At 41.0% G+C, this 101,629-nt stretch overlaps 1 protein-coding gene across 3 annotated transcripts; it reads right to left on the bottom strand.

Annotated features, from left to right (window-relative positions):
- Nucleotides 1-5,013: 5,013 nt before the first annotated feature.
- uraha (urate (5-hydroxyiso-) hydrolase a) lies at nt 5,014-73,542 on the bottom strand. 3 transcript variants are annotated; one of them, XM_048197172.1, is made up of 3 exons: nt 73,265-73,542; nt 6,441-6,583; nt 5,014-6,285 (listed from the first exon to the last, which is right to left on the bottom strand). In XM_048197172.1, exons 1-3 carry the CDS (start codon nt 73,310-73,312, stop codon nt 6,144-6,146), a joined length of 333 nt encoding a protein of 110 aa, XP_048053129.1. In that variant the 5' UTR covers nt 73,313-73,542; the 3' UTR covers nt 5,014-6,143. The 3 variants fall into 3 exon arrangements, with proteins under 3 accessions (XP_048053129.1, XP_048053128.1, XP_048053127.1); XM_048197171.1 differs by lacking the exon at nt 73,265-73,542 and adding an exon at nt 28,917-30,179; XM_048197170.1 differs by lacking the exons at nt 5,014-6,285; nt 73,265-73,542 and adding an exon at nt 28,917-34,479 and having other exon boundaries at nt 6,456-6,583.
- Between the last annotated feature and the right edge of the window lie 28,087 nt (nt 73,543-101,629).

The raw sequence follows: 101,629 nt of genomic DNA on the forward strand, positions 1-101,629 counted from the left end.
CTATCTATCTATCCTCATAAACTCACCTATCTATCTATCTATCTATCTATCTATCTATCTATCTATCAAACTAAATCTATCTATCTATCTATCAGTCAAACTAAATCAATCAATCAATCAATCTATCAATCTATCTATCTATCTATCTATCTATCCTCATAAACTCACCTATCTATCTATCTATCTATCTATCTATCTATCTATCTATCTATCTATCAAACTAAATCTATTTCTCTATCTATCTATCTATCTATCTATCTATCTATCTATCTATCTATCTATCTATCTATCTATCTATCTATCTATCTATCTATCTATCTATCTATCTATCTATCTATCTATCTGTCAAACTAAATCTATTTCTCTATCTATCAATCAATCTGTCTATCTATCTATCTATCTATCTATCTATCTATCTATCTGTCTGTCTATCTATCTAACTAAATCTATTTCTCTAACTATCTATCTATCTATCTATCTATCTATCTATCACTGGTAGCTGCCAAGTCACTCCCTAGCAACCAAATAGAGTACCCTAGCAACCATTTTGGAAAATCTATATCTCTGCATCAGAACATCGTACAGACATGGGGGTTGGTTTGTATTGTCAAGTAGCCTTTGGAGTATCATCATTGGTTGCTGCCAAACCACTCCCTAGCAACAAACAGAGTACCCTAGCAACCATTTTGGAAAATCTATATCTCTGCATCAGAACATCGTACAGACATGGGGGTTGGTTTGTATTGTCAAGCAGCCTTCGGAGTATCATCATTGGTAGCTGCCAAGCCACTCCCTAGCAACCAAACAGAGTACCCTAGCAACCGTATTGCAAAATCTATATCTCTGCATCAGAACATTGTACAGACATGGGGTTCGTTTGTATTGTCAAGCAGCCTTTGGAGTATCATCATTGGTAGCTGCCAAGCCACTCCCTAGCAACCAAACAGAGTACCCTAGCAACCGTATTGCAAAATCTATATCTCTGCATCAGAACATTGTACAGACATGGGGGTTCGTTTGTATTGTCAAGCAGCCTTTGGAGTATCATCATTGGTAGCTGCAAAGCCACTCCCTAGCAACCAAACAGAGTACCCTAGCAACCGTTTTGCAAAATCTATATCTCTGCATCAGAACATCGTACAGACATGGGGGTTGGTTTATATTGTCAAGCAGCCTTTGGAGTATCATCATTGGTAGCTGCAAAGCCACTCCCTAGCAACCAAATAGAGTACCCTAGCAACCGTTTTGCAAAATCTATATCTCTGCATCAGAACATCGTACAGACATGGGGGTTGGTTTATATTGTCAAGCAGCCTTTGGAGTATCATCATTGGTAGCTGCAAAGCCACTCCCTAGCAACCAAACAGAGTACCCTAGCAACCGTTTTGCAAAATCTATTTCTCTGCATAAGAAAATCGTAGCGACATGGGGGTTGGTTTATATTGTCAAGCAGCCTTTGGAGTATCATCACTGGTAGCTGCCAAGCCACTCCCTAGCAACCAAACAGAGTACCCTAGCAACCGTTTTGCAAGATCTATATCTTTGCATAAGAACATCGTAGAGACATGGCAGTTGGCTCTTTTGACTCATGCTAGCAATCTGGACTTCCAACATGCTACACATGCTAGCAATGAATAGCTACATGCTAATAGTGATTAGCCTAATGTTAAATCTAACTACTAAACTAAAACTTAAACTTTTAAACTGAAAACTCTCAAACTTCACACTTTTAAAACTACTTCAAACTTTCTGGACCGGCTTTTTCAAGCCAACTTAAAGTTTGTCCTCAAACTTTTTTATCTAGTTATTATTCTTCTTCTGAGACTAAAATTTCTAACACTAACTCGTCCTAGAGCTTTAAAGCTAGAACTAGTAAATTCGGCTCAAACCTTAAGACTGTTCTGACTTAGTGTGCTATATCTTTTCTAAGTGATCCGACTTACGGTTTTCCTAAAAATGACTGTTAAAGCTCGGAAAAATCCCATTGACTTTCATTGCGGAATGTTCAAATGAGCCAAGACTTTCAAATTCCAACTGTCAAAATTCAAATTTAAACTACGGAAGCCCATTAGACTCAAACTCAATTAGACTCAGGAGCCATTCTATGTACTATTTCTAATCCATTCAAACTCATCTATCTATCTATCTATCTATCTATCTATCTATCTATCTATCTATCTATCTATCTATCTATCTATCTATCTATCTATCTATCTATCTATCTAAACTCATTCAAACTCATCTATCTATCTATCTATCTATCTATCTATCTAAACTCATTCAAACTAATCTATCTATCTATCTATCTATTTATCAAACTAAATCTATCTATCTATCTATCTATCTATCTATCTATCTATCTATCTATCAAACTAAATCTATCTATCTATCTATCTATCTATCTATCAAACTAAATCTATCTATCTATCTATCTATCTATCTATCTATCAAACTAAATCTATCTATCTATCTATCTATCTATCTATCTATCTATCTATCTATCTATCTATCTATCTATCTATCTATCTATCTATCTATCTATCTATCTAAACTCATTCAAACTCATCTATCTATCTATCTAGCTTGCAAAATCTATATCTCTGCATCAGAACATCGTAAAGACATGGGGGATGGTTTATATTGTCAAGCAGCCTTTCAAGTATCATCATTGGTAGCTGCTGACCCCCTCCCTAGCAACAAAACAGAGTACCCTAGCAACCGTTTTGCTAGACCTATATCTCTGCATCAGAACATCATAGAGACATGGGGGTTGGGTTATATTGTCAAGCAGACTTTGGAATATCATCATTGGTAGCTGCCAAGCCACTCCCTAGCAACCAAACAGAGTACCCTAGCAACCGTTTTGCAAAATCTATATCTCTGCCTCAGAACATCGTAGAGACATGGGGGTTGGTTTATATTGTCAAGCAGACTTTGGAGTATCATCACTGGTAGCTGCTAAGCCACTCCCTAGCAACCAAACAGAGTACCCTAGCAACCGTCTTGCAAAATCTATATCTCTGCATCAGAACATAGTAGACACATGGGGGTTGGTTTATATTGTCAAGCAGCCTTTGGAGTATCATCACTGGTAGCTGCTAAGCCACTCCCTAGCAACCAAATAGAGTACCCTAGCAACTGTCTTGCAAAATCTATATCTCTGCATCAGAACATCGTAGAGACATGGGGGTTGGTTTATATTGTCAAGCAGCCTTTGGAGTATCATCATTGGTAGCTGCTAAGCCACTCCCTAGCAACCAAAAAGAGTACACTAGCAACCGTTTTGCAAGATCTATATCTCTGCATAAGAACATCGTAGAGACATGGCGGTTGGCTCTTTTGACTCATGCTAGCAATCTGGACTTCCAACATGCTACAAATGCTAGCAGTGAATAGTTACATGCTAATAGTGATTAGCTAAGTGCTAAAGTGGGCTAAGAACATGCTAATAACTCTATAAAAACTCCATAGTAACCATCTGTGACAACTACCAACCACCTAGCAACATCATAGCAACCACCCAGGTTATCATAGCAATCGCCTAGCAACCACCAAGGTTACCATAGCAACTTCCTAGCAACCACCCCAAGTACCCTGACTCTATCTATCTATCTATCAAAACTACTATACTAAAACTTAAACTTTCAAACTGAAAACTTTTAAAACTACTTCAAACTTTTAAAACTACTTCAAACTTTCAAACTTTCTGGACCGGCTTTTTCAAGCCAACTTAAAGTTTGTCTCAACGAACTTTTTAATCTAGTTCTTTATAATTTTTCATAGTTAATTGATAGTTATTAATGAGGCTAATCTCATTCAGCAATTATTGATTACTTAAGGAACTATCTCAGTCTTAAATGTGATATTTGTCACAATTATGTTCTGTTTAGTTGTTTCTGTCATGTCTGTATGAGCTCCTGTTTAGTTCCCTCATTTACCATGTGTATTTATACTCCCTTTTCTGTTCAGTACTTTGTCGGTTATTGTTTGTGTTAATAGAGTTGTATTCTTCTGTTGGATTAAACAAAGACTGTGTGTTTCAAACTATAATCTTCGTTGTGCGCTTTCTACAGCCGCTTATGTGTGACAATATTACTGATTAGTTAAGCTTTTTTTCCATATTGGGTAATAGTAGTAGCTGAAGTGTTAATGTATACATATAGGACTACTCATTTGTCCTGCATTACTTCCTGCATAGTTACTTATTAATAACGGACCATTATTCTAAAGCAGTGGTGTCCAAACTCGGTCCTGGAGGTCTGCTGTCCTGCAGAGTTTAGCTCCAACCAGCTCCAAAACACCTTTCTGGAAGTTTCTATATGCCTAGTTAGATCTTGATTAGCTGGTTCAGGTGTGTTTAATTGGGGTTGGAGCTAAACTCTGCAGGACAGCAGCCCTCCAGGACTGAGTTTGGACACCCCTGTTCTAAAGTGTTAGCCAACTGTTGACTGGAACAATTATATTTTATGGATACTTTAGGAAAGAGAATCGTAAGACCACAATAATGTTTTTTAAAGGAAGACATTTGATAGAAATGATAAAAATGAAATGAAGTTTGATCAAAGAAATGCAGGATCAAACATTGTGAAGAAATGTTTTAATAAACAATGGACAACAAAATAAAAGACCCTAGCCTTATGATTAGCTCTTTATGGGAAGAATTATGAAATCACAGCTCAAAAAAAAAAAAAAAGACAATATATTTTAAATACATTTAAGACTAAAATCATTTTCAAGAATTATTTTTCAAAATCTGACCTTTTTTTAGGGTTTCGTCAAATTATAACTGACTTTGTCCTATTAGGCTAAATTATTTTTGCCAAATTGTCTGAAACTTCACACACTCAAATGCATTTTCACTATTTGAAAAGTAGTAAAAATGTCTTAGTGTTTCAAAAAACCAAAAAAAAAACATTAAAAACACCTTTTGTAATTCTATATTTCAACTGGAACTCGCATATGAAAATATCAAAAAATTGTCACAATTCAGATGCATTTTCAACGCCTGAAAAGTAGTGAAACCATGATTTTTTAATAAAAAAAATCTTTCACATTGTATCTTTCTTGGAATTCTAAAACAATTATTGTAGCAGAAGTGAAAATCAAGTGTAGCCAACACTTTCCAGACGGAACTCGATTTTGACCTGTTTAATCATCATTTTTGGAGCATTTGCTTGTTATTGTAGTGAGGGCAATAGGCAGTGAAATATTTCCTGACCTCTGGTTGAAGTATGGATTACATCTTCCAAACTGGCATAGAAATGTAGCTAAAATACCTGACTTCCACAAAAATCTAAGACATATATTCTTCATCTCTGCCAGCACCATCACTGTTTCCAGGGCCATCCCAAGCAAGGGGCAGCAAGGGGCAGCAAGGGGCCCAAAAACGTGAATGCAGGCAGTTTGCAGTACAAGACAACTGCATAGATGCTTAGAGAATGTGAGTAACTATCAGTTATAATTTTGGAACATTTAGAGAGTCTCTTCTAAAAAAAAAAAAAAAAATCACATGGCATGGTCTAAAAAATTCTATCCTCAGATTTGAAACATAACATGGTCAGAACAACATTAAGCTATGCATATGCTCATGAATATTCTTGCTGGAACCCAAAACACAACAAAGTGTGAAAATAGAACTCCAGAGTAGAATAGAGTAGAATCCAGGCTGCCAAGTTTTATCTGCTTGAGCAGGAGGTTGTTTCCTGGTTTGCAGTATATGTGGATTCATGGATGATAAACCGCAGACATAGTTGTATGGCTCTGTGGTATATTGTTCACATAGTGTGCACATAGATGCTGCATAGTGTGACATTCTCCGCATCTGCTTGCTTCCTTCATTAGAAATCTGAGTAAGATGGCATTAGCATGTCCTTTTGAGGCATATGTGACATATGTGCAAGCGCCATCAGTCAATAAACTGGCATGATTCTATATGGGCTTCAGACAATCATCATACCTGGGGGTGTTCCCATGGCGTCAGATACTGACGCAGCGTCTCGTTCCCTACTCAAGGTTACACAGTTAACAGAGACCAGGATTGAAAACCACCAATGTAAAGTGTATGAACATTATCCAAAAATACAGCTAAAATTATAACAAAACATTACCCCAGGTAATTGTTTGAAATAGTACATTTAATTTTTTCATACCTCTACATATGGATAGAAGCACGTCTCCCCCAAGGCATCCCAATACTTTCCAGTCTCAAAACGCATTTTATACACACCAGCAATGAAGCTTTCTTTTGAAATTAACCCAGGACACCTTCCATCGTCATTAGTTATCCTATAATTAAAACATTATTCATTTTCATGACCTTAAGAAAATAATGAAATTTTTGGTTAGCCAAATATAAATCTGCATGATATCAGTTTGGTTGATAAAAAACTAAAGAGATAACAGTCACTTGAATAATTTGACACTACAATTTATGTATTTACCCTGTTGTGAGTAAGTTCCACACCGATGAGATGGGGTCTAGGCGATAGAGGATAATGGTCATGTTGGCTCCAGGAACTCCTTGGGCTGTATTCAGCACATGAATTGTGAGGGGGCTTGGCAGGGTAGCGGCCATGTTCATAGACTGTGAAAGAATGAATGCACTGTAAACCAACTGCTGTCAAATTATAAAACATTTTTGAAAATGATGTATGATCTGCAGCTTAAAGTCACCATGAAATCAAAATTGTCAATCCTTATTTTTTTATGGAATATTGTAGTATTAATTATAATTTATCTGTGCACTTCATTATTTTTTTAAATTTCATGTGCTCTCCTAATTTTTAATCAAAAACATTAACCTCCCGTCCCCCTAAAAACGACTCATCGTCTCTTCCTGTCTCATGCTATGGCTCAAGGGCGGAGCTATCTGGAACTGCTAGCAGATCCAGTGACATAAGGGATAAATGCTGTAACCGAGGGAAATGCTTACGCCTTGTTTAAGCTGGATTTATACTTTCGCCTGGCTCCGCACCGCGAGCCTCTGCTGACTGCGCGCGCATCTCCCCAAATGGACAAGATGTTTATACTAGACGCGCTCGCCGTTAGGGCTGGACGATTATGGCCTAAAATCAAAACCTCGATTAATTTAACATTTTACCTCGATTACGATTAATGAATGATAATTTTGTTTCTGTTTTTTTTTTCTTTTTATTTTTTTGCCCTCATAGTTCACTGACAAGGTTTGTACTGTAAATATGCTTGACTATTAAAGGTGGGATATTTTTTCCTATTGAAAGAGTGATCTGACATAACAGCTCACTTTCAGCAGTTATTTTATCTATGGTTTGTAACATTTCTTACAGATTTCTGCTCGTTGTAAATCAGATAAAGATAAATTAGCACAGTATCAGTACGAGTGATTACGTGTGTGAATTAGTCATACCGTCTCTCTATTAATTGTGAAGCTGTGGGTTGTATAGTTCCTTCAAAATTAGAAAAATATATGCTATAATAGGTTTTGAGTTTCTAAGCTACTTTAGTGATAAATCACAGGACAGCGCTGACAACTAGTTTCCGCGTTCCTCTCTGTGAGCGCGATCTTCACGTTTTGCGCAGCTACTGTTTGTATGCGTGTTTGTGCCACAACCCAGCCAACACAGCATGGTGGGGCCCAGATGGGTGTCATGTGGGCTGCCTAACTGGGGCCCAGACATTTTTGTCCATGGTTTCCATGGAGGCCCCACATGGGTTAGTCCAGATGAAATGAACACTGCTCAGTGTGCACACTACAGGCTGTTAAATGTAACACAGAAACATGCTGGAGATAATGTGATAATGAGCAGAATCACCGAAGGACAGAGAAACAACAAGAACTACAACTTCAACCACAGCCTTCGATGAAATCAACTGAAGATAAAAGACATTAAATCTCTCAAGATCTGATTAAAGATCTCTACAAACAGCATTACCAGCTTCACTTATTACTAACCAGATTGACTTTATTTCTGATATACATCTACAAAAGTTGTTATTGAGAATCACCAGAGGTTTAGATGTTGATGATTTGTTGAAAATAAGTTTGGTTTGATGTCACCGTGATCGAGGGCAGCGCGTACTTCAGTTATGCAGTTTGACTCTTGCCTGTTTTAGTGTTTCTCTTGCTGCTCGTTATGGCAAGAAAGGCAAGAGCTAATGTGTGTAGCTGCTGTCAGTTGATTGATGATAAGATTGATTGATGTCATCATGTTGTGGCTTTGTTCACTTATCTAATGACTGAGCTTTATATGAAGAAAAAATGTTATTAATTTTGTGCTGGATCTTTTCCAGAATAACCAATTTTTTTTTTTTTACAAAAATCAGATCAAAATAATAAATCTGAAAAATACAATGTACATTAAATGCTTTAAAACACCTTCAAGATTTATTCACACACAGACATCAAGAATCAGCGTATGAATCTCAACAATGGTGACATGCTTCGTGCCGCAATGCATTCTGGGTGCCTCATACAAAACTCATCCATGGCTCCCAGAATGCATTGCAGCATGAAGCATGTCACCATTGTTGAGATTCATATGCTGATTCTTGATGTCTGTGTGTAAGTAAATCTTGCAGGAGGTTTGAAGTGTTTAGTGAACATGTATTTTTCAAATTTTCTGATTAAAACATTTTTATTGTTGTAATTCTAGAAGAGATCCAATGCAAAGTTAAACACATTTTGCTCATAAAAAGCTCAGACATTAGATCAGTGAATTAAGCCACTAAATAATGATTATATTTTTATTATCATTTAGTGGTTTATAACAGCTGACCACATTGTCTCTTGCCTTTCTTGCCATAGCAAATAGCAAGAGCAGTCAGAGAAACATTTACACTATCAAGAGTCAAACTGCCTAACTGAAGTAAGCGCTGCCCTCGATCACGGTGACATCAAACCAAACTTATTTTTAACAAATCATCAACATCTAAACCTCTGGTGATTCTCAATAACAAATTTTGTAGATGTATGTCAGAAATAAAGTCAGTCTGATTAGTAATAAGCGAAGCTGGTAATGCTGTTTGTGGAGATGTTTAATCAGATCTTGAGAGATTTAATGTATTTTATCTTCAGTTGATTTCATCGAAGGCTGTGGTTGAAGTTGTAGTTCTTGTTGTTTCTCTGTCCTTCGGTGATTCTGCTCATTATCACATTATCTCCAGCATGTTTCTGTGTTACATTTAACAGCCTGTAGTGTGCACACTGAGCAGTGTTCATTTCATCTGGGCTAACCCATGTGGGGCCTCCATGGAAACCGTGGACAAACATTTCTGGGCCCCAGTTAGGCAGCCCAGGTGACACCCATCTGGGCCCCACCATGCTGTGTTGGCTGGGAATGCAGCTGCGCGAGCACGGTAGCTCGAAATAACATACATCCAATCGTCTAAAATCACTTGAATGTCCAAACTGACAAACCTTAAAACAAATACAACCGACAAAGTTTATTGAAGATGCAAGGCTCACCGCTCACGGGCCATTACTATGTGTTGAACCAGCATTCACCTCTGTGTTGCTTTTATGCCACTGACTGTAGGGGGTGGAGTCATGTGGCTACACACATGGTAGTATGTTTTTAAGGAGAAAGTATTAACAGGATTAAAAAAAAAAGAAATAACCGACATTGAAAAATTACATCGGTTAGAGGTTCTATTTTGTATTTGTATTTATTATTTATAAAGCACATTTCAATACAACCAAAGTTGTCCAAAGTGCTGTACATTAGAAATTGGGAAAATACAAGACACAATTAATATAAGCATACAAAACATAAAACACATACACACCTAAGGATCAATCACCCGATAAGTTAAAAGCCATATTAAATAGATGAGCTTTTAACAAAGATTTAAATTTAGAAATTGTCTGAGCAGATCTAATAGAAAGAGGCAGTGAGTTCCATAACTTCGGAGCAGCTACTGAGAATGCCCGATGTAGGGCATCGCTCGACAGAACTTACCAATGACTTTATCAATGAACAACATGATTGAACAAAGCTTCATTTGGTCCAAAAGATCCATTTCCTGACAGGAAACACCTAGCCTTAACAGAAGTGATGACGTGACTTCTTTTAACAAAGGACTCTGTCTAAAGGACTTCTTAGCTCATCAGCAATAAACTAATCAGAACCCATCACGTGGATCTGATCACATTAAATCTATTGATTCTCTCACAAAACCCTCTTGTATTATCGGACGGAACAGGAAAACACCCATCAACGGATTTAAAGACGAATCTGTCCTATCAATACCTCCCTTGTATTGAGCAATCCATCCTGACCCGGTCACTCGTGACTCCGGTCAAAGTGTAAACTATGCTTAAGGACTCAATCTTGAATCTCAAAAAGGGACAATTGTTTATCTGTTAAAATATTAACTATATCTAGAATAACGCATGATATGATGGGATTACTAACATGTTGGAGTCAATGCATTATATGTTTGTATTCCCGTATGCATTTTCTTTCTCTTGTAATCATTGTTTTTAATTAGGTCAGTCTAGTAATATGTGTGGAAGAAGTGTGTCATGTTTGAGCTCTAAATACAGAGTTTATAATTCTCTGTAATTCTGTGTGAATGAAACATTGAAATTCAGTATCAGGAAAATATTAAGAAACTTTATAAAGTTGTTAATAAAACAGGAGAATGTTCTGCAGATATCACGCGATGTGATCAATAGACAATAGACAAGGCGTGTCTAATCTCCGTAGCAACGTCTCATTGGAGGATCGCATCTGAAGGATGGAGCCAAAATTGCTCCCTTAAAACTATGCTGTCCGAACAAGCTAAAGTCAGAAATAGGTCAGAAAGCGCTCGAAATCGGTCAAAAGGTCGGTCAGAAGTCGGACTGAAGCACAGTCGTTGAAGCCCAGTAGCCGAAGCACCGCTACTTTGACCACGGCGGAAAAGTCGCATGGGTCATTTGAGAACTGATTGACCGGGGCTGATTTTCCATCTAACAGTCGCCGACTTCAACCACGAGCCGCGCAGCTGACCATTCAACAGCCGTCACATCCAGACTCCAAAACACTTCGTGAAATATCTGACCAAAGTCTCCAAAGAAGAAAACTGCTCAGAACAGCGCATCTCACCAGCCGGCAACCACTTTAAAGCTTCCTCGCAACCCACGAAGGGCTTTCCCGAGAAGACGTCACCTGAAAGACAGCCAATCCAGAACGGGGCTCCGCTGCACACGAGTCGCAGAACAACCCGATTACCTCAGCTGTCAGAGCAAACGCAGGTACAGGCAAACTTCTCTCTCTTGCTGGAAACTGGTGAAACTCCTTTAAACCTAAAGAATCAAGCCAAAGCTCTGCTTTTGTGATTTTCCTCAGGTTGCGATGTTTAGTTAGTATTTGGGACTTTCTTCATAACTCATATCAACTCCGTGAATATGTGTGTGTGTGTGTGTGTGTGTGTGTGTGTGTGTTTAGCCTTAGTTTCCTGTAATCATTAGAAGTAGTCAATAAAGCTTGTTTTGATTTTCACATATACGAGTTTCTTGTGCTGTGTATAAAATTACTGTCTTAAACTCAAAGATCAGTTACCTCTTGCTTATAATAATATAATAATTATAATCATAATAATCATAATAAAATATTGTTACTGTTGGCCGCAGAATAATATTTTATCCAGAATTGGTAAAATACTTTAACCTCAGTTTTCGCTGGACGAATAATTGATGAAGTGTTAAATATTAATTCTGAATCATTTACAGTGAATCATTTACAGTTGATTCAATTCTTATTCCCTGTAACAATTAAATTGAGCTAATAAATGACCTAAGGTCCCTACAGTATTAAATGGTGGAGAAAAATTCGGGCAGTTTAATCTAATTTGTACACAAAACAAGTAACTTGTGTGATTGTATCTTTTCTATTGATCCGGAAGATAGATTAGAAACAGAAACGAGGCTTTTGATTGTCATAACAATGATTGCACATAAGGCGCGGTGGATGAATGAAATCTGAACTCGAGTTGTTTGTCTGTACGTTTTGTTGTTGTTGTTAAAACTGCAGTAAATGAATCTAAGATTGTCTGCCAAGACAAAAGGAAAGTCGCCTGAGAGCGCACCAGGACAGAGTAAGCATGTTCCTTGCTTTTGTTCTTTAAGGCCTTGTAGCTATAGTGGATAATATTGCGTGTTCCAATGTTATTTCAACTAAGCTAAAATCCCTGCATGGTTACATTAGAGAGTAGCTACCTAATGTGCCGCCTATATCCGCTCATTCGTGAGATGAGATATTAATACTCTAAACACTACGTGTCTGAGTCTGATTTGAATGGGATTATTTAAAAAATTCTTGATCAAGTATTTATTGCAGTAAATCCTGCATGTTGTTGCGTGTCCAGAAACTGACACGAATAATTCAGATCGCAGAGATCTCAGTAATGTTACTATTATTAATTGCAGAAAAATTTGTGGATTAATGTGCCTCACTCTAACTTGTGGGTGTTGTTCAGCTCTGAAACATGAGAAGCTGAATGGTTCATTGTCATTGAGAACTGCGCCGTCAGTTTAATGATTAATGTGATTTTGTATGTTCGTTATCTGTGTGCAAAGAGTATAGAACAAGCGTACTCTTTTGTTGTGCGTCACGGTCACCACGACAGTGACAGCTGTAACCCGGAAGCCCTAAGAAACCTTTCCCGGGGTAACCTTTAAGTGCGCATGCGCAGTCTGCCAGCGCCATATTCAACTGTGTGTAAACAAAGCTTAGCACAAGCTGAGCTAGCTAAATCTAGCACGGTTGCATTACAGTCTATGTAAAGCTAGTAGCATTGTTAAAGGGCTAGTGGCTAGCATAGCATTTTGTGGTCTGAATGCAATGTTGCAATGTTGGAATGACTTTCTTACTGAACTTTAATTCACTCTAGTGCTTTCACCTCCCTCTCTGTCTAACTTACACATCTTATCTTTTCTCATCTCCTCCCATTTGAGAGAACGTGACAAATGTTAAATTTAATAAACCTGGTTTTTAATATCATTTGTTTGAGAGTTCTCTCTCCTAAATTTATTCTTGTCAGTTAAACACTGTTTTGTTTTAGTAGCAATCGTCCTAATTACTTTTAATGACATTTCCTGTTATTTATAATTGTTCTTGTAGATTTTAATGACATCTGGGAATATGAATTTTTGATTGGGAATTTTAATTCGATTTCAATTTTAATTGTAAATCAATTTCATATGGTAGGGATATTTGTGGATTAATTTAATGGTAGTTCCTTACCAACATCTGTCAATTGTAATCATTAACTAATAATTATGGCTTTGAAATTTTAATTTCATTAGTCATTAATTAGGATGTGGGCTTCCCTAATTCAGATGATACTTGATTAATTAATTTGATTATAATTGCTCTCAATGTTTAATGCTGAACCCATTACAATTTTAATTCACAACTTCCAAATTTGAATTCAAAATTTCATTAAAAATAAAGTTTAGTCTCAGACTTTCACTCCCTCAGTCTTTGATTTAATTCATTTATTTAAAGGAAAATTTTGGGGTCTCCCTCAATACTTGGGCCAGTTGACTTCTCCTGCTAGCGCAGTAAGCCAACCCCCTAGGTGTAGCGACTGCCTAGCGCCACCACTCTGTCAACCCTGTAATTTTTCCAAATTTTGGGAGCAAAACTTCACTCTCTTTCTTCTTCTTCTCTCTCTCTCTCTCTCTCTCTCTCTCTCTAAGATTGTCTCTTAGACACTTAAGATTGTCTCTCTCTCTCTCTCTTTCTCTCTCTCTCTCTCTCTCTCTCTCTCAGCTGTCCTCTTCTGGTTTGACTACTGCTGCTGGTTTTTGGATTTGTACCTGTGAAAGTCATAAAAGCAGAGTGTTTGAGAAATATTTAACAAATATTTGGGAAACGGAACACTTCTTTTAAAATAGTATGACACTCACTTTACCTTCCCTCCTCATCCTGTTATCCTACCCAGCCTAGACTCGAGCAGGTCAACAAGGAGACTGTTAGGCGTCCATAAACCCAGAGCACGCGTCTAGAAACGCTTTAAGTGGTGCATGGTTGTCAATCCTACTAGCTGAGAAACCAATACTGTCATTGTTATTGTTTTTCTTTCGCCCCGAAGGGAATTTTAATAACAATCACAGTCCTGGTACTTTGAAATCCTTTTCAAAACCCCTGTCTAGAACCATCCTTCTAAAATTAAATTTTACAAAACTCATTCTGCAAACAGTGTTAAAGACAAAACTTCATTTTATAGGGAAACTGGAAGCACCCCATTATTATTCTGCTTTTTGCTAAATGCTATTCTGTTTTTTTCGTGCTCATCGTTTCTTCTACTCTTCTCAAGCTGTGCTATCTGTGTGTGCTTACTGATTCTTTTCGCAGAGACTCCGAGTTAGAAGCACATCCACGAGAGGACCACAGTCGAGAACCAGTCTTACCTGCACATTTACACACTCATTACTCATTCCCATTAACTCACAGTTGACATTGCACACTTACACCTTTGATTTGCCCTGCTTGTTTGTTTTGTTTTGTTGTGTTTTGTTTTGTTCTTTTCTTCAAGGTCTGTGTCAGTTTCGGGTTTAGATCTCCCTCGCGGTGCCAAACATGTCTCGCACAACAGACCCTGCTGGACACTGGAAGGATCTGGAGACCTGGCTAAGTGTTGTAACAGACAGCCTCTTACCTCAGGCCGCTGAAACACTAAAGCATCAGACACAGGACCAGCTGGATGACAACATAGCAAGCCTCATGAAACAGGACCCAAGCCAGAGCTACAGTCACAAAGAACTAGCCAAGATCACCGGCTCCTTAAGCCACACACTCATCGCCACCCTCAAACTGAGCGACAGGCAAGCCGCCCATCGCCAGCAGGAGCTGACACGTGCACAACAACGCATCGAACAGCTGGAGCTGGAGGCTCAGGAATGACGAGAAGGGCCTGATGAAGTGGAACAAGGCGCCGAAGAGGAGATCAACAGGCTAAAAGAGACCCTAGCAGCTACTACGCAAGAAATGGAACGAGGCAGAGCAGACTACGCTGACCTCTCCGACAAGCTACAGTACGCAGAACAGCTACTGGAAAAAGCAAAGGCTGACTTCAGAGACAAGAACAGCCGAATTAAAGCTCTCGAAACTCACCTGAATGAGTCAAGAAATGAGGTCAGCCGCCTAAAACATCAGCTTGACTACATCAAAGAAGAGTCTGACAGTATTAAAGAGGAACTCAAGCATGCATATGAATTGCGCTGTGAGCCGTCAAGAACACGTCGGACACCGACTTCACCTTTGCCAAGCAGGACCGGCTCCCCTGTTCCTGGACTGGCACATGATCAAAAGGGGGCAGTGCCAAAACAGTCACCTGTTCCCTCCGAAGAATCCTACCTCCCCGCTAAGCTAAAAGAACGTGCTCCAGCCAGCCACAGATCATCTCATGGCTTGGACCTCAGAGACCTTGACAAGCTCGCTAGAAACATTGGCAAATTCACTCCAAATGTGCCAGGTAATCCAAATGTTCAGAGTTATCTGCAAGATATTGACTTCCATCTGGAAATGAGACCCAATGTTACTGACAAAGATAGACTTTATTTGCTCAGAGCCACATCCAGCTTTGAAGTGCGCAGCTTCCTGGACCGGCAGCCTGCCCACACAAAGACTGATTACCACCTGCTCCGAGAAGCCCTCATTAAAGAGTTCGCTGACCCTGAGTCAGAACAAGGACTAGTGGCTGCCCTGGAAACAAAACAAGGTCATCATGAATCTCCTCAAGTCTTCTATAGCCGACTAAGGCTAGCATACTTCGGGTCTCGCAACGAACAGAACATGGAGGAGGAATTGAACTTCAAAACTCTCTTCCTGAGAAACCTCCATCCTGGGGTGAGCCACCATCTCGGCGTCCTTGCCTGTCCACGCACAATGAGTGCTCAACAGTTAAGAGACTTGGCGCACAAAGCCTACTGTAAACAGAAGATGGCCTTAGAAAAGGGCACCAAAACCACCACAGTTCTTGACTTCAACACACAGAGTCAAGGGCTGGCCCTAGAGGGCACCCAGCGTCAAGACCTTGCCAAGCCGACACCCAAAGAGTGGAATACATCCTCGTCCAACAGAGAGTGGGACTCCCACACTGGTACTCGACCTAAACAGAGAGACAACCGCTGGGATGGACCACGTGGACAACAACGCTCACCTGGACGTCACTGGGAAAATTCATGGAACCAATCAAGACCCCATGAGAGTCATTGGGAGAAAACCTGGAATCAGCCAAGCTCATTTGGAAACCCCAGAGGAAAAGGCTCATGGAAATCCAAGGGAAAACGACAAACACACCCTGGAGCAACCAGCCCAAGGAATCGACGAAAAAACTCACAAAGATTCCAAGCTGACCGAGCCCAAAATGAATCCATACCAGAACAAAAGACTTCATCTTGTTTCGACTCTCAAGAGCTGATGAAAATGATGATGAAAGAGTTCTTCCAACGGAAGGAGGACGACCGGAAGTGGGAAGAGAAAAAGAAACCAGATTCATCCTGACTAGCGGCCAGGACGAGATGGCAGCGACCACCTGACTCAACATACCCCAGAGAATAGCACCTCATCTCTCTCCCAGAGAACCATAAGCACCATAACTTCAACCGGGCAAGAAATCCCACCTGAACATCCTGCAAAACAGACAGAAACTGATCCAACACCTGATGGGTCAGATCACAGCAGCATCCAACAAACACCTGCTGTTGAAACCACTCCAGTTCCTGAAAGTGCTGTCTTGGTCGTCTGCCACTCCTCCGAAGAAAATGAAATAAATGCTGACAGCCTACCTCTCTCATCCCAAACTCCAGTCCCCCAACTCCTAGGTGATCTCATTGAGAAAGGTATCGCAAGAAAGTTTTACCTCTCCATTATCATCGAACAACACATCAAGGTCGAAGCCCTCCTTGACACTGGAGCTGACATCACCCTAATGTCAACAGAACTCCTTGAAGAAGTCCAAAACAGAACAAAGAGGTCTAACGGAACCTTTAAACTTAAAAGGTGTGAGCTGAACCTCCAAGCATATTCCCACACAGGCCTACAACTAAAACATGTGGCACCGATTCACCTAACGGTGGGACCAATGAACCTTGTTCACCCAGTATACGTCTCACCACTCAACACATATCCTCTCCTCATTGGGAAAGACCTGCTTAACCGCTTTGAACCCTTAATAGACTTCAAACACCTGAAGATATGGACACAAGTCCGTGAGCCTCTGCCCCTCCAGTCAGTAAACTCCAACGAATTGCAGTGTCAAGTCACAGACACCGCCCCCCATCCACTGACTGACGATGCAAGTTCAAAGTCAAGAGCAAGTTCCACTCCAAGCAACAGGAACCAAGACCCATTCCTCTGCTCACTGCAAGCGTCAGACTCAGATTCCCTCCGAATCATGACTGCCATAAATGTCCAAGACATATCAGTGCCTGATGCAGCATTAGCCCTGTGGGCTGAAAACTCAGCTATCAGCCTGAAGCTCTTCAGAACATTGAAGCAGACAAATCAGAGCATACCACACCTCTCAAAGCATAGCCGCTTCCCTCTCAATCCATGGTCAACAACCATGGCTACCTCCAAGATCGTCTGTGCTGCAGACATACGATGGAACGACAGACTCTTGAGTCACTACTTCCTGGTTGTCCCCAACCTACCTCATGACATCTACATAGGAGCAGACATCATGGTCCGTCTCAACGCCTGCGTTGACACCGTGAATGGCGTCATATGGGCTCCCTTGTCACACCAATTGACATCTTCAGTCAACCTCAAGAATCTTCGATCTGGTCAAACAATACCAGATGCATGCGCCATGATCAACGAGCAAGAAGCCACAATCCCCGCTTACAGCAAGAGTGTCAGTGTCCGCCTCAACATGCGACCTGGCCAGACCCTTAACATTAAGCTAGGCTTCTTCCAACCTTCCAGGACCTGCCTAAAACTAGGACTGACCTTGGAAGCCACACCTCTCATAGAAGTGTCATCTCGTGCTGTGTATGTGTTGTTCAACAACTGTACGGCCAAAGACATTAATGTGCCAAAAGCCAGTCGCCTGGGATGGCTCATCAACCAGGCATTCCATGACTTTGAACTGACAGTTCCTGTCATCGGCCACATACCAGCTGAACTAATTTCAGACGAATGCCACAACACTGTAACTTTCACAAAGCCCCATGAGATCATCGCCATCACTTCTATTCTGCCGGTGCCTAAAGAAAGCGTCTGCCGATCAGAACTTACAGATGACACTCACCTCGCCGTCTACGCTGTGTCAACACAGACTACAACAGAGTCACCTGTAGAACAGATCGTCAAGGCCCACAGTCCCTCAAAGGACTCAGAGGAACCCTACGCCGGGTTCAATGCACAAGTCCAACAAATCCTGAGCGAGGCGGATGCCCTCCACAGTGAAATGGATCGCCAAGGACTTAAAAAAGTTCTGTGCAAATACAAGGACTCCTTCGCAAAGGATTCCCTGGACTGTGGCCTGACTGATATCCACATGGTGCGCATCCCAACTCACCCAAATGCGCAACCGACATTTGTGCGGCAGTACAAGATTCCGATAGCATCATACGAATCAGTGCAAGGTATCATTGACTCCATGCTACAAAAGGGGGTCATCCGACCCTGCAACAGCATCTACCCCGACCCAGGAAAAGAATTCTATCTGGAAGCTGGATTCTCCAATCATTGCCTCAGTGCAGGTCTGTACCAGCTCCACGACAAAGACAAACGGGTGGTCGCTTATGCCAGCAAAACCTTGCTTCCCCCAGAATGCAAATACTCAGACTGCGAAAAAGCCTTGCTTTGCACTGTATGGGCCATTCAGCGTTTCTCCAACTACATTGGAGCTCAGAAGGTTATCATTGAAACGTGTCACCAACCAGTGACCTTCCTCAACAGCCAACGAATCAGAGATGGCGTGGTAACCAACGCCCGCATAGCTACATGGTTAATGACGCTCCAAGGACGAGACGTCGATGCAAGATATGCCAAAAACCACAAATCCTCGCTGGGAAACGGGCTAGCAGCCTGTCAGACCTGTTCAACGGACACACTGAATACCTCAGCAGAAGCCAAAGAACCGGCACCACCGCAACTGACAAACTATAGGTACTTCGAGGAGAATGTGTGTGAAGGCATGCCCACAGCATATGTCGATGGTTGCTCCTACAATCAACAAGGCAACTTGAAAGCGGGAGCAGGCGTGGTCTGGCTCAACAATGACCCTTGCCCACCACAACAGTTCAAGTTAGGCCCTCACTCATCTCAATATGCAGAGATAGCAGCCATCCTCATCACCCTACAACTGGCCGCCTCCCACAACATCAAAGAACTGATATGTACTGACTCGAACTATGCCCATCTAAGTTTCACATGCCATCTAGCCGGATGGAAACAGAATGGATTCAAGACAGCTAACAACAAGCCTGTCAAACATCAGGAACTTTTCCAAGCCTGCGATGCCATTGTCACCACACATGACATGATCATCTACTGGAAAAAGGTCCGTGGTCATTCACGCCAACCAGGGCAAGACAAAGATCTCAATGACCAAACCGATGCCCTTGCCAAAGCAGGTGCATCACATGGAGAGCCCTGGAAATTCCCATCCCTCCCACCCAACCCTTCAGTTGCAGCCATAACCCGCCGCCAGCACGCCGTTGGCGCGCAAACCCCCGCCTCCTCCCATATTGAACTCTCACCTCAATTCACTGCTGATGATCTCCTCACCCTCCAAGCATCGGATCCCATGCTGCAAACCATTGCCGCTCACATTTCCGACCCGATAACTCATCCCATTTCCACCTCCGACCTATCCAATTCCTCTGATCTCCGCCATCTTCACTCAATCAAGCACACGCTGCATCTCAAAAACGGCGTTCTCACATATGTCCCTGAGCCCCTAACTGCGCCAAAGCTTGTAGTTCCTCAGAGCCAAAGGGGGATGATGCTGACACACGCCCACGATGCACCATGTGCTGGACACCATGGCGCCATGGCCACCTATGAAACGCTCAAACAAGTAGCATATTGGCCTGGCATGCAGCAAGATGTGACGGAATACGTAAAAGGATGCCTGGTGTGTTGCCAGTTCCAACCGGCAAACCCAAACCACAGAGCACCACTACAACGGAAAGGAATGACCTTCCCATGGTCAGACCTCCAAATAGATTGGGTAGGACCCCTGCCACGGTCAACACGGGGTAACAAATACTTCCTCACCGTGGTTTGCGAATTCACAAAGTGGGTAGAGTGTCTCCCAGCTCCCAACGATACAGCAGAAACAACAGCCTGCCTGTTAATGAACCACATCTTCTCAAGATTTGGACTGCCTCTAAGAGTCAACTCTGATCGAGGAACCCACTTCACCGCTGAGGTCATGCAGGATGTATGGAAACTCCTGGGCATACAGGCCAAGCTTCACATAAGCCATCATCCAATTTCCTCAGGGCAGGTCGAACGGGCCAACAAGACAGTGGCAAGCATGTTGAAGAAGTATGTGTCCGCCAACCAAAAGGATTGGGATATCAAGCTCCCTCTGGTACTGATGGCCATCAGGGCCACCCCTCACCGGTCTACCGGAGTAGCCCCATTCGAAATGATGACAGGGCGACAAATGACACTACCGCTACACCTGCTGTACCAACCTGGTGACATGAACCAAACTGATGGAAAACAGTTGAGCATGAAGACATAAGATCTGGTTGAGCATAATCTAACAGCTGAATGGACAATCTAATATCGGCAACTTTATCTATAAAAAACTTTCGGAACTTATCACATAATTGTGCAGAGACTTCAAGCCCAGCTGGCATAGGTGGATTTATTGCTGTATTTAGAGTATTAAATAAAACTCTTGGATTACCATGATTTTTCTTGTTAAAATCAGAAAAGTACTTAGCCTTTTCTGCCTTAACTAATTTCTGATAGTCAAATAACAGCCCTTTAAAAGTTTCGAATGACATTTGAAGTTTATCTTGCTTCCATTTTCGCTCTGCCTGTCTACCTAGACGGCGTAAAGCCCGCGTCGACTCATTCAGCCAAGGTTCGGATTTCCTTTTAAAACATCTAGTCTGAAGAGGAGCAATCTGATCTAAAATATGAGTGCATGACAAAATAAAGGAAGAGAGTAATTCATCTCCACCCATATTCATATGCAAGCTCAAATTGTCCAAATTCAATCCCACTATTTCATTAAACAAAACAAAAGTCATCAGCCATATTAGAGTTCAATTTTCGACATTTGGATGGTAACACATGTGGAATTTCTTTAGTGCAAAGAAGGGAAATATTAAAAACAACAGCCTTATGATCAGAAAACCCATTGTCAACAATTTCGAGATCAGAAACAATCAGACCATACGAAAGAACAAGATCCAAAGTGTGGCCATGTATGTGTGTTGGACTATTCACATACTGCACAAGATCATAAGAATCGATAAGATTAAAAAAGTCTCTTGACAATGTCTCGGCTGGGCAACAGACAAGAATATTAAAATCCCCCACTATCAAAATTCTATCGTACTTCAACATTAGTCCACCAAGGAATTCAGTAAACTCTGCAATAAAGTTCTTGTTGGTTTTTGGTGGCCGATACACCACAACACACAGCACAGGAGTATGTACCTGAATTTGCATCAGCAGTACCTCAAAGCTAGTAAATGTGTTAGATTTCAAATGTTTGCAGGCAAAGTTCCTTGTAAAAACAGAGGCCAAGCCCCCACTGCGGCCAGAGGTACGAGGAGAACTAAAAAAGTCACAGTCAGGTGGCACCATCTCTGTAAAAGGGCTAAGATCATCCACCCTTAACCAAGTCTCCGTTATAAATAAACAATCCAAATGGTGCGTGGTAATAAAATCGTTTAAAACGAAAGTTTTATTCACCACCGACCTTGAGTTAATCAGGGCCATTTTAGCCAAAGTCTGTTCATGAGTCAGCTGTGACATTAAACACAGCGAACGCAGATTAGCTAAGTTTACACCGCCTTGACGGAGATGAGGCAAAAATACCTGGGAGGATGGCGAACTAACATCAGGCACAGGTTGAATCCAACGATCCCGGGGGCAGCAGCAACCGGAAAAAGAATGACCCACGCAATCAAAGAATGACCCACGCCGGGGAGCAGACGGAAGGCGCCGCGCTCCACCCAAAGACGCCAGGTATATTTTCCATCTGACGGTAACGCCGCCACGCTTCCTCCGTTTGCGACGTCGCTTCTTCTCCGGCACAACGTAGAGCGACCGGCGTAGATACCCCGGTACCGTGAACTCAAACGGAGGGGCAGTTGAGTCTGGCTCACAAAGATCTTGGTTAATCTGTAGCTCCACCGAGTCTCTGATTAAGAGCAGCGTTTGCTTATCATAGATCAAAAGAGTTAATATGTGTTGGAAAAACGAAGAGACACACAGGACAAACACAATCAACCATGTGAGCTGCAGGCGGCCAGCCATACACACCGGCGCCATCTTGGTTTTGAATGAGATCAAAAGAGCTTTTCCATTAATTGTCCAGCCCTACTCGCCGTTGTTCTATTCTTTGAAACAACAGGGGGGCGACTCTGAGAAATTGTTCTCTAAATCAGGAAGCAGCAGTGAGAAGAAGTAAGGTACATGTGACAATGTTTATTCTAGTAACTACACTTCACCAAAACCACACTACAAAAAGAATTGTGTAAAACACAGTAAACTTAGAGATTATTACTTGTGACATTAGAACAAAATATATGGATATGTGAACACATATACAACTAAATTAAGCACTTAACGCGCACTTCCACCAACGCCGTGATGACATCACTTTTGTCACGTTCACCCAAGCGAACTTCTGGACACGTCTAGTATAAATCAGGCTTGACCCCTTATTTACACTGCACGCATCTGCGGCGCATTACGGCTGCAAAATATGGAAAGCCGAGAGGGCCAGATACACGTGAATTTTAACACGTCAACAACATGTTAAATACGTGTATTTGACACGTATTTCACTCGTGAAATACGCGTATTTAACGCGTGAAAAATCAACGCGTTAAATGTGTGTATTTGACGTGTATTTTAAGCGTGAAATACGCATTAAAAATCTTTGAACTTTGAATCAAATGTTTGAACTGGTCAGTGTCATTGGCTGCTGAGAACTTGGGTCAAACCATTTCTGTGAGCTTGAGGGGGTGTACCATTTATTTACTAAGATGCCACCATTTAACATGCTAGATCAGCTTATTCAGCCCTTTATTTGGTCATTTTTGTATAATCCATGGGCGTCAGAAGCAAAAAAAATGTGGGTGGGTCCTCCCTCTAAATTTTTTTTATGCAATCATATATATATATACAGGGAGTGCAGAATTATTAGGCAAGTTGATTTTCTGATCATATTTTTTTTCCAAGCACATTTTACCAATTCCAATCCACATCAATCTTAATATCTAATATTAATATTGTTTTTAATCATTTATAAGTGATATATAATTGTTCATGAAGGCTGGAAATGAAAAATGCCTTATATTCAGGTGTGCAGAATTATTAGGCAGGTTTTCTTTTACAGGCAAAATGAGCCAAAAAAGAGATTTAACTCAGACTGAAAAGTCAGAAATTATTAAATACTCATGAGAAGGACGCAATACTAATTCAATACTAGAAATTGCAAAGTTAAAGCATGACTAATGGACAGAAAAATGCTCACTGGGTCAGCGGGGTCAAACAAAAACAGCTGGAGAAGCAAAGACACATGTTAACTGCAAAATAATTCAGAATTAAGGTGAAGAATTAAGTGTGAAACAATCAGGAACCCTTTAGTCTCCAGCAACACCATTTTCCAGAACTGCAACCTACCTGGAGTCTCCAGAAGTGCAAGGTGTCAGGATCTCAGAGACTTACGTTAGCTAAAGAATCCTAAAAAATAACCCACTCTTAATAAGAATCACAAGCTGAAGTGTTATAAAATAGATGAAGACTGGGTTTTTATAGGCCTTATAGACAGACAGCTTGAGAGTGACTCCTGAAGGACCAGCACCACATCCTCTTGTACCACTGTTTGAAGAATTTATCTTCCAGAATCTGGCAGTAAAGTGTGGGAGTTCACTTTTAGTCCATCTCTTATCCTGAAATGTCCGTCTTGCAGAGATGGACTAAAACTGATCTTCCAAAACTTACTGCCAGATTCTGGAAGATGAATTCTTCAAACAGTGGTACAAGAGATTGTGGTGCTGGTCCTTCAGGAGTCACTCTCAAGCTGTCTGTCTATAAGGCCTATAAAAACCCAGTCTTCATCTATTTTATAACACTTCAGCTTGTGATTTTTATTAAGAGTGGGTTATTTTTTAGGATTCTTTAGCTAACGTAAGTCTCTGAGATCCTGACACCTTGCACTTCTGGAGACTCCAGGTAGGTTGCAGTTCTGGAAAATGGTGTTGCTGGAGACTAAAGGGTTCCTGATTGTTTCACACTTAATTCTTCACCTTAATTCTGAATTATTTTGCAGTTAACATGTGTCTTTGCTTCTCCAGCTGTTTTTGTTTGACCCCGCTGACCCAGTGAGCATTTTTCTGTCCATTAGTCATGCTTTAACTTTGCAATTTCTAGTATTGAATTAGTATTGCGTCCTTCTCATGAGTATTTAATAATTTCTGACTTTTCAGTCTGAGTTAAATCTCTTTTTTGGCTCATTTTGCCTGTAAAAGAAAACCTGCCTAATAATTCTGCACACCTGAATATAGGGCATTTTTCATTTCCAGCCTTCATGAACAATTATATATCACTTATAAATGATTAAAAACAATATTAATAGTAGTTATTAAGATTGATGTGGATTGGAATTGGTAAAATGTGCTTGGAAAAAAAATATGATCAGAAAATCAACTTGCCTAATAATTCTGCACTCCCTGTATATATATGATTGCATAAAAAAAATACATATATATATACATATAGATAGATAGATAGATAGATAGATAGATAAAATGCCAAGATCAATCGGTAGTTATTGATTATTTTGAATAGAACAACAAGACACAAACCTTTACATTCAATCGCGTTTTCGCTCCCATTTATTTTCACACATTGATCACACAGTGCATACAAAGTTTAGTCCCAAAATGGCACAACTGGAGGAATACACGATTACCTTTGATTTCATTAGATAGAAAAGAAGCAGGGCCGTACGCAGGGTTTTATATTTATCGAGGTCACAAAATGTATTATGCTAGGGGGGTTGGGGGGCATGCTCCCCCGAGAAAATTTTGATTTCCTTGGTGTACTGTACAAGCATTTTAAGACGTTTTAAGGCCAACAAATTGGATAACAATAGCTTTAAAACCATGTCAACAAATACATACATACATGCATGCACAGTTTTGAGGCAGCTTTAATCGCATGTTTGGTAATTTCATGACTTAATTTACAACAGAATAATGCTGGTGCATGCCCGTTTCTTCAGCGCTTTAGTTAAGCTATAATATTGTATTGTATAATATAGTAAAGTAATATGCAGCACGTGCTGGCGCATTTGTGTGAGCAATTCTTGAGTTCGCGCCTCGAGTACAGTAGGCTATAGCCTAACGGCTGATTGGAGTTTTACTGGCATAGCCTGACAACATCTCATTTGACCACAGTTCACTGTTGTTCAACTGAAGCTACCTTTTCCGCGCTCGTTTGACTTGTGCCTGGCGCTGAGGCGAAGTTGGAATGCACGTCTGAAAAGTGTCATGTTTGTTGTGGTCATAAAGAGACGTTTTTTATGTTTTAAAAAATGTTTTATGTTTGATATTTTTTATGCTCTGTTGGTGGTTTGTGGAGTAGCATCACCTGGGGGGGATTAGACAAATGCAGAATTAGAGACGGTAAAAGTGAGTGGGTCCAATATCATTGGTCTTAAAAAGTGGGTGGGTCTTGTCCCACCCACATACAATGGTTCCGACGCCCATGGTATAATCTATAGAAATAATATTCCCGTTTTATGAAAAAAATGATTTAATTTTTCCACTTATGCCATTTTTTTTAACAACGCCCTTACACTTACTGAAAATAAAATGCGGCATTATAAGCTCACTGAATGTGAGTATGCTCTCTCTTATATGACCTGCAAAGTTTTTTCTCTGGTGTGTGTTGCAGTGGGACACATAGGCTAACTGAAGTGTGTGACTAAAGATGATAGACCTGCTGCACAGTTTTGTTTTAAAGAAATAGTGCAGTTAGTTATATCATTTTAAACTCATAATAATGTACGATGCTCTCTCTATGTTTGTGTCAGGTGTGGAGCGCAAGCTGAAACCCTTGTGACATACTGGATCGAAAATATGTGAAATAAGTTATTTCTAGCCGACTAGTAGTAGTTCATTTAAACCAATAGTTGACTAATCACTTTTAAATTCATTTAATTTCTTAAATACTGGAGAGAATAAACCATAACAATGAGCGTTTACGCAATATCTATATAACACTCAAGCGCACACATGAACCTAGCATTAAGAACCGGCAAAAGTAATGATTATGAAAGTGGCGAAAGTGGCAAAAACAGCAAGGAGACATTTTAATTGTTTATTAATAAACTAATGTTTTTTTCTGAATCAGTGTCGGCTGCAAAGATGTTGACATTGCTGACTCTCATCATCTCCGCAGAGATGAACATTTCATTCGGATTAGGCCTACATAATCAGAGAGTAGCCTATTTCTTTTCGTTTTAAATTATTTAGTTTAAAAGTAGACATTTCACGCTTTCTGTATATTTCTCATGTATGTGAGGTAAGCAGCCTATACGCTGAGTTTTAGTTTATTTAGCCTGTAAGGCGAGCTCCAGTTCACGTGCAAGTGATCGCGCCCGCGCCTCCATGTCAGGATTTTATTGTCAGATATATTTGCTTCTTATTTATTAAATCAAGGTGATCGGTTGATGAAACATTGATTAAAATTAAGATATTTTTAAAATTTTTACAAAACGAAATTCACTTTATAGAAAGGCTTTCTACAAAACAAAACTTAATGAAGTGGTCAAAATCATGTCTGTCCCACTCCATGTCTCCCGATATATTGCGCATCTTATAATGTTTTTGATCATAGTCATGCAGTTCACTTTTCATAATCAAATATTTAAAAAAAAATAACATTATAATAGGCCTATTTAAACATAAAGAACACATATTTGGTTTCATTTTTTAATGGCTACCAACTCCTATACAGTAGACATTTCATGTCGTGAGCAAAAGATCATCATGAGTCGAGTTGGATGAGTCGAGTTGGATCGAGCATCATTTATTTTTAGACTTATCTGTTGGCCAGTTGTGGTCTGTGCAATAATTATTAAATGATCTAAACCATTGATTGTGTTAAATTGTTCCACTATAGTGGAAGAACAGTTGTACAACGGAGCGAAAATAAAAATGAACAGACTTTTTTGTAGGCCTACATTTTACAGTTCCAGTATTTTTGAGAACAATATTATTATAGCCTGCATGCCCTAACAAACCAAATTTTTAGCATTTTTACTGGGCCACTGCCACGCCACAGAGTTAAATTCTTTAAAATAAACATAAATCCGTAAATATGATGCATTGCCCTAACGAAAGCCACATTTTTTACTGTATCAGCCTTTTGGCAAACTTGGCAAAAAAGGGCAATGCACACAGCCATTTATGTCGTCAAAGAGAATGCTTAAAAGCAGACATAAGGTCGTGATACTGCTCTATGAAAGTCACATTTTAAGCAAATAGATCATTACTAATTCATGCACATCCATACTCTCATTTTCTGCATAATTTTGAGTTGACAAAGCTCTCATGTCCGCAGGACACGCCTACACAAATAGTAGATATTTACAGTTTTTTATACGGTTTCATCATATTACTCTTATCTGTACGGAGTATTTTAAGTTATTTTAAGTGACGCACTGGCGCCTCAGCCTGGAGTTATCCGTGATTATTTGACAATGTGTGAGTACTCATGTTTTGTTGTTCTGCTGTTTGAGCAAGCAAAAAAGATAAAAAAAAAGAGAAATGTTTGTATTGTTTGTCACTGACACTTGTAAATTTTATTTTTATTTAATCCTTATTTAACATTCAAATCTTATCAGTTAACGGTTAATGGTCGGTTAATGTGTGTCAGTCATGAAAATTAACCGAAATTAGCATTCAGCCATTAAAAAATTAAGCCAAATACCTGTACGTTTTCTTAATGCTTAAATAGGCCTATTATAATGTTCTTTTTTAATATTTGATTGTGAAAAATGAACTGCATGACTAAGATAAGATGCGCAATAGGCCTATCGGGAGACATGGAGTGGGTCAGACATGATTTTGACCACTTCATTAGCTTTTTGTTTTGTAGAAAACCTTTCTTTAAAGTCAATTTCATTTTGTAAAAATTATATCTTAATTTTAATCAATGTTTCATCAACCAATTGCCTGGATTTAATAAATAAGAAGCAAATATAGCAGACAAAATCATGGAGGCGCCGGTGCGTCTTATAGGCTAAATAAACCGAAACTCTGTGTGGGCTGCTTGACTCGCAGATGGGAAATATATCTATTTAAAACGTGAAATGTATACTTATAAATGAAATAATTCAAAGCGAAAAGAAATAGGCTAGGATTATGCAGGCCTAATCCGAATGAAATGTGCATCTCTCAGGGATCGTGGAAGCAGGCAGGCGTGGAGCAGACGAGACACGAAGACACTCACAGGAGACGAGGAGACACTAGGAGTCACATGGAACGCTGGATACAGGTAAGTAGAAGTTAGCACTTCTACTTGAGGTGAGCACTACTAGTCCTTGAGGTAAGCATCACAGGTAGGTATGCGTTAACGAGACCGGACAGTGACTGAGTACTCTGGAGTGTCTTTTATGCTGCTGTGGTGATGAGTGCTGATGCGTGTCAGGTGTGGCTAGTTAATACTCAGGAGAGGGAGTGCGTTGTGATTGGGTGAGTGTAGAGCCTGGCGAATCTGTGACATTACCCTCCCCCCGACGTCATGGTGGTCGACCCCTGCCACGTGGAGCTGGTCGGTTAGGATGTCTGGCATGGAAATCATCGAGGAGACATGGATCAAGAATATCATTCCTGGGAACCCATGACCGCTCTTCGTGACCGTATCCCTCCCAGTCGACTAGGTACTCCAGGTGACCACCACGCCACCGGGAGGCCAAGATGTCTTTCACGATGTAGGCCGCTCCATCTTCCACGATCAGTGGAAGGGGGGGGTTCTTCGGCTTCGCATGGCTCTGTGGAGGGAAGAACAGAGGGATGGTGAGGCTTTAGTAGTGACACATGGAAGACTGGGTGGGTTTTATACTCAGGAGGGAGTTGCAGGTGATAGGTCACGGGGTTTATCTGCCGTGTGATGGTGAAGGGGCCAATGAATCTGGGACTCGGCTTCCTACAGGGCAGGCGCATCCTGATGTCCCAGGTCGATAGCAAAACCTTCTCGCCTTGCTGGAAGTTGGGTGCTTGGGAGCGCCGAAGGTCAGCTGTCATCCTGCGCCTGCGTAGAGCTCGCTGGAGTTGCAGATGAGCCGAGTCCCAGACCCTCTCGCTCTCCCGGAACCAGTAATCCACTGCAGGGACGTCCGATGGTTCCCCATCCCAGGGGAACAGTGGGGGTTGGTAGCCGAGTACGCATTGGAAGGGAGTGAGACCAGTGATGGACTGACGGAGAGAGTTCTGGGCGTACTCTGCCCAACCCAGAAACTGGTTCCAGGAGTTCTGGTGGCCATGACAGAAGGTACGTAAGAAACGGCCGATCTCCTGAATCTTCCTCTCCGTCTGCCCGTTCGTCTGGGGATGGTATCCAGAAGAGAGACTGATGATCACACCTAGTAGCTTGAAGAAGGATCGCCATACTCTGGAGGTGAATTGTGATCCACGGTCAGGCATTATATCCTCAGGCAGTCCATAGTATCGGAATACATAGTTAAACATGAGTTCTGCGGTCTCCATTGTCGTTGGTAGCCCAGGTAAGGGAATTAATCGACAAGACTTGGAGAATCGGTCCACTACCACCAGAACACAGGTACAACCGTTGGAGACTGGGAGATCCGTTATGAAATCTACTCCTAGGTGTGACCAGGGGCGGTTTGGAATGGGCAGAGGTTGGAGTTTCCCAGAGGGAAGATGGCGTGGACTCTTGGAGACGGCACATTCCTGGCGACCCCGTACGTACCTCGTGACGTCAGATGCCACGTTGGGCCACCAGAAGCGCTGTTTCAACAGCGAGAGGGTCTCATTGACCCCTGGGTGGCCAGTGCCCAGTGAAGAGTGCGCGGAATGAATTAGTGGAGTGCGCCGTGTCCGTGGAACATACTGCAAACCTGGGTGTTGGCAGAGGCATTCAGCTCGGGGAGCGTCTCAGCGGACCAGGTAATGGGGCTGACAAACAGTTTCTCAGGGATGATGGGCTCTGGATCATCGGTGCTTTCTTCAGGACTATGAATACGGGACAGAGCATCGGCCGGTTTCCCCTGCTGCTGGGATAACACCACTCCCACTCCTGTGGTTGAGGCGTCGACGACGAAAGGGAGATCCTGATCTGGGTGGGCCAGGAGGGGAGCGGTTGTAAACGTGGTTTTCAGGGTGTTAAAGGCTTGTGTAACCGCTGGAGTCCAGGACAGAGACTTGGGCTTGTTTCTGAGAAGGCTTGTGAGTGGGCTGGTGATGGAGCTGTAACCTTGGATGAATCTGCGGTAGAAATTTGCAAAACCTAGGAACCTTTGTAACTCTTTCACGGATGTGGGAACGGGCCAGTCTTGGACAGCAGTTACCTTCCTCTCGTCCATGCGGACGCCACTGTGGTTGATGTTATACCCTAAGAACTGCACTGAGGGCTGATGGAAACTGCATTTCTCGGCTTTGAGGGAGAGTTGAAAGTCCCTCAGGCATTGGAGGACCTCCGAAACGTGGTGGCGATGGTCGGCCATGCTCCGGGAGTAAATCAAAATATCGTCTATGTAGACCAGGACTGATTTTTGCAGGAACTCCCGGAGCACCTCATGCATGAAGTCCTGGAATACGGAGGGGGTGTTGACAAGTCCATGGCATTACCAGGTACTCATAGTGGCCGGTAGGGGTCACAAAGGCTGTCTTCCACTCGTCCCCATCACGTATCCGGATGAGGTTATACGCGCTGCAGAGGTCCAACTTGGTGAACACAGTGGCACCGTGTAGATGTTCCAGCACTGATGGGATGAGAGGAAGTGGATAGCGGAATTAAATGGTGATCTTGTTCAAAGCTCTGTAGTTAATGCAGGGCTGCAAGCCTCCGTCCTTCTTCACCACGAAGAAAAAGCTTGAAGCAGCAGGGGAAGTAGACGGGCATATGTAGCCCTGTGACAGAGGTTCGTTTATGTACTCCTCCATGGCCTTCTCCTCCGGGAGGGAAAGGGAGTAGAATTTTCCTCTGGGCACTGGCTCACCAGGATGAGGTCGATTGTGCAGTCCCATGGCCGATGGGGAGGCAGCTTGGAGGCTTCTTTTGGACAGAAGACATCGCTGAAGTGGCAGTAACATGCAGGGATGTCCGTAGAACGTTTCTTGAGTGGACTTTCCACAGAAGTAGCGTAGACTTGGATTTTATCAGAGCTTAGAAGACTTGACACAGGAAACTCAGAAGTAGAGAATTGAATTTCTTTGGAACTTGGACGACTTGGAATCGGGAACTCAGGGAAACAGTCAGGAAAGCATTGGTTACCCCACTTCAGTATCTCTCCTGTCCTCCAGGAGATGATGGGATCATGCTGCTCAAGCCAGGGGTGCCCTAGAATCACATCAGCCGTTGATTCCTCCAGAACCAGCAGATGAATCTCTTCCGTGTGGAGGATACCGATTTGGAGGTGAAGAGGTCCAACACAGTGACGAACATGACGGAGTGGTTTTCCAGTTACCGAGTGGATCTGGAAAACTTTCGGCATAGCAGTAGTTTTGAGCTGGAGCTGGCGACAGAGGGCACCAGAGATGAAGTTTCCAGCTGACCCAGAATCGAGGAGGGCATTGACTGGAAGACAGAAATCAGCAGCAGTAAGGGTTACAACAATAGTGAACTTGACGGAGTGGTTTTCCAGTTACCGAGTGGATCTGGAAAACTTTCGGCGTAGCAGTAGTTTTGAGCTGGAGCTGGTGACAGAGGGCACCAGAGATGAAGTTGATTCATTTGGTACATTTGTGGCTTGGTACATTTGTGGTTGAGTTGGGTTTCTGTCAAATTTTACCATAACGTAGATGTTCTCAGAATTGATCACACTTTGTACTTTTTCTACAATAATATTTTGTATCTCTGTATTCAAATGAAAGGGGATCTTTGAAAAATGTTGCTTTTGTTATTCTATTGTTCTGACAAAGGTGTAAACCCACCCTTTTGGGTGGCTATTTTTGGGTGTTTTTACTTCATCTGATAATGTCAATCGTCACAAGACCATAAAATTACCCAATGACTGTTTGGATAGCAGAAAATCATGAAATGTAACAAAATTTCTTTAAATCGTCCAAAACAACGGAAAGGTTCATTTTGACCTTTTCTTATCTATCCAAACAAGACCTGGAAGGGTGTCATGTAAGTTTTTCCCAATCTTAAGGTATAAAACCTGGCTCATTCTCTCAATTGGCACCCTTTCCTGCTATCCTGACTTGCATCTTGCTTCTAATGATGGCACCACTTCTAATGATTTTCTTGCAAATTACTACACTCAGATTTCAGAATGTTCTTATCATAGATGTTCGATTTCTGATCTTTATTTTACCTTTTGGTTTTATTAAATATTTTCATTATCGATTGAAGTTTTCATGTGAGGCTAAATTTAATTGCAATGAATAAATATTTTTTCTTCATTGTCATCAACTGCCAGGATCTCATTTTCTCAAGTTTTTGCATCAGAAAGATAACAAAGGAAAGATAAGAAAAGCTAGAAAAAAAACATGGGGGTAAGATATTAATTTATTGTGTCAGCAACGTACTTATCAGACGTAAAGGCGGGCATACACTATGCGATTTTCAACCGATTTTAAGCCGAATTCTGACTCGTGTGACTCTTTTTTGAGTCGGGCCGATTTTCATCTATGTCGTGCATCGTTTGTCGTGCAGTGTACACTGGGAAACGAGAGGCGATAAACCTCTCCCGATCGGCAATCGGATGGTCGGATGAATTTCTGGCATGTCAGAAATTTTGGTCGCCCCTCCTGAGGATATCGCACAGTTGAAGCAGAGCTATGAACCGATTGCCCTATAAACTCTGTGTTTTTGCCTCACTGTACCTGAGCGAAAACAGAAGTTAAACCATTTCATTAATGCAGCAAGAAGAAGAAGGAAAAAAACCCGAAAAGAGGGAGATCTTTAAGTTATGTATATCAAACTAGCTGCAATTTAACAAACTGTTGCTTACCTCCAGTTCGTGTTGCATTATGAAAAAACCACATCTTCCAAGCCACCTGCGTGTATAGCCTAGCCTACTATACACCAGCGCCTCTTGTATTAATTTGATAATTAATTTACTTGTTTCACTTTCATTTTGTATTTAGGCCTACTCATTTAGGATATTTAATATTTACTTAGGCCTAATTTTATTATCACATGGGAAATGTGAATCGTTCCATCATTCCATCATGTCACGTCGTAATATTGGAATATAGCACTGCGGTCAAGCCAGCCGCGGTTTAAAAATACACTGTCAAGCCAAAAAAAAAAAAAAAAGTGTGTGCGCCTATTACTATAAATACGGTAATTTCAGGAACAGCAGAGAGAGAATGCGCTTTCAGAGCGCTTGAGTTGTCCCTATCTATCTATCTATCTATCTATCTATCTATCTATCTATCTATCTATCTATCTATCTATCTATCTATCTATCTATCTATCTATCATCTTTATTTTTTCTATCTAATATTTAATTATTCTCTTTCTTTCTTTCTTTCTTTCTTTTTAATATATGTCTGTCTTTCGATTATATATCCATCTCTTTCTTTTTTCTTTCTAATGTTTCTTTCTTTCTTTCTTTCTTTCTTTCTTTCTTTCTTTCTTTCTTTCTTTCTTTCTTTCTAATGTATCTCTCTTTTTTCTAATGTATTTTCTTTCTTTCTTTCTAGCTTTTTCTTTCTAAGATATATATATAAAACTAATAGTCAGTTTTCATAGGAGACATCCCATACAGTATGCATACCTCATATCTATCCTTTTTCTGCAGTATTTTGGAGAAATGCCACATTATTCAACTTCACAGGTCTATAAACACCTAATTTCAAATAAGTAGAAGAAAAACTAATGGTCTGTTTCTATAGGAGATGTCCCATAGAGTGTGCATACCTCATATGAGTACATTTTACTGCAGTATCTTGGAGATATTTCACATTATTTGACTTTAAAGGCCTATAAACACCTCATTTCAAATAAGTAGAAAAAAACAATGGCCTTGTTCTATAGGGGATGTCCCATAGAGTATGCATACCTCATATGAGTACATTTTACTGCAGCATTTTGGAGATATGCCACAATATTTGACTTTGGAGGCCTATAAAATCCTCATTTCAAATAAGTAGAAAAAAAGAATAGTCTGTTTCTATAGGAGACGTCCCATACAGTATGCATACCTCATATCTATACATTTTACTGCAGCATTTTGGAGATATTTCACATTATTTGACTTCACAGGCCTATAAACACCTAATTTCAAATAAGTAGAAAAAAAAGAATGGTCTGTCTTTATAGGGGACGTCCAATAGAGTATGCATACCTCCTATGAGTGCATTTTACTGCAGCATCTTGGAGATATGCCACATTATTTGACTTTGGAGGCTTATAAAGACCTCATTTCAAATAAGTAGAAAAAGCAATGCTGTTTCTATAGGGGACATCCCATAAAATATGCATACCTCATATCTATCCTTTATACTGCAGCATTTTGGAGATATGCCACATTATTCAACATCACAGGTCTTTAAACACCCCATTTCAAATAAGTAGAAAAAAAAAACAATGGTCTGTTTCTATAGTGGTAGTCCCATACAGTATGCATACCTCCTATGAGTACATTTTACTGCAGCATCTTGGAGATATTTCACATGATTTTACTTCAAAGGCCTATAAACACCTCATTTCAAGTAAGTAGAAAAAAATAAAGGTCTAGTTTCTATAGGAGATGTCCCAAATACATACAACATATGAAAACATCTTACTGCAGCGTTTTGGAGATATTTTACTACTTCAAATGCATATAAAGTCCTCATTTCTTATAAGTTGAAAAAAATAATGTCCAGTTCTCATAAGGGATGTGCCTTAGAGTATGCATAACCTCATATGAGTACCATTTTACTGCAGCAATTTTGGAGATATGCCACATTATTTGACTTCAAGGCCATAAACTCATTTCTAAATAAGTAGAAAAAAGTATTGGCCAGTTCTTATAAGGGACGTCCCGTACTATATGCACAACCTCAAATGAAACCATTCTAATGCAGCATTTTGGAGATATATCACATTTTACTACTTCAGATGCCTATAAAGTCCCCATTTCTAATAAGTAAAAGAAAAATGAATGGTCAGTTTCAGTGGAGGTGCGTCAGGCAGTAATGCCCAGCCAATCCTTGTTTCCTATCAGTCAAAAAAAAAAAATAAATAAAAAAAATCGATGGTATATTCCTGTAGGGGGCATCCCACAATATATACACACTTCATATGTAGCAATCTAACTGTGGTGTTTAGGAGAAATATGCAATTTTTCAAGGACATTATGAAGTCCTTATAAATATAAAAAACAATACATAGTCAGCTCTTGTAGGGTACCTAAAAAATATGTCTCAGGTTATGTATGTAACCTTAGTTCCCTGAGAGGGAACAAGACGCTGCATCAAGTGCTTTGTGAATGCCTCTGCATGATTGCATCGTGAAACATGTCAAATCAGTCCAATGGCTTCATAGGCAGGTGACATCATGACCAGGAAACTATAAAGCACACCTAAACCAAACAGGTCGAAGTCGGTCACAGGTACGCCCGTTACCTCTCAGGGAACCATGGTTACATATGTAACCTGAGACGTTCCCTTTCAGGGAACTTGTCGTAGGACCGAATTCAGCTCAAATTAAATAATTGATTTATAGTGAATTATAAAGAGTCATTTAGTTTACAACTGAGCAACTGAATCATACAGCGTTCATCTGCTCAGGCCGTAATAAGCTCTTGTAGCGGATATTAATATCGACTATCATAAAAAAAAACTAATTCGAGTGTGGTAACTTTAAGATCGACAGTTTAAGACATTAAATTTGAGAGCACATAATACAAGACACTTTCTTTTAAAATCTGCAAGAGACTTTATTTATTCTAACACAAACTAATCTAACACAAACACACAAGCACACGCAAACATTCATACATGTTGCAGAAAGAAAGGAAATGAGAGAAAGAGTTTTGAGAGAGAATGAAATGATGAGCATTATTTCTAGCAAAATATGCACTTTAAAGACCTGACCTGAACGAACTATGAATCATTAATTTAATGCACCAGTTCAGTGTTAGAATCTGGTGGTACTTGCTTGTCGACTTCAAATGGAGAGAAGGGTTTTTCCATGTCAATGATTTGTTGCAGGATCTTTTCAGGTCCGGATTGTGGTTAGATAAAAACCAATCACGTTTGAGCGTGCTGGCAAATGAAATGAAGTCTCTCGTTGTGGCTGGAGTTAAAGTTGAGGCGGCAAAAGTCGTTGGTTAAACTTTGCGGAAAAACTTAGAACACAAGACACTCAATGGAAAAGAAAGTTAAGTGAAAGAAATGCAAAGTGAGTAGAAGTTGGATGGCTTGAATGAGCTGCTTGTCTGTCCTTTGTCTTCAGCTCAGTCTGGTCTTTTTCTTTGTTTCTTCTTTCTTCTGGTTTAGTCCTTTTTTGTTACTACTTCTTTTTCTTGTGTTGTGACTATTTAAAGGTGCCGTAGAACATCTTTTCAAAAGATGTAATATAAGTCTAAGGTGTCCCCTGAATGTGTCTGTGAAGTTTCAGCTCAAAATACCCCATATATATTTTTTTTATTTATTTTTTTAACTGCCTATTTTGGGGCATCATTAACTATGCACCGATTCAGGCTGCGCGGCGCCTTTAAATCTCTCGCTCCCTGCCCTCCCGAGCTCTCGACTATGAGTGCAGTTATACAGTGCATAAACAAAGTTCACACAGCTAATATTACCCTCAAATGGATCTTTACAAGATGTTCGTCATTCATGCTGCATGCATCCATCGATTCCTGTGAGTATTGTATTTATTTGGATGTTTACATTTGATTTTGAATGAGTTTGAGGCTATATGCTCTGTGGCTAACGGGTTAATGCTACACTGTTGGAGAGATTTACAAAGAATGAAGTTGTGTTTATGAATTATACAGACTGCAAGTGTTTAAAATTGAAAATAGCGATGGCTCTTGTCTCTGTGAATACAGTAATAAACAATGGTAACTTTAACAGTACATTAGCAACATGCTAACGAAACATTTAGAAAGACAATTTACAAATATCACTGAAAATATCATGTAATCATGGATTATGTCAGTTATTATTGCTCCATCTGCCATTTTTCGCTATTGTCCTTGCTTGCTTACCTAGTCTGATGATTCAGCTGTGCACAGATCCAGACGTTAATACTGGCTGCCTTTGTCTAATGCCTTGAACATGGGCTGGCATATGCAAATACTGGGGTCATACATATTAATGATCCCGACTGTTGCGTAACAGTCGGTGTTATGTTGAGATTCGCCTGTTTTCTGGAGGTCTTTTAAACAAATGAGATTTACATAAAAAGGAGGAAACAATGGAGTTTGAAACTCAATGTATGTCTTTTCAATGTACTGAACTCTGTTTATTCAACTATGCCGAGGTAAATTAAATTTTTGATTCTAGGGCACCTTTAAACTTAGGTGTTTGTCCCACCTCTGTTAGGAGTTCTGACCAATCAGTTATCATCTTGTTTCAAAGGTGGCTTTTCTTCGCGCCCCAATCATAAAATAACCGTTATCTCCGGTCTCTGGAATCTAGCAGGGGTTGTTCTGTCGACGGACTGAAGTCGAAAATTAGATTCTCTTGGGTTTCTGGAATTATGTTTTGAAGGAATCATCTGAATGATTAATTTGTCTAGTTCGTCCTCAGTCCTTTCATTGTGCTGCGTCAACACTTTGGGAACGATATGTCGCCGTGAAACCAAGTGCCTGGTCTGTGTGAAATCGTGATCCTGGGTCAAGGTCAGGTCCAGGTTATAAAATCTGACAAACGTGTGCGGCGAGGACCAACCTGCCGCATCACACACTTCTTGAAGAGAGACTCCAAAAAGCAAATCCTTAGAGGCAGCCATACTCCGAGTAGAGTGGGCTCTGACCAAAAGAGATGACAGTTGGCCAGCCAACTTGTAAGCAAGTGAAATAGCCTCGACTATTCACTTACTTAAAGTTTGTTTAGATGCAGGGTGCCCTCTTCAACGGGACCCGAAACACACAAAGAGTTGATCAGATTCACACCACAGGGCAGCTCTGTGAATGTAAGCATCTAAAGCTCTGAAAGGACAGAGAAAATTAAGTTTCTCCTGGTCTGAATCCTAGAAAGGAGGAGGACAGGAGGCCTGCATCATAACAGGGCCTGCCACATTAGTGGGAACCGTAGGAACATAACCTTCCCAAGGAAACAAGAAGATTTTAACCATGCCTGGAGCAAAGTCCAGGCAAGAGGGAGAGACGAACAGAGCTTGAAGGTCTCCAATTCTGGAGACAAAATAGCGAGCAGAAAAAGAATCTTGAGAGTGAGGAACTTCTCTGGAACCTCTTTAATGGGCTCAAATGAAGAAAGGTATAGGCCTTCTTAGACTATGGCCAAATCCCAAGTCAGTACCCTCTGATGTACTGCAGGTCTTAGCCTCAAAGTGCCACAAAGGAAGTGAGTAACCCACGGGTGTCTCCCCACTGACATACCATCCAGAGGAGTATGGTAAGCTGAGATGGCTGCCACATATACCTTCAAGGTGGAAGGAGATAACCAACATATGACCTCTACAAAATGAAGCAAACACATTTCACTTATGTACCATCGCATCCAACCCCAGAGGGGCCGGATACGTGAGGGAGTAAAACAATAGACAGTGTGTTATCTCTCAAGGTGCAAACAGAGTGCTCGCACAGGAGCTCCACCACCACGAGGTGAAGTCTCCACTCCCCGGGCCTCAGTCCCTGCCTCTACAGGATGGCTGCTTCCTGGTTCAGCCGCCCTGGGATGTACACTGACTGACTGACACCACTGCAAAGGTCTCATGTAGAACAGGGCAAAAGGTATCACGTTGGATGCAGCTGCCATCAGACCTATCAGTCTCTGAAACGGTTTCAAAGTGAGTGACTACCCTAGCTTTAACTTGTTAAAAATGCAGCCGTAAAATGGTTTGATATGAGGTTTGCATATTGTATGGGACGTCCCCTATAGAAACTGACTATTAGTTTTTGCTTCTTATTAGAAATTAGGTCTTTATAGGCCTCCAAGTCAAATAATGTAATAGATCTCAAAAATGCAGCAGTAAAATGTACTCATATGAGGTATGCATACTGTATGGGATGTCTCCTATGGAAATTGACCATTAGTTTTTTCTACTTATTTGAAATGAGGTCTTTATAGGCCTCCAAAGTCAAATAATGTGGCATATCTCCAAAATGCTCCAGTAAAATGTACTCATATGAGGTATGCATACTGTATGGGACGTCCCCTATAGAAACAGACCATTCCTTTTTCTACTTATTTGAAATGAGGTGTTTCTAGACCCGTGAAGTTGAATAATGTGGCATATCTCCAAAATGCTGCAGTAAAATGTACTTATATGAGGTATGCATACTGCATGGGACGTCCCCTATAGAAACAGACCATTCTTTTTTTCTACTTATTTGAAATGAGGTGTTTCTAGACCCGTGAAGTTGAATAATGTGGCATATCTCCAAAATGCTGCAGTAAAATGTACTTATATGAGGTATGCATACTTTATGGAACTCCTCTATAGAAACAGACCATTGTTTTTTTCTACTTATTTGAAATGATGTGTTTATAGGCCTCTGAAGTCAAATAATGTGGTATATCTCCAAAATGCTGCAGTAAAATTGACTCATATGAGGTATACATACTGTATGGGACGTCCCCAATAGAAACAAACCATTCTTTTTATCTACTTATTTGAAATGAGGGTTTTATAGGCCTCCAAAGTTAAATAATGGCATATCTCCAAAATGCTGCAGTAAAATGTACTCATATGAAGTATGCATACTCTGTGGGACATCTCCTATAGAAACAGACCAGATTTTTTTCTACTTATTTGAAATGAGGTGTTTATAGGCCTCTGAAGTCAAATAATGTGGCATATCTCCAAAATGCTGCAGTAAAAAGGATAGATATGAGGTATGCATACTGTATGGGACTACCCCTATAGAAACAGACCATTGTTTTTTTCTACTTATTTGAAATGAGGTGTTTATAGACCTGTGACGTCAAATAATGTGGCATATCTCCAAAATGCTGCAGTAAAAAGGATAGATATGAGGTATGCATATTTTATGGGATGTCCCCTATAGAAACAGACCATTCTTTTTTGAACTTATTTGAAATGAGGTGTTTATAGGCCTGTGAAGTTGAATAATGTGGCATATCTCCAAGATGCTGCAGTAAAATTGACTCATATGAGGTATGCATACTCTATGGGACATCTCTTACAGAAACAGACCTTTGTTTTTTTCTACTTATTTGAAATTAGGTCTTTATAAGGCTCCAAAGTTTAATAATGTGGCATATCTCCAAAATGCTGCAGTAAAATGTACTTATATGAGGTGTGCATACTCTATGGGATGTCCCCTATAGAAACAGAGCAGAGCAATTCACCTCCCGCTGGGCTTCTTAGACCCCTACCGATTCCGTCTCGTCCATGGTCTCATATCGCAATGGACTTCGTGACTGGTCTTCCGGCTTCTGCAAATAACACGGTTATCCTTACTGTTGTAGACCGTTTTTCAAAAGCCGCTCATTTTGTTCCACTCTGTAAACTCCCCTCTTCTAAGGACACCGCCCAAATTATCATAGAGCACGTTTTTCATCTGCACGGTCTTCCATCTGACATCGTCTCGGACAGAGGTCCTCAGTTTCCTTCTCAATTTTGGAGGGAATTCTGCCGGCAGATTGGTACTTCTGCCAGCTTGTCTTCAGGATTCCATTCTCAGACTAATGGACAGGCTGAACGTAAGAATCAGATTTTGGGTCATATGCTCCTTACTTTGGCCTTTCACAACCCTGTGTCGTGGAGCGAGCAGTTGCCATGGGTCGAGTACGCCCATAATTCTCTTCCCTCCTCTGCCTTTGGGTTATCACCGTTTCAGTCATCTCTCGGCTATCAGCCACCTCTGTTTCCCTCCCAGGAGACTGAGGCTTCTGTTCCTTCAGTCCAAGCATTTATCTGCCATTGCCAACACATCTAGAGGACAGTGAGATCTGCCTTATGTCGCAACAGAGAGCACACTCGTCGTACTGCCAATCGCCATCACGTCAAGGCTCCCAGATACGTTTGCGGTCAAAAAGTGTGGTTGTCCACTCGTGATCTGCCCCTGCAAAATGAGTCCCTCAAATTGGCTCTGCACTTCATCGGTCCCTTTTCCATAGTTAAAGTCGTCAGTCCTGCGGCCGTCAAACTCAAATTACCTCCTAACCTGCAACGCGTCCACCCTGTTTTTCATGTTTCATGTATTAAGCCGGTTATTCGCGCACCCGCCCAACCCACCCGTTGTCCGGTTCTGGTCGAGGGTTCCCCTGTCTACAGGGTTAGGAAGCTGCTGGACGTGCACCGTCGGGGGCGTGGCCACCAATATCTGGTGGATTGGGAGGGTTACGGTCCCGAGGAGAAGAGCTGGATTCCGGCTCGGGACATCCTGGACCTCTCACTTATTGAGGATTTCCTTCGCTCTCGCCAGTCCTCTTCCACGGGAGAGCCAGGGGGCGCTCCTTGGGGGAGGGGTACTGTCATGAACCAGGTTTGATGGTTTCGTTGTTTCTTTGTTTTTTTTTCCTGTCTCAATCTATCTTTGCTGATTTGTTCCAGCTGTTCGTCATCTCTGCCTGCGTTCGCGCTTTTGAGTCCGCACCTGCTCTGTGTCTGCGTTGATTGCTCTCGTTATTTCTTCTTGCTGTCTGTTCGAGTCTGTGTCGGGTAATTGTTTTCACTGTTAGTGTGGCGTGCTACTGCAGTTTCTCTCTCCTCTAATATTGCTTGTGTGTGGGTTATCTGTTTGAGTCCCAGTCCCAGTTCCTGCCTCAGTTTCTGAACCTGAACTCGTGGTCCATCTGTCTGAAACTTCTGTAGTCAGGCCTGGTCTCTACCATCCACCGGCCAGGGTGTTCTCCATCTGCTACCTGAGACACTCCAGATCGATCACCGAGCCTGTTTTGACTACCCCTTCTGATCTCCAGCTGCAGCGTGCGGTGTTTCTACGCCTGGCAGTCTGTTTTTGTTCTATTTTCTGTTTGGGACTCTAAATAAATATTGCTAACCTGCTCCTTTGCCTCTGGGTCTTCTGCAGTCACATAATTTACAGATACAAGTTTTGACATGGAAAAAAAGAAAATAAGATAATAATGAGCGCCTCCTCCGCCATGTTGCCATTATATCAAACAGTTGTCATGCCAACTCGCAACGCTTGCCCTGCCTCCAAGAACTTCTGATTGGTCCACTGTTTTGGAACTGACATTGATGAGCGGCACTGCGTGTAAAAGTTGAAATTCTTTTAACTTGACACGGCGTCTTAAAAACACGGCGCTCATGTGTGAGGCGCTGCAAAAGACAAGGGAAATGGGAAAGTAGCGCAATGGAATAGAAAAACGCGTTCTGTGTGAACGGCCCCTAACACTTGGCTTGAAGCAGCTAAACAAATAAAACACAACAGAGACGTGCTCAACGGTCAAACATGTTTTTTTTGTTTTTGTTTTTTTTTTGTTTTTTTAAGCGCATGTTTACTTAGAAAAATAATGTAAAAGTGCTGCTATGGCATAAAAAACCTTAAGTTTAGCACATCGAAATTAACAAATATATCGCATGGTTATACACGCTCGTTTGAGATGTTGCATTAATTATTATTAGTAGACTTATTTATTTGTTCTTATGTGTTTGCATTCGATTTGTCTAATGCAATAAATTGAATTATTATATTTAAGCTTTAGTTATATTTGGTCAAACATGTCACTGAATACATTAAGCTATTTATTATAGATTTTTTTAGGTGATATTGCGGGGTAAGTCAATTAAGAACAGTGCTCAGTCATAAAAAAAATAATAATTATGTTGTGTGTGCGCGTGAGATGCCGGAGCGATCATTTACATTTTCTTATAAAAGCGGAAAAAAATTAAAATACTCAGACATTTATGGTCACATTTATGTACCACATTTCGAATCCGTGAAGGGTTAAATAGGCCTATTATTTTGTACTCTCACATTAAAAACAAAAAAAAAAATTGCTTGTAAAATAAATAAAACAAAAATAATTTTCTGCCGTCTCGGTTTTCTTTTCTGAAAACTTCACAAAAATGAACCGAAACTCAGCATATAGATAAAGGTTAGTGTATTACTTGTCGCATTTTGTTCCTTTCATTTTGTTAATATGTTTATTATTTAGGTGAAATAAATTTTGCGCATAGGCTATTTATTCCTTTTATAGGATTTAATCCTGTTTTTCTCCATTCAGAAGCACTGCAGGTGCCTGATGATGATGATGATGATGAGGAATCCTCATGTTCTGTTGTTTATTCTGCTATTTGTTTATGTAGGCTAAAACTAAACCCCTGGGATTTTATTAATGGGTCACATACATGTATCCATTGTAATTTCGTTTAATTCTAATTTTATTTTACCTCTGTATTAGTCTCTCTGTTTATCCCGAGGTTTACCGTAATCAACCGGATCCGGGCTGTATCCAGGTTGAGATCGAGGACCTGCACCTTGACACGACCACAACGCAGCCCTGAAGTATCAGCAGAGACTGAGTCAACTAGATCATCCACTGTGAAGGCCTCATCGACACAACAGCCAGATGTATGTCTGAATGAAGGTCGGTTAAAATTAATAAAACTTATTGGTGATTTAAAACATGTTATCCAACATAATGGCAAATATGCTTTCCAACTAATGCAAATCAATATTTACATTATATATAATGGTATATATATATATATATATATATATATATATATATATATATATATATATATATATATATATATATATATATATATATATATATATATATATATATATATATATATATACATTTTATATATATATATATATATATATATATATATATATATATATATATATATATATATATATATATATATATATATATATATCTCACACGTGTCCCGCATTTTCCTGCAAACTCACATCTATAGCTGCATTCACGGCACCTCGTATTTACCGGAATCTTGAAATGACAACACGTGACGTTATATTCGGAGCTGTTCACGTCCTTTTGGTCCTTGGACTGGGAATTATGCGTTTCCATGCCTAATAAATGAATCTACAGCGGTCAGGTGGTACAGCGGCCACGTGGTACATGTGGGAGCTTTCAGAAAACTCCCAGCTTACAAACTGTAATTACGAGCTCTACGAGGACGTGAATGCTTTTTACAAGCTAGAATCTCGTAACTACAGGAATTGCGAGGCCGCGTGAATGCACCTTAAGTCCTGTTGTCAATTGCTAGCTAAAACTGGTCGCAGATGATGTCATACTGGCGAGTCCACTGATCTATATTAATACAGTCTTGGAATCTAGATAAGGTTTGTCCAAGAAGTTGCTAGATTTGTCGTTAGGCTTTTGAAAAAAGTCTCAAAAGGGGTGAGGAAGTCGCTAAATCGGCAGCACTGATAACCAGGTGGTCACCCTAGCACATGAGGATCAGGTGAACACAATCAAGCAAATGAGAACTAGACTAGAGGTGTGTTTGTCATCGGCTGCGGCTGGATGCAACCGATTGGCGAGAGTAGCCGCATGCTGTCGGGGTGGAGCTGAAAACGGAGACAGAAACCCTGACAGTTATGAAAATATTCACGTTTAGGATAACATAACACGAGGCCAGCCTTTTGTATGTGCCGTCTTGACTTACTTGCTCTCTTTCATTACTTTTGCTATAATTCTCTCATTTGCTAAACTGAACATCTAATCAGAGTTTCCTCTCGAAGGCCCAGGTGCCGATTCAGCATGCTGGATCTGGTAAACTGCTACCGACATGAGCCCAACGAGAGCCAACGTGTGCAAAACTGCAAAAACTAGCCCGACATCCCAACACTGGTGTTTTCTCGGCTTTAAGCCTTAAAATGACACCCTCCTTTTTTCTTTTTTTTTCTTTTTTTTTTTTTGCTGGTCAAGCAGGTGGCCAAGATTTTTTCTATCTTTCACCTACTACCGAAGACTTTAGATATAGACCAGAGGTGCCTTTTTACAATGCTAAAAATCACACTTTATTGAGGTCTGTGGGCCGAAAGTAAAAGTTGCATTATATCAAACATTTATATTAAATTTAAAGTGGTTAACCTTGGTTCCCCTGATTTATTTAATAATTTAAAAAAATTAAGGCCTGGTTTCACAGACAGGGCTTACCCTAAGCCAGGATTAGGCCTTAGTTCAATTAAGGTATTTAAGTAGCTTTTATAAACTTATCCTAGAAAAAAAACATTACTGGTATGCATCTTGAGACAAAACAATGGCTCTAACTTATTTTAAGATATATCAGTGCAAGTTACTTTCAGATAAAAAAGCTCAAACATGCATTTTAGTCTAGGACTAGCTTAAGCAATCTCTGTGAAATCAGGGGTAAGCATACTATAAGGTTCTATAAAGCAAGTTTTATAGTACAATGAAATGTTATTGCTGTTTTTAATGATGTTTTAGTTACTTTTTAAACAAAAAATCTTGAATATTTAAGGAATAAATGAACATTTATATTAATCCACAAATAAATAATATTTTTTAATATGCAATAGAGAATCATGATTTTTGATGAGTTAATTGCTGCAGTCTATTTAAAATCTTTAATTAATCTGAATGAATTATTTAATTCAGATTAATTATCAGCATTTTTGAACAAATCTCTTGAATGAATGATTCAATGACAAATACATTTTTTAATATTCATTTGTCGCCACCTAGTGGCATAATGATGTAATGATACAATCATCATTTGAAGCAAGTTACTTTCAAAAGGCGATTTACTCTATTTTTATCGCTACTGTAGACATCAGTGTTTATATGCGAACTATAAACTTTTACTTCTGTGATAATTTGAATATTTGTAAAACAGAAATAACAATACTGTGTGGTTGGAAAGACTGTCTGTGAAGCTGTTTCAAACATACATGACAACTGCTTTCTCTGGATAAGCTGCACCGCCAACGCAGAGTTGAATGTCACAGTGTGCTTTTGTCAATGGTTTAACAGACACAGGAGAATTGTCATTTAGGAGTAAGATCGCATTTTGGAATCAAGATCACAAAGCACAGTGTATATTCTTCAAATGTTCCCACATATGCATAATAGGCCTATATTGCATCTGCATGGGACGAAAACAAAAATAAACTTTCTTAAAAACTGACGCATGCATTTATTGATAAAAATGCAGAAATTCAAACTTGGTAGCATGATTTTTCATTATCAGATAGATAATTTTTTTTAGCCCTAAGCAGTCCTTCATTCAGACATACATCTCATTGTAAATTTTGTTTACACTCTCATTCTCAGTCAGGAGAAACAGCCCCTAAGGTTCTAAATCTTGACTCATTGATGGAAATTAAGCTACTGTAAGTTTAGAGAAATGAAAACAGTTAAAATATTATCTACAATTATTCACAGTATTTTAATGTTAACCGTATTGTGCATATAAATTGCTGCAATAAATAGTACTACTGAATATTGGCGCATGTCTTCTTCAAAGGCTGTTTTTTATAGGCTATAGGCCTACTTTCCCCCTCATAGCATGGCGGGCCAAATCAAAGTTCATCATGGGCCAACTTTGGCCTGCGGGCCCTAGTTTGGGCATCTCTGATATAGACCTTAGGTAGTCTCGGCCCTTTTTCAGCACTGTGCTTGTTGTGTTCTGTCTTCCGGTTTGTATTTCCACAGCATGAAGGTAAGATCTTACAGATTTATGAATGAACTGTTTGTTCCTGGTCTACTGACATTTGTTATGACATCTACTTCAAACATGGTAACTTTCATTAATTATACAATAAGTAAATCCACTTCACCAGCTAAATACTCTTGCCATAGAAATATGCAGAGCTAACACAAAAAATTCTAAAGATGACTGTGCAGTTGTTTCTCTGGCACATAAAGTCTATACAAACATGGTGCACTTATATTACTTATGTATGGTAAAAGTGCAATGTGGCAATGTGGTGGAATAAATCCCGCTTTCTAAATAAAAGAACCAATCACCAATAGGTAAAGTCATTGTTTCACTGCAACTTCCAATCTCCGGTTACAATAGAAACAGACAGTGCCCTGAGATGTGTGATCTGCACGTGCACACTGGCTTGTCCAGCCTTTTTAACACCCTTTCCCATTTTGGCAAGTGGGGAATAAATGATAAGGTTGCTGCTCATAAGTCATTCTGAATAGACACATAACGTCTCAGGTTACGTATGTAACCATGGTTCCCTGAGAACAGGGAACGAGACTCTGCGCTGACTGCGCTAGGGGAATGTCCTCCGTGACCCGTGCTCGACATGCCAAAAATCACCACACTCCAATCCTATTGGCCGGCGACAGCCTATCACGTCAAACGGCGCGAACCGTGACGTATAAAGGGAGCGCCTGGGGAAACAGCCGACATCTTCTTGTCTTTGAGCGACTGTAGCAGGCATCCTGCAGCATGGCATGAAAGCGCAGAGTCTCGTTCCCTGTTCTCAGGGAACCATGGTTACATACGTAACCTGAGACGTTCCCTTTCGAAAGGGAACTTCTACTCTGCGCTGACTGCGCTAGGGGAACGATATACCCACGCCGCCATGCTAGAGGAGAATGCCAGTCCAAATGTCTGGACACATATCCGGCAATTCCAGGGAAAAACCGGGGGCAGAACTCCAAGGCTGTTAGTGACAGCATTCCCTACGGCCAACAGCCCAAGCTGAGCCTAAAAGAGGCCTTCCGCAAAAAGCCTACCAAGGCTGCTCGAGCATCTGGAACCAACACCTCGAGAGGGGGTGGTCCCTTTAAGGGAATGTGGCCAAGGAATCAAAAGGAACCTCAGCCAGTCACTCGGGGGGAAAATCCATCCCGCTGCCACCAAGGAGGCCTAGCCAGATCCAGCGAAGCTAAATCTGGCCTGGCCAACCTTGTCTGATATACAGAATCTCCAAGCGCAAACTCCAAAGAGGAGAGCAGGAAAGAGCGACTGCGAAAGGCAGTAAGCAACTCAAACCCACACGCAGAGATGGGCATCCTGGAGAGCGGAACTCAGCTAAACGCTATGGACCCTCGTATAAGGGGAGTACAACCACTCATCCAAGGATCTACTCAGCCATTAACAAGGTGCTGAGGAGGCTGTGCGCTAAAGACCCCTGACCCAGGGGAGCACAAACCAGCCTGGGGGCCGGTCTAACGGGAGACTTCAAGTCTACAACCAAACCAGCTTAGGGAGCTAAGCACAATTACGCAGTTAACCCCGAAGGGAAGTACAAAGCTCAACCTAACAGACAGACCGTAAAGCGGGCACATAGTCATGGAGGCTGGGAAAAAGGGCCTGCAACATAACCAGAGTTCACCAGAGAACTGAATGAAGATGGCGGTAGCCTAGGATGGCCTGTAGGGCCACACCCTATTGCATATCAAGGTGGAGCAAACACCAAGACATAACAGCTGCAAGTGCCCACGAGACAGCCCGTCCAACACAAACCAACGAGCAGTGCACTCGGTGAAGTACCTTTCTACTCTTTAAGCAAGAGGAGTACAACATACGCCATCATGCGCTAAGGAAAGGCCCCATGGGCCTATAATCCCAGCAGGCACGTGGCATCAGCTCGTGGCAGTGTTATCAGGGTTCAGGCTGAACAGACCGACTACACAGGAGGTCATAGTCAACCCGAGACCTGGCCAGCCGGCGAAACCATCCCTTTTGCTGTCGAAGGTCAGCACGCTCCACAGGAGGCCTTTACGGCCTACCCGTCACACGCGACATCAGCCAGCAGCCACTAAAGTTCTAGGAGCAAAAATAGAACCCGTTAATTAGACAGGGAAAATATTTTAGCTGCTATATTTAGAGCTAAAGGGAATAAACGCACAAAACACTCAGTAAAAACATCTTTTACTCTCAGCGAGAGGAGTATCAAGCTAAACTCCGACATGCTAGCAAAGGAAGGCCTGAAAGCGGCCTGTAACCTTAAAAGCGCGCGGCGATAGCTAGTGCATTTATTCAATCATGGAATGATGCCCGTACACGACCAGCGTAACTGGGCCAACAGGAAGCTATAAGAGAAGCCTGGAGAGGCCTGCTGCTTAAAGAACCATGTGGCACCGGCCCGTGGTCATGACAGGGCCCTAGCTACAAGGAAGGGCCAGTATAACCTAAAATGACAAATTTAAGGGAACTAGCTACACAACCTGAGCCTAGGCATACACATTCCAGCAGGCAATGTAAATCATGCTAAACAGCGTGAGCGTAACCAGCATCGTAGACCAACAGTGCTGTATCCAAACAAGCTGCATACAGAGAGGCTAAAAACAAATAGCCAACAATCAAACAGCAATGAACCCCAGATGCTGTGGTGCAAACGACCGGGAGAGGTCGGGTAAACAAAATTCCCTACACTCATCCTGAGTGTGCGATCCAACAGGTGATGCACTCAGTGAAACACAAACCCTAACCGGGGAGTACAACAACAACACCGTATTCATATATAGAGGCCGGATAAAGCCTGCTATCATAAAAAACAGGTGTAACCTGTGGCAGCACAAGCACGCTCACATAACACGTCTGCATAAACATATGAAGGGGAAATATGGGCAAAAAACGGCCAGCAACTTCCTCAGAAGGAGGCCAGAACTAGGAACTATACAACCGCAGGGGGATAGTCATAACAGGGGGATGTAAACAAACACACACCTAACCTAGTTCTAGCCTAGCCGCTAGCTAAGGACTGTATGTAGACCAAGCTACACTCGGGCTACAAAGCTATACACGGTATCAGCCGAGAAACTACACCAACGCTAAACAACAAAGTGGCCATAAAGAGCCTGCCTGTAACAGTCAGCCTAACATACAGTTATTTGCCCAAATAACCCCTTAAAACATGAACAGATGACAACTATATGCACGGGAAGCTATACAGGAAAAGCAAGGTCTATATTGAGAATGAAAAATGGACCTGGCTTACCTCCTGTGGCTCGTAGAATGCAGATTCCTCCCCAATTCGTCACACGGAGGGGAAAATCCAAAGTCCCATAAGCCCAAAAGCACTTTCACTATCAAGCCAGACGGCGGGCCGTCAGGAATATATTCATCATAGGCCCGCAACATCAGCCCGACTGTAAAGCCCGCAGCATATAGATGTCACAAACGCTATCGGGAGGCGAAGGAAGAGCGAGGGCGAAAAAAAAGAAAACCCTAGCGAGAGAGGGGATTGATTACCGGCGCTGCTGGCACTGCTCCTCGATCACCTCCCTCAGGTGTTGCTTCTTCCTTCTAGCGTCTCGCCGTCTCTGCGACTTACTCCGAGGAGGAGGAGGCGCACGAGCTGCGACACTTTTCCTCTGGGCCTACCTCTGAGCCTCGGCTCGAGACGGCCCGGGATCTCCCGGCTGTCTGGGCCCAGAGCTGGATCTGAGCGGGATGCAAGATCTAGCGCGTCTTCGCCTCCCTGATCAAGATCCGTAAGCAGATCAGCCTGGTACGCCAGAAGCACCGTCACAGTGTGCAACGCCGCACCAGCCTGACCTGCAGCGGCGTAAGCCCTGCCATTCAAACGTGATGTCACCTTCAACGCTTTGGATGGCAGGGCCCTCGCCGGAGTTGCCGGGCCATGGGTAGAGAGAAAACGATCGTCTAACCTGCTGCGAGCAGGTTCCCTCCTCACGCGCTCCCAGGGCAGCTGCAGTCTGCTCAAGGCGCGTTCCATAACTTCCAGCAACTCCGAAAAACGCCGCGCAGGGAGGCCGTGGCCATCTTCTGCTCTCCGGGGCTTTGGACCAAGAGAGCACTCGCTCCTGGGTCCGAGGATGTTAAAGATAAAACATCGTCGTCATCCGCCAGAAGCGCGTCCTCGTCAGTCGCTTCAGCTTGAGAAAGACAGACACCCCTCTCAAATTCTTCAGCGAGTTCCACCTGCGAGCCCCATGATTTCAATCACCGCTGAGCCTCAGCACGAGCGGGGCCGGAACCACCTGGCAGCGGTGGTGGCACTTCTCCCCTCGAGAAGAGGGCCAAACGAGAACGGAGAGTTTTCATAGAAAAACGCTCACAGTTAGCACAGGCAGCACCCTCGAGTACTGACCGTGCGTGCTCCTCGCCCAGACAGAAAACGCACAAGTTGTGTGTGTCCTCCGGTGTCAGAAAACCTGGGACAAGGATCAGCACACTTCCTGAAAGATTTAGCAGACATATTTTCTTTTGGCAGAGTGAAAAAGGCACGAGCAAAAGCAGTCGCGAAAAGACAAAAGGATGTCGGCTGTTTCCCCAGGCGCTCCCTTTATACGTCACGGTTCGCGCCGTTTGACGTGATAGGCTGTCGCCGGCCAATAGGATTGGAGTGTGGTGATTTTTGGCATTTCGAGCACGGGTCACGGAGGACATTCCCCTAGCGCAGTCAGCGCAGAGTAGAAGTTCCCTTTCGAAAGGGAACCAACATATATTTAGAAAGCCAACACTTGTGAGTTTACGTTTCAAGTCTCAGAATTACTGTAATTAATATGGAGACAGAAGTCTGCTCATGCTTCATTTCAAATCTGAGGATGTTATCTGTAAAACAACTATGAATTTTATTAAACATTATCTAAGACCATATCATGTGTGTTTTTAGAGAAGGCTAATAAAAGGTTAATATATATATATATATATATATATATATATATATATATGCGTTTATACAACAGTGTCTTTAAAACCCTCTTTAGTGCAGCACTACTTCCTTCCGCCACGGATTCAAATCTCAAGTTGTCAGTTGGACCAAGCCTTCGTTACTAATTCTAAAACGTCACTTCAGAACTAGTAATGAAGGAACATTTCAAATCTCAAGTTGTCAGTTGGACCAAGCCTCCGTTACTAACTCTAAAACGTCACTTTAGAACTAGTAACGAAGGAACGTTGAGTCGCTTCATTGAAACACATTGAATTTTGTACAGTATTAGAGAGAGAGAGAGAGAGAGAGAGAGACGTTGACGTTTATATCGCTTTATTTATACTAAAATTTGTTAATTACATTTTTTTTTTTTTTTTTTATAATCAACAACCAATCATAACCCACATTCAATTATTACAATCACTCACAAACATAAATTAATAATAAAAAATATAAATAAATAAAACTATATATATATTAATATACATACACACATACTTGTATAAATGTATACATATACAACTCATAAATATAAACACATTAACTTCACATCAAATAATATACTTTCAACCAACAATTAAAAGTTTAGAATTAGATTCTCCTCATGATCCACAGTACACAAAACTTCATTTAAACCCCATAATTCCTTGAAACAAACCAGATTTTTAATCAATTTATAATAAGCAAATTCTGCTTTGATCCTTGAAGTCACAAAGGCTCTTAAAATTATCTCTGGTTCTACTAAAACTTCTTCATTTATCTTTTTTTTCCTTGTTATCTATATAGCCTTTTTTGTTTCCGCTATTAGAAAATTAATTATACCAATTCTTCTCTTATCTGAAGCCTTATAATTTGGTCCAAATATGAAAACAGAGTCATTAAACTCTTCGCCCAATTTTTCAATACAATTTTCCAATATTTGAAAAACACCTCTCAATCTAGAACAAAATAAGAAAAGATGATCAATTGATTCCTCTAAATCACAAAAGGGACATTTCTTTTCTACAGTGGGATCGATGTGTGCCACGTGTCTGTTTGTAGCTACTGCCCAATGTATAACTCTCCACTGTAGATCTGCAGTTCATTTTTCAATAGGAGATTTATACAATGTTCTCCAGCTCCTTCTAGGAGAAGAGTTTGGTCCCAACACATCTGACCACTTTGTTTCTCTACAGTCCTTTAGAACTGATTGGTGAGCGACTTTTACACAAGTCAAATATAATGTTTTCTTTGAAGCCTCTTTAAAACCATGTAACTCTGGAGTCCTGAAAGAGAGAATTGATTCCTCTTGTGGTTCTTCTACCACCAAAGCTGAAACTTTAAGTTCAGGAAAAACCACCTCCTTTATCTCCTTCTCTTCTTCATTCAAATCTTCCATCCCTCTCAACTTTTGACGATAAACCGAGGGAAAAAATGAGAAAATACCATCCATTACATGTTTCATCAATCTGACGGACCTGATTCCAGTCAGACTACACAGTTCCTCTGGACTTTTCCATTCATCACCATTTTTCAAGTCCATTATCCTTGTGCATCCAGCTCTTGCCAATGCTTTCTGTAGGCTTTTTGAATTAAGCACCTTTACTTGAAGTAAGGGATTATTAAAAAGAGGTTCTTCATTGATCCAGGATTCAGAATAAGACAAATCTCTCTTTACTTGAAGAATTAAAGTCCATGTTCTCAACATTGTTTTATAAAAAGCAGATGTGTCTTTTAAGTCCATTTCTGTTAAATTAATTAAAAACAAATGTAAATCATATTTAAAAACATCAACTTTATGCAACAGGGTTTTAGCAGTATCAGTCCAGCACCTGTTTGAATACAGCAACTTTTGTGCTGCCTGCAGCCTGAAGGTCTTAACTCTGCTTTTGATATCTATTAATCCCTGTCCACCTTCATTTACTGGTAAAAAAAGAATGGATGCTTTAGTCCAATGTTGTCCAGTCCAGAAAAAATCCACTAATCTTCTTTGTAGTTCATGAACGATATCATCAGGTGGGTCCAGGACATTCATTTTGTGCCACAGTGCTGAAGCTACTAAATTATTTGTGACCAAAACTCTTCCCCTATAAGAAAGCTGTGGTAGCACCCATGACCACTTAGACAACCGGCTACACATCTTCTCCACCATTCCTTCCCAATTTTTCATCTTAAATCTTTCAGTCCCTAAATAAACCCCTAAACATTTCAACCCCTCTTGACTCCACTTAACACCACCTGGGAGCACTGGTGGACTATTATTTACCAATTGTCCACAATAAAACCCTTCACACTTTTCCCAGTTCACTTTCGCTGTTGATGCATTTTCATAGATTTTCAGAGTTTCTATTAATACAGACACATCCCTCTCATCCTTAATAAAAATTGTAACATCATCAGCGTATGCGACAAATTTAATAGGCCTTTCAACAGAAACCCCTTGTAATGTTTTCCTTAACTTACAAAGTAGGGGTTCAATGGCCAATGAATACAACATCCCTGATAACGGGCATCCCTGTCTGATTCCTCTCAACACTGGAATAGGCTGACTAAGCCCACCTCCCACTTTCAACATTGCAGAAGCATCATTGTACAACATTTTAGTCCATGAAATAAAACTTTGACCAATCCCAAAAGCCTCAAGCGTTTTAAATAAATAAAAATGACTAACTCTATCAAACGCTTTTTCCTGATCGATCGCAAAAATGCCAACATTTTCACCATTCAAACTTGCAATGTCTATTATGTCTCTTACAAGAAACAGATTGTCCATTATTGTTCTGTTAGGGATACAATATGTTTGATATTCATTGACAATACATTCTAAAAAAGGTTTCAATCTATTAGAAAGACACTTTGCCATAATTTTATAGTCGGTGCATAAAACAGCCACAGGTCTCCAATTTTTCAACAAACCAAGATCACCTTTTTTAGGTAATAAAGATAAAACTGCTCTTTTACAACTAGTAGGCAATTCATTTTTTTGATAACAATGATTAAAAACTTCATAAAAATCATCTTTCAGTAAGTTCCAAAATTGTTTATAAAATTCAGCTGGGATTCCATCTATACCGGGTGCTTTTCCAGTTGAAAGTTTTTGAACAGCTTCAGACAGTTCTTTTAGCTGGAGGCCAGAGTCAAGCTGTTTACTCTGTTCATCAGAAAGTTTCAGTAAGTCTTTATGCATCTCCTCAATGCAACTTACATCACATTGTCCTTCTCCAAACAAGTCCATATAAAAACTCATAGCAATTTTTCTCATTTCATTTGGATCGGAAATCACATTCCCATTTACATCTTTCAAATGCAACATCATTTTTTTTTCTCTTACTTTCTGCTCTAAATTAAAAAAGAAGGAACTTGGTGCATCCATTTCACTCAAAAATGCAAAGCGAGCTCTAATTAAAGCCCCCTTTGCCTTCTCATGAAATAATGTAGCTAAAGCTTTTTTTTTTCCTTCCAGCTTCCCAACTGCCACAACATCTCCAACACTTAATTCTCTTTCAATTTGTTTTATCTCTTTTTCTAGTTCAAAAACAGTTTTTTTAATCCTACTATTTGTGTTATATATATAGTTTTGACAAAATATTCTTATCTGTACTTTTCCTATATCCCACCACTGAACAATATCATCATAATTATTTTTTTGTTTTCTCCACTCAATCCAAAATACTTTAAATTTTTCACAAAAAAGCACATCTTGTAATAATTTCACATTAAAATGCCAATAATAACTATGACTTTGTGACTTCTTTACATTTATTTCAATTATACATAAATGATGATCAGAAAACCCATTTGGATAAATTGTTGATTTTAAAATCCTATTACTTTTATTCTTATTAATATAAAAACGATCTAACCTGGCGGTACTAATATGGTCATGTAAAGCCTTTACCCATGTATACTGTTTAACTGTAGGGTGTTGTAATCTCCATACATCAACTAAATTAGAATTACTAATAACATCCTGTAAAAATTTGGCAGAAGAAGGATGAGGTTCTTCTCCATTTCTATCTAGGGTAAAATTAACTGTACAGTTCCAATCACCCCCTAAAACCAACCACACATTTTCATCACAATTTTGTTTTAAAAACTCATGTAATTTTTTAAAGATTTGTATCCTCTCTGCTCCAGTATTTGGTGCATAAATATTAATAAAAACAAAAACAAATCCATTTACATTTGCTTGAACTGCCAAAATTCTCCCTTTTTCTATTTCATTGACAGACACATTGGTTATATTAATTGTCCTTGAAAATAAAATAGCAACTCCTCCTCTAACATTTGTACCATGACTCATAAACAAATCACTTCTCCACCCCATTTTCCATTCTATTTCATTTTTCACATCACTATGTGTCTCTTGCACAAATGTTACATCAATACTCTTATTTTCTATGTATTCATGTAAACTTGCTCTTTTTCTGCCATCTCTTCCCCCATTGATATTAATGGATCCTATTCTAAAGCTCTCCATGAAAAAAGAGGACAGAAAAAAAGAAAACACAAACGACAACACAAGAAAGGACAAGTAGTTCACCCCTTGTGATTCCTTCATAAATAAATTATAAGGAATTTTCAAGAACTTTCTCTTTTCTCAAGTTTGTTACCATTTTTTTCAATCTGAATCTTTTCCTTCTACTTAGCTCTTCATAACTGACCGTCTTTTGTATCTTTATCACAGAAGCCAAAAACTTTCTCACATCAGGAAAAAATTCTTTAACCTCTACTTTTCTTCCAAAGGTTGCATCAAGAAAATCGTTAATCTCTTTTACAGTATATAACTGATCCTCATCATAGTTGGAGGGAATATCTGACATTTCAGAAAGACAATCATCATCAACCATCTCTTCAGTCACATCAGTGCTTTCAGAGAGCTGTGACAGAGGTACATTATCAATTTGATTCTCAACGTTATCTTCATCAAGCTCATCAGAACTCTCAAGATGACATTTTTTCACATCACTTGTCCCTGCCTCTTCATTATTCCTCCTTTTATTTTCTCCGTCACAATTATTTTTTTTCGCCTTTTTTTCCCCTAATTTCTTTTCACTTAATTCCTTCAGTCTTATATCCTCAATGGATTCACTTTGTTTATGAGTACTCCGTTCAGGGCCGCCGCTACCTATAGGCAGAGCAGGCAGTTGCCTAGGGCCTCGGGCATGGAGGAGGGGCCTCCTGCCTCCACTACCGTAACATCCCCCTAGCAAAATACTAGGCTCTTTTTCCATTGGATATAAATTAATTCACAGTGACTCTCACCTATAATGAAACCAACTGTCACCGTATCAAAGTGGGTCCCACCTTCTAAATAGGCCTACATGAAAAAAAAGTTACGAAAATGCAACTTTTCTGCTGCTGACTTGCTTTAAGTAACTGAATTATGATTGCGCCGAGACGAACATCCTTCATGGGATGCAAAGCGAAAGGCTAAACAGGCACGCAAAGAAGTTCGTAATGTAGGTGTGCGAGCTGTCATCATCTCTTTTGGACTGATTGTAATGTATTCTAAAAATAAACTTGTTCTGTCGATCGGCGTTATTTTTGGATATATCATTTGCCGGTTTATGAGTTTAAAAGAGCGCGAGCATGAGCGCTATCGATGTGTCCAGACTGTTAGACACTTTAAATTTGTGCGTAATGAGTGACATCGCGTCGGGAGCGGACTACCAATACTGAAGTAAAAGCAAAGTTCGTATTCAAAGTCAAAAAGCTAGAGTATGCTATTACAGCACTAGAGTACTTTTTTAATGTTTCAAAAACAGTATCTCAACTGTCTGTATCTTTTAAATTCTGCTGTTTACATTATTGTTCTACCGCAATACTTACTTTCAGTTTTCAAAACATAAATAGGCTATTGTTGTTATATTTATTGAAAAATCAGCGTACAATTTTATAAAATAATTAAGTATTTATGCTTAGAAGTTTGTCACTTTCACTTTACTATATAGTAGTTGATTTGTGTAGCCTACACTACACTCTTCTGTGGTTACATGAAGAACCTTTAAAATCCACAGAACGTTTCCATAACACAAAAGGATCTTTACTGTGGAAAAAAAGTTCCATTACATTGTTTTAGAATGTTCTTCACACTAAATAAAAAAAAAAAAAAAAAAAAAAAAAAAAAAAATGGCTCCACACTCTAAAAAATGCTGGGTTGAAAATGGACAAACCCAGTGGTTGGGTTAAATGTTTGCCCAACGTGCTGGGTAGTTTTATTTAACCCAACTGTTTAGAAATGACTATATGGCTGTCTTAAAATGAACCAAAAATAGGTCTGAAATTAAAAATCAGACACATAATTACTAGAAGCAACAATAATAATAAAAAGGTGAACATTTATTAATAAGCAACTTAAATGTTTATTGTTTAATTATTATTCATTAAACTTGTTGATAAATGTTCATTTATTAAACATATTAATACATGTTAATTTCCAGGATACTTTGGGTTAATTTTAAGCAAGCAATACAGTCATTTTTAAACAATAGTTTAGTTAAAAAAAAAATTCACCCAATTGCTGGGTTTGTCCCTTTTCAACCCAACTTGGTTTTTTTTAACCCATCATTTTTTAGAGTGCAGTAAAATGTTTACTGAAAGGTTCTTTGGGGAACCAAAAGTGGTTCTTTTATGGCATCAGTGTGTAAAAACTCCCTTTTGGAACCTTTATTTTTAAGAGTGTATAGTGCATATTTGAAGTATTGCATAGCAATACATATGATAATATAGTTTAAATTGGTTCAACAGGAGGGGAAAATCCTGTCCAAAAATGATTAAGGCATGATGTTCATTTACTTAAGTGATTTTCCTTTTCTTTCATTTTACTGTAGGCCTAAACAGTTTGTTATTCCAAATAGTGGGTAGGTGTGTTAGGCTACTGTAAATAAATTACTGAACAAATTACTACCAAAAAAAAAAAAAGAAAGAAAGAAAAAAAAAAAAAGATAGCATCCTCAACAAACAAATAAGAGATTACCTTAAGTTTGATTAATATGGACATATAAAAATAAAACAAATATATATATAAATGTGTAGCTATATAAAAATATAAAAATTGTAATAACAGATGTTAAATAAAAAGGTAAGGAAAAGGTATTTGTTTTAAGTGCTTTTTATTAGGAGGGGTGTGGAGCAGGGGGCCTCCAACATAAAGTTTGCCTAGGGCCTCCAAATGTCTAGAACCGGCCCTGACTCCGTTTATTATTTGCACTCTGCACTTTGTCAGTTTCGTTGTCTGTCACTGTTTCCTTACTTTTATCTGCATTCTCCGTTTCACCTACAGCAACCACCTGTTCACTTTCATTTGTTTTATTGGTATCGCCTTCTATTTGCGTTTTTTTCGGGCATTCCATTTTTTTATGTCCGATACTACCGCACTCAAAACATTTCAAATGATTGGTGCTTGCGTAGATCATATATGACTTGTCTTCATGTTTAACCCGAAACGAGATATCAAGCGTTGGCGATTCTAAAACCATAAACAACTGCCGCCTAAAAGACAACACATGCTTCAGAGCCTCTTTTTTACATCCGAGTGGAATTAATGTTATTCCACTTACTATTTTCCCGAACCTCTGCAGTTCGTTTTCAATGCATGCATTAGGTATATAAGGTGGACAATTGGAAATGTTCACTCTTGTCGATTGCGATACCAAAGGTGAAATGGTAACAAAAGCTCCACTTACCCAAACACCGCTCACAATGAGTTTACTCACAAAACTTTGATCCTTTAGAAAAACTACCACGGCCTTGTTCATCCTGGATGCAGATACAATGTTATCAAATCCTATCTGTTCTCCAATCGCCAAGAGTACGTCCTCGACCGTCACACCGGCGTCTGGCACGCACCTGACTCCATGGCGGAGCGACAGAGAGGAAACCTCCATCCCCGCCCTCCGCCACGAGGCCCAAACTTTTACCTGGCGATTACAACTAAACAAGCTACTAATATTTTTAAATTAACCTCTATAGCTCTACAAAAACACTCATACAAAAATAAATAAATAAATAAATAAACGAAAATAGTAAGAAAACACCCCACGAAAAGCTCCTCTCACCCGTGAGACACTCACATTCCCCAAACTCCCAGCATGCACCGAGAGAGAGAGAGAGAGAGAGAGAGAGATCGCCTGAAAGTAGGCTATTACCTGTCTGATATATTGCATAACATTCATTCTTCAAGTCGACGTCCATACTATTATATCCATTATAAAATCCGTTTGAATGTCCGCTGAGGAAAGCGATCTTGTATTTGTCCTTTGTCCATTTGACCACAGCGTTAAAACAACTTCCTTTGCAAAAGTTCCTTTCAATTTAAAAAACTCTACTGACTGACTGACTCATTCACCTGTAAAGTGTTGCCGCTATCTAATGGCGTATTAATGTAACTTTCATTCAATCCATATCACACACTAATGGACATATTTATATAAAATAATATTTATTGAACAACAAATAAACACAATTGTTCAGTCAAACATAAAGCAATACTGTGCCCGTGACGATTGTCAAGTGTGCCGTGGATAATTACCAAAATACCAAAATGCCAAAAAACAAACAAACAAACAAAAAACAATAAATGCTACACCTTGTAGCTTATCTCTATATTTCCTAATTTTTGCTTTATTATTTAAAAAAAAAAAAAAAAACAATAAACAATGATATAGGTCACCCTTTATGCTTGTATGTGGGTTTTTACAAATGTTTAACGAATGAAAAGGATTTTAAAGAGCTTGTGACAAAACCTCTAACTCCATTGGATCCTTAAACTGTCAGTCAAACCTCATAAATCCACCTCACCCCGTGAATGAAGTGCGCACACCGGACATCTCGTCTATGCAATGCAAAGGTAAATAAAGATCTGATGCTTGGAAAAAAAATGTTGTGAGCCCTGATATGTCCTGTCTAGTTGTAGCCAATATGCTATATGCTATATAAATGATGAGGTAATTATTATCAAATTAAACATAGCACAATTCGACTTGCTCTGGAACAAATAATAGATTAATAAGACCAAAGATTGCCCGTTCTATGTACTCAAATTGAATTATGTCTCATGTTTAACCACTATAAGAGGCAGCGGTAAACCCCCGAAGCACTGGCCGAGATTAAGCTGTTCTTGGCGGGTACACCAGCACTGAACGCCCGCTGACGCCCTGGAGTTCGCATCTCCGAAAACGTCAAAACAAATTGTAAAATAGGCGCTATTATTAAATACAAGTCACATAATTCAGGTCTAAACAACTACATTCTCGCCTAAAAAACTATTAAAACTACAGTTCGTGGTACAACAAGTAGTATTTCTAAAAATTACGGTTGATTTGATCGGCCGCCATGACGGTCACTTCAAGCGGAGTGATACAAACGGTGAAAAGGTAGGAAGAGTGCTGTTATCTATAGGTGTTTCTCAATGTCAAGGATACTTCCTTGGCAGGACTGGTCCTTCCAAGTCACTTCCTTCAGAGGCTAGGCGAGGCTCCTCTTTAGCATTCAGAGAACACGTAAATGGAACATACTAGCAAGTGCACGTCATTGCATGATTACCCCCCGGTAAACAGCTGTTTGTTTTCTACACGGAGACGTATGAACGCCTCCGTTTGTTCCTTGGTCCCTGTTAAAAAAGACGAGAAAGCTATGAATAACGCTGTGAATGGTATAATGGTATATTAACCTTAAATTACTTTGGACAACTTAACCAGTGATTTATAAAGGAAATGCCGGTGACGGCAACCAAGCTAACAATTGTTAAATGACGGTCCGGTTCAGTTAGCCATCAATAACGTAATTTGTATTTGTATAATTTATAATATCAATACGGTAGTAATTTGTACTGGCATTTAAACGTTAAACTTTATTTATCTGACATATTTACTACAGTTATAACGAATGTTTGGTAACGTAAATATACTTACATTTAAAAGCATATTGCCCGCTTACGTCCAACATTTTTTTTAAACATTTTTGAACAAGATCGCAAAGCTGCGTGCATAGGATTGTGGGTGATTTGAGAGCGCGAAGAGCGCGAAGGCTACACATATGCATCCTTTCCTGTGTATGGGATTTTTTTCGAATGAAGGACTCAGTCCTTGTTTGAAATTCCGAGGATCCTCGACATTGGAACAGTCCTTCGACGGATGTCGATGACGTAGCATCCTCGAAATTCTGGCTTCCGAGGATCCTTCCTTGACATTGAGAAACGCCTACTGAAATATCGCATGGCTATCAGCCAATCAGATTCGAGAACCAGACAGAACTGTTGTGTATGTATATATATATATATATATATATATATATATATATATATATATATATATATATATATATATATATATATATATATATATATATATATATATATTAGTGCCCCCTGTAAGCTCCCTTGCAGTCTATTGTCTATTTCTGGTGTGGTGAACTGCCCCATTCATGTTTCTATTGTTCTCACTTGACAAACCTTTCACACCTAATCTTCATTATTCTTTTATTATTATTCTTTCGTTTTTATTCAGCCACTATCCACCTTATTCCTGACGAGCCTACTTCGTTTTGAATTATGGGTGGCACTTCCAGTTTGGGAACTTCCATTCAACAATACAGAAACTAATCATTTCAAAGCATAAGGTTGCCTTACAAATAAAGCTTATCCGTCAGTTTGACTGAATGAGCTGTCAATTTTCCTTCATGTTTTATTTTTTAGACATCATGAGAATAACAAAACGTTTGGTATTTTAACATGATGTTATAACAAGAATATCTATGGCAAGAGCTCTTTTCAGTCGCTGCATTCTTTTCCTCATGATTATTTTATTTTTTTCCTTTGCATTCCACTGTAATTGTATGAAAAAGGACAAAACTGCACATTTGTGGTCTGTTCTCACGATTTAATTTACAATATATCCCCTTTAATAATTCACTAGAATGCACAAAGAATCTCGTTTTTCTCCTCAAATCCTCACGTCTCTTTCCAGGTTTGTTTTCACAGGTAAATACAATTTATTATCTTAAAAATCACTTAGAAATAGTGTCACGCAATGCTGAAGTTAATTAACATTTTTGATTAAAGCAACATATGTTACATAATGTAGATATATATTACTACAGTGATATGTAACCCGACCATTATAGCTGTGGAAAGAATCACGCTTTTGGGGTTAATCATGGTCTGTTGAACCTTGTTGATGCTTTTAAACTTTTAAATGTCCTTTAAATGTTCGATGGTTGAAGGGTGAGTAGAATAATGTTATCTCATTATACTCAGTTTAAAAAAACAAACATATTATTGGGTTCAAACATATTAAATTGCTCCAGGCTCACTTGATGTTTTTTTCCATTTGCTAACTCCAGTTTAGTTTGGTCATTAGATGCCTCCATACAAATCAGTTATTCATCATGGCTGCTTTCTGGCAGATCTCTACAAATTATTTGTTTATTCGTCTATTATCATTCCACCCACTTCCAAACTGTGTGAGAGAGAACGCTTGGTTTATATTATTGTGTTGAGCCCACAATATATTTAGTGATACTATTAAACCACTGTATGAACTATGCTGCTGTCACAATTGCCTTGAGAAATAACTAAACTTGATTCAAGGAAAACAATTCAAAATAAATGTGATTAATAATAATAATTTGAAATCTTTCTGTCAGACTGTGGTAAATTGAGTAAATCAACTACATCTCTCTCCTACATGTGTACGCACAGTGAGTCATGTGTAAAGGAAGCATGTTCTTTCTCATATTTCTGAAGATGGAACACTTTGGTTCGGGCTAAATAAATGTGTTAATTCAACTCGCAAATGGCGTAAACAGCGCTACAAGCTGGCTGCATACTGTGATACTAAAAAACTTTGGCTCACAATTTAAAAAAAAAAGAAGCTGTCTCTATAATGCCACATCTACACCACCAGATCGCACAAACACGTTTGACAAGAAAAGCAGCAGCAGTAGAACGTCTAATGCTATGAGAGGCTGAAGAAGGATACATTAAAACAGCCTGTATCATCATTACCTGATATCTCACCTGTTACAATTTTGTTACATATGGTCAGTTATACTGGAAATTCTATTTCTGTACTACTGAAATTCTTTTTTTCCCTCTTCTTCCAGAGATTTCTCCCTCCACTTGTCATGACTGCTAACCTGCGAGGGAAAGAATGGGCTTTCAAAAGCATTCTCTTCCATTGCGACAACTCTATTGCAGTCTATTGCATCAACAAATGCAAATCAATGCCGTCTAATCTGGTCTTTTGCTTGGAACTAGTTCAAATTACAGCAGAACCTATAGCAGGATTTAAAATTCAAATTAACTCTCTCTCTCTTACATTCGGCCATACATTTAGGGCATTGGCTCCATATGACCTGTCACCAACCCCAGTGCCTCTCTATATGTGGATCTAATGTTCCAGTAAATCTTCATCTCAATAATCCCATTTTTTTCTATAAACAAATTTTCGGTCAGCAGTGCCCTGCTATAAATAGCCCACAAGTCTACCTCTTAATTAAAAGCATCCAAAAATCTCAACCCTGCCATTTAGATTCTTGTTTGCCACTTACTCATGAAGTATTAAGCAAATGCTTATTCCCCTTCATTCAGGATATCACTTGGGAAACACGTCTGTTTTTTTTCTATAAACTAATTTTCGGTCAGCATTCTATCCTCTATTCATCGTCACTTCCTTCAGATTCCTCAGATGTTTGTAATTTACTTGCATTTGTCACGGGTGTTTTGGTTTTGTTCACGTTTATGATGTCATGTCTTTTATTTTGTAGTTTGTTTCATGTTGCTTGTTTGTGTCATGCTTCCCTTGATCCTCATGTTCTCCCTTAGTCCATCTGTCATGTTCTCATTGGTTGTTTTTGGGCATGTGGTTTTCAGTTCTGTTCTGTTATTGGTTCCCTTGTTCCTTGTGTCACTTCCCCATTGGTTGTCCTAGTCATATGTTCCATCAGGTCTTGCATTTATAGCCATTGTCTTCCCCATGTTCCTTTGTCATGTATTGTTTTATGTAACCTGCTTTTGGTGAGTGTAGTGTCTGTTTTCAAGTCAAAGTCAAAGTCAAAGTCCAGTCAAAGTCAAAGTCAAAGTCAAAGTCAAGTCACTGTTCCTGTTCCTGTTTGTATTTTGAATTTATATTATTAAAACTGCACTTGGGTTCTCACTCCACAGCTCACCAAAGAATATACACTAACAAGAAGCGACACTCAATAGAACATCCATTGCAACACCGGTGCCCAGCAGCGGCCCTGCGTTTCCGCCATTTTGGGGAGTAAGCCCATGTACTTTTTTTTAAAAAGTACATTAAAGCTAAAATCCAACCTGAATGATGACAACACAGAATAAAATACTATCACTAGTGATCATCAGATCCTTTTAACAGTTTATTTTATAGACTTTGTGTAAGCCTTCCACTTTTTTTTTTTCACAAAACCTTTTTGCTCTTTAGAAACCCAGTCAGTTTGGGTTAAAATTCTTTAAAAGATCTAGTATTAGCATTAGGCTTATAAACACTGAATTAATACCAACATATGAAATTAAAGGACATGCATCAGAAAAATTGGGATTGTTATTTCAATTCAGATAGTGGAGTAATGCTATTATTATTCCACTAGGTCTGCAAACATGATGATCTTAAATGTTAATTATTAATTTACTATTAATACCAAAATTGATTGCTGTGACAACTTGCTAAGTGACAAAACAATGTCAAGTCACCGTTATTTATATAGCGCTTTATACAATAGAGACTGTTTCAAAGCAGCTTTACAATGATAACAGGAAAATAATGCATTTTGTCTGTTGTTCAGCTGAAGTCAGTTCAGTGTTGATTCAGTTCCGTTGTCATTCAGCTCAGTTCAGTTCTCATACAACAGTGTCAGTGCAGTCAGATCAATAATATTGTTGAATATTAAGTGTCCCCAACTAAGCAAACCAGAGGCATCACGCTGGTATGGAGGTGAACCTGGCCATAGGGGTCTGTGCGAAGGACCTGTCTAGTTCTTGTTGTTTTTGTTAAGGATCTGGGCCTGAAGGCTAGGAAGACCATTCCAAAGTTTGGGTGCTAATTAGAAAAAGGATCTACTGCCTGCAGTTTATTTTGATTTTCTAGGTATTATCAACTGGCCAGAATTTTGATATCGCAATAGACGTGAAGGACTGAGGAGCTAAATCATTTAGTGCTTTGTAAGTTTAAAAAATGTAAAAGATTTTTAAATGGATGCGATGTTTAATAGGGAGTCAATGCATTTTTGACAGAACCGGGCTAATATGGTCATACTTCCTGGTTCTAGTAAGAACACTAGCTGCTGCATTTTGGACCAGCTGGAGTTTGTTTATTAAGCGTGCAGGGCAACCACCCAGTAGAGCATTACAATAATCTAGCCTTGAGGTCATGAACGCATGAACTTACTTTTCTGCATTTGTCATTGAGAGCATACAGTATGTTATAATTTAGATATATTAGATACAGAAATTAGGATTAGGTCTTGCAATGTGGCTTTCCAATGACAGACTGGTATTAAAGAGCACACCCAGGTTCCTAACTGATGATGAAGACTTGACAAAGCAGCCAGTTTTTTTCAGAATTAAGTAGTAGGAAATTACTAGTCATCCGATTTTTTATATAAACTATATATAAACTATAACTATTTTTATATCTTTTATAACTATGCATTGCATAAATTTTGTGAATTGGTGTGTTTCATCAGGGCACAAAGAAATATAGAGCTGAGTATCATCAGCGTAACAGTGAAAAATACCTAGTTCTGGCATGACACTCTAGATGGCGCAGGCTTATAGGTCTAACTCATTTGGTAGCGATCACGATCAGCAATCATTTGGCAGCAGATCTATTCCGCCAAGACCAAATACATTAACATTGCCATATCATAAACATGCCACTCTCCATTACCATACCAATCTCCCAAGAGTTGTTATGACGGAACTATTGTCATGCTTTTTAATAATATCTCCCAAGGGTAGCATGTACACAGTGAAAAGCAACGGTCCTAGTAATGAGCCTTGTGGTACTTCAGACCGAACTTTGATCTATATGATACCTATTCATTTACTGCTACAAGCTGATGACTGTCAGATAAGTATAATTTGAACCATGCCAATGCAATTCCACTAATGCCAATGTAATTTTCGAGTGTGTTCAAAAGAACATTGTGGTCGATAGTGGTAAATGCAGCGCTAATGTCCAGTACACTAATGGATGCAACCACCATAGATGTAACTCTATACACTCTGTAACTCATAGTACAGTCTCAGTACTAGGATATGGTCTAAATCTTGAATGGAAATCCTCACAGATGCCGTCTCTTTCTAAGAAGGACCATTGTTGTGAGGATACTGTCTTTTTAGTATTTTTGAAAAGGGAAAAGGGAGATTCAAGATCAGTCTGAAGTTAATTAATTCTATAGGATAAAGTTTTTTATGAGAAGTATTTGTTAAGCCTGACAATCTTAAAGAAATTCACAAAGTCATTACTGCTGTGCTGTTGGGAAATGTCTACACCTGTTAATATTTTATTTTTCATTAATTTAGCAACTGTATCAAATAAATACCTAGGGTTGTGTCTGATTTCTTCTAAAGGATTCGAAAAGTAAGCAGATTAAGCAGTTTTTAAGGCCTCTCTATAGGAGGAAATACTATCCTTCCACACATTGCAAAATATTTTCTAGTTTTGTTTCCTTCCAGCTGTGCTTCAATTTCCAGGCTGCTCTCTTGAGGGCGTGAGTGTTCTTGTTATACCACATGTTGCAATGTTCTCCTTAATCTTTAAGCATAGAGGAGAAAACGTGTCTGAAGTGCTAGATAAGAGAGAGTCCATAGTTTCTGTTACAACATCAAGTTTTTCTGAGCTATCGGACATTCTGCGTAATTGAGACAAATCAGGAAGATTATTTACAAAGCAAACATTAGTGGTAGAAGTGCTAGTTTTACCATATTTGTAACAATGAGTTCGTTTTGTTGCCTTGGCTAAATGTAGCATACACAAGACTAGATAATGATTTGAGATGTCATCACTCTGCTGCAGAATTTCAATGCCATCAACATCGATTACATGTGACAATATTAAGTCTAAAGTATGATTACGATAATAAGTGGCACCTGACATGTGTTGTCTAACTCCAATAGAAATCAGAATGTCTATAAATGCAAATCCACATGCATCTTTTGCATTATCTACATGGATGTTAATGTCACCAACAATTATGACTTTATTGGCAGCCAGTACTTACTGAGCAAATTTTGATAAAGGCTGTATGGTGCCCTGTATACACTAGCCATTATCATTTACACTTGTTACACTAGCCCTTATAGGGTCTTTGGGGTCTTTTTAGACCCCAAACGACGTTTTCTCAAATAAAAAAAAATAAAAAAAATGTTCTTTGTCTAAATGACATGAAACTTTGTACAGTTGTTAACACTTTCTAGTGGGCGCCCTGGAGACGTCATGCCGGTGCAGGGAGAGGCATGGGTAGGAGTGGAGGTCTCCAGGGCGGGTCCATGAGCCACGGCGGGTCAGGTGCAGCGGGCAGCCACGGCGGGTCAGGTGCAGCGGGCAGCCACGGCGGGTCAGGGACCGAAGGCTTCATGCCGTCATGCCCAGGCGGCGCTGAAGGACTGGCGGGAGATGGCGGAACCAGCGGCTCCGCCGACCGAAGTGCAGCCGGGGCTCCAGAAGGCCGCAGTAGGAGACAGGCGACAGACAACAAAGTGAACACTGGGGGGAGTGAGGAGGCCAACTGGAGCTGAGGGACGGAGGGACGGAGCGAAGACGGAGGAGTGCAGTCCAGAAGTGAGGGCAGGCTGACGAGGGACCAAGGTGTGAACAGGGGCAGGATGGAGACAGGTGACACTGGTGGACTGATGGGCAACGGTGGAGCAGAGGGAGGTTGGAGCCGGGGTGAAGGTAATCGCCCAGAGGTCCGAGGTGGAGATCTGGGCGAGGGGGCTTGAGGTGGAGGTGCAGTGAAGACACAAATGGACGGAGGTGGGAGAGGGAGGCAGGGAGGGAAAACAGTCTTAGGGCTGTATGTTTCGACAACAAAGTTCATACTAGGAGCAGCTGGCTCGGCGGCGGCTGGAGCTGAGGGCTCGGCGGCGGCTGGAGCTGAGGGCTCGGCGGCGGAGACTGGCGCTGCTTGCTCGGCGGCGGAGACTGGAGAACTTGGCTCGGCGGAGACTGGCGATAGCGGCTCAGTCAAAAAGTCTAAAAGCCAGACCGCATCATTGGGCGGCTTGTGTGAGGCTTGAAGTGGTATCCAGTCCATCCCTTCAAACATAATTAAAATGCCCGTAGGAACAGGAGAGGGCTCAGCAGCAGGCTTGGAGAGGGCTAGAACGGGCTCTGGAGAGACTGGAGCGGGCTCTGGAGAGACTGGAGCGGGCTCTGGAGAGACTGGAGCGGGCTCTGGAGAGACTGGAGCGGGTCGCTTTCTCCTCCTCCGCTTTCTGGACCCCGCGGAGGAGTGTGGGTTCCGTGTGGGGCAGGCAGGGAGTTCGCTGGAGGGGTATGCGGAGGAAGAAGGTGGCTGACTGACTGGCCCGGCCAACCATGTTTCTGGATGGACTAGAGACAGACACCCATCCTGAACCCAATCAACAACAAATTTGGAGTTGTTTAACCATAAAATGGAATTTATAGTTTCGCTTAAGGAGAATTGGTAATCGGGTTCACCAAAATGGATGGTGTCCTCATCTAGTCCATCCAGAAACAGAGAGATCAAACATGCTTCAGGCCAGTCAGACAAAGAAGCGAGCTCAACGAACTCCTCCACATACCTCTCCAGCGAACGACCCACCTGTAGAAGCCCGATGAGCCGATCGCCAGCTGACATAGAAGAGAGAGGCCTTGGAGGAGCAGGAGCCAGGGAGCTGGTGGAAGTCTCTTCTTTTTCTTTTTTTTTTTTTTTTGTGGAAAATCCGGTCGGTTTTAGGTCCGTTCTTCTGTTACAGTATGGTGGTGTAGAGATGAGGCTGATACGGATTTCCACAATAGCAATACTACATTTATTAAACAGAAGGCAGAGAACACCAAACATACGTCTAACATAAACAGGGAACGGACAAGGAGTGCAGGGAGTGAGTGCAATATATGGGAGTGCTGACAATAGAGTCCAGGTGCAGGTGATCCGTGATGATGGGGAGCTGACGAGGGAAGTGAGTGCAGGTGACGAAACAGGAGGATCATGGGAAATAGAGTCCAGGGAAACACGGGATCTGTGACAAAAACAACTTTTTATGTAAAATTCACTTTATAAAAGACCCACATTTCTAAATTTAATTAATAGGGATAACATGGATAATTTGACGTGGTTTAGTCTAAGATGTTTGCCCATCTTTTGGAAAATGCAGTTTTAAAAGTAAAAAAACTATCACATTTACCAGTAAATGCTGCAGAGCTCCACTATTTGCTATGTGCTATTTGACTGACTGAAAAACATCTTTTCACAAGTATTTTTCAGTTGGATTTATATCTAAATATTATGAAATCACAATTTTGACAAAAAAATTGTCAAAGTTTAGCATTTTTTTTTGGACTGAAAAAAAAAATGTTTCTCAAAAATGTTGATTGAGGATTATTATTATTTATTTTATTTTTTTTCAATTTTCTAAGTGGGGTCTTATCATAATGTAACAATATTGAAAAACTGACTTTTTATTACAAAAAAATACTAAACTTTGACAAAAAGTAGCTTTTATTGTTATAATTGTGATTTCATAATATTTAGATATGAATCCAACTGAACAATACTTGTGAAAAGATGTCTTTCAGTCAGTCAAATAGCACATAGCAAATAGTGGAGCTCTGCAGCCATTTAGATAACAGATAACATGATAGGTAACATGATATAAAGCACCATCACTTCAAAAGAATTATATTTGAAACAAGACCTCCGTGAAATTCTGAAAATATTACTATAAATTATAGCAACATCTCCCCCTTTGCCTTTTGGATGCGGCTCATTTTTATAGCAGTAACCTTGGGCTAGACTAATTTAAAATAAAGTAATCTTCTGGTTTTATTCAGGTTTCTGCCAAACAGAGCACATCTAGGTTATGATCTGTAATCATATCATTTACATAAAGTGCTTTTATAGAAAGGGATCTAATATTCATCAAGGCGAGTTTATCTTTTGTTTATCCATATTATATCTGTTTTTTATTTGTTGAACATCAATTAAATTATTACCCTTAAATGGGTTTGGGAGTTTTTGGTGTTTGATAGTTTGAGGAACAGACACAGTCTCAATATTATGATTTCTAGGTGAAAGAGTCTATGTGCTGGGATTTATCTGACTTCTGATGTAAGGTGGCTAGCAGACAGTTTGTTTAGCCAGTCAAGTCAAGTCACCTTTATTTATATGGTGCTTTATACAATACAGATTGTTTCAAAGCAGCTTTACAGTGATAACAGAAAAGTGATACAGTGATAACAGAAAAATGTAATTGATTAATTGATGCAAACACAGTTCATTTTGGCTATACAGCAGCTCTAAAAGAAAATAGTGTTATTGTTGTAAAGCATATTAGTGTCTGACATTACTTGGGAGTTCACACACCTCTTAAATGTTATTTTTAGTGATCTCTGACTGACAAAATTGAATATCATTAGTGCCGACATGAACAACAATCTTGCCCTTGCATTCTTACTATCCTCGTTTGGATGCTTGTCTGTAATTTTGAAATTTTCTCTTTCAGCTGAACTATTTACCTGCATTGATCACACGTAATTCCCTTGCTGCTGACAGAGAAGGCTACGCTATATGTGGAAAGCAGTGCAAGCAACAATAACAGGAGAAGATGCCATGACTCACCATGTTTGTTGATTGATGTAACTTACCACAGTTGTTTGTAACAGATGGAGCGCAAGAGAGAAAAGTGACAGTAAGCATGAATGACAACAAGCTAGCGAACTACTCAGAAGTACAGGAACTAAAAGCTGCAGTACAAAGGCTACAAATTCTTTAAATAATGCAGGGATATCCAAGCTCAGTCCTGGAGGTTCACTGTCCTGCAGAGTTTAGCTCCAACTTGCCTCAACACACCTGCCTGAAAGTTTCTAGTATGCCTAATTAGACCTTGATCAGCTGGTTCAGGTGTGTTTAATTTCGGTGGGCTAGACAGCGCTGAGGCTGGTGAGTTAGATAGCGCTGGTCTAGGGTTGTTGGCTGCCCGCACTGACATCAGCAGTGTGTCCGCCAAACAAGAAGCCAGTCTTTAATGCCTAGGAATCACCTTGGTAGCTTCAAATGCAACATTCACAGCTGCCGGAAACACTCACTTGGTGTCCATGACGGCTGAAGACTCTGGTGTGGCGTCCATGAAGGCTGGAGACTCTTGGGTGGCGGCCATGTTGGCTGAAGACTCTGGCATGGCAGCCATGATGACTGAGGACTCTGGTGTGGCGGCCATGTTGTGAATTGGGTCTGGTGCAACAGCCATGTCATGAACAGACTCTGGTGTGGCTGGTACATCAGGAATGTTGCGTTCCTCCTCCACAACCCCCACAGTAAATGCTGAACCGCTCAGTTGCAGTGCCAAATCAATATCAAATCTAAAGTCCAATGAGGGTCAAGCAGCTCAGATAGCCCCTCTCTAAAACAATCATGAGGCATACCTCATCAAAAGAAGTCAAATATGCCAGCTCAATGAAGACCCTTACATATTGTTACATATTTCTATGAGTAGACAGAGGGCACTCTTACCAATGAAAAGGTGCATACTTCAATGAGGAACTTCTGTTTGGATATTATTATTTATTATTACTACTTTTATAATTATACTATATTCAGTTATTAAAATTGTCAGTAAAACTGGCTTTAACTGAATGTGTCAGATATTTGTTAATGTATCAAATAGGTAGCATTTTCCAGATGTCCTTCACTGTTCTATTATTCAGGTATATTAAATCATCTGTCATAATATTTACCACATACTTTTTTTTTTTCTTTCTTTTTTTTTTTTTAAATGTTCTTGGTTGCCATGAAGGACAGTTTTTCCCCACAGATTTGGCCCACGATTACATTTCCTGTCAATTCAGAAGCAGAAGCTTCTTGTTTTGCAGAATAATCTTCTTTTTGTAGTTCATATATTACGCTACTTTAAAAATACTTTTTTTTCTGGTAAGTTGTAAAGCACTTTGATTAAAAATTGTAAAAAGCTGTTACATAAGACATTCTTGAGTGAATGGTTCTGTCTCATCAGGCAGTAGAATTACTGGTTGACTGATTAAGAGAAAAAAAAAAATAGTCTTACCATATCTGCAGACACAATATGATCCCTGATATGTTGAAGTCTGTTCATCTGAAGTGCGTTTTGTGTTTTTGCACTTAAAGTGAATATATACAGAGCAGAGACAGAAGCAAAGGCAGTTTTCTGTGATGAGATCACAAATGAACCAGCACTCAGCAGCCCATGAATGACTGTCTTGTGACAAGAAAATGTAACCAATTAATTTGATACAGATTCCTCAACAGAGCACAAATGCTTGTTTTATTTCAGAGTTGGAGAGATGGACTGTGTGCCTGCAGAAGTGTAAGCATAAGTCATTGACCTCTGGGTAATTTGCCTTGCATTGATAACTTGGTACACAGTGCAATGAATGTTTCCAAAATTAACATTACTGAAAAGAGCTTTATAAATGTATATACATATTTTCAAATTTTAAAATGCTTCTTATACACTAGTTGAAACATTTGAGTGAAATGATTTGAAGATATTCTTCAGACATGGCTAAGAAAGGCTATAGAATCGCAAAAATAAAGGTTTATGCAGCAATATGTTGGATTAATCTGTTAAGAGGTATTCTCTTGCTTCCATTTTCTGACAATGTTTGTTTGTTTTTCTTCCATCACTTAATATGGGTCAAGAATGTCCGATTCAAAGAAATTTGTACTGTCAGGTCAAAACATTTATTATAAAAATTGGCATATCTTACATCTAGCTTATATGAATAATGAAATTATATAAATTAATAATGAATTCACAATAACAGATGATGTTATCTGATGATAAAAGCTACTAATACTTATGGAAATATTTAAATGGAAATTTAAAAAAAAAATATGGAAAACTGTAGTGGACTTGTCTCACACCACAGAGAAATTCCACAACACCACTGGCTTTGGTGGACTACATCTACAGTTTATTAAAGACAGGTGTAACCCAGGTTAAATAATTGTTTTATGAATATTATTGTTTACAACATTGCCTGAATAGAATATGACTATCCATATGTCTGAAATTCTTTATAAATCAATATGTGAATATTTATATCTGAATTGAGTTAAGAAATGAGTAACAACCAATCGGAGTGTTGGATTCGCATTGCACAGGTTAGTGTCACGGATCCCTTGTTCCCTGGACTCCATTTCCCATGATCCTCCTGTTTCTTCACCTGCACTCACTTCCCTCGTCAGCTCCTCATCATCACTCATCACCTGCACCTGGACTCTATTATCATCACTCCCTTTATATGGCACTCACTCCCTGCACTCCTTGTCCGTTCTCTGTTTAAGTTAAGTGTATGTTCGGTGTTCTTTGCCTTCTGTTTATTAAAAGTATTGCTGTTATAGTGGAAATCCGTATCAGCCTCATCTCTCTACCTGCATACGTAACAGAAGAACGGACCTTTAAACCGACCGGATTTCCATTAAGCAACAGGATGGAAGTTTCCTTCAGCTCCCGGGCTCCAGCTTCTCCCTTGCCACCCATAACGATGACAGCGGCCGACAAATTGATCGGGCTCCTCCAGTACGGACGTTCGCTGGAGAGGTATGTGGAGGAGTTCGTAGAGCTCGCTTATCTGACTAACTGGCCCGATGCTTATTTAATCGCCCTGTTTTTGGACGGGCTGGATGACAACACTCTCCGTTTGGATGAACCTGATTATCGTCTCTCCTTAAGCGAAACTATCAATTTAATTTTGTTTTTGAATGATTCCAAATTCATGGTGGAAAAGGTTCAGGATGAGTGGTTGTCTCCAGTCCGTCCAGAAACATGGTTAGCCAGGCCAGTTGGTCAGCCTCCGTGTTCCTCCGCATACCCCTCCAGTGAACTTCCTGCCTGTCCCACGCTGGACCCTCACTCTCCCGCTGGGTCCAGAAAGCGGAGGAGGAGGAAAAAAGCTGCCCAGGCCTATCACGAACCGGCCGCCGAGCCAACCTCTCCAGTCTCCGCCGAGCAAGCAGCGCCAGTCTCCGCCGAGCAAGCAGCGCCAGTCTCCGCCGAGCAAGCAGCGCCAGTCTCCGCCGAGCAAGCAGCGCCAGTCTCCGCCGAGCAAGCAGCGCCAGTCTCCGCCGAGCAAGCAGCGCCAGTCTCCGCCGAGCAAGCAGCGCCAGTCTCCGCCGAGCAAGCAGCGCCAGTCTCCGCCGAGCAAGCAGCGCCAGTCTCCGCCGAGCAAGCAGCGCCAGTCTCCGCCGAGCAAGCAGCGCCAGTCTCCGCCGAGCAAGCAGCGCCAGTCTCCGCCGAGCAAGCAGCGCCAGTCTCCGCCGAGCAAGCAGCGCCAGTCTCCGCCGAGCAAGCAGCGCCAGTCTCCGCCGAGCAAGCAGCGCCAGTCTCCGCCGAGCCCGTTCCAGTACCAGTGGGGCTTCTTATTGTTTATGAGGGAATGGACTGGACCCCTCTTCATTCTGCTCCAGCCGCCGCCGCCGAGCCCTCTGCTCCGGCTGCCGCCACCGAGCCAGCCGCTCCAGTCTCAGCCGCCGAGCCAGCGGCCCCAGTCGCCGCAGCCGAATCAGCCACACCATGCACCGCCAAGTCAGCTCCATGCTCCTCCACCCACATATCCACGGTATTTCTGGAACTCCTCGTAACTATCCTAAACCTCCCCAAATATTTTTTTGGGGGGGGCCAAGTACCCGTGGGTGGGGGACATGTGGTGGACACACATGTGGGTGGGGCTTTGCCATGGCCACCCAAGGCACCTGACCCGCCATGGCTGCCCGCTGCACCTGACCCACCATGGCTGCCCGCTGCACCTGACCCGAAATGGCTGCCCACTGCACCTGACCCGCCATGGCTCATGGACCCGCCCTGGAGACCTCCACTCCTACCCATGCCTCTCCCTGCACCGGCATGAGGTCTCCGGGGCGCCCCCCGCAGTGTATAAAGTATAATGCTTAAGTTCAATTTTAAATAACAATGTTAGGTTTATTATTAGTCACTTTTGTTTGTGTATATGGTATTTTCCATTCAGGGTTAAGTTAATCACCAAATTTGGTCCCCAGCTCTTATTTTTATACAACAAAAATATATCTTTACCAGATAGTTGAATCTTTAGCATGTGCTCTTTGTCTTCATGCGCCAGCATCTGTGTGTGATTACTTACCTCCATTGAGTGTGTCTACTGTCATCCGTCATCAATCCATCCACAAGACCATCACCTGTAAGATAAAGACTGTTTCAGTATCAAGTTATCATTCAACAAAGTCTACAAATCCTGCTCACTTACCTGCATTTACTGTCTACACCTGCTGTTTGTCGAATAAACATCATTCAGCGTCAACCTCTGTGTTCTCTGAGTAACTGTCTGTAAAAGAAGACCAGACCAACACAGTTAGACAACAGCATGAGTTCACTAGACCCGTTTCTCACTACCACCAATGTTCCCTCTAATTTTTTTTTTCCTTGCTGAGCAAAACTTTTCTGTTGACTGCACATTTTGGCCACCTGAGCAAAAACATACTTTATATCAGACCTGTACAATGAACGTAAACACACACACACACACAAAAAAATGGTTTTATTATACAACTGTAACATTTAACTTTAATGTGCCGTTTCTATTTTATTTGACCCTTGATGTAACTTAGTGATATATTAAATGTTTGAAAACAAGCAGTTCAGTCACTAAATTAAGCACATTTTAGGTTACTTGAGATTTTTTTCACATAGCTGTATTAACTGTACCAGTCTTCTATTAAAAAATAATTTCTGTCCTCCTGCAGGACCGTTCAATTCTTCATAATAATATAATATGAGCAGTTACAATGACGGTTTAGGACAACCATAATGTGTTTTTGTACAGTCAATTATTAGCAACAGACTGTCAGGTATAGGGAAGGAGCGAGGACTCAAATGCAGGATAGAAGAGGGCTTTTATTAATAATAAAAAATAAAACAAAACACAACAAAAACTACCCCGTGGGGGAAAACAGACAAAAATAAAACTTGACTTGACTTGACTTGACGACACACAAGGGGAAATACGACAACGAACCAGCACAGGACTGCAAACACAAGGAGAATAAATAGGAGAGCAAACAAGGCAGGTAATGAGGGAGGACAGGTGGGGAACACAGACTGCGTGCTACACAACACAAGACAAAAACTCAACATGAAAGCACACGGCAGGAGGAAACAACCGTGTGCTACACAAAACATGACAATACAAGAGCACAAAACACAAGACAAGAACGCACGGCAAGTGAAAGAACACTCGACCGTGCGCTCACAATAAAAGACAGGACTGGGAGCGCGAGTGTCCGAATCCCGACACGAAACCGAAACCAAACTAGACACGAGTGCCGGGATCCGAACGCCACGCTCCCAACATGAAACAAGGCACGCAGACAAGAGAGCGCATGGCCCCGAGAACACTCGAGACCGTACGCTCACACAAAAACACGACAAGAACGGGAGTGTCAGAGCTCTGTCACAAAACCAAGAAATAAACTAGACCGAAGTGACAGAACCCTGACACAGACAGTGTTAAACCATCAAAATTACATGTTTATTACTTATGAATCTCCCAGATTTTATATACCAGGAGGTTAAGATTTTTTGTGGCAAGGAGCCCTAAACAATCCCCTTGTGAGATAAATTTTTTTATTAGGCTTACATATAAAATATAATATAATATTTAAGTATTTAAACTGATATACAGTATTATATCAGTTTAAATGCTTCCATTTGTTTTAATATATTATATAGTGAAAACAAACTGAAGCATTTAAACTGATAGCTAAATATTTTTAAGAAAAGTGAACGTTAACTCGTTTATAGTTATCTAAACATCCCTGAAACCCACACCACCACTCACAAAAATCTATTTAAACTGAGGTATATCACTTATGTATTTTGAGTTTGCAAGCTACACCTGTGGTGGGAGTGTGATTGTAAATGTCTCAGAGTTTTGTTACCATTCTGTGCCCATCATCTGTTATTTCCACCACTTTTCATTAAAACATGACATTTTATTTCACATTTCTTTTCGTTTCGCGTTGCCTCTCGTATTGATGTATTTAGTCCGCAAACATGACAGTATTCTTACCGCGACTGATTTGGCTCAGGGCCAGCCAGCTCACACGTGCTCAATCGTTCTCTTTTTATGAAACCTGTAAACCGCATTCACCGGTTCCAACTCTATAGCGACAATAACTCTATAGCAGTTTTCCAGAGCACTGCAATTATTTCTCATTTAAACTACTACAATCATTTTCATGTCTGCTCTCTGCACGGCAATTATTTCTTCTGCGCGGCCTCGGCTTCAGAAGTGCGCGGCTGCGCATGCGCGCAGCTTAGAGGGAACATTGACTACCACTACACCCGCACCAGCACCCAGTCTCACTTCCATCACAACAACCGCCACTCCTTCGCCACCGGTGATCGCCAGTCCCATGGCCAAACCAGCGCCCTTCTCTGGCTTGGTGGAGGATTGCAATGGATTCCTCCTGCAGTGTTCGCTGGCACTGGAGATGCAGTCGTGTCTCTACAATAACAATCGCGCCAAAACAACGTTTATTATATTCCTGCTGAACGGGCGAGCGCTCCAATGGGCAGAAACCATTTGGTCACAAGCAGGGCCTGTGACCCAGTCTTTGGATAACTTCATCACCCATTTCAAGAAAGTTTTCGGCAGACCAGCTGGGGATTCATCTGCAGGTGAGCAACTTTATCATCTCCGTCAAGGTTCAATGTCTGTTAACGATTATGGCCTCAAGTTTAGAACCCTCGCAGCTGCAAGTGAATGGAATGAGCGCTCGCTTCTCACCACCTATCGGCAGGGATTGGATCCCAGAGTGTGGCTGCATCTTGCTGCATATGAGGATACCATCGGGCTTGAACGTTTCATCCAGTTATCCATCAGATTTTCCTCTCGTATGCAGTCATGTCTGAATGAACACGAGGGCCAGTCACTATTCTCTCCATCATTCCGCTGGCCAGAGTCCATCAGCCCTCCAGATCCAGGCCCCGAAACCATTCAAGTGGACAACAATAGGCTGACATTTGCTGAGCAGCAGAGGCGGCTGACCCAGGGGTTATGTTTATACTGTGGTGCAGCAGGGCATGTAATCTCCACGTGCCCTATTCGTCTTCCTCGTCCAATGATGAGTGCTATCAAACCCTCTATGGTAAATATGATACCACTCACTACCATTGTAATGCTTACGGCTGCCGATGTCTCTATTTCAGTCAATGCCCTCCTTGATTCCGGGTCAGCCGGGAACTTCATCTCTGGCACCCTCTGCTGCCAGCTCAAGCTCAAGACCACCGCCACGTCGACCTTCTACCAGGTCCAATCAGTAACAGGAAGACCACTCGGCCAGAAACAAGAACGGTGCAGTGCAGGACCTCTAACAACTCCAAGTTAAACAACTACATGTTGAACACCTATATCTCCTGGTTCTGGAGGATTCCACCACTGATGTGATTTTAGGGTGCCTGTGGTTAGAGCAGCACAATCCCATCATCTCCTGGACTTCTGGCAAAATCCTGAAGTGGGGCGACACCTGTTTTCCTGACTGTTTCCATCTTACTCCTCAACCTCCACTTCCTCGTTCCAAGGTACTTCCTGTTTGCTTCACCTCCATCGAGAGTCCCCTGGAGAAACAGGCAGTTGATGTTCCTCCGTGTTACGCCTCCTTCAGTGATGTCTTCTGCCCAAAGAAAGCCTCTAAGCTGCCTCCACATCGGCCATGGAACTGTGCCATTGATCTGCTTCCGGGTGAACCAGTGCCCAGTAGAAAGATCTACCCACTCTCCATTCCAGAGCAGAAGGCCATGGAGGAATACATTGAAGAGGCACTACAACAAGGCTACATCCGTCCTTCGACTTCCCCTGTTGCTTCGAGCTTCTTCTTCAAAAAGGACAGAGGCTTGTGGCCTTGTATTGATTACCGGGCTCTCAACAAGATTACTGTCAAGTTCCAGTATCTTCTTCCCCTCATCCCAGCGGCCTTAGAACATCTACGCGGTGCCACTGTCTTCACCAAGTTGGACCTCCGCAGCACCTATAACCTCATCCAGATACGTGAGGGGATGAGTGGAAGACAGCTTTTGTGACACCTAGTGGTCACTACAAGTACTGCATTATGCCGTATGGCCTGGTCAGTGCCCCCTCCGTATTCCAGGACTTCATACATGAGGTGCTCCGGGAGTTTCTTCACAAGTTCGTCCAACCCTCAGTGCAGTTCCTTGGATACAACATCAGTAGCAGTGGCATCCAGATGGACAAGAGGAAGGTAGAAGCCATTGAAAACTGGCCTATTCCATTGTAGGGAACACACCCCAGGAAGTAAAATTAGCTCAAATTAAATATTTATAGGGAATTAAAAAGAGTTGTTTAATTTACGACCGAGCAACTGAGTCGTCCAGTGTTCATTTGCTCGAGTCGTAATAAGCTCTTGTAGTGGATATAGATATCCAACAATCATGAAAACACTGATTAGAGCATGGTAACTTTAAGATCGACAGTTTAAGGCATTACATTTTAGAAGCACATAATACAAGACACTTTCTTTTAAAATCTACAAGAGACTTTATTTATTATAACACAAACTAATCTAACACAAACACACGCAAACATACATTCATTCATACGCGTTGCAGTAAGAAAGGAAATGAGAGAGAAAGAGTTTTAAGAGAGAGAATGATATGATGAACAGGATTCCTAACCATTTCAACGAACCATGAATCATTCATTTAAATGCACCAGTTCAGTTTAGACTTTGGAGGTACTTGCTTGAGTCGACTTTAAATGTGAATCTTCTCATCGGCGTGCAGAGAAGGGTTTCCAAGTCGATGATCTGTCGCAGGGACCGTAATGTGTTTCGTAGAACCCAATCATGTTTGAGGTTGCTGGAAAGATAAAAGGAAGTCTCTTTGTCACTGGAGTTAAAGTTGAAGCGGCAAAAGTCGTTGGTTGAACTTTTTGGCAAAACTTAGAACACAAGACTTTCAGCGGAAAAGAAAATTAAGTAAAAGAAAAGCAAAGTGAGTAAAAGTTGGATGGCTTGAATGAGCTGCTTGTCTGTTCTTCTCGTTACTCCATGGTCACTAGTTGTTCTGCTTACTCTGGTCTCTGTTGACCGGTTCTTTTTTCTATTTCTCTTGTCTAGTTCACTATTTTGCGATATGACTATTTAAACTTTGGTGTTTGTCACACCTCTGAGAGGAGTTTTGGCCAATCAGATATTGTCCTGTTTCAAAAGGGTTTTTCTCTGCCCCCAGTCGTACATAGGTGTTACTTCCCGTCTCTGCTTTAGCAAAGAGTACCATTCAAAAAAAACATTATTTCTATTAAATGGAATATGATACATTTTAAACAGATTTCGTTCAAGCCAGGATTTAGAGAAGAGGAAAATAATTAAATCAATTCCAAATAAGCCATACTTTCAATCAGTCATTCAAGAGTTATCACATTTACATGAATTGTGGGTGTTCTAAAGCAAAACTGGTTACAGGTAGTATTTGTGTACACATGATGTCAAATGTATGCAGTTCAAAGATGTTTGATAAGTCCATTTAAAATTGTTTGGAATAATTTTGATGCAGTTTTAGTTGTACAACAGTCTTAGTTGGTTTTTCTGTGAAGTTCTGTCCCTCAGAGAACAAAAGTGGCCTGCATTCTCTGTCTTTTTTGATCTGGTGACCAAAGATTCTTTATCTTCTCGATGACCACAAGTGGCTGTCACTTCTCCTTCTGTCAGGAAACATGGATGTCGTGAAAAGTAATCAGCATTGGTTTTCTCTGCAGACGAGCTGCAAACCTCGATTCTGAATTAGAATTATGTTTTGAAAGAATCATCTGAATGATTAATTTGTCTGGTTGGTCCACGGTTCCTACACCATCTACCATCAAAGAACTTCAACGCTTCCTTGGTTTTGCAAACTTTTACAGAAGATTTATCCAGAACTACAGCTCCATCGCCTATCCTCTCACCAACCTCCTGAAAAACAAGCCCAAGTCTTTGTCCTGGTCACCATCTGCCACTGAAGCCTTCAACACGCTAAGAGAAGCATTTACCAGTGCACCGCTCCTTGTTTATCCAGACCCAGACAGACCCTTTATCGTTGAAGTGGATGCCTCCACCACCGGAGTAGGAGCGGTGCTATCTCAGCAGCAGGGGAATCCAGCCAAATTCCATCCATGTGCCTTCTTCTCTCGCAAACTCAGCCAGGTGGAGAGGAACTACGACATCGGCAATAGAGAACTCCTAGCTATCAAGCTAGCCCTTGAACAGTAGAGGCATTGGCTGGAGGGTGCCAAACATCCATTTACAGTACTCACCAACCATAAGAATCTCGAGTACCTACGAGACACCAAAAGACTCAATCCACGACAAGCTCGCTGGGCATTGTTCATCACACGCTTCCACTTCACAATCTCTCAACTTCCTGGTCCGAAGAATGTTAAAGCAGACGCCTTATCTCGTCTGTATACTCCCGAAAAAGCTAGTCTGACTCTACGCAGATGCAGAATGACAGCCGACCTGATACGCTCTACAGCTCCAGTCTATCAACCTGGTCAGAAAGCTTGGCTGTCAACCCAGGACATCAGAATGCGTCTGCCCTGCAAGAAGCTCAGTCCCAAATTTACTGGCCCCTTCACCATCACCAAGCAGATCAACCCGGTCACCTACCAACTACACCTCCCACCACAGTACAGAATTCATCCCGCTTTCCATGTGTCTCTTCTCAAACCTCACCACCCCTCTGTTACTGTTTCCACAGAGCCTGGACTGGCAGACTAGTGTGTCTACTGTCATCCATCATCAATCCATCTATGAGATCATCACCTGTAAGATAAAGACTGTTTTAGTGTCAAGTTATCATTCAACAAAGTCTACATATCCTGCTCACTTACCTGCATTACTGTCTACACCTGCTGTTTGTCTAATAAACGTCATTCCACGTCAGCCTCTGTGTTCTCTGAGTAACTGTCCATAACATACACATTCACAGAATACATTAAAAAAAGTTACAAAAGACGCGTGTAGTCCCCGTGTCTCTAAAAAATCTTGAGACTACTGGTCTCACTGGGTAAATCAAATGATGAATGAAATGAATGACTCTATTTGTAACTTCTTTAACTTTGTTGGTAAGACAGTATTTATTAGGTAAACCCCAAACCTCTTTCCATTCAATCTAAATATACATCAAGTTCCAAAAAGGTTTGCATTTAGGCAATAATGTCACACCACGGTCTGTCCAGCAGAGGGAAACAGAGAGCACAAGACCTTCCACAACTTCCTCCTGATTTCCTGTTCATTATTAGCTCAATGATATCACCTGTGCCTGGCTTGTTAGTGTTAGTGTGCATCATTTTGCTGAGCCAGCAAAATGATGGACCCAGCAGAGGCTGAACAGATTCATGGAGCCCTTAGCAAACAGGGAGTATTGTTTGGAACACATGAATCACAGCTACAGAGGCTGACAGATGCTGTGAACCAGATTGGGGAATCTCTGCAACAACTACAAGCCCACTTGCCTCAAGAACCTGTGGCAGCACCGGCCCCAGATCCTCCACCAATAGCTGCACCAGTTTCCCAGGTGCCCAAGATCCCAGCCCCTCAGCGCTTCGACGGGAAGCCCTGTACCTGTAAGGGTTTCCTGACTCAAGTCTCTCTGATTTTTGAACTCCAACCCTCTTCCTTTGCTTCTGAGAAGGCTAAGATTGCATATATAATATCCCTGTTGTGTGATCGTGCCCTGGATTGGGCCTCAGCTCTTTGGAGACAACAGTCCCCCATTTGCTCAGATCTAAATGTGTTCACAGAGACTCTCCAACAGGTGTTCGACCATCCAGTCAGTGGCCGTGAGGCAGCAAGAAAGTTGCTTGACCTACGCCAGGGGCATCAATCTGTGGCTGATTGACTTCCGTACTCTGGCTTCTGAGAGTAAATGGGATTCAGAGGCTCTTCTCTCAACCTTCTACCGTGGCCTTTCTGAAGATGTAAAAGATGAATTAGCTAGTAGAGACTGGGGTTCAAGTCTGGAGGAACTCATAACCTTGGCCATCCGCATTGATAACCGTATTCGTGAGAGGAGAAGAGAACGTTGCTCTCCCCAAGTCATGCCCATGTTATCACCTACAAATGTTCCAGAAATTGTTCATCTCAACCAACAGACAGAGGAAGAACCAATGCAGCTGGGCAGGACTCGCCTATCACCTAAAGAGAGAGAGAGAGACGCATGAGAGAGGGTCGTTGTTTCTACTGTGGAGGTTATGGCCACATGCGCTCTTCCTGCCCTGAATTAGCGTTAAAAGCCAAGGCTCGCTAGGGTGTGTGGGGACCTTAGCGAGTGGAACTGCCCAGTTTAACCCTCTGGAGTTTGAGGCTGATTTGGGGCTTGGAGAAGTTTTGACATGCCCTGACATTTGTGCTTTTTCAGTTGTTCATAAACATATAAATGACAAAAGTGTCATTACACTGTATTCAGCACAAACTAGGCTACAATAATATGTGAGGAACATATATGTACATGTTTGTATTTTTGAAGGAATAATGTTTATGCGTGGTTATTGAAAAAACAAAAAACGTAAGTCACTGAAATAAGGCCAAAAAAAGTATATTAAATCTGTGTTCACAAGACTTTTGGGTATTGGAGGTTGTAGACTAGAGTTTTTGCTTCAGAATTATGTAAAAATTATGCTGCCTACTCCTTCATATAAAACAATATATTGATTTAGTTTTTGTAAGACATTTTTGGTCAAGAAACACAGTATGCGTGGAGGCGTGAATCTGCATGAATAATGGGCCATTTACACCTGAGAAGACAAAAGAATCACATAATAATGACCTGAAATGACTTGCATATTAATGAGGCCTTTCAGTCAGGTAGGCTGTGAAAAAAACCCTCTGTAATAATGTCTCAGCTCATCATAAACAGCAATACTGTGAAATATTATTACAATTTAAAATAATGGTATTCTATTATATTCTTTAAAATAAAATGTATTTCTGTGATGCAAAGTGTCTGAACAATTATGTTACCTCTATGGCATTTCATATAGGCTTTTAGCTTAAAAGCATGCACATTTGGAGAAATATTGATGGATTCTTATATATTTATGTCAATTTTCTATACTGAGAAGTAATATTTATTGTCATCACTATGAGTGCTGGATACTGTTTTTTCAATTCATACTTGCAGCCGGAGGGCACTCTCTGTACACCTTTAGTCCACAAATTATTCTAAAGAAGAAGAGGACATTTCAGGAATGGTGTTTTTAATTCATACTTGCAGCCGGAGGGCGCTCTCTGTACACCTTTAGTCCACAAATTCATATAAAGAAGAAAAGGAACTAGGAACTAATGGCATGTCTTCTAGAGATCGCTAACCATTGCTTTATCATCCAAATAAACACTTTTCAAGACAATAAATACACGATTGAGACCATGAATGCATGTATTGCTCCGTGGGCGCGGCCGCATTAGCGGATAATGAGCTGAATCGCAGATTTCTGACATGGCTCTCTTTTCATACAGATTACATAAACACAGAATGTTTGTTTTCGATTTGACTCACACGATTTAAAACCTGACATCTCAACGTTTCTTTAGACGTAAGTGTCATTTTTTTTGTCATTAGTATTCATAAGTTACAGTTCATTTTCTGAGAACTATCAGATTGGACTTCGTTCAGAGGGAGAGGAGAGATCACGCATCATGTTAGTTTTGTTTATTTTACAAAAAGCACAACATTTTGTTTTTACTATGAGTGTACACAAATAAAAGAAGACATTCTATAGTTTCAATTGATATATTACTTATGTCTCTATGACAAGAAATGACGGAGTATTTTAAGTCTGTTTTGCTGCAATGTGAAAAAAATCCTGCAAAACGCGCCGGCGCGTTTTCAGACCTCAGGGAATTAACACTCTTCACTCCCGTTTACTGTTGTCAGCTACCCTTACTTGGGGGGATGCAAAAGAGAAGATAATATCATTGAAGGCATTTGTGGATTCAGGTGCGGCTGACAATTTTTTGGACATTGAACTGGCAAAGAAGATGTGTATCCCCTATGAGACTTGTCCTGCATCCTGGAAAGTTGAAGCCCTGGATGGCAGACCTACTGGGTCTGGAATGATCAGATTTAGAACAGTTCCTCTGTGTTTAACCATTGAAGCTAACCATCATGAAACAATCTCCTTTTATCTTATTGAGTCTTCCAGAGAACCCCTTATCCTTGGTTACCCCTGGTTGCGGCTTCACAACCCTCAATTTTCCTGGACCTCGGGAACTCTTCTTGACTGGGGTTCAGCATGTAAGGACTCCTGCACCTCTCCTGCTTCCTTTGTGGCTGGGAATAAAGAAATTCTGGCAGCTTTTGAAGAGGTGACTGTTCGTTCATTGAATAATGTACCAGATCTGACACTTATGCCCCTTGAATACTATGAGTTGAAAGAAGTGTTTAGCAAACAATGCGCTACCAAACTACCACCTCACAGACCTAGGTGACATATTAATCTTCTCAAACTCTCTACAGGAACATATTCACCATGTCCAACAGGTTCTGAAGAAGCTACTTGAGAATCATATTTTTGTAAAGCTTGAAAAGTGTGAGTTTCATGTGCCTCAAGTCTCATTCCTAGGCTATATTGTCTCTCAAGAAGGCATCCAGATGGAACTAAAGAAGGTATCTGCCATCACAAACTGGCCCCAGCCCAAAACACTGAAGCAGGTACAGAGATTTCTTGGCTTTGCCAATTTCTACAGGAAGTTTATTCGTAACTTCAGCACAATTGCAGCACCCATTTCCGCTCTTACGAAGCATTCACCCACTCGTATTCACTGGACTGCTGAAGCTCTGAAGTCTTTTGACAGGTTAAAGAAACTGTTTTCTTCTGCCCCAATCTTGGTACACCCAGACCCTGAATTACCTTTTATTGTTGAAGTGGATGCGTCTGAAGTGGGAGTAGGAGCAGTGCTCTCTCAGAGATCCGTTACAGATAACAAAGTTCATCCATGTTCCTTCTTTTCCAGAAGCCTGTCTTCAGCAGAAAGAAATTACGATGTGGGTAACCGAGAACTCCTAGCTGTGAAACTAGCACTAGAAGAGTGGCGCCACTGGCTAGAGGGGTCCAAACATCCTTTCATTGTATGGACAGACCACAAGAACCTGTCCTATCTACAGCAGGCTAAGCGCCTTAACCCTCGTCAGGCTAGGTGGGCCCTCTTTTTTACCCGTTTCAATTTTGTGATCTCTTACAGACCTGGATCAAAGAATGTAAAGGCTGATGCCTTATCACGGCAGTATGATTGCTCCGAGAAGGACCGTTTCCCAGAATTCATCATTCCCAGAGACTGCATTCTAGCACCTATTTGCCGGTCCATCGAAGATACTGTGCGTGAGGCGCTACATGGCGCGCACATTCCTGATGAGGTTCCAGCAGGATGCTTGTTTGTTCCAAAGGAAGCAAGATCTGAGGTCCTTCAGTGGGGTCATGCCTCCTCTCTTGCTGGACATCCAGGAGTAGAGAGGACATTGGATTTTATTCAAAGACGGTTTTGGTGGCCAGAGTTGTCAAGAGAGGTCCAATCTTTTGTACAAGCCTGCCCAGGCTGTGCTCAACAGAAGTCTTCTAATCAGCACCCTGCCGGTCTTCTACACCCATTGCTAATCCCTCAACGTCCCTGGTCTCATGTATCCATGGATTTTATCACGGGTTTGCCAGTATCTGAAGGTAACACTGTTGTACTGGTGGTGGTGGACCGCTTCTCTAAAGCTGCACATTTTATTCCATTACCTAAACTTCCTTCTGCTAAAGAAACTGCTGACATTGTTCTTCAAAATGTTGTAAGGATCCATGGAATTCCTGTGGACATTGTTACGGATCGGGGTCCCCAGTTCATGTCTCGTTATTGGAAGGCATTCTGGTCTCTGTTTGGCTCTTCTGTCAGTCTCTCTTCAGGTTTCCACCCTCAGTCAAATGGCCAAACAGAACGGGTGAATCAGGAGTTGGAGAAATACCTTCGCTGCTTCACATCCCATCAGCCATCCTCTTGGAGTCAGTTCCTGGTATGGGCAGAGCTGGCACACAACACCTTACGCAGCTCCTCCACTGGATTATCCCCATTCAAGTGTCAATTTGGATTTGAGCCACCATTGTTCTTCAGTCAAGAAATAGAGGTTGGAGTCCCTAATGCTAAGAAGTTTGTTGAACGGTGCAGAAAGACATGGAAAAGGGCTCACTTGGCCTTGAAATGTGCTTCAACTCGCTACAAGAAGTATGCTGACAGGAGAAGAAGGGTGACCCCATACTTCAGAATTGGACAAAAGGGTCTGGCTCTCAGCTAAGGATTTGCCTTTAAGAATTGAGTCCAAAAAACTTGCCCCAAGATTTGTTGGCCCATTCAAAATCACCAGAAGGGTCAATCCTGTTACATATATTATAGAAGGTGGCCCCACGTATACAGTGAGGAGGCTGTTAGACTCAAGACGCCGTGGCCGTGGTTTTCACTACCTGGTTGACTCGGAGGGATATGGGCCTGAGGAGCGTACCTGGGTGCCAGCACGACACATCTTGGACCCAGACTTGATCAAAACATTCCATCACCTGCATCCTGACCATCCAGGGCCGTCTGGAGCCGGCCATAAAGGGGGGGACCCTGTCACACCACGGTCTGTCCAGCAGAGGGAAACAGAGAGCACAAGACCTTCAACAACTTCCTCCTGATTTCCTGTTCATTATTAGCTCAATGATATCACCTGTGCCTGGCTTGTTAGTGTGTGTGTGGGCATATATAAGACCTGCATTTATTTGTATCCTTGCTCAGTCTTGAAGTTCTTTTGTTCAGACAGATCCTTTGGCCTATGTTTGGATTTCTTTGAGAGACTTTTTACTCAGAACTTTGACCTGCTTATTTGGAAGCTTTACTTTATGTTTTTTGGACCTTTTGCCTTGTGGATCTGTACCTTCTTCAGCCCTGCTTCTGATGTTAATTTTTATGTTTATTCAAGAAGGACACTAAGTAAAGACTGTTTGTTTTTCTCCAATCCTGCCTTGTGTGGTTCTCTGCAATTTGGGTCTACACTGCTCTGTGGTGTAGTGGCTAGAGCATTGGGCTACCAGCAACACATTCTGGGTTCTAGCTCCGGTCGTGACAAATAATGTAGTTCTACATCATTTTTTAATATAAAAGTTATTACATTTTTTATCTATAACTTTCACACAATTAATACTTAACTGAGTAGTATATAAGGGGATAGACTCAGAAGATATACTGCCTGGTAAAAGTTGAATAAAGCAACTAGGAATGGCATCAAATACAATTGCAAACTCCTTGGCAGTTACAGGGATCGTATAATAATTAAGAGATAATTAAAGAGATGTCCATTATTCTTAAATAACTGTCTAACCAAAATTATACCATTATTGTACCAATTTCTGTAAAATATAGATTTATTTTTAAACGTAATATATTTGTTGTTCCAAATCATAGATTTGTGTGGATAAAAGTTATGCTTAAAAATGAGCATCCATAATAAAAAACCTTTTTTTTTTGAAAAAGGTTTTTTTTATGAAAAGAAGACAGCTACTTATCAGAACCTTGTTTATACCAAAATTACACCTCAAAAAAAAAAAGTTCTAAACCCCCCAACTTATCAAAAATTAACTCAGGGATGATATTTAAAATTTTGCCTTTAGAGTTCAAGTATTTCTTTATCCATTTGTTCTTAAATACACAATTAACAGTATTAAAGTCAAGTACATTTAGACCAGAGCCAAAGAGAGAGAGAGATGCGACAACGGAAGTTCAAAACGCTTGATCGTCACGTGATTCGCGTAGACTTCAGATAGTTCCAGGAAGTGCTTCGGCGTGCTTCAATTCAAAATAATAGGGTTAGAGAGACAGGTCATGAGAACACGTCATGTTCACTATGGTTTCACAGGGACATGAGACCTGCAGGTGACAGGTGATTAAAAAACCCATTGCAAACAAGTGAAATGTAAAATTTAATTAAGTGATGTAATGTTTACAATTCTTATGCACTTATTACTATATAAATTCATACACAATATATTCAATTCTAAAACAAAACATGATTATTCACACACATTGACTTTTGCACTGATTCAGTGCAATGGATTTATACATTTCTAATAAACTGCATGTCAAGCATTTTGTCTGTCCTTTACTACATGTTCTTGTAGTCTCCGCTATGGTTTGCAGTGCTGCATGAGGATGATCCAGTCACTCAGAGAAAGCAATATGAATGGTTTCCCCACTGACATGGAAAGGACAAAATATGTTCTAGTCAGCAGGAGCGATCTAAATAGAACTAAAGATTGTGTGCTAAGTTGTGTGTTAATCATATTGTCACGGGTGTTTTGGTTTTGGTATTCACGTTTATGATTTCATGTCTTTTATTTTGTAGTTGATTTATGTTTCTTGTTTGTGTCATGCTTCCCTTGCTCCTCATGTTCTCCCTTGTCCATGTGTCATGTTCTGATTGGTTGTTCATGGTCATGTGTTTCTGAGTTATGTTCTGTCATTGGTTCTCTTGTTCCTTGTCTCACTTCCCCATTGGTTGTCCTAGTCATGTGTTCCATCAGTTCTTGTATTTATAGCCATTGTCTTCCCCATGTTCCTTTGTGATGTATTATCATTGTAACCTGCTGTTGGTGAGTCGTTTTGTCAAGTCAAGTCAAGTCAAGCCAAGTCAAGCCAAGCCAAGCCAAGCCAAGCCAAGCCAAGCCAAGCCAAGCCAAGCCAAGCAAGCCAAGCCAAGCCAAGCCAAGCCAAGCCAAGCCAAGCCACGTTTCTGTTCCTGTTCATGTTCACATTTGTATTTTGGATTATTGTCAATAAACTGCACTTGGGTTCTCACTACGCTCGCCTCCAGTGGACTCCCCTACGTTACACATATATAGGTAGTGATGGGCAGATCGAGACTTCATGAAACACTGAAGCAGTTGAATCAAATGTGCCGTTATGATTCGAGGCTTCGAAACAATCTGACACCCGTCTCCACGGTGACCCCTAGTGGTCAGAACAGTGCAAATGCAACAAAACTCAGGCCAAACATGCATTAAAAATACCCTTTAACAAATGTATTGCAAAAGTTTTATTTAAAGTAAAATCAATTAAATGGAATTAACTTATCATCTAATAAGATTAAATATAGAGTTTATGTATAATATGTGTCCTTTTATCAATTTTCATTGCGTGTTTCTCTGTTCCATGGCTCAAGATAAACAGGCCAATAAGACATTAATAATTACCATTATTAGTATTAATTATGCTAATGTATAATTAAAGGATTAGTTCACTTTTAAATAAACTTTTCCTGATAATTTACTCACCCCCATGTCATCCAAGATGTCCATGTCTTTCTTTCTTCAGTCAAAAAGAAATTAAAGTTTTTGATGAAAACATTCCAGGATTTTTCTCCTTATAGTGGACTTCAATGGGCACCAAATAGTTGAAGGTCAAAATTAGTTTCACTGCAGCTTAAACACATTTCAACACGATCCCAGATGAGAAATAAGGGTCTTATCTAGTGAAACCATCACTAATTTTCTGAAAAAAATTGAAAATTTTAACTTTAAATGCTCATCTTGAACTAGCTCTCTTCTTCTTCTCCTCTATTAGAATTCCAGCGGTGTAGACACTGCTAAGCGTAATACTGTCCCCCACAGGCCAAAGTTTGAACTAATTGTTATATACTATTGAACTAGTATATTGCATATAAGTTTAACTTTGACCTGTGGAAGGCAGTATTACGCTTAGCAGTGTCTACACTGCTGGAATTCTAATGGAGAAGAAGAAGAAGAGAGCTAGTTCAAGATGAACATTTCTGGTTAAAACTATAATTTTAAATTTTTTTCAGAAAACTGTCACGGTTGAAGATCCGCAGTCTCGTTCTGTGGTCTGTGTTTATGTTGTGCTGTCACGTTAATTGTTTCATGTGGGCGTCGCCGCTGATTGCCGATCAGCGACAGCTGTGTTCAATCTGGACTGCCTATTTATTTTCTTGTCTTTCGTCTCGTGTTTGTCAGATCGTTGTTGGAGTTCCCTGTTCTGTTTCCTGGTTTCCTCGTGTGTGCTTCCGTTTGGAGTTGTTTCGTCGTGTCTTCACTCTGGATTACTGTTCAATCGTTGGATTCTTCACTTCTGATTCACTCCCATGGACTTCACCACGATCATCTCACCGCGGCCCACCAAGGTCCCTGTGTCGCCGCTCTCCTGCTGTCTGTGTGTTTGTCATCTGACTTTCTGGCGTGAAGCTCAAATAAATGAGATATTTTGACTTGGTGACACAGGTGTCCGAGCTCTCCCAACAGCTACAAGAACTTCGAGGTCCCGCTGCGCCGCCCACACCGCCCGTTCCCCCACCACAACCCCGCAAGGAGATCAACCTGAACCACGTTTACCTACACCTCAGACATATGCCGGTGAGCCGAGTTTTTGCAGAGCCTTTCTGAACAAGTGTTCACTGTATTTTTCTCTACAGCCACGCACCTTCGAAAGGGAGGAGTCCAAGGTGGCGTTTGTGTTAACCTTGCTCACCGGGCAGGCAGCTTTGTGGGGAATGGCGGTGTGGGAGAATCAAGATCCTTGCTGTTCCTCGTTCCAGACACTCGCCGCCGAAATGAAGAGAGTGTTTGACCGTGCGGTCACAGGAAAGGACACAGCCCGACGTTTGACGGGACTCAAGCAAGGAGATCGCACGGTGGCGGATTATTCCATCGAGTTCCGAACACTGGCGGCGGAGTGCAACTGGAACGAGGAGGCGCAGTGGGACGTCTTCCTGCATGGGTTGGCCGACCGTGTACAAAAGGAGATCTACGTTTTGGATTTACCTCAGAGTCTTAATGGACTGATTGATCTTGCACTACGGGTGGATGCCTGTATCAACCGTCTGGAGAATCTTCCTCGTTCCGACTTCGCATCCCGGGGTGCAGAGGCTCGAGGAGTCAACAACAGAGACACGGTCGGCCCCACTTTCGATCCGGAACCCATGCAGGTGGGGAGAGCTCGGCTTTCCCGGGAGGAGAGAGAGCGGCAGAGATCCCAAGGACTGTGCATTTACTGTGGAGGGGCTGGGCACTTCTTGAACAACTGCCCGGTAAAAGATCGAGCCCGGTAGTAACGTTGAGGCTACTATCGGGTGGGATCTCCGCTGAAAAGTCCTCACCATCCACTCTTCTCCCGGTTAGACTGAGGTGGGCCACACACATGCTCACCTGTCACGCTCTACTGGATTCGGGGGCTGAAGGTAATTTCATGGACACACAGTTTGCACATCGCTTTCAGTTACCCATCATTCCTCTCACGAAACAGATTTCCGTCAACGCTCTCAATGGCCAGGATCTACCCAACATAACACTCACCACCACATCCATTACCCTCATCACTTCTGGCAATCATACTGAGTCTATTCCATTCCTTCTCATGGATTCACCCCTGGCCCCCATTGTTCTCGGACACCCCTGGCTCACACAACACAACCCCAAGGTGGACTGGCGTCAGCACACTGTCTTGGAATGGAGCACTCAGTGTCATAAGTCTTGTCTTGTGTCTGCTTGTTCTTCTGTGTCTGCTTCTGTGTTACAGGAAAAGGCTGCGGATCTGCCAAACGTGCCCACGGAGTATCTAGACCTGAAGGAAGTGTTCAGTAAGTCCCGAGCTGCTTCTCTTCCTCCGCATCGTCCCTATGACTGTGCTATAGATTTAATTCCTGGTAAGTCTCCGCCTAAAGGCAAGTTGTACTCTCTGTCCGTTCCCGAGAGGGAGGCCATGGAGAAATATATTTCTGATTCTCTAGCAACTAGAGTTCATTCGCCCTTCCTCTTCTCCGGCGGGGGCGGGGTTCTTTTTTGTTGGAAAGAAGGATGGTTCCTTGCGACCTTGCATTGATTACCGGGGGTTGAATAACATCACGGTAAAGAATACTTATCCTTTGCGGTTGATGTCTTCAGCCTTCGAGAGGTTGCAAGGAGCGTCCGTCTTCACGAAATTGGATTTAAGGAACGCTTATCATTTGGTCCGCATTAGGGAGGGGGATGAATGGAAGACCGCTTTTAACACCCCTAGGGGGCACTTTGAATACTTGGTCATGCCCTTCGGGCTTTCCAACTCCCCGGCGGTCTTCCAGGCACTCGTCAATGACGTGTTGAGAGACATGGTTGACCAGTTCATATATGTCTACCTGGACGACATATTGATTTTCTCCTCGTCTCTCCAGGAACATGTTCAACACGTCCGACGAGTGCTTCAGCGGCTGCTAGAGAATGGGCTTTTTGTCAAGGCGGAGAAATGCGATTTTCATGCACAGTCTGTTTCTTTCCTAGGGTACATCGTCTCGTCTGAGGGAATTCGCATGGATCCTGACAAGGTTAAGGCTGTGGTGGATTGGCCAAGCCCGGATTCCCGTAAGGTCCTACAGAGGTTTCTGGGCTTCGCTAATTTTTACCGGCGGTTCATTCGCAACTTCAGCCAACTAGCCGCGCCTCTGACAGCCTTGACCTCCCCCAGAACGGCGTTCAGGTGGTCCGATGCAGCTGAGGCTGCATTCGCCAAACTGAAAGGCCGCTTTGTTTCGGCTCCCATCCTCATTGCCCCTGATCCTTCACGTCAGTTCGTGGTGGAGGTCGATGCGTCAGAGGTGGGGGTAGGTGCAGTTCTATCCCAGCGATCTCCTTCAGACGACAAGATCCACCCCTGCGCGTTTTTTTCTCATCGTTTATCTCCAGCCGAACGCAATTATGACATTGGTAACAGAGAGTTGCTGGCAGTCAAGTTAGCGTTGGAAGAATGGCGTCATTGGTTGGAGGGTTCGGGGGTACCTTTCATTGTTTGGACTGACCATAAGAACTTAGAGTATATCAGAACGGCTAAAAGACTAAACTCCAGGCAAGCTCGGTGGGCACTTTTTTTCGGACGTTTTGATTTTTCTCTCTCGTACCGCCCGGGTTCTAAAAACATCAAACCCGATTCTCTTTCTCGTATTTTTGATCCTTCCGAACGCCCGTCTACTCCCGAGTGTATTCTTCCTGAGACATTAGTGGTCTCCACTCTGACATGGGAGGTCGAATCGAAGGTCAAGTCGGCCTTAGAAGGGGTAACGCCTCCGCCCGGATGCCCACCGAACCGTTTATTTGTGCCGGAGAGGTTAAGGTCCAGTGTTATCAAGTGGGGGCATTGTTCCAACGTAGCCTGTCATCCAGGGGTTAATCGCACCAGTTTTTTGGTCAAGCAACGATTCTGGTGGCCTGCCATGGCTCGTGACATTCGCAGTTTTGTTTTGGCTTGCGCGATTTGTGCCACTGGTAAGACCTCCAATCGTCCCCAGATGGGTTGCTCCAACCGCTGTCTGTCCCTTCGAGACCCTGGTCCCACATTGCGCTAGATTTTGTCACCGCCCTCCCACCCTCCCTGGGGAACACGGTTGTTTTGACCGTGGTGGACCGGTTCTCGAAAGCGGCGCATTTCATCCCTTTACCTAAATTACCCTCTGCTAAGGAGACAGCGGTAACTGTCGTTAATCACGTCTTTCGGTTACATGGCCTCCCGATGGATGTGGTCTCCGACAGGGGGCCCCAATTTGTGTCCAAATTTTGGCAAGAGTTTTGTAAGTTGCTGGGGGCGACTGTTAGTCTTTCTTCTGGGTTCCATCCCCAGTCCAATGGTCAAACCGAGAGAGCTAACCAAGATTTGGAAAGAATATTGCGATGTTTGGTTTCCAAGAATCCTTCCTCCTGGAGCCAGCAACTCTCTATGATTGAGTACGCACATAATTCGTTACCAGTGTCTTCCACGGGCCTCTCACCGTTTGAATGTAGTTTAGGTTACCAGCCACCTATCTTTCCCAGTCTGGAATCCGAAGTCGCAGTCCCCTCCGCTCACGCCTTCGTCCAGAGGTGTCACCGCACTTGGACGAGAGCCCGTGAGACTCTTCTCCAAGTGGGGGCGCGCACCAAGGCTAAGACTGATCGCCACCGGTCGAAGCCTCCCGTATACGTTGTGGGTCAAAAAGTGTGGCTTTCTACTAAGAACATTCCTCTCCGTTCCGTCTCCAATAAACTTGCTCCCAAATTCATTGGCCCATTTCCTGTCACCAAGATCATTAGTCCGGTGGCAGTCCGACTCAAACTTCCTCCAGCGTACAGGAGAATTCATCCCGCCTTCCATGTGTCTAAAATCAAACCTGTGTTTCATTCACACATTAATCCGCCTACCCCGGTTCCTCCACCGCCGCGTCTCGTAGACGGGGAACCCACCTATTCGGTTAATCGCATTCTGGACTCGAGACGGAGGGGGCGCGGATTTCAGTACTTGGTGGACTGGGAAGGTTACGGTCCGGAGGAGAGAAGTTGGGTTCCTGCGAGGGACATCCTGGATCACTCCCTTATCGATGATTACAATCGGCAGGTAGGTGCTCCTGGGAACGCCGAGAGGCGTTCCTAAGAGGGGGGGTACTGTCACGGTTGAAGATCCGCAGTCTCGTTCTGTGGTCTGTGTTTATGTTGTGCTGTCACGTTAATTGTTTCATGTGGGCGTCGCCGCTGATTGCCGATCAGCGACAGCTGTGTTCAATCTGGACTGCCTATTTATTTCCTTGTCTTTCGTCTCGTGTTTGTCAGATCGTTGTTGGAGTTCCCTGTTCTGTTTCCTGGTTTCCTCGTGTGTGCTTCCGTTTGGAGTTGTTTCGTCGTGTCTTCACTCTGGATTACTGTTTCATCGTTGGATTCTTCACTTCTGATTCACTCCCACGGACTTCACCACGATCATCTCACCGCGGCCCAGAGGTCCCTGTGTCGCCGCTCTCCTGCTGTCTGTGTGTTTGTCATCTGACTTTCTGGCGTGAAGCTCAAATAAATGAGATATTTTGACTTGCACTTGCATCCCTCTTTATTTCCTGTGACAAAAACGAGCGATGGTTTCACTAGATAAGATTTCACCTTATTTCTCATCTGGGATCGTGTTGAACAATTTGAAGCTGCAGTGAAACTAATTTTGACCTTCAACTGTTTGGTGCCCATTGAAGTCCACTATATGGAGAAAAATCCTGGAATGTTGTCACCAAAAACTTTAATTTCTTTTCGACTGAAGAAAGAAAGACATGGACATCTTGGATGACATGGGGGTGAGTAAATTATCAGGAAAAGTTTATTTAAAAGTGGAGTAATCCTTTAAAACATCTACAAATGTATAAAACTGATCGGAGATCAGGTAAAACCATAGGGTAAAGCCCTAGACACTTGTTCAACAGTTCTCATTGAATCTGCATGATTCATGGATTCACTTTATCATCGCCCTCTACCGGAGAACCATTGAAATTTCAAACTGTTTTGAAATGTTTCGAAACAGTAATGATGTAATGAAGCCTCGTTTACTAAAATCACGTGACTTTAGCAGTTTGATACACGCTCCGAATCACTGATTCGAAACAAAAGATTCATGAAGCTTCGGAGCTTCATGAAGCAGTGTTTCGAAATCGGCCATCACTATATATAGGTGTATCTGCCCTTTTTCACAAAAAACAACACTGGGAACTTTTATGTTTATTAAAGGTTTATTAAAAATAAGAAGCAAGGAAAAGCTTGCAAAATCCAAGGAGCAGAGACTGGCAGTGAGGGTACAGCAATATTGCATGGAGTCTTCAGGATCTGAATCTCCTTTATGGTTGTATTGAAAGCAACATAAAAGGAGACAAAAACAGGATAAATTAAATACAGTAATAGTATATAATATACAGTTTTGGTATTAGCATGATTTCCCATTTAGCCTAGTATGATTTTTTTTTTTTTTTTTTTTTAAACTTCCCTCTCCCCATCAATCCAAAAATCAGCTGAGCTGACACATAATAGACAGACAGTCAATAGAATCACAATGTATACATTCTCAAATATACATTCTAAAATAAGGATTTTTTTTTTCTTTATTCCCAGGTGAAACAATTCTGTAGTAATTTATAGTAAATACTGTAGTGTTTTTGAACCATACCATACTATAGTAAAGTACTTGAATTAATTTGTTGTGATAATTCTATAGTTGCTATGATAATATAACAACTATAGTAATAAACAAATTACCCAATACTGTACTAAGTTTTCTACAACTATAGGGTATATTATACTACAGTATACACTTGTCACAGACAAGCCAGGCTCTGCACCCAAACAATCATGTTGCACTCCCTCACCAGAGTTCTGATCACACGCACCTGACACTCATCACCATCTCAATCAGCAGCACTATAAAAGACACTCACAGTCACTCAGTCATTGTCCAGCCTTGTTAACGCATACTAACCTGAATGCTTACCTAAGGACTATTTACCTGACTCCAGTGTGTCTCCTAGTTCCTCCGTGTGTTCCAGTCCTCCGTGAGTGTCTCTGTGCATCATCCATGCAACGTCTGTCTGCTTTCATCGAATCCTGGAGTGAAGATCAAGTCAAGTATCACTGTTTTGATAATCATCTGTCTAGAACTTAATTTGCTTTCACTCACCTGCTCACTGCTCTGGTTGTCTCAAATAAACATCGTAAACTGTACCTGTGTCTCCGACCTCCTTTGTATGTAACAACACTAGAGTTTACTGTAGTAAAAACTAAAGTATACTTCAGTATTACAGTATCAGTTCACTATACTGCAGTATGCTGTAGCATTCATTAACAAAGTGTTGTAAATACTATAATATATACAGTATACTACAATTTACTATAGTATGGTTCAAAAACACTATACTATTTATTTACTATAGTATTTTTTCAACTGGGTTGTACATTTAATAAGGAATAAGGATATTCTCATTTTACCACTTTCATCAACCACATGCCCCAAAGTTATATTTAACCCCGTCTAGAAGCCTTTTTCTCTAATTACACAACGATGGATAAAACTGCATTAATAGTTTTTTCAATAAATAAGCTGTTTTAATCTATTATCTAATCTACTATCTGATAACATCCCCTGAAACTATTTATTTAGTGAGCAATATCAGCTAGTATGCTTTAATACACAAGTTAATTTGATTCAGATGTACTGATAATTTAAAATCTTATACTTTAAACGGCTTACCTTTTAAAAGTACATCACAAATGGTCTGTTCAGCTGTAACTCTATGGTGCGGCTGCTACTTCCGGGAACTATTGAGAAGCTCTACGAGCCGCCATTGCTGTAAAAAAAAACGTTCCATTGGAGTCAATGGAGTTGTCGCAACTCTCTCTCTATATGGCTCTGATTTAGACTACCATCTACAATTGGATTGCATAGAACTGTTTTTTTTTTTTGTTGTTGTTGTTGTTTGGTTTTTTTTATTAATGTGGTCTGTTCTTCCAGATGAAGTTTAACAAAATAGTATCCACCTCTTTTATGACTGATTGTGGAATGTCTAATGCAAGAGCTATATACGCTAAGCGTGACAACCCTTCAGTTTTGGATAATAATATTCCTCCTTTTAATGATAGATCTCTCATTAACCATTAATTTAATTTTTGTTTAATTTTCCTAATAATTGGTCGTAAAAAAACAAAAAATCCTGCACACTATCAACTTGCAAAACAGTAAACCAGTACTTTATTATCAACGTTTCAATCGTATGATCTTCATCAGGCAACAACATTGTATTCAAACTCCATTGTATTTAAAACAACATGACAAATCACAGTGAAGAATCATCAATATCCAATCAAAATAAGTGATTGAATAATCATTAACACCACATCACATTGTTAACTCCACAATTACATACAGAGTAGAAAAATATATATAAATATAGCTGCAAGCAGCAATTACGGGGCCAAGCACAAAAACGGCACAAGAAGCCAGCCAACATGACCGTGAGCATCAGACCAACAGCAGCAGTGAGCAATTAGAAAAAAAAGTTATTAGCATTTTTGTCAAGTTTGTTATAACTTTTGAGCACGAGGTGGCGCTGGTCCGAAACTTCTCACGCTGCTTCAGGGCATTGTCCTGATGACCCATACCAAATTAATGAATTTTGGTCAAACCCATCAGAAGTTATAAGCAAAAATAGCCATTTTTCATATCTCCACTCCAGTAGGTGGCGCTGCGCCGAAACACTGTATGATGCCTCAGGTCATGCTAGTGATGACACGTACCAAGTTTGGTCTGAATATGTCAAAGCATTGTAGAGATACAGCTTCAAGAGTAATTTTTGCATCATCTCTCAAATTCTTTGCTCCGGTATACGAAAACGGTTTGACTTATCAACTTGAAATCCATAACTTTTTGTCGGCATGGTCTGAAGATGATACGGTTCAATTTTGGTGAAAATCGGAGCAAAGGTCTAGGAGGAGTTTGAAAAAGTAGGTTTTTAAAGAAAAACAATATGGCGGACAGGAAGTTCAGCTGAATATGGCAAATTTGATATCTATGTTCTCAGCATGACCCAAGGAATCTATTGAGACCAGTTTCATTACAATCGGTAGATATAATCAAAAGTTATTAGCATTTTTGTCAATTTTGTTATAACTTTTGACCACAAGGTGGTGCTGGTCCGAAACTTCTCAGGCTCCTTCAGGGCATTGTCCTGATGAACCATACCAAATTTATGAATTTTGGTCAAACCCATCAGAAGTTATAAGCAAAACATCCATTTTTCATATCTCCACTCCAGTAGGTGGCGCTGTGCTGAAACATTGTATGATGCCTCAGGTCATGCTTGTGATGACACATACCAAGTTTGGTCTGAATATGATAAAGTATTGCAGAGATACAGCTTCAAGAGTCATTTTTGCATCATGCCTCAAATTCGTTGCTCTGGTATACGAAAACGGTTTGACTTATCGACTTGAAATCCATAACTTTTTGTCAGCATGGTCTGAAGATGATACGGTTCGATTTTGGTGAAAATCGGAGCAACAGTCTAGGAGGAGTTCGAAAAAGTAGGTTTTTAAAGAAAAACAATATGGCGGACAGGAAGTTCAGCTGACTATGGAAAGTTTGATATCTATGTTCTCAGCATGAACCAAGGAATCTACTGAAAACAGTTTCATTACAATCGGTTAATATACTCAAAAGTTATTAGCATTTTTGTAAATGTTGTTATAACTTTTGACCACAAGGTGGCGCTGGTCCTAAACTTGGTATGCTCCTTCAGGGCATTGTGCTGATGACCCATACCAAGTTTCATAACGATACGCTAATGTGTTCGTAAAATACAGCATTTTAGCACAAAATTCAAAATGGCCGACAGTCAAAATGTCCGATATGTGAAAATTGGATATCAAGGGACAAACCCATCAGAAGTTATAAGCAAAAACATACATTTTTCATATCTCCGCACCACTAGGTGGCACTGCGCCGAAACGCTGCATGTTGCCTCAGGTCATGCTTGTGATGACATGTACCAAGTTTGGTCTGAATACGATAAAGCGTTGCGGAGATACAGCCTTATGTCTATTTTCGCAAGCACTAC

Source organism: Megalobrama amblycephala, linkage group LG7, assembly GCF_018812025.1.
Source record: "Megalobrama amblycephala isolate DHTTF-2021 linkage group LG7, ASM1881202v1, whole genome shotgun sequence".
NCBI classification, from domain to species: domain Eukaryota; kingdom Metazoa; phylum Chordata; class Actinopteri; order Cypriniformes; family Xenocyprididae; genus Megalobrama; species Megalobrama amblycephala.

What these genes read in the sequence shown, in the direction of transcription:
- uraha (XM_048197170.1), bottom strand. Translation starts at nt 29,896, where the DNA reads ATGGAGACCGCAGAACTCATGTTTAACTATGTATTCCGATACTATGGA.